Source organism: Phascolarctos cinereus, unplaced genomic scaffold (genome assembly GCF_003287225.1).
Source record: "Phascolarctos cinereus isolate Bilbo 61053 unplaced genomic scaffold, phaCin_HiC Scaffold_5;HRSCAF=322, whole genome shotgun sequence".
Taxonomy (NCBI): Eukaryota; Metazoa; Chordata; class Mammalia; order Diprotodontia; family Phascolarctidae; genus Phascolarctos; species Phascolarctos cinereus.
This window is the reverse complement of record NW_027555958.1, coordinates 130,276,447-130,420,625: the sequence shown is the minus strand read 5'-3', so window position 1 is coordinate 130,420,625 and position 144,179 is coordinate 130,276,447. Positions and strand designations below refer to the sequence as shown.

General features: G+C 37.2%; 1 protein-coding gene across 1 annotated transcript; it reads left to right on the top strand.

Annotated features, from left to right (window-relative positions):
* Nucleotides 1–31,178: 31,178 nt before the first annotated feature.
* Nucleotides 31,179–135,533, top strand: RSPO3 (R-spondin 3). The gene is made up of 5 exons (XM_020986991.2): nt 31,179–32,299; nt 73,657–73,848; nt 77,510–77,656; nt 85,981–86,178; nt 134,185–135,533. Exons 1-5 carry the CDS (start codon nt 32,203–32,205, stop codon nt 134,376–134,378), a joined length of 828 nt encoding a protein of 275 aa, XP_020842650.1. The 5' UTR covers nt 31,179–32,202; the 3' UTR covers nt 134,379–135,533.
* The last annotated feature ends 8,646 nt before the right edge of the window (nt 135,534–144,179 follow it).

Genomic DNA, 144,179 nt, shown 5'->3' with positions numbered 1-144,179 from the left:
ATTCAGCTACACCCAACCAATACCTCCTCCCCCAACAAAGAAATCTGTTATGAGGATCACTGAAATAATGGCAGGTAAAATAAGGGTCAGATATTTTCCTGCTGAACATTTCTGCTTCTAAAGTAAAATCCTATCACCACTCCTGGGTGTTTCCTTGGTCCCAGGCCACATTTGTAGCCCTCAGGATTACGCAAAGCTACAAATTGCTATGGAAAATGTCCATACTTCTGTGACACACATACGTGTGAACCAGACCCTACATCTTGTGTTAAACAGCTTTAAAAATATGTCCCATGTGAGTATTAGTATATATGCCTTACCACCATATTGACAACTCTGATCATTTAAATGAAGTAGAGGCCCATCATAGAAATTTCATGCTTGGGCAGAACATTAAATAAGATAATCTTTAAGGCCTCTACCAACTTGGAGATTTTATAATTCTATGATACTAAATTTAAAAAGAATTCTCATAACTAGCAGGAAAGTCTAGTTAATTAGTTTAAAAGTCTGGTCTTCTTGAAGAGGAATTCACCTCTTATCCTTTTTACTTAGCTAATGGCAAGTCATGACAATGTCAATACATGGAATGAGTTTCCCAAAACTTCGATAGCTATCTCTATGACTAAATAATGAGCTATCTACAAGATCATCTATTGATTAAATCACAAATCTTTTAAATACCAAAATATCTTAGCATCTCAATTTTTCTTTGTTTGAATGTCTTAGCCATACCCCAAATTAAACATGATCAAAACTGAAGGTAACGTCTCTTCTTGTTACTCATCTTCTTGACTTCCTTATTTCTGTTAGTCACATCACTGTTTTCCTTGTCATAGGATCACGTATTTAGAGCTGGAAGGGAACTTAAATGTTATGTAGCCCAATATCCTCAGTTTACAGATAAGGAAACTGAGGCTCAGAAGTGAAATGACTTGCCCAATGTCATACACGTAGTAAGTGGTATAGCTGGAATTTAAACCCATGCCCACTGATTCCAAGTCTAGTACTTATTCTACTGCACCACAGACTTTGCTATTCAGACAAATTCTAAACCTAAAATCATCATTGACTACTCCTATCTATCATTGCTGTTATCTAATCTGCTGCTCAAAGGAAGAATTATAAACTATTAGTGCTATATGAAAGACTGCCCAAATCACCAGTAATAAAAGAAATGCAAATCAAAATAACTCTGAGACATCTAGCATATTTTCAAAGATTATGAAGAAGCAAAGTCAACAATGGAGGAGATATGGAACGACAAACACACTAATGCACTGTTGATGGGGTTGTGAATTGTTTCAACTGTTTTGGAAAGCAATCTGGATTTACACTAACAAAGTGACTAAAAAGTCCACGGCCTTTAACTCAGATATCCCACTACTAAGCATATGACACAATGAGGTCAAGGATAGAAAGAAAAGTCCAATATATACAAATATACATATATGTATATATATATTTACATATATGTTTTTGTGTTTATATGTATAGATATATGTGTACATATCTATATGCACACACATGTATATAGTTGCACTTTTCTGTAGTAGCAAAGAACTAGAAACAAAATAGGTATTTATAGACTGGAAGATAACTTAACAATATGTGGTACATAAAAATAATGAAATATTACTGCACCATAAGAAATTATGAAAACAGAATACAGGTGCTATGAGAAGACTTTTTTGAACTGATACAAAATGAAGTATGCCCAACCAAGAAAAGAATACACTAAATAACTACAACAATGTTAATGGAAAAACTCAGTAATAAACACTGAAACTGAATGGTATGGAATTATAAAGTCTGGCCCACAAGAAAAGCTATGAGAATATGCCTTCCTTTTTTTTTGCAGACGTGGAAGAACATGGGGGTAGAACATAGCACATAGTGTCAGATACTTCTCTAAAATGAACATGATGAACTGGATGATTTCTTTTCTTTTTGGTGAGGCAACTGGGGTTAAGTGACTTGCCCAAGGTCACACAGTTAGCAAGTGTTAAGTGTCTGAGGCTGGATTTGAACTCAGGTCTTCCTGACTCCAAGGCCAGGGCTCTACTCACTGTGCCACCTAGCTGCCCCAAACTGGATGATTTCTTAGCTTCCTTTTTGCTACTAACATTCTATGAATCCATACAGTAAGGATAGTAGGTGTCTTGGTGCTTTAAAATCTGCTTTGCAAACATAGCTCCTATAAAAGCTGTTGACTTACGAATGCTTCCTTCTCTGTTCCTCCACCTCTCTGCCCCTGTTAAATAAATCCTTCCCTGGCTTTTATGCTCCAAGAATTAGTTGCCTCCCTCAATATCAAATTAGTTGATGTTCATTGAAATTTTGTTTCTGACTTCTGGCTACCTGGAGGAGAAAGATATTTTACCATCACATCTCAAAAGATTTATAACTAGAGGTGCATGCTCTCTGGTCATCATCTTCTTCATCTACCTGGAAATATTTTCCTCTCGCACCTACCCACTCTGTGTTGGTGAACTCACTAAAAATAATATTCACTATTCAGATGTACTGCCTAACACTACCCTTCGAGGAGAATTTTGCCTTACCTCTACATTTCCCTAAATTGGTATCTGGGCCCCCTGTTCTGCAGTAGCCACATGGACCAAGACACCAAGATTAGACCTCCAATATCCCTTTCCTTGAATTCTCATATGGCTCCAGATTAACTTTTCTCTTCAAACCAGCTCCCCACCAATCCCTAGACTTTCCCTCAGTTCCTAATTTGGAGGCAGAGCTGAGATAAGACATATTCTGGGCCCAGTGAATAATTGACAATTTTCTCTAGCTTAACTGCTTGCTCTGTTCATCTCCCTTGTGTTCAATTTGAGGAATCATAGGATCACAATATTTAGAGTTTAAAGGGAACTTAGAGTTTATTTAGTCAAACCCTTCTTTCCACAAATGAGGAAGGTAAGACTCAGAAAAATTAGATGACTTGACCAATATCATAACTAATAAGTAGCGAAGTCATGATTTTAACCCAATTCTATTGTACAAGCTCGTTCAGCATTCTAGTTGAAAGAATCCTGTATTTGGACTCAGAGAACCCAAGTCCCTGAACTCCAAATCCAGGATTCTTTCCACTACACCCTTTTAAGTCAAGATTCAGGTGGGTTCCCTCCCCAGGGAAGAAACTAACTGGAATCCAGTTCACAAAATTGAGGAACACCTTAAACAAAACAAATAACAGGATATCCCCTCTTTCAATAAGGGTAGAGTAATGGCAATGCACCTTTCATTCCAATTCACACTGATCTTCGATGTTAATACTTGACTGTTAGACCTGTTGGTCTATCACTTTTACTTTGTGCTGTTTATATTGGTGACTTATTTTTTAGTGCCGTTGGTCATTAGATTACATAACCTTTGTATCATAGACTTTGATAACATGAAGGGCCAAGGTAGTAGTAGGAAATTCCCACTACCAGTTTAGAGAGATTTGAAAATGCACTTCCCTCCCTTCTTTGCAAAATTGAGCATATCTTATAGACATGGAAAATTACATATGCTGTCAAGTTTTGCTGAGCCACTTTTCTCCGCTTTATTCACTGTCACAAGTAACGGGAGAACTTTCAGAAATTAGGGTGAGGTTAATACAAAAGATAAGCAATGTGTCACGGTTTTATGGTTGCATAAGGGTGAAAGTATAGGGCAGCAATCAGAAAGAACCAGGCCATAGTGAGCAGAGGCAATAGTGAAGTAGCAGCAGATAAGGTGACAACACAGTGGGGGCCTTGAAACAGATGAGGTCATTTTGCCCCAGGCACACACATTCCCTACCATACTCTGGGTGACAATGATGAGTCAGGCTATCTTTTAAACAATCCATTTGATGCAAAACCACCACCTCACTCCCATCAGTTAATCTTTGCAAACTCTTTGCTCAGTTTGAATTTTAAACACATCACCCAGATGTTTATGTTCCGCACAGAAATTTGAGATTTTTCATCAGGATATACAAAAAGTAAGCCTGGAAGTTTGTGGTCTAACAAGTCCTCCCACTCAAAGCCAGAGGATGGCTGCTGAACCGGCTGTGTGAAAAGAAATAAATAAGGGAGGAAGGAAAATCCCAAGACGCTTTCAGAGACAATGAAAATAGCGCCACCCTATAAAATTGAGCTATGTTATGACTCAAATCTTTTTCTGGCCACACCAAACTGGCCTGGGACCAGGTCTGTGCACTCAACTCTACTCAGTGTCACACAAAAGTAAAATTGTTTATCACAAAAAACTACACACTGCAAACACCATGATGTTGCTGTTTTAAGGACTGTAAGATGAAGCCCTAGGCTGAACAACTTCTCATTAATGTCAAAGCAAGTTTTCTCCTAGAACTTAAGAAATCCAGAACAACTCATTGACTCACTGTTTTTCTTTATTTTTTCCCCTCAGTTTAACATTCCACCCTCCACCCCACTCACCAAGCTCTATACTGACATTCATTCATTCATTCCACAAATATTTATACCCTGTACTTGACACAGTGGGGTATAAAAAATGCTGTTCCAACCAACAAACGTCTATTAAGTACCTGTGTGCAAATCATTCAGAATACAAGACAAAGAGAAATAGCCCCTGCTCTCAAGGGCCTTACATTCTAATGTAAGATTTGGATACATATAATATATACCCAATTAATTAAGTACAAAGCATATACAACATAAATCAAAGTAATTTCAAGAGGGAAACATGACTTAAAAAGGGAGGAGGGGTTTCAGGAAGGACAACAAGCAGGATGAGGTGGTATTGGAGCAGTGCTTCGAAGGAAGGTAGGAAGCCCACAGGTGGCAGTGAGGAAGTAGTACATTCCAAGTATGGAAGATGGCCTATGCAAAAAAATAAGTAAGATTCAGTACCTTCAGGGAGCTTACTAAGGATATCACTAGGATGTTCTGCTTCTAAGCAGATACTTGAAGCTGAAACAAAAAGGGAATCTTTAAGACCCTACTCTCCTAGCACATTTACATATACTTCAATCTCTCAGGATGAAAGACACCTCGTAGAACAAAGATGGTGGCCAGTAATTAGTATCTTCTTGTAACTATTAGGAAGCTAAATGTAAAGTGCCTTTAAAAGAATTGCTTTGCTCATTCTCATTTTTTTTTCAATTTCTATTTATTACTATGACAAGCTAATAAGTTACTGAAATTGGTGTGTCCTCTCAAATCCATTTCCTGGGTCTTACATCTCTATTTTCCTCTTCTTTTCCCCATATCAGTATTCTTACTAGTTTCCTAAGAAGATCTATAAAAGTCACTAATACTATAACATGAGGTAGTTTAATGTATATTTCTCATGGTAATGGTGAAATTTTCAATCACTCTGACAAAGGAAGAGGTAGATGGTAGGAGGGAGGGTATTCCCAGGTCATCATTTCACACCAAACTGGTAATGACCTATTCCGCTCATGGTTAAGGTTGGCACTGATGATAATTTCTTCTGCTGCTAAGTGACAAAATCAGGTAAAGGATTAATTTTGAGTAGTCCAAGGCTATGTGAAATAAAGTGGAGAGACCAGAGCTTAAGCTCTATCATCATTTAATTTTTCTTGGCTTTATCTAACAAAATCATTTTTTGTATTTTTAGTAGAAGAGAGCAAGGCCTCATGATGAGAGACAGTCTTTGTGGAAAGGGGAAGGTACTGGTTGGAAGCAAAAGGAATGAGATAATTTTTCTAAAGCATTTAACATTAGGCCTGGTACATAATAGGTACTATGTAAACAGCTATTTTTTATTATTATTATCATTATTATTATCATTATTATTATTATTATTATTATTTAGCCAGACATTAAATTACTTGACCATAACCCAAAAAAACTGAATATCCTGTTAAATTTGTTATGATGACTCTGTCCTGTGTTGCTAAGTACTTAAGGGGAAAAAAAGGGAATAAGGTTGGGGAAAGTGGGCATACAGGGGGAGAAGATAAACAAAAATTGATAACAAAAATTGATAAAAGCATTGATTCTTGACATTCTTAAAATACATGTTAAATACCAAATGGATTTTATATTCAAGTCACTCTTAATGCATTGTTTTCTTCACACAGAGATTATCTACATCAAGGAAAACACACAACCCTGCTCTTAAAATCATAGAATTGGAAGTAACCTCAAAGTTTACCTATTTCAACCTGTGTCAGAATTAAGAATCTAATCTGTGTCACCCAAACATAACACATGCATACACACAAGAGGTCATACACTGTCAAGATAAAGATTTGCAATGATGGGAAATTCACTACCCCCAAGACAGCTTATTCCATTTTTGGGCAGCTCTAATTGTAAGGAAGTCTCTCCTTATGCTAAGAAGAAATCAGCCTCTTTGTCATTTCCACCCATTGATCTTAGCTTTGCTTTTTGGGGCCAAGCAGTATGATCCTGGAACCCCACCTAAGCATCCCATGGTCTAGAGGTATCCTGTTAGGTTCAAACTCATTCAAACTTACCTTTATCTCACATATAATATTTCTGTTACATTGTTTAATAGAGGGCAAAGAACCCAACCCAATCCCCATTGCTAGCCCCTGCCCTGATGACACAACTCAATATCTCTTGGGCTGTTTCCATACTCAAATCATGTAATCATGAAATATCCCTAAGCATTTTTGAGATCGCCAGTACGTACAACTACGCCATTGTTTGAATCTGACTCAAAGTACTTCTGATTAGCAAAAGATAAGGGGCCAAATGTTCACCACAAAATCTTATTCTATAACCTGTGCCTAAACTCTTACCCAAAATGAATATCATGGAAGTTTGGCTCTAAGGGTATCATTAAATGAAATGTATTTTAATGGAATCCAAATAAATTATGGAAATGATCATTTGAGCTTTTCTACTTATCCTTTGTCATTTCAATGTTTGCTGCAGAATCATAAATATCTACAATGATTTTGAAGAGATTTAAGGGAAAGGAAAGAGTAGGTAGGAAAGAATCTAGCATGCTTATGGAGAATCACAAGATTAAAGATTTGGAGATGGGACAGACTTCATAGGACACTTAGTCTAATGCTCTCATTTTACAAATAAGGAAACTGAGACCCAAAGAGGTTAAGTGATTGCCCCAGGGTCATACAGGTAACAATGTCAGAGGTCAGATTTTACACCAGATCTTTTATTCCAAATTTAGCTCTTTTCTCTGCATCATGAGACTCCCCGACACTGAAAATTATTTGAATACCAACAGAGGCCATATGGTCTATCCTCACTACATATTCTAGTTACAATGGAAAGCTATCATTTCTTGATTTCTCTCTTCTTTCCTTCTGGTTTATTCCTTTTATTGAACAAAGTTATTAAAAATAGTGTATGTCAAAAAAAAGTTTTCTCATCTGTAAAATGAAAAAGTTGGATTGCAGTCCCTGTCAGCTCAAAAATCTCTGTCTTTCTATGATTCTATCAAAGCCAACAAAAGCATATGAGCCTGGAGATAAAAGGAACAATGAGGATCCTCAGAAATCTCTCCCAAGCTGTTATAATAATTAGTAAATCATTCTATCTCTGAAGATCTCCAAAAAATGCAATTGACATTGTTTTTGAACATCATTACATGTAAATCCTAAATAGCTAGTATATTCAGCTCTAGTTTCTGACACTGAGCACTTCTTTATTCCAAGAGAAGCAAACCACTGGGAATATCTGTTATTCTTTTTAGAAGTGCCAACAAAGCTTGGCCATTCAGACTATAAACTATAATAAACCATTTTGGATGAAGGACAGAGGTTTGATAGGTCTTCATCTTTGGTTCAAATAATGAACTCTGCTCTTTAATATTGGTGAGATCTTGGGCAATTCAATTTCCCCATCTGAATTTCAGGTTTCCTTATCTGCAAAATGAGAGGTTTGGACTACATATCCTTTGAAGTCTCCTGGTTTTGGTGATGTGGGCATTAGATCTTGAGAGAAACTCTTCACTATTTCTATTCTATAAATAATATTGAACACTGATGAAGGAAGAGCACTGGTTATAGAGTCAGTGGACCTGGGTTCAAATCCTCCCTCTGCTCCTTATAATCTATGTGACCTTGGGAAAGTCATTTAACTTCCATGGACCTTATCTGTGTTATTGTTAACTGTAAAATGAGGTGTTGGACTAGATGACCTCTAGTCCTTATATCATCTCTCATCCCTAAAATAATCTATCATTTTTGTGATCACCACTGCAACCATTTTCAAAATGCCTAATAAGGACAGAAGATATAAAAATAGATGAATGAATAAATGAACGAAGTACTGAAGAAATGAAAAAACTTTTATCAAGTGCTTACTATGTGCAAAGCATTGTGTTAAGCCCTGGAGATACAAATAGAGAAATAAGGCAGTTTCCAGTTTAGTGGCAAAACAGATGGTAATGAATCTTCTCTAGTGTTATTTTCCAATTAAAAAAGCCATAACCATTTCCATTAATCTACTTGACAGGGGTTTTGGTAGTGACAACTATCTTTCTGAAGTTTCAGTAGTTGTGGCTCCTGAGAAGGTGGGGTTGCAGCATCTGTGGAAGTAGTTGCCAAGTCTCACCTCCAAAAGGTTTGCTCCCCTGGATAGATGACTGGTGGGTTGGATTGGAAACTGGGGTGGTAGTCTGGGGAGAGATGCAACTCCCAGTGCTCCTAGGTTTAGTTGCCAATTGTTAGTGTCAATTGGTCAGCATTGGAGATTGTAATGGAAGAATGGTGGGCCCCTTCTCTAATGGGTTACACCCTTCCATGAAGGCTGCTGGAGTTTACAATCCAGTTAAAACAAATGCACAAATTACAATTAGACAAATTAGCATATAAATGCAAAGGAGATAATTTAGCTGACTAGCTTGAGAAATTCTAGAAAAAGCTTGTTTATAGTTTTAAAGGTCATCAAAGAGGATTTAAGGAAAAGTAACATCTGAGCTAGACCTTGAAAGAAGTAAGAGCTTTCAACCAACGAAAATGGGAAGAGAAAAACATTTTGTCAGATGTGACCAGTGTGTCAGTCAGTCAATCAACAAGCATTTAGGTGCTAGGGATACAAAAAAAAAGCAAAAAAAAAATCCGTACTTTCTAGAAACTCCCATTCTAAAAGGTGAGATAATGTGTAAATAACTCTGCACAAAAAAAAGATATATGTAGGATTAAATGGGGATAGTCTCAAAGAAAAGGCAGTGGGAAAGACTTTTTTGCAGAAGGTAGGAATTTATCTATGATTATGATCTGGAGAAAGATAGGGAAGCCAGGAGGCAGTTTTGAATTTTTTTTTGCTTTACTATACTTATGAGAGGAGGAAGGAAGGAGTTGTGTGAGGACATTGATAGCAATGCTGAAAAAAAGAAAGAAAAAAGTATCAATGAAATTTTTTTTTAAATACATAGGGAAAACAGAAGTTCTGAAAGGGTTACAAAAGGAAGTTTTGTTACAATTTCATTAAATTTAATGTACATTAAAAAACGGTAGCAGAAACTCACAATTTCATATATACAATCCTCTTTTTCTATTCTTGGAATAATGAAATGTTTGCTGATGTCAGGTTCATAAAAAAAATTACAGTATTGAGAGAAAAAGAATAATAATAATAGCTAACATTTACACAGTGCTTACTATGTACCAGGCACTGTACCAAGCACTTTACAATTCATATCTTATTTGATTTTCACAATAACCCTGGGAGGTAGATATTATTATCTCTATTTTACAGATGAGGAAATTAAGGCAGAGGTTATATGATTTGCCCAGGATTACACAGCTGTTAAGTGTCAAAGACCAGATTCGAACTCAGACCTTCCCAATTCCAGCCTGGCACTCTATCCATTGTGCTACCTAGCTGCCAGGTGGAATTGGAGTCAAATCCAGCAGCACATTTGTCTTGTGTTAAAAATTTTTTTACATCTTTAAAACACTTGCTTAAAATCTAGTGACATTTATATAGCCAAAATACCAAAGATTGTAATTATTCAACATTTTAAGCATGCAGATAAATGTAATATAAATACTTTGTATTTACATGTAAATATGTAAAGACTTGGCAAAAAAAAAAGACTTTGTAGTCTTTAAAATGCCATAAATGTTGGATATATATGTATATATATATAAAGGCAGAATAATGTTGTCCAAAGCATGACAGACTTAGAGTGAAGAAGGGCCTGGGTTCAAATCCTGTCTCAGACACTTACTAGCTATATGACCATAAGCAAGTCATTTAACTTCCCTAAACTTGCGTTTCCTCATCTATAAATGGGAATAATAATACCTGAAGTACCTACCGCACAGAATTATTGTGAGGATCAAATGAAGCAATGTATTTAAAGTGCTTTGTAACCATTAAATATAAATGTCAGCTGTTATTATAAACCAGCGAAAGAGAACAAACAGAATCTGCTTTCCTCCCACCCACCCAAAAGAACATTCCTAAAAAGAAAATCCTTTAAAAAAAATTCCTCACAGACACATGGAAAATCTCAGAGACAGGCTTTTTAAGCTTACAGCCTGAAGCACCCAAGGAAGTAAGGGATCTAACTCTGAAACAGACACCACCCCACTTATTTTATTTTGTAAATGAACTTAAATGTTACTTTCCTCTTTCATCAATGAGCTTAGCAGTTTTCAAAAGATATTTTTGTCAAGAAGATAGTATTTTATTGTGAGCTACTGGGACAGCCAATCAGAATAGAGTTTGTGCAAACTCTGTACTCTCTTTTTTTATAGTGATCATAGAATCTTGGACCTGGTTGGGGCTTTGGATAAGGTGACCTAATCCAATTCTTAATTTTATAGGTGAGGGAACTGTGGCCCAAAGACATTAAGTGATTTCATTAAGATCACACAACCAAATAGTGATAGTCCTCTAACTAGAATTCATGTCTCCTGGCAAGTGTTCTTTTCTACACACCTATCTTAGAAGCAATTGTTGTTTATCCTAACCTATACCTGAACAAGGATCATCAAAACATCATTCCCAAATAGTAGCTGTCTAGCATTTACTTGGAGACCTCTAGGAAACAGAAACTTACTACCTTCCAAAGCAACTCATACCAGTCTTGGATAGTTCTAATCATTAGCAAGTTTTTTGCTTGCATCTAGACTAAATTTTACCTCTTTGCAACTAGTTTCAGGGCTCTAAGGCAAAGCAAAAAACAATTCTATTCCCTCTTCCATGTGACAGCCCTTCACTGCATGCAGATTCCATCCCTATCCCTTTATGCACAAGCCTTCTCTTTTCAAACCTAAATGTTCCCATTCATGAGTGCTTTACCAAATTGGCACGCTAAGATGTTTGAATTTGCACTTATGCTTCCTATCATGAAAAGTGACTTGACTCGACTTTCTCTTAATTTACTCCTAAGACTCATAAGATTTGTTCTATCCTTATGAAATTCCTGTGCTATGTCCTTTCTATATTCAATGTAACTTCCCTCCATGTAGGAAAAGAAAGAAAACAGCTTTTTTTTTTAACCATAGAATTTTTTTTCTAGCTGAAGGGTTGTCAACTGACTCACAGACACTCTAGCATTTCATGGATAGTTTTCAAGGGATCCACAAACTTGGATGGGATGAAAATTACTGTTTCAATATAACCGGTCTCCTTTGCAACCCTGCGTATTTTATTTTACACATTTAAACATATTATTCTGAAAAGGTATCCATTCACCAGTCTGCCAAAGGAGTCCACAATACCAAAAGGTTAAGCACAAAAGTCTCTCTAGGTCCTCCTATTCTTTCCTCTCATCCTCAACCATAAAGCATAGAATCAAAGTTTCATCTAAGTCTTAGGCAGAGTGTTACAATGGCTTGCCATTTTTAATGTACAGATGCCCATCAGCAGTAGGATATGTGCTCTAAGTTGTGACAAGTTGTGCTGTGCTGAGTCATTCTTAACCTGTCCTTATGCCCCTTATGATGAAGAGCATAGCTGTGAGAAGGGGGTGGGGCAGGAAGGGAATGAAAGTAAACTGTTTGGATTGGTTTTGTTAATGCTCTTCTTCACACTATGAAGATGATACTACAGACCAGGGTCAATAGGACTTGTGTTTTTTATTTGTTAATTATTTTTCTAGTAGTAATGGTGACATAGCAGTGACTTTATTTCAGTCTTCTTTTAAAATTTGCAGTGATTATTTACCCAGGGCAAGCCATGGCCAAGGAAGAAAAAAACATTTTTTTTCTTCTCTAAAAAGCTAACTGGATCATACAAGAAGACATTCTTAACCTTGCCTCATTAGCCCAAGGCTCTAAGTAACTACTAGCATCAAAATATATCATCAGAATGGAAAAAGAAAGTTTTAAAAGAAGAAACTGTGGCTGAACTGCTTTTAAGATAAACTTTCTTAGATTTGACTCCCTCTAGAGTATATTGGAGGAAAAGACTTAATCCAGAAATGTCTTTGCTATTCCATTAAAAACATTTTAAATTCACTTTTCTATTTTAAAAAATCTAGCTTAAAATGTTTTAAAGTTTTAGTTTCTCATGATGGTTAGGATTAAAATATAACTGCTGAGCATATGCTCTCTGGGTCCCCAACATATTCACCCATGCTAAAGGCCATGATACCTCTAAGACTCAAATTATTTAAGTACTAGAAATGGAAAACTAAATTCTAATTTTTTGTAGTATATATGAAGTACTTTACATATATGCCAGTATGTACTTTTAAAGTATGTTTAATAGAATACACTTTCATGTATAAATTCATAAATACTATGTCAACATATGTTATATATAAATTTATGCTATTATTTTCATTATCAGTTCCCTATTGCAAAGAGAGGAAAATTTATTTTTAAGCAGCACATTTTAAATTCACTTAAAATCCCTACTTGCTTCTTGTTTTATATTATTTAGATTATTGCTTTTGTGCTATTGCTATTTTCGGTTGGTTTGGGTGTTTTTTGGTTAGGCAATTGGGTTAAGTGACTTTCCAGGGTCACACAGCTAGTAGGTGTTACATATCTGAGGTCGGATTTGAGCTCAGGTCCTCCTGACTCCAGATAAAGTGCTCTATTCACTGCACCACCTAGATGCCCCTTGCTATTGCTGTTTTCAAACAAGTTACATACATCCAATAGAATTACAGAAGAAGGGGAATCCTTAAATAACCCACATTTCCAAAGCAGTTTAAGCATATTGCTCACAACAAAGTAAAGCATCAGGTTTTCTTTTCTTTGTTGCACAGGTAAGGGAATGAGGTTCAGAGAAATTCAGTTACTTGCTCACAGTCACATGGCTAGTAACTGAGTTAGGATTTGAACCCATCTCCTGCATCTAAATCCAACGATCTTTCCACCAAAGCAGTGTTAGAGTTAATGGATTTGGGTTTGAATCTCATTACCTATGCAACCTTTAGTAAGTCATTTAACTTCTCAAAGTGTCAGTTATCTCATTTGTAAAATGAAGGGGCCAGCCAAGATGCCCTAATGGAGAGAATGAGGAGCTTGGAAGAGAAATTAGAAATCATAACTAACCTCCCACCAGAACCAGGACTAGGGGAGGAGGGAAATTGCTATTTTCATGGACAAGACATTGCCTACATTTGTGATTTTACTCACTTGGGGTGCCCTTAGTGGTAACTCGATAATGGGCAATGCTGCAATTTATAGTCTTAGAAAGTGGCCTTGGATATTGAAAGGTTAGAAAACTTTCTCGTGGTCACACAGCAAATATGTGGCACAGACAGTAATTGAACTCAAATCCTGCCTCTTCCAAGAGCACCCACTTCTCCCAAAATGAATAGTACATAGGTATTTATTACGTGACAAGTCAAATTTCATACAGCTTCACAGTCCTGGGGATACTTAGATTAAGGGAACATCATTTCCAAATCTCATTTAGGAACCAAAGATGTCTTACTGACCAAGCTCTTCTTTGGAGGCAATGCAGCAATCTCTTCTGCAACTCTGAGGTTACCTGGTCACTTCTAGTTGTTTTCAAAAGTAGCCTATTGCTTGGCGATGGGGAGCTGAGGGCTGGGAGAATACCTCTAATTGTTCAAAATTGCCTACTATGTTAGAGCTTTTCTCTCCTCAGCCAATGCTAGGAGATTTTATTAATGTCTTCTTGGGGTCTTCATTATGTGATTGTTAAGTCTTTTTTTTTTAAAACCATTAGGACCCTGCTATAATATCAACAATCAGCTCAATTATTAAAGGCTATTAATCAATTGCCTTTAGAGAGGGATGGAAGAAAGCCCTCCTGGTGGGGAAACTCTCACCATTTAGATCTGTTTATATAACAGTATGGGCCAAGTATGAAGTGTTTCATCTCCTGTTTGACTTTGCTGTGGGTAAAGCAAAGCAGGTTAATGGTCACTTTCCCCAGGTTTTCTGGGAAAATACAACAAGCTTTTAACAAGTTGCAAAATTCGGTGACTGAGCCTTATACTATTGTATTGGATAGTTGTGTGAAAGTCTGCTAAGGTCAGTGGATCATTTCCCATCCTGCCTGCTGCTGGTGTTTACTTGTCTTTCTGTTTATTTAAATGACACTCTGGTTTGAAATGCTGGGGGCTTCTTCTCCCTTTGAGTCACACATTCTAGTCTGGGATCCTCTGCTAAGTCACTTTTAGCACCTCATTAATTACCAACTGTAGCAAAGTCCGGCTGTTTTGCAACTTCGGTGTCTTTGCTGAGAAATCACAATACTATGCTAGAATGTGTAAGTGGAACAATCCTTATCTGCCAAATGCCTCCATTTGACTGCATCTTTTAAAAGGCTAATTACCTTAGCACTAGTCTTACAGTTCCTGCAAATCTCAAGACAGAAAAAAACAAGTAATTGGGCCTCTGCAGGACCTTTACATTTAACTTTAGGTTAAGGCAATCAAGAACTATTTTCCATCTCATTTCTTCTTTGGAGAAATGGTCCTCCAGAGGATAATAATCACTGTTGTCATATAGGAAATTATTCTAGCAATGTGGTGCTGCAGAAAGAGACCTGCACTCAAAATTAATAGAAACTCCCATTTCAGTCATGGCCCTCACACTTAGGAAAGTGACTCAGTTTCACTTTGCCTCAGTGTTCTCATCTGTAAAATAGAGATAATTAGGTTGTTTCAAAAGTCTTAGTGCACAAAGGCTTTTTCCTCACCCTGCATTTGCACTACCTACAGCACAATTTTGTTGTAATGAAAGGACTTTGCCCATCTTAACGCATTATATCACTGTGAGTTATTTGTAGTCAGTGAGATCTAGAAATTTATCTGACTCCTGGTTCACAGGTCCAATTCATTTTTTTTTTAAGGATGCCTTATGTGTTGTGGTAGGGGTTGAGGAGATGATGAAACTCTAAACATTTGGCCATGTGATTACATAAACATGATACATTCTGAACTCTTGTAGCACTTAATTGTGGGTCAGGCATAGACATGTGCTGCTTCTTGTCACTTATCATTTTTGTGCATATGACTTATCTTCTCCAGTGGAGCACTTGACGTGAGTTCTGTATTTCCAGCACATAATCCCGTGTCCTACCCTTGTAAATCTTGGTGTTTGTTGTTATTTATAGTGAGAAAATGTTGATAATAATGATTACAATTAAGGTGATCATAATGATGATTAACAGGTGATGATAATAATAGTTCATATTAGAACTTCTATTTTAAGGAAGACACCCTGGCCACGCATGTCTTCATTTACTCTCAAGGATATATTCTTAGTGGCAGCTAGGTGGTGCAGTAGAGTACTAGGCTTGGCTTCATAAAGACCTAAGTTCAAATCTGTCCTCAGAGACTTATGTCAGCCCCTGGGCAAATCACCCAGGGTGGGGAACCTGTGGCCTTTGAGGCCACATGTGGCCTTCTAGGTCCCTGGGTATGGCCTATTGACCGAGTCCAAGTTTTACAGAACAAATCCTTTTATTAAGGGGATCTGTTCTAGGAAACAGAAATTCTGTGAATTCTGAATACTGAATTCAAGAAAGCTCTGTGAACTTCACAGAACATATCAGAAATTCTGTGAATTCTGAATGCTGAATTCAAGAAAGTTTTGTGAACTTCACAGAACAGATCCCCTTAATAAAAGGATTGTTCTATAAAACTTGGACTCTGTCAAAAGGCTGCACCAAAGGACCTAGAAGGCTACAGATTCCACACCCTGGATAACCTCTCTCTGCCCAAGTTTCCCCAACTATAAAACAGGGATAATAATAGTCCCCCCACCCCAGGGTTGTTGTGAGGATCAAATGAGATAATATTTAAAAATCACTTAGCACAGTGCCTGGCATATAGTAAGTGCTTAATATATGCTTGTTGACATGACTCGTGTTTATAGAATACTTTAAAGTTTGCAATGTCTTTTATTTAGTAGTAAACTGATTATGATGAAGTTAATTAGGTGAGGAGGAGGAGGAAATGTTCTCTTGGGATAAAAATATATCAGTGAATGTAACTGAAGTAATCATATAACTAAATCACTGAAATATTTCTCTCATCACTTCCCTCCTTTCCATTTTTACCATTTCTAGGCTGGTCCTCCTATCCAGCCTTCCTACACACCACAGCTCAAATCAAGTCACTCCATCACACAAAAATCTTCAATGGTTTCCCAATGTTTCCAAGATAAAATCCACACTCCTTAGTTTATTTTTCAGGGTCATCTATAACTAGACCCCAATCTAGCTTTCTAGCCTTATCTACTACTACTACATATGACCCCTATACTCCAGCTAAACTGAACTACACATATTTCAGTTTACAATATGTTTTATACTATGTATGTAGAATGTTGTACAGTATATATGTATGGTATGAATTATATAGTATAGAATATATTAAATTTATAACCCATATGTTTGTTAATATTAGAGAGTCAATAATGGATAAAAGGATGACCTTGGAATCGGGGAAGACCTAGGTCCAAATCCCATCTCAAACATACTATCTGTGTGACCAAGGGTGAAGTAACTAAATCTCTCAGTACTCAAGTCTACCTGCTAAAACTCTAAGTTGCAGCAGGGCTATAGATACTATTGCAGGGGTACTATTGTATACAGGCAAACTATTGTATACACTGTCAGATGAAAATATTGTGTTGATTTTTTTCTTAACCATTTTTCTTCATTACAAAGGAGGATTCAAGGGGCAGCTAGGTGGCAAAGTGGATAGAGCACCAGCCCTGAAGTCAGGAGGACCTGAATTCAAATCTGGCCTCAGACCAAACACTTGACATTTACTAGCTGTGTGACCCTGGGCAAGTCACTTAACCCCAATTGCCTAAAAAAAAAAAAACAAAGGAGGATTCATTTGCAGGAGTGGTGGGAGGGGGACAAATACCCACAAATAACATTGATGTTAAAACTTGGGGGAGGGTGGGTAATGTGTTTTCGGATGGATAATAGTCAGAAATCAAGGAGGAGAAAGTACATAATGCCTCACACTCTTGCTCTAGAGATTAAGAAAAAAAATTTTTTAATTTGGTACCTATTAAGTTAGATGAAATCTAATTTGCATCCCAGCAAATGAAAAAATTATCTAAAGGCACTGCATATCCATTAGATACCATTTTTGAGACCTCATGGTGCCTAAAGATTAGAAAAGAAATAATGCAGACTCTAAACTTAAAAAAAAAAAGAAATGAGATGACCTTTAGAGACCCATAAACCTAGTGCCTGAGAAATCATTAAAAATATCAAAAAATCAGTTTGCAAATACCTTTAAGAGAATAAGGTACTAAGTAACCATCAACATTGTTTCATGAAGAAGGAGTCTTGTGAAACTAATCTAATCCCCTTCTAGGTCAGCAAGGCAGACCTGATAAATTAAGAGGAAACAATAGATATAATCTATCTTAATTTTAGAAAGGGTCTTGATTCTGCCCAACACAATACCCTCCCTAATGAGATGAATAGATATGGCTGAAATGAGCATTTCTCAATCTGAGGCTTCCAGAAAGGTAGAGATGATCACATGGAGAAATCATTGACTCCTAAATGTTGCCACATCATTCCTTCCCCTCTTGCCCCATAAGAGTTGTATTCAGCTTAATGATTCTAGTTTGGTCTCTTTCTTTCCCAGAAAGGCTGTGGCTGACCCTACTAGGTTGTCTCTCTAAATTGGCCATCATCCTAACCATAATGGTGTGTGTGGTACCCAAGCCTCACTGCCCTAGGACTAGCACAAATGGATACCGTAGGCTTCCTCAGCCAACGTAATGGGGTTGCAACTCAGGACAGAACTCCCTGGATCTGTGGACCTCAGGAAGTATATATACCCTTTTCCTCCTCTTATGCCAGTGCCATGGGCCTGATGCCTGTGTTATTTCTTTTCTTTTCTTTTTTTCTGGTAAGTTTTGGGAGAGTAAGAACAGCATTAGTTCTCCCAGGATTCCAGATGAAAGGGAAAGTTAGGTTAATAGTACATAGTACATTTCCATAGCACTTTTAAGCTTGTTTACAAAGACTTTTCTTCCCAACAATACAGTGAGGTAGGTACTTAGGGTATTATCATTCCCATTTTACAGATGATGAAACTGAAGTTCTAAGGTGAAGTGATTTACCTGTGGTAATATATCTAATGTCAGAGCCCGAGCTCAAAACCAGGTCTAGTGACTCTAAATCTAGATATCTTTTCTATTATACAGCATAAAATTCTCATATTCAGAGAGTACTTATGGATTCATCCTAAAGGATTGAAGAGAAAATTCCTGTTTCTAGTCCCTTTACCTCCACCAGAAATACCATTTTCCTCCTAGAATATTTATCCCTGTTATCTCTTCCAACCCTCAGGTACCTGACTGCCTACAAAATCTTTCTTAAAATTATACCTACAAGATTTCTTTAATTTCAAACACTTTTAGCAATTTACACTCATCTGAGGAAACACCTCTGGATTAGACTCAAAAGACCTGGTTTCTAATTCAGGCTTTGACCCTTTCTATGTGTGACCCTGAAAAAGGCACTTATACTTTCTGGGTGCCAATTTCCTCATTTGTAACGTGAAGATAATCATATCTGTATGATCAACTTACAGGCTTTCCTGAGGAAAGTTTAGAATACCATCAAGTGCAATACAAGGGTGGGTTATTATTTTACTTTATTTATGTTATTATCTCTCAATATGATAAACAGTACCCCTTCTCTGCCAATTTACTCATTTTGTACTGAATTAACTTCAATTGTTGAAATTTTGCTCTGCACAAGTGTTCATTCAATAAAATTTTATTGAATACTTAGCAAGGACAAGGTGCTTGTGCTAGTCCATGAGAGTAAATATAAAAATGAGTAAGAGAGAATCCATGCCCTTCAGGAGTAGAGGAAATGACAAGGATGCAAATGTCTATAATATGAAACAGAATGGGGCATCGCAAGGGTATTAATAAATAAAATCACTTCACATTTCGAAGAAGAGAGAGATCACTTTAGCTTGGCATAACCAGAGAAGACTGCATGGAGGTTGACTAGAAGATTGGAATTGTGATTATAAGAAAGGTATTTCAGGTGTAGAAAGAGGCTTGAACAAAGGTTTGAATGTAAGTAAGGACAGGACAAGTACTCAGGTGATCATTTAGAAACTTAGAGCTGCAGTCAAAAAAGAATCATGGAAGGAATGAGGAGAAATATCTCATGTAGAATTAACTAGAAATCTTATTACACAGAGAGTATGCCAAAAATCGCAGTGCAGTTTTAAGTTATTAAAGCTTAAAATTCCACTAAGACTCTTGGGACACCCTGCATACTACTCATCATCGGTCCAACACTTCCTGGGACTATATTCATTATGGGCTTCTGATTCTAAAGACTCATACTACACTCATGCAAGCGCTCTACTTTCTTGGCATACTAGACTATTTACCTTTCCCCCAATCCCTCCCTGGTACCCTTGAACTCATCCCCTTCTGTCTCCTTCAGAAGACAGTCGTAGCAATTATCCTCCTCTCTCTAATCTTCAGTCTTTCCCTATCTACTGGGCCTTCTGCTGCCTAAAAACATACCAGGTATCCCATATCCAAAAAAAAAAAACCATAACCTTTAGTTGACCCTACTATCCTTCCAAGTAAATATTTTATATTTCTCCCCCCTTTCATAATAAAATGCCGAGGATACAGCTGTCTACATTCACTTCCTCCATTTCCTTTTCTCTCACTCACTTCTCATCTTCTTGCAATAGGGCTTCTTACCTAATCACAACTAAAACTGCTATAAAATTGCCAATAAGCATGCAGTTGCCAACTCTGATGAGGATTTTCTCAATATTTATCCTTCTTGATCTACTTAAATCACTTGACACTGTTGACTTCTGTCTTCTCCTAAATGCTCACTCCTCTCAGGGTTTCCATGAAAACTGATCTCTTATGGTTCTCCTCCTACCTGTCTAACCATTTCTCTTCAGTCTCCTTTGTTGGATCATCATCTCTGTCTTATCCCCTAACTATGAGTGTGTCCAAAAGCTTTGTTTTGATCCCTCTTCTCTCTCTACACACTCTCTACATTTAACAACCATCTTGTACATACCAACTGACTTCCAGGTGCTCAACTATCATCTTTTTGCAAATATTTCCCAGATCTTTATATGCATCCTTGCTCTCTTCTCTGAGCTCTAGTACTACATCACCAACTCTCTATTACACATTTCAAAATGGATATCCCAAAGTCATCTCAAAACATTTCCAAAAGAAAATTCATTCTTTTTTTCCTCCAAAAAAATCTACTCATCTCCTGACTTTTCCTATGTACATCAAGGGCACCATCATTCTTCTAGTCACCCAGATTTACAGCCACAGACTCATCCTTTACTCATTCCTACACATCCAATCAGTTATCAAATCAAGTTCATCCTACCTCCACAACATGTGTCACATTTGTCTCTTTCTTGTTATTTACACAGTTGCCCTAGTTCAGTCTCTCAGCAGCTCTCATCCCTGGCCTGGATTATCAATCAATCAACCAATAAACCTTTGTTAAATATCTACTAAGTTCCAGGTGTTATGCTAAATTCCGGGGATACAAAAAGAGACAAAATATTGTCCTTGCCCTCAAGGAGCTTTCAATTTAATAGAGGAGACAACATGCAAACAAATATATACAAAGTAAACTATATACAAAATAAATAGAAATACCTTACAGAGGAAAATGAGTTAGAATTAAGCCAGTTTGGGGAAGGCTTCTTGCAGAACGTGTGATTTTAGTTGGGACTTAAAGAAAGCCAGGGAGGTCAATAGTTGGAGCAGAGGAGGGAAGGAGATCTAGCATGGGGAACAGCCAGAGAGAATGCTGAGGGGGCAGCCAAGAGATTGAGTGTATTTTGTTTGTGGAGCCAAGAGACCAACATCACTGGACTGAAGAGGATTGTCAGGGAACAAGATATAAGAAGACTAAAAATGTACGAGAGGGCTAGATTGTGAAAAGCTTTGAATGCCAAACAGACCATTTTGTATTTGATCCTGGAGGTCACTGGGAGCCACTGAAATTTTTTGAGTAGGTATGTGGTGTGTGTGTGTGTGTGTGTGTGTGTGTGTGTGTGTGTGTGTGTGTGTGTGACATAACTGGACCTGAACTTTAGGAAAACTACTTTAGTGGCTGAATGGAGGAAGGATTGGAGTGGAGAGAAATGTGAGGCAGGCAGCCCCACTGGGAGATTATTTCAATAATCTAGGTGTAAGGTGGTAAAGGCCTGAGCTAGAGTGGTGGCAGTGTCAGAGGAGAGAAGAGGATGTATTGAATAGATGTAGCAAAGATGAAATGGACAGGACTTGGAAATGGATTGGATATAGAAGGGGAGAGAGAATGAAGAATCAGGATGACTCCTAGGTTGTGAGCCTGAGGGATTGGGAGGATGATGTAGCCCTCTACAGTAATCAGGAAGGTAGAAGGAGGGAGAAAAGATTGAGGGGAAAAGTTAATGAGTTTAGTTTTGAACATATGGAGTTTAAGAGGTCTACTGAACATCCAATTCAAGATGTCTAAAAGGTACTTGGAAATGTGAGTTTGAAGGACAACAGAGTTTAGGACAGGATAGGTAGATTTGTGAATCATCAGCATAAAGATGATAATTAAATCTATAGGAGCTAATGGGATCACCAAGTGAAGTACTGCAATAGCTTTCTAATTCATCCTCCAGCCTCAAATCTATTCTTCTCCAATAGTTTCCTAAAGTACAGCTCTGATTTCCCTTTCTTAGTAAGGTCCCTATTGCCTCTAGGATCAAATACAAATTTCTCTGTTTGGCATTTAAAGCCCTTCACAATGTAGCTCTAACTTATCTTTTCTAGTCTTATTATACTTTATTCTCCTTCACCATACTGAGTGGTTCAAATATGCACAGTCTTAAGCCCATTCCCGAAGTTCACACTACTACTCTCCCATCCCCTAAAATCCCTGTTTCCTTCAAATATCAATTTAAAGGGTTTTTTTAATTCTCCCACCCGCACCTAACTGCTAGAGCTTTCCCTCAGAAATTACCTTAAATTTAATACTTGTACAAACTTTGCACACACACATATATATATATAGGTTGTTTCCCCCAAAGAAGGTAAACTTCTTAAAGTCAGAGAGAGTTTCATTTTTTTGTCTTCCCCTCCCAACTCCCACCTAACAATGCTTAGCACTTAATAACTGCTTGATAAATTATTGAAACTCATATAACTCTTTTTAGCCTCCATACTCATCCTTGTAACAAAAATACACTTCTACCTTTCTCCTAGTCATGCCTCAGCAAGGTGTATCTAAAAAATAATCTAATTAAATGAATTCACGTGAAGATGTGATTGACCAATGCCTCTTAATCCTCCTAGAGTGGCTTTCTTTTCTTTTCTTTTGCATTTTAAAGGAGGAGCTTGTTATTCCAAATGAATCCCTTAATTGGTAAAAATCCCTACAGTGTAACAGATGATGAATTTCAACTGGTAGGGTAAAAGCTGGGAACCTTCCCCAAACCCATACATCATACTCTTTCTTATGTATAATCCTAGTGCTAAATTTCCATTCATTGCACACAAAAAAATCCCACTGCTAAATTCCTACAATACAAAACTTTTTGTACTATTTATAGCACAATATTAACAACAATATTGTTGATGCTTCATAATCCACACAAAATAATCAATGCCAAATCAGTATCACCCTATTGGTTCTCAATGGAATTATCATTGAAACTAAATATCTTCACATCCACAAACTTTTCACCAGCATTTAAGCCTTCTTTAATTAAATTAAGTCTACTTTTCAGGTTAAAAAAATTTTACCCTCATCATTAAAATCATGAACTATAAAATCATGGAACTGGGAAAGATGGTGGTCATACTATGTCAAAAAAACTAAAGTAATTGCTAGCTTCTAAAAGAAAAAGTACCTGGAAGCTAAGAAGAACCAGAGTCATTTGCCTGGTGTATCCTCTCTATGAGGAGTTCCCTTTTTTGTGTACAACATTTGAATCCCCTCTGTAAATCTAGTCTCTCCTGTAACAAGTACAAGAACTAATCTGGTATAATGGAAACTGGAATCAAAGACTCCTCCAACTTCATTTCAGCTACTTTTGGCAGACTTTGAAATTTGTATAGGAGAATTAAACCAGTCAATAATGCTCAAAGTGGTGGTCCATTTTATCAGAGCTCTATTTTATCTTAAATGAGGGAAGGTGTTTAACTTTGGGAGAGGGTCAAGATTTAAGAGAAGGTGAAAGAACTGGAATGAGAAATTCACTTGTCACTTTTACAGAGGCCACATCGACATAAAAGAGCACCAAACTTGGAGTCAGGAGATATCTGCCACTTACAAATATGAGACCTTAGGTGAAACATGTCATATCTCTGGGCTTCATTTCCTCATATGCAAAATAAAGGTAACGGTTCTTGGACTACCTACAAGTTGTTGCAAGGAAAGTGCTTTGTGAACTTTTAAAGTGTCATGTAAAGATGAGCTATTCTAGGCCAATTCTCAACACTGAGGTCAGCCTTATTCAATTGCCTAAATAGGGATATGTGGAAAGCACTGCAAACTCCAATGGCCTCTAAATCTCTCATCAGTCTAGCAGAATAGGATGTAGCATTTATGTGCACTAGGCAAAGTTTAAAAATTGTGTTTCACACACAAACACACAATATACTCCCTCTGCCATCTATATATTTCTCTCTTATTATCTAATCAAGGCTTTATGACTTCATTGTAATACATCATTTTACATATATATGTATATATATATATACATATATATATATATATATACAATACATACATATATGTGTGCTATTGATAATAGTTTTCTGATACTGAAACTGTGTGTTTATGTAAGGCAATGATTTTAAGCAACCCTGCCCTCCTCCTCACTGCTACCTACCTTGCATATCTTTGATCATACCTCTGCTCACCAAATAAATATGGTGTTGCTTCTCTTCTTAAAAGACTGAAAACTCGTATCTCTGGATGGGACCCCCTTTGGGTAAGACCACATATACCACTATGAAAATAAACATGTTAACTAAAGGGAGTGGTTTGCAATGGTGAAACTAGACCTTTCACATTGATATACTAGCAAGATTTAGCATATCAGATTACCTAGTTAATATCTCTGAAAGCAGAGAGTCAGGTTGTGAAAGAAAGAGACAGAAGGCAGCCATTTCTCCTGTGAGGTTGAGATCGTGGTGTGCAGTCTAGGAAAAGATATCTAGTAGGGTACCATGACTGAGGCCTCAGATCATAAGATCATAGATATAGAGCTGGAACAGTCCTTAGAGATTATGTACTCTAGACTCTTATTTTGACAGATGAGGAAACTGAGACCCCAAGAGGCTAAGTGCCTTATCCAAAATCACAGTGATAGTCAAGATTTGAACTCTGGTCACTAGACTCCAAATCCAGCCCATACCTATGATTACTCTTGCTTCTCATAAACTACTCTACCTTAACTTTTCACCACTCTAAATATATCTGGTTCTAACCCTACCCTGTCACTCATAGGAAGCATGATAAAACAGCATAGTTCCCACATAAAAGAAAGCTCCCCTCAGTGTTAGAATAGTAAACTTGTTGAATCATTAACCTACACATACAAGTATTGCCCATTAGCAACAGCCCCATACAGTCAAAACTTCACCAAGAAGAATTGGGAGGATAGGAGGGTTGGGAGGATGGGCACTGCTAGCCAACTGCAGCATCACTCCCTAAGAAACAAGCAGCCATCCATGACCATCGCTCTCTATGGGGTAATAGGTGCATCTCCTTACCTCTGCATTAGTACACAGAAAGCAAGGGAAGGAATCCCTTCTTCCCTTTGAGGAGCTAACAGTCAAAAACTGTAAGTTTCTATAGATTATTAAATGCTTTGCTTTCCCTTAGAAAGGGGTATGGGAAACTGAGGCAGGGGGTGAGGGGAACCTACTAAAGGTAGGTGCTAGAATTCATTCATATCATTGATAAAGTAACCCTTTGTATGTAGTGTATCTCTAGGCATTTAGTCAATCAATCTATGGTCATGGATGGCTGCTGACCTCTTAGGGAGTGAAAATGCTACTAGCAAACAAAACAAAACAAAATTCTCCTACTCTCACATATAGGTTAGGGATAGGGATTCAATTTGTGATTTTGTTAGCATAAGGCAGGGGTCAGTAAACTACAGCCTGAGAACCAAATCTAACTCACTAGCTGTAGTTTGCCCGTACTGATATAGGGAACACTAGGTGAAGAGATGCCCTCTACCAAGGCAGGCCAGCACCTTCTCTGCAGGACATGATCTTAAAAAATTAAATGAATTGCCCAGGCTCACACAACCACTGGGTTTCAGAGGCAGGACTCCGTGGAGAGAAAACCAATGGAAAGAGATTTGAGGCATGAAGACCAATTTTTTTGTTCAGTCATTTCGGTCTTGTCTGATTCTTCTTGATTCCATTTGGGGTTTCCTTGGCAAAGATACTGGTGGAGTTTGCTACTTCCTTCTCCAGCTCATTTTACAGATGAGGAAACTGAGACAAACAGGGTTAAGTGATTTTCCCAGGGTCACATAGCTAGTGAGTGTCTAAGGCCAGATTTTAACCCACAAAGATGAGTGTTCCTGATTCCAGGCCCAGCACTCTATCCACTGTCTCACCTAGATGCCCAGCCTAGAGACCAAATAGGAGATTGTTATACTAATCTATTTGAGAGGTAATGAGGGCCTGAACTAATGTGATAGCTGTATGAGTAAAGAAAAGGAGTAATATGTGAGAGGAAACAGCATGATTCGGCCATGATCTTCTATGTGGGGGAAGGAAGAGGACCAATTGAATGAGAGCTCATAAGACTGAAGAGATACAAACATGGAGAGGTAGCATTTGAGTGAAGAAGCAGCTCCTGGAAGCTGACAGTAGGGAGTTAAACTGTAGAGAAGAACAAACACAGAGAGGCCAGATGAGTGACTTGTACACTAGAGAGAAGCTGTATGTGTAAGGACTCATGAGGACTCTGTCTCAGGAGAAAGTGTTAGGGCGGGGTGGGGAGGGGGCCTGGAAGTACCAAGCACATGAGTTTCTTGTCCACATTTGTGCCTCACTACCAGCATCCTTTAAGTTAGTGTCCACTCTTCTCACAGACATCATGTATATTTATGGAAAAATATTTCTCCAGTTTATAGAGGAATTGTTTTATAGTTATTGAGCTAATTGTCTCTACTGGCTATCAAAGAGGGAAGGAAAATGAGATAACAAGCTATGTGTATGATGGTCCCTACCTCTTCATCTATCTACCATCTACTATCTACCAAGGCTATGCTAGGGGAATGCAAACTCTAACAGGTTCTACAAAGCTCATACAGATCTGGTAACAAGCTCTAAAGTCTATGATATAAGGATCAACCTAGGTAAATTTAGACAGCATCAGAAAGTTGGCCACCAAGTGGTTAATTTTTTTTTCAGCCATTGTGACTTATGAAACCATCTAATAAAATCAAAGGCTTAGAGTCAAAAGATACAGAGGACATTAAGTCCAGCCCTTTCATTTTGCAGAGGAGAAAACTAAGGTCAAGAGAAATTAAATGATATGCCTAAGTTCACACAGGTGGCGAGTGGCAAAACTAAGATCTGAACTCTGGTTTCCTGACTCCAGTAGGGTCTAGTATTCTTTCTTCTATACTTCATTTAGAGGAAGATATGTTCAGTGGGGACAAGGGAGACAGGGAATAAATAGAGGCTGGACAGGATGATATACTGAAAAGAAGACTGTGTAGCTTAAAGAAAAAGATTTTCCCCATAACTAAAACACTTCCAACTTGGCTGAACTCCCCAGAGTTTATACTTCCCTGACATATGCTTTAAGAAGTCAGAATTATACTGATGCTATAATGAGAGAATCAAAGTAGGAAGCTAATGGCTAGAGAAATTAAATGATTTGACCAATGTCACACAGCTCCTAAGTGAGGAACTTAGAGTAATACAAGACTTTCCCTTATTATCTAGTCCAATGCTCTTTCCACCATGCTTCCTCTTTTTGGACATTCCTGAAAAGTTATATCTAAAGCAAATATTGAGAAAATGTTCAATGTACTAGATAATATGCAAAGTCTCTTTTAGATGAAACTTGCTGAGAATTGCTTTGTAAAGGGAACTTTTTATAAGTTCCCTTTACAAACTTTCCAATACCAGTATCATCGATTTAAATCTGAAAAGACTTCAGAGACCATCTTTTCATGGCTTAGAAACTAAGGGTTAAGTATTGGATTGTCTTAAAGTGAAGCATACTGAGCTATGCCTGCTATAATTGTATGTGGCTTATCATTTGTTCATGAGAAAACAGAAATCTTTCTTAATGAAGATTAATATCCCACATAATCTATTTTTCCAAAGCTGTGTGCTTTTTTTTTTAAATAGCAATCAATGATAATTTCCCCTCCAAAAACATTGTTTGTACTTGATGCACTGGTTTCAGTGTCACTTTTCAGTGACAAAATATTGTTGTCTGCTCTTTTATATGTATAAATTCTAGCTGCATCTGTTTCATAGGACCCCTACACTAGTACTCTATTCAACTGATTCAGCCAGATGCCTCCAAATCTTCTAACTCCTACTATGCCCCTGCAAGCATTGGGAAACAAGAAAAAGAGTTCAACTTTTTCAGGCAATGCATGTTAGCTTTGTGGTATAATAACTGATGTCAGCCTGAACCTTGCCAACAATCTCACATCACAACTAGTTACATCCCCTTCCAAACTATTGGGCTCAAGCTCTTTCGAGAGCAAACCCACCCAACCCCTCCCCCCTCCACATATTTGCAGTATAGATTCAACAATATGACAGTCATTTTCTTTTTTTACAATGTCACTGTTGCAAAGGACAAAAATAGTTTGTTACTGCCTGGGATTGAGGGTGGGGGGTGAAGAGAGAAGAGGAAAAGAGGGAAGGAGAATGAGATAACAAGCTATGAGTATGATGGTCCCTACCTCTCCATCTATCTACCATCTGCCACTTCTCTCCTATAAAACAGCTCCAGGGAACGTAGTGATTTCTAATGAAAAAATGAACACAAATTGCACTTTTGAAGGCAGGGCTCTTATACTAAACATATTTGGATTTGTATTATGGAGTTAATTGAAGCTTCTAATGCTTATGTGAGCATTGTATCCTACAGAAATAATATGCATTATGCTGCACAAAGTACACCAAGTAATGTTTTCACATGCTGCATAGACAGATGAGGAAGTGTAAGGCTCAGTCACGCAAATAAACATTAGTAGTAGTGTGGCACCACTGATCATGAAAAAACTACTCTAAAGCACATCGTCAGGAAAGTAAGAATATACCCACAGTTTATTTAATACTTTCCTGATGTTTCCTCTAAATAGCATTTATTTCATACCCTAGTCTTAGAATTCCTTCCCCTAAACTGCTTCAGTAGCTACAGTTCCTCCCCACCCCTTTTCCCCCTTTATTCACTTTGCCATTCTGGTCACATTGAAATCTACAAGTGTCTGCACAACAAATATGGAGAAGTAAATATCTTTGCAGTCATTTAGATCTCTAAAGTTGTTCACTGAATTGCTTTTTTATGTCCCTCTTGCAATCTCATCCCATCTGGCTCAAGTATCCTGGATTAGAAAGGCTCTCCCTAGAGTCCTTTTCAAAGGGAGCCTCCCACAGTCCTTTAAATCCCCCAAGTTTTATGGTACAGATATTCAAGATCAGATCTGTTAAATAAGAAGAGGAGACTGAGAAAATCAGACACAGAAAGGTAGATTGGCTTCTTAATTGGATAGCTCAACTGAAATCATCTGTTGTTTATTACTATTCCTGTTCCAAAACTCATATACTCATGGATGTACAAATGGCCAATTTTCAAAGATTTTTTCAAAGTGGTGCATTGCTATCATTTCTTTGTGAAGAAAGGGGAAAATATTCCAACTGTGAGAAGATAAATTTTGCCAAACAGGAATGGGAGTTCTTGGAAATCCCTCCCCCCTCAAAAAAAACCAAACTTATTATGACACCTTTGGTAAAGGCTCTTCAAATAACTAACTGAAAGCAAATATGATGCCTACTTTAGTTCATAAGACGGTGCCAGGTGTATGCAATCACAAATAATATTGTATTAAGTAAATAGCCGAGACCTACTCTTCTCTCAAGTTCTATCTTTTGTCAGCCTGACAAGAATTCATATTCCGTGTGTGCTCCCTGTTACACCCTAGCCATTTTGGAGTGTCTTCACTTCGGACTCCATTAAATGGACTCCTGAGACTTGTGGTAATTTCTAGTATTGCAAGTTTGCAAAATGGAGTAGATGGGGAGGTGTCCTTTCTTCTCCTCTGCTTTATCACTAGCCTTTTTGAAGCAAACCTAATAAAACCTAAGAATAGGAAAGATTATACACAAAGGGAGGAGAGAAAAAATATGACCCTCACATTGTTTTCCTGGGAAACTCTGGCTCTGGCATGTCTTCTAAACCCAAATAATTTGGACAATCTCCAAAAAAGCATGGTCCCTTTGAAATCAATTGGAATCTTCCTGAATGGTAAAGAAATCGTCCAACAGATATCCCCCTACTTTAATTACAAAACACAGATAAAATTATATGATTCTGTGAATTATTCTAAAGAGGCTATAGGGTTCTTGACCTGCACCTCCAGACCTCATCAATTAACATTGGAAAGCTAACAGATCTGTGCTTCTGAGAAAAGAGGTGGGAAGATCACCCACGACTAACTACATAGGCAGATCTTAGAATATTAGATGTGCAAGTCCTCCATTCCCCTCACCCCAGCCAAGGGTGAGGAAACCTTATTCTCAGTCGCTGCAGGACTCCTCAACCCTCCTTTCCTTCCCCACCCCCATCTCCTCCCGTAGACTTTCCTGAGTGACAAGAAGAAAGGATCTGAGGTCTCCACATACTGGGAGCAGCTTTCCAAACTTTCATCCCTGCTCACGCGCTGGCAAAAATCCCCCCTAAAGAATCTCTGAATAGTAGTTGAGGGCAGGGAAAGACAGGCAGACAAACTAGCAAGCAGACTAGTAAATAGAGAGAGGAAAAACAGAAAGAGTGAGCCAGAGACAAAGAGATGGCGATAGAGATAGAGACAGAGAAAGGGACAGAGACCAAGATTCGAAGGTTGTGGAGGGAATTACTTGGGGTGGGAGTGAGAGGGTAGGAGAAATCTGCCAGAATGGAAAAGGGCAAAGTTTGGGTGTCTCCTTTTGGGGGGGGGCATGTGGCATGATAGTAATTCCAAAAGAAATGTGTTAAGCACACACACACACACATCTGTGTCCAGCTTCCCCCCCCCCCGCCTCCTTTCTAATAATTCTCGGTAGAGAAGGCAAGTCACCTCAGGAGGACCTGCCTTAAGTCCCTTTGCAGCCTTCTACTTCAGTGAGAGAGGAGAGGAGACGAATGGAGAGGAGAGGAGAGGAGACGAATGAGAGGAGAGGAGAGGAGAGGAGAGGAGAGGAGAGGAGAGGAGAGGAGAGGAGAGGAGAGGAGAGGAGAGGAGAGGAGAGGAGAGGAGAGGACAGGACAGGACAGGGCAGGACAGGACAGGACAGGACAGGACAGGACAGGAGAGGAGAGGAGAGGAGACGGGGGCGGGGGGGAGCAGGAAGAGAGAGGAGAGACCGCAAGCAGAAGGAACCCTGGCCTCAGCGTTGACTTCCCGGAGAGAAGTTATTAAGGGCTGAGCTCCCCTCACAGTTCCGTGGCTGCCCTGGGCATTAGGCGGGGGCGGAGTGGGATGGGCGTGGGTTAAGTGTGGAAAGGAGCCCAACTCCAGGCTGATGCGATGAGAGGATGAGATGAGATGCGTTATCTCACTCTAGCGTAGAAGCCTCAGTCAGCTGCGGCCAGTAACCTAGGCGGTCTTGGCCCCCAGATTCGCCCACCTCTCACCCCACTGGCTGAGGCTGCCCTCCAGCTGGGGTGGGACTTTGCTTCGCATCCACTCCCACCCTCTCCTTTGAATTTTAACTGTTATTTAATTTGCAGCGCGCCTTAGTCAATCCAGGGATGCTCCGCCGGAGCCCGGAGCCCCAGAGCCCCAAAGGCGCCTCTTCCCTTCCTTCTGCCAAGTAATATCGCCTGTACTTTTCCAGATCCCTCTTTCCCTCTGAAATTGAAAGTTCTTGAGGTCGCTCAGGGTTGTTGCTCCAGCAGTTTCCTTCCCCGCCCCCCTAGCTCCCCCCTCCCCCCTCCACTCCCCCCTCCCCTATGGGGTACTCCCGGGAGCCCTGCAGAAGACTGGTGCGGCTCCTGCATGCAAGCAGCAGTAGGAGCTCCAGATTCGCACGCCAAGAGCGCCCTATGGCAACCAGGGCTGTGACCGAGGTGCTGAAGGCAAGCGCTCCCTGCAGCAGCAGCAGCAACAGCCACCGCGGCAGGCAAAGCAGTCTCAGCAGCCGTGGCTACAGAGTCTGAAGCTCCGCCGCAGCCGCCGAAGCCGCCGCCTCGTCCTGCCCCCAGCCCTCAGCCCCCAGACCTTAGCCCTCGGGATCGCCGCCTCCTCGCAACATGCTACCTGAAGCAGCCTCGGCGTGGCGGCTCGCCTCTTCTAGATCCCTCTCCCACCCTGATGACAGCTCTCCTCTAAGATCCGCTGGACTGAATTGCTCGGACAATTTGAAAGTGCAATAATTGATTTCTGTCCTTCCCACCCACTTCGCTTCATTTTCTTCATCTCCCTTCTCCTCCTCATAGCTACTGTCGGATCTGAGCCGAGAAGTTGCTCAGTTGTTTTGGTTATATGCGTAATTATCTATACATCTATATCCATATTTAATAACCACCAACAAAATTAACAACCAAAAAGACAAGGGGGGAAAGGAAGAGACACCATTACCGGGTTACTATGCACTTGCGAGTGATTTCTTGGTTTTTTATCATTTTGAACTTTATGGAATACATCGGCAGTCAAAACGCCTCCAGGGGAAGGCGACAGCGAAGAAGTAAGTGTGGCTTTATTGTATATGTGTACTTGTGCTAAGCCTGGCTGTTCACCTGTCGGGCTGCTCTGAAGTGTCTCTTTCCACCCACCCACCCACCCCCAACCGCCCCCGCTCCCGCCCACTCCACCCCGGCTTGAAGAGGTAACAGCGTTTTATTGAGTAACTGTGACCCGCTTTCCCCCTCCTCTCCCCTTCCCGTCCTTTCCCTTTTGTGGGATTCACTCATACCCCAGAGCTGGGGGAGAGACAGGTTCCTACTGTGGGTTTTTTTCCCCCACCTCCATCTTAACATTCACTTCCCCGACAAGTTTCACCTCCTCATAAAACTCGCCATTCTTTAAAGCTGGGGATCCTATACATTTGTTCGCCCCCTCTTGGACAGAGGGTCTTTGGCCTTTCTCTGAGAGAATCATTTTTATTGGATCCTTCAACAGCAGGCAACTTGGTCCATCTTGCCACTCTCCTAGACGGGTGAGTAAAATATCTTAGAGCCCTCTGAAATGCCTCTCTCTCCAATATCCCGATTGCCCTTGAACTTCATCTTGTACTGATCATTTACAACTGATACCGCCTACTGCTGCCTTGGGAGGATGCTAGAACGAAGCAGGGCCAGGAATAAAAAGGCTCTGTGCAATGAAGTTCTTTGCCTTCGATTAATCGTGAGGATGGAAGCACTTCCCGGGGCTCTCTGAATGGTAGCTGGGAGTGAGAAAAATCCGAAGAGAAAGGTCATTGAAAATATTGGTAACAGTTTCCACTAAATCCAAGCGTCCTTCTGGGTGAATAGAAATACCTTAAGAACAGGCTTGGGACAGTCCAGAGAGGTTTGGAGTAAACACATAGGCACCTTCTTACTCAGAACTATTCCTTCAAACTGTTCTCTTTTATTATTTCTGATCCAGAAGCGAATGAAGTCTTCCTTAGTTGTCTCCAGCCCAGCCAGGAACAGGACAACTGACAGACGATTTTTAACCCAAAAGCAATCCCAATACCTTATCTCCACCTCTCGTTCTTATCCTACTCCTTTTGTCTTTAAAGACTCCCTAGGCTGACCACTTTGCTGAGCAGTCCTAGACCTGGATTGTTTTAAATCCCCATCTCCTCGGAGGCTCCAACACTGAGAGCCAAGCTCACTGTGACCAGAACCATTCCATGAGTCAGTCTGTCCCGAGTCTGAAAGGTGACGCCTGCCCAGAGTCAGAAAGAAGATGAGAGAGAACGGCTCTGTCTTCCTTTGATTCTTCCTTCCCCCACCCCCTACCAAGGTTAATAGCATTTCTGCAAATGGTCCATGGTCTCGGACCCTCTGTACTTCTTTCCCCCGGACTAGGAGTTAGGAGGAACGAAGAGAGGAGAAAGAAGAGATAAGGGAGAAAAAAGAAATCTACTAAGTATTTTCAGCCGTAGTTTAGAGAGATGGGAACTTTTGTCCAAGAACCCAAAATCTAGCCTTTTCCCCCAACTTCCCCATGCTCATTGAATCTGTTTTCCCGGGAGGGTAGAGCCAATAAGAATTAGTTACCAACTTCCCCTCCTCCTTCTTCTCACCCCCCTCCTCCTCCTTTCCTGAATTCCTGTCTCCCTTCAGGAACAGTTCTCCTCCAGTCCTCTTGCTCAGAGAAGCTCTAAGAGAAGGCTGGGGGATGTCAACGTGGAAGAGAAAATACTGACTTTTTTAGTTCGGATTTGGAAATCGCTTCATGGACCGATGTTTGTCTCTGCACCTTTCCCAGTGCCTAACGGTCCCCCTGAAAGCTCCCTTTGTATCGTTTGCCTCGGGTACACAAGGTTTGATTCACCTCGAAATTGCCTTTTAAGAAACATAGCTCAGCAAGAACGCCAGAGGCTCGGGCCCTGCCTTCTAGGCTCTCGGCTCACTTAGCAGGGGGCAGGAGGGACTAAGTTAAACATGTCAGGGCATCCGATTTATTATCGTTGGCCACTGAATGGTTTGTATTCTTCATAGCTTCCCACCCACTCCTTTTAACCCCTGGCCCGGCGGCAGACGAACAGGAGAGGCGGCGGCTCAGGGCTCCAGCAGTGCCCTCTCACCGCTGTCAATCACCACCCTCCCTTCCCCCAAAGAAAGCAAGCAAAGTCGAGTTTAGTCTGAGCTTGATGAGGAAAGGAAAGCGGGGACAGGGCTACTTGTGCTGCCATCAAACACCCACCACCACCCAAACAACGCAACCCAACCCACTGAAAGTAGGTACGAGTTAACTTTGAGCAGGAGTCTAGAGTCCTAACTTTCATCCTAAACTATGAGCTCCAATCTCGAAAGAGGATTCTTGGAGGGGACCAGCCAGTAGAATTAGGAATTAGCCTTAGATAGGAAACTGGGGGGAATCCTTGGGGACAACACGACGTCCACACCTGCTTCAGAAATTGGGTGGAGGCGACCACTTCCTCACTTCTCCATGCATTACAAACCACGATTGCTTTTCCACAAAATAGTTTCACCTGTCTAGCATCTTCCGCTTAAGGTAGGGTTCATGGTCTGTTGACCAGGCCATGCCAGAGTAGAAAAGACGAATTTTTGATGTGTAATGTGGTCTTTGGAAAGTGGGAAGTGCGAATGGGAAAAACAGAGAGAAAAACTCGCTTAGAAAACTTCCATACTCTGCTGCTTCCCATTCTCTCTCCGCACCTTATTCTGCTTTTGCGGTGACTTGTTTGCTGAGCTCCAATACTGTGGAAGGTGCGACCCCTTGTGTTCTCTGCGGAGACAGACAAGATGCTGTATGCAGGTGCAGTACAGAACTCTGGAGGATGAGCAAAGAAGGGGTGAGAGAAGAAAATGAAGGAAGATTTGGGAAGAAAGAAACTCAAGGCCAACCCCTTTAGACAAATTTAAGTGGTGACATCTTAACGACAGGCGGGTTATTTGGAAACAAATTGGTGTCTGTCTTTCCCCTAGTTAGGGTCTTGGAAAAGATTTGCTATTTTAAACAATGGGCTCTGAGGAAGTGGACAAAGAAGAGACACAGGTTGACCAGACAGTCCTCCTAAAGACAGCCAGCATATAACATTCAGGTCTGTTTTCTCCAGCTTGGAGATAAACAGTTACTCTTTCGATAAGATTGTTAGCATTCAGCCTAAGTCACTATCAGATAAGAAGTTGTGAATAGAAAAATGGAGTAAAGATAATTGCTCTTTTTATCTAATTTATCATTTTATCTATCTTCTAATTGTCTAGTGCTTTTTCAGTCTACACATTCCTAAAATGTCTTCTTATAAATATTAAATATTTCCAAGTAACTTTAACAAGGGTCATTATAAAAAATATGAGATTCAGTCAATGTGAGCTCTCTTGGAAAACACCTATCTTACTCCCTACTCCCACCTAATACGAAAGAGTAACCTGATTTCCTCCTATGAAAATGCTAACATTTTAACAAGCAGTTTTGTAAAAGAGCAAGGAGCTATAGTGAACAAATATGTGGTTTCTGCCTTTCATCTGTTTGGATTGACACACCAGGAAGAAATGACAACACCTGGATTTAACTAAGTCCCAGCAAAGCAATTATTATTGATTCATGAAATGATTTTAGGCACTTGATGCAAAATCCAAAACCTTGGTTTACATTATTAAGACCAACACAATAATCCCACTATTTCGGTTTGGGCAAATCCCTTAGCTTCTCTGTATTTCAGTCTTTCTGTTGGTACCATAAGATGTAAGTTGTGAGGATCATTAAGAAAGAAATTTGATGGTCTCTCTGGAAGGAGAAAGATAAAAGTTACAAACTCTCATTTATCCTGAATGGTCAGGGAGTAAGATTGTTCTGCATTACTAACTAGTCAGTTAAATAGAATAATTAATAGATAAATTATCAACTTTTAAAGAACTGGATCAAATGTTAAGACATTAACATTTTTAAAAAGTAATAAACATAGTGGTCTTATCAGCATGATTCAGATAGCATTTTAGGAGCTTGCTGTGTTTCAAGGTAGTATGGGGGGAAAACTGATTACTTGAGGGTCAGTTACCTAGATTCCAGATAAACAGAAATTAACCATAGACCATAAAAACCCAATTACTCTATATAGAGATTAAATGGAACATAATCATTTTAATGTTTCTCTCTTTTCCAAAACAATTCTTAGAAGGAAAGCATATTTAAAAAAGAAAATCTGTGTAGAAAGCCAATTAAATTTAATACTGGGAAAATAATTTTAACTAATTGTTAAACCCACACAAGCTTATAAGAAAATGCTCTGCCATTGTTTTTTAGGTATTGAACTGCTTCTATATGCTTAACATATTTCTTGGTGACTAGGTTGCTAAAAGGTTGTTTTAACAATCCATATGAATCATAAACGAACCCACCATGCATTTTTATTCATTGTTGCTTTTCTTTTTCTGAAATTGGAGTTTGAATGTTGCTTGATAATGCAATTCTGTTACTCAATGTTTCTGCCCTCAGTCATTCATTGGGGAGGGAATTGGATTTACTGACAGAGACAAGTGTAAAATGTTCTGGGAAAAGTACGTTCTGGTATACATAATAATAATTGCACAATAATATTGTAAATCAAGCTCACAAAACCAAACTTATATGTAGTAATAGATATAAAAACAATAGACAAAAGAAATTTAATTGTTTGAATCCTATCTTAATCACCATTCCAATATTAGGATCACTTGTGAGTTATCCCTTTATTTCATCTTTTTCATCTTTTGTTTATTACTTCCATATAAACATCCTACTTAAAATATCAGAAATGGTGATGTGTTGCCATTTTAGTGCTAAGTTACTGTAAGTAAACCAATGGGGAATATAGGAAAGAATGTGAAACAGATTTGCTATTAACATTTCAACATTTCTTTAAGGATGAAATATGAACAGTATTTCCATTAGCATGTGGTAAAACTTTGTTACAACATTCTTCCATCGAAAGTTTGCCCCATACATAACATTCGACAAATTTGGCCCCCAGAAAACATGGCAAAGAAATCTCACTATATAGTAAAATTTAACTTTAAGATTATTATAGGGAAATTCTAGCTACATTGCTTCCATAAAAATGAATTTATTGGGCAGCTAATCGCTTTAGACGATTTGAGCCCAGAGAGAAAGAGAGAGCTCTAGCTTGTTTCGACATTCCTAAAATCTAATCTGGTATATTTAGACAAATGTTTAATCTTACAAAAAGTACCAGAGTTATTTTTGACCCTATGTAGAAGCAACAGGAGTCTTTGAAAGAGTAAAAGACTCCACCATCTCCAAACTTGTGATTAATTACAGTGTAAGGATAATCTGTTTGTCAAAATCAAACTACTTTGGATACAGTGCATTACTAAGAAGCTCTTTCCACCTTTGCAAGTTTCTTCCATCCAAATGTTGTATATTGGACAATGAACTGAATTCTCCCTCCCCCACTTCACCACTCATTCTATTTCCCCACCTCCCTTCCCACTCACCTCCCCACACACACACACCAAAAAAATCCATCAAATATCCTTTCCCAAATAGTGAATTCTTGAAATACCATCAGTGTGGGTATTGAGTTTCATGAAATGCAAGAGTCAACTTTAGTTACCATTAGGAAAACATCATTCAATTTTGAGAGCATGGTAAGGATCATGCAGGACAGTGTGTTGAAATTACATATTCCTCTTGGTTAGGATGGTTTCCTTGATTAACATCGAATTCTACACTGACATTCTTTGTGTAACACCACTTCAGTTTTCTAAAATTTGCCAAAGATTAACTTTTAGGGGAACATTGTAAATTGCATAAAAGAAATTGCTTTTACTAGTTATACTTGAGAAAGAATGTGATCTTTTCCAATGGCTAGTTTGCAAAATTTCAAATAATTACATTATTTTAAAATGTACTGTATGTTTGGTGATAGATGTTTTGAAATGCCTTATTTTATGGTCTTGCAAATATACCTTGAGGAAATGGAGAATATGTAAAATATACATCTAAAAGGAAAGGTGCTACTTCTTTCCCTATTTAATGTATTCAGCCTATGGGATCTTTCCATTCAGGAATATTTCAGGCATTCTTACTCTCTAACCATCATCCAGTCATACTGAGAAGAATGGAATGTTCCATTTTGGGACATAGCGGGGGTGTTCAGAATGTTAACCTCTGATTGCCATTGAGTGCTAGGAAATCCTATTTTCTGCTTCAAAGGTTTCAACTACTTGAGACTTTCAAGCAAAATACCTGAATTCTTTTAACATAAGGAGAGCTTGAATAATTTCAAAAATTCCATTTTTAAAGTATGGTTGCAGGTGCCTCTTATCTGATAAGAGCATTTCTGTCTTATTTGTAATCTTGGCATTGAACCTAGTCACCATCTGCTGTTACTACAAGGAATCCTGCTGAAAATTATTCCAGAAAATTTCAATGGTTCTGAACAGCACACATGCCCAATTAAAATAATGCTTTGAAATTAATACATAGGTTTAATATGAGAGGTAACTAGCTCTTATAAAATGTCATCTTGTTCATGTGCAGTTTCATCTGGCCTATAGATCAAGTGTCTGTCTCTGCTTTACTATAGACACCAGGCTGTAGAGAAGTTAATTTAGAGTAGGAAGCCTCGTGTGATGGAAATAACTCAGAACTGTGAGTCAGGAGAACAGGGTTCTGGTTTCAGCTCTGCTACTAGCTGTAAAAACTTGAGCAAATTAAATTATTTCCTTAAGCAAAGTTTCCTCATCAATAAAATAAGAGTTAGTCTGTCTATATTATTTCCATGGTTGGTTGATTCAAGCTCCAACTGCTAATGATTCTAATTTCTTAGTAAGCCATAAGCAATAAAAAGAAGAATTAGATGATCCCAAATCCAATTTCCTTATCCAACATACCTAGACCCATTTGAAATTTTATTACAATGTAACTGAAGATCACCTTGCAACACTTCATTATTATGAAACCTGTACAAGTACAAAGCATATTCATTATTCACTAGCTGACCCCCTATGGTGAGCTAGTACAACTGGTCCAGTTACTAATGCTGCAACCCAAGCAATAGAGTGGTGGCATTTTGCCTCAGCCCCAATCTGGGATTTAGTTCTACGAAGGCAGAATTAAAAGTGTTCCAGAGCTAGTGAAAGATGAGAGAGAGAGAGAGAGAGAGAGAGAGAGAGAGAGAGAGAGAGAGAGAGAGAGAGAGAGAGAGAGAGAGAGAAGGACTTGCCCTCAGCCTTGAGTCCTTTTTTTTTTTTAGGCAATTGGGGTCAAGTGACTTGCCCAGCATCACACAGCTAGTAAATGTCAAGTGTTTGATCTGAGGCTGGATCCGAACTCAGGTCCTCCTGACTTCAGGCTGGTGCTCTATTCACTGCACCACCTAGCTTCCCCAGCTTTGGGTCTTCTAAATGGCAAGTAGTGCACTCTGTCTCTAGACAACCAGGAAGGGAAGTGGAGGCACTTGGACTTTTCCCCTTGAGAAATACAACTCCCAAGAAATAAAATTCTACTCAAGAAGTATTAAAATGTCCAGCATGAGTCAGACTCCATCCTAACCACTTTGTTCATTGAGTTTTTATGTCAAACCCTTGAGGAAATAGAATTAGATGTAGAATCACCAAATCCTGGAATGTCAGAATTGGAAGGGACCTTGAAGGTCTAATCCAATGGCCTTGTTTTATAGATGAGGAAACCAGAGAAGTTATGACACTTGTCCAAGCTCACACACTAGAGACAGAAACAATAGGTATTAATCTTTCTCCTATAACCACTGCCCCATAGATCTAACCACTGACTGAAGGAAGAAAGGAAGGAAATGGCATTTATTAGGCACCTAACATACACCAAGCATTGTGCTAAATGGTCCTTGCAACAACCCTTGGAGGTAGCTGCTTTTATTATACTCGTTACACAATTGCGAAAACAGAAGCAGACAGAGGGTAGTGATTTGTCCAGGGTCATACTATTAGTAAACATATGCATCTGGATTTGAACTCAGGTCTTTTGGACTCCAGGCCTAGTTCTGTATCTGTATGTGCAGCTAGAGATATAAGACATAAATTGCTTTTTTTGTAATTTCACTGCAACTGTTTTCTGATTGACTGGTCTTACTCTTGCCTCCTACTGGTTCATATAGTTAATTATGTTGTAGAACTGCACAACTCAACCAGCTAATTATAATAACCTGAGTCAATCCAGACAGCTCCAAGGCCAAAATTTTCGGACTTTAAGAACAGGCAGAGATTTGGGGGCTCATCTAGTCCACTCTCTTCACATGGCAGATGAAGAAACTGAGGCACAGTGGTGATATAAGTTACTTGATCTCACAGGAAGCTCGTGGACAGAACCAGAGCCCAGGTTTCTGGACTCCTAATGTTCTTTCTGAATGGCATGTGGCAGTTAATTTTAGTCAGGGCATCTAAAAGCAATCCTCAGGTTATTTCTGTCACTTACACTCTGCTATAAATCACTCTATCTATAAACCCTCAGGAAACACCTGATATTCGACACCTGCTATCCATGAGTTTGGTATTGGTGAAGTAGGATGTCCCACACCTCAGCCTGCTGCCTCTTGACTGGGCAGGGTGGAGGATATGGTCATCTTCAGTAAATAAAAAGATGGGGGGAAGAAGAAAGAAGAAGGTAAAATCCAGTTGAATTTAATAAGGTAGGTGGTGCAGTGGATAGAATGCCAGACCTGGAGTCAGAAAGATCCATCTTCCTGAGTTCAAATTCAGCCTCAGATACTTACTAGCTGTGTGACCCTGGACAAGTCACTTAACTCTGTTTCCTTCAGTTTCTTCATCTATAAAATGAGCTGGAAAAGGAAATGGCAAATCACTCCAGTAGCTTTATCAAGAAAACCCCAAAGAGTCAGACAGCACTGAAAAAAGACTGAACAACAACAAAGAACTGCTGAATCATCTGTCATAGGCTATACAAATGATGATGATAGTACTTTAAAACTTGTAAAGCACTTTATATAAACTGTTACATCTGTCTTCATAATAATTTTGTGAGGCGGATATTTTAGGTGTTATTAGCCACATTTTGCAAATAAGGAAACTGAGCCTTAGGGAGGTTAAATTACTTAACCTGTTATCAGTAAGAACCTGTAAAGGGCTTCTAATTCAGGTAGGAATGCATCTGTTTTCTGAACCTTAGGCTGTATTTTTAAGCAATGAGCAAGGCTTTCTAAAATGGTTAGAGAGAACCACTCTTCATATTTGTTAAGCACAATTAACCATAGCATGCAGTACTGTATATCTTGACTATTGTTAACTATTCAATATATTACTTTCAACTTTGGGATTTTTTACTCATCCTACAGTTTCCCTATTATGCACAGTCATACAAAATGTTTGCTAGGGTTTTAAGTTATAATGCTGTTTACCAAGTCCTAAGAAGACAAAGTCACCAGATCACCATTATGTTCACAAATTCATTTATTAAGAGAATGTTTTATGCAAAAAACATTATAGTGGCTTGAGGTGGGGCTAAGGTAGAAAGATGAATAAGGCAGTAAGACCCTATCTTATTTTTTCCTATATGTCATATATTCCCTCCAAAAAGTAATATAATATAATATAATATAATATAATCCAACCCAACATAACATAATACAATATAATACTATATAATACTATACAGTATTTACTTTGCACAAGAGATTTATAAAACAAGGTAGTAAAGCAGAAGCATGCATAAACTCCAGAACCTGATGCAATTTTTCCAAAAATTGCATCACCTGGATATAGGAAAAACCGTCTTTTCCTGCTTTCAAGAGTAGTATTTGCTTAGAGGTGGAAGGGAACCTTAGAAATTATCAAATCCAATCCCCTCATTTTTCAAATAAGAAAAGAAACCTGGGGAAAGAAAGTTATATGCCCAAGTTTACACAGCTAGAAAGGAGTGTAGCTATGACTTAAACCCAGGTCTTTAGACTCTAAATCAGGAGGGCTCTATTTCCAAAAGTAGAGCTGTAGAAAATGAATGTCTGTTTTTACAGCACCTGCACCTCACCTCCTCTTTTCTGATTTTGTCTACCTTTCCCCTTCCAGTCTAACACATCCTACCATTTTACGACTTCTATTTAAAGGAAGCCAGATTTTCAAAACCTGTCTTTTTCTTTGCTTAAGTTCTTCTAAGAGTTTGGATTGGGTTTAGATTCTTACTACAGAACAAATTTAGAATCACCTTAAAACATCTTATTACAAGTGAATATAAATTAAAGTTATGTACTAAATTCTCTCTCACACACAGAAAAGTCTGCAGAAAACTAGCTGGTAAGCATATTTATAATTATACCCCAATACAAAGCACATTCCTCAGAGTAAATGGTAGCACGGAGCCCCGTTTTATAACCACATGATATAAACCACTACCACACAACATAAAATAACAGAATTTGCAAGCTGCTTTTTTTTAGAACATTATTTTCTTAACATATACTCAATAGATTGGTAAGGAAAAGAACAGCAAGTTTCTCACTGTGGCTTGTCCTCTCATCCACCTTTATATATTAGTTGCACAATTATTCAAAAGCATATTGAACCTGGATAATGATTTCTTTTAAGCAAATGGTTTAAATGTATAATAAAAGATGTCCTACATTAGTTTTTAAATTTTGCTTTTCTAATTCAATCCAATTCAGTGAACATTCATAAATTACTTATACTATATATAAACCATTATGTTAGATACTGTCCTTACCCTTTAGGCATTTATATTCTAAAGCAATAATGATTATTTATGTAGTAAGTTTAGTTCATCAAAGCATTGAGATAGATGATTGGTAGATAGAAAGATCAATGAAAGAGAGAAAGAAAAGAGAAAGAGACAGACAGACAGACAGAGACAGAGACAGAGACAGAGAGAGAGACAAAGACAGAGAGCCTGGACCTGTAATTTCATTGATATGTGTGGAATTTCCAGGTAAGGAAAAGATCTTTGACCAATATAAATTAACACCTTCTCTGAAACTTATAGCCTTAGAGAGATCCCCAGAGCACTAAGGGTTAAGTAATTGCCCAGGGTCATACAACTAATATGTTTATGTCTTTCTCTAACAATAAAGGCATCTTCATGATGCCTGAAACCTATAACTTCAGCTATTTTGAACTGAAACACTGATGATGGTAACTGTTGTTCAGAGCTCATTCTTAATGATCACATCAGTGTGTGTGTTCACTTCAACAGTATAGATCAAAATCCATATATATAGGTGTCTGTACCATTTTAAACTTTATAGCTTTAATAGCTTAAAGCTGCACTAAGACTTTTGGGATACCTTACGCATTTTATCATCTTGTGGGGCTCTTGTCCCATCCTCTCACAAATCCTCAACAGAAGATCTATCTAGCATCCTACATGCCTTCCTCTAAATATTTTTGAATTATGTGGATATAAATGTAATGCCTGGGTTATCCATCTATTACCCCTTGCCATTGCTACCCGTTCCGACCATTTCCTCTTCCAGTCAGTCATTGTTTTGGGACATGTAAATAATTATAGGTCCTTGAGAGACTGCAATTAAAAAAAGCTAAGATATACACAAATAGCTTCAGAATAAGGCAGTGTATGAGAAGTGAATAGCACTCATTATTTAAGACATACAGGAATTTAGAGGGGGGAGGGAAGCACTTTTGACTAGAGTCATCACAGAAGGTTTGAAAGAGGAGGCATTTCAGGAAGTAGATTTTTTAAAATAACCATGTTCAGTGCCCACGGCATGTATAGGATTTTAGGATTTACCTTCAGAAGAGATCTTTGATATCATTTAATCCAAAGTCCCTTCCAATTCTTAAGTCCTACAAGTCCACATAATACATATCGAGAGACATAATGGTACCATGAATATAGTGCTAGCCTTGGAACCATAAAGACCTGAGTTTGAATTCTGCCCATTGTGTGTGTTACTTATGAGTATTTAGCTTTATTTTTCTGAATCTCAGATTCCTCATTGTAAAAGTAAATAATAAGTGGAGTCTCTCCTCCATGGATTTGTTTCAACCATCACATAAGACAACTTATGTAAAGCACTTTGAAAACTTTAAAGAACTAGTATTAGATTAATCAAAAGATTACTTCTCAGTAAAACTTATTGGTATCAATGCCATTCTTCATTACATAGGAAATCATCTTTCCTGCCTTCCACCTCCCACTTCTGCTTATTCGTCATAGAATTTTTGAAGGCTAACTAACTTTCTCTGCCCTCAAGAGGCTTATGTTTCACTGTTAAATCAGGACATTGTGGTCCACACACTACTGCTGTTACATTAATTTGTTTCTAATTATATTTATTGTTATGTTCAATGATTTCAAAACTCCATGCATTACAGTTCGGATGAGAACCTGTGCTACCCAAGTGCCCCTGGTAGCACCTGAAACAGATAAGAGGAGCATTCTCTCCCTTCTTATTTTAACTTATACCTTTTCCTCTTTTTCCCTCCTTCTCCTTTCTTCCTCAATCAGCAATATATGTTTTTTCCGTATATGTTTTTTGCACATCCACTACATTCAAAATACTGTAACACATGTTTCTCTTACTGTTTATCACTCCCCTTTTTCTTTCTTCCACTCTTTTTTCACAGAATCATCAAAATTTTAGAGTTGGCAGGCACCTTAGCAGCCCTATTGCCCCACTTATGCCTTTCTCTTATAAGATTTTAGTTCTCATTCCACTTTATTGGTGGCATTTATGAATAATGAAGTTGTTGACACTTACTTTAGAATTGCTTTAGAATGACATCATTTTAAATAAGGCTTTAAGATCACACAAACTTAAAGAGAATATCTCACTTAGGACATGGGGGAAATGCCTGTTGGTTTGTTGGTTTGTTTGTTTAGTTAAACACTAAAATTCCTCTATATAAATTTATTGCCATGGTAGACTACTGGCTTTTGTCTTTATCCAGAGGAGCTATCTTTATGTCTTTACGATGCCAGACCAAGTCAGTAACTTGGGCTATTTCTCACTAAAGCACTAATGATGGTAACTTTCACTCAGAGCTAATTCTTAATGGACCCATAAGATGGTAACTCTAATTTAAGAGTAACTGTTGTACAATGACAATTGTTGACAATCATGCAGATAGTCTGAGGATCAGACAATCAGAGGCTGCTGTTGTAAGAGATGTGATGTGGATAAAGAGCAGTTTAAAATATAAAGCTATAATATAAGAGTCCATTATGCATCAAAAGAGCATTGTTTATCCACATGACATTTCCCTAGCACAAACACTCAAACTGATAGAGATAGTCTCAGCCACAGAGAACAAATAGGAGAGAGAAGGGAAGAAAGAGCAAAATACACATAGTAGGGCAAGAGAGTGGATTTAATGAATGTGTGTTTCATTTAAAAAAATGAGCTTGGGGTAGGGGAGTGGATGACATGGGATAGAAAACGTTTGAAATTTAATGAGACAAAGGGAGAGTGGAAGGAAAGGGGCAGTTGTGGACACGAAATATGAACATATTTCAGCAATTACTATAAAGACTATAAACAATATCTATTATTAAATCTTTATTTAAGGAATAAATCTTTAAATCTTTACTTAAGGAAAACCAGTATTTTCCATTTTATCTTATCCAAGATAATAGTGATATACTACAGATATTCCCTTCAAAGAGATGCCAGGACTTCCCAAAGAAAAGGATATTCATTCCATTTTATATGTTCTATAATTTCTAACTTACTAACTACTGAGAATGAGGAAAATGAGTAGAAATCATCATTTTAACTGTAAAGTTATTTCAGACAATAGTTTGAGGGTAGGTTGTTTCTCATGGCTTCTATCTTCTTTTCCTTCTTTCTTTATTTACTCTTCCTTGGATGCTTATCTTTTTGACCCAGCCTTTTATTTTATTTTATTTAGTCCTTGAATGATTTTCAATGCCTTGTCACCAACAAGGAAAAGCTCCCTATAAAGGTCAAACCTAATGCTCAGCTAGCTGAGAAGGCCCCACTTTAGGATTCGGGGCCCCAGTGAATTACAATAAGACAAAATCCCAGGAGCCCAATTGCCAAAAAGTAATTAGGTTGGGGGAAACACAGACTCAACTCCTGGGAAGAGAGACTGGTCACAGCAGGCTGAAGCCACTGCCCTGCTGTTGCCAGACTTAGTTGTTTCCCCTTCAGGATTGGATAAAATCATCCAAGCTACAGAGCACAGGAAGTCCATCAGAAAACAATGGCTTTTCCACCAATTTTTTTTCCTCAATGGCTTATTCAAGCAGGGCATGTAACACATGCAGATAGGCCACCAATACGTGCTTAGTTCCTTTTATTTCTGTCTTGTAAACCACCTTGTCTGAGTCTATTAGTGGAAACTCACACACACACACATAGAGAGTGACCATGATGTCATTGTTGCCCTTGCTTTTCCTCTCTTCCTAAACAAATGAAAAGCACTTGAGGAATTCAGTCTCACTTCTCTGTAAAAGAAGCATCAGGGGAGGAGAAGGGAGGGGAGGAACCTCATGTAAGCATCCTAGATGAAGCCAATGGTAACTATCTCTAACATTTGGGAATAAGAATCTAGTTATACAATAGACTAGTAATTCTGAAAAGACAATCTGAACTAGGAATGTGCATCTTTTGTTTGAATCAAGAGACACTGTTTAGAAATACAGGACATTATTAGTCTTCCAAAGTGCAAGTGGTGCCTGTTGTCAAAAATCAAATGGAATCTTAATCCAAAAGAAATTTTAAAAAAACCTGATTAGAACCTTCCTATGGCTTACATAGTAATTTAAGCATTACTATACCCAATTCTCATATGTTTGTTATATACCTTTAAAACTGTTTTCTAGTGGTACAAAGGTTTTTTGGTTGAAACTACTGAAAGTTCACAGTGAATATTCAGAAAAGACTTGGTGTGAGCATTCTGTTTTTTGCCTTTAAATGTCAGAGAGCTGTACCAATTTATTGGAGAGTTTAGATCCTGAGTGCTTCCAAGGTGAATTTAGCACATCTTTCTATTCAGGTAAACCCATGTTCAGACCATTGGCTCTGTATAACCATTCAGTGGATAATTTCATGTTTTCAGTCAGATATCTTGTTCTCTGGCCAATCTTTATTGGTTACTGGCAGTCTCCAGATAGCATTCTGAAAAACAAGCCCTGCCATAGTGCACACACACTGGATACTTAATAATCCTACTTACCTACAGTAAAGATGTGGTAGATGCTGCATGACTGATTCCATTGAACAACATATTTATCTTTCTTCTACTATGAATTTAGTCATTTGGTAATGGGATAACCTCTGAATACAGGGAGCTTAAAGTTTTGGAAACACATAATGGACTCCATATTTGTTTCTCCTGTTGCTTTTTGGTAGCACATAGTTCCTGTCACCATAATGATGCCAAAGATCAGGTATGGTAATCAACCAAGTATTTTATTGAACAGCTAACTTCATGCGACCCTCCTATGCCCAGTTGCCTGCCCACCAATTTGCTTAATGCAATATATATATATATATATATATATATATATATATATATATATATATATATTATATATATAATATATATATATATATATATATATGTATATATATATATATGTATATATAATATATGTATATATATGTGTATATATATATACATATATGTATATATATACATATATATATATATACATATATGTATATACATATATGTGCCAGGCACTGTAATAATTGTACAAATACAAATAAAAAGAAAGACACATCCTTGTCCTCAAGTAGCTTACATTCTAATGGGGGAAGACAACATAGTGAACTTAAACCCTTCATTTCAGATAGCAAAAGGAGATTGCTAATCAAATGAACCGCTAACCATTTCCAGAGGCAGCCACCATCTTCAGCTCCCCACATATACACCCCCATTGACATTCCAATGCTTCATAATAAACCTTTTGCCTCTACAGTTAATGTATTCTTCATGCTGTAAATGGAGACTTTACAACCCCAGAAAGCTTAATATAATGGTTTATGGCTTAACTACCTAATTCATATGATCTGGAGGAGTACCTAGGGTTAGTGGTAAAGAATATTCTGTAACTTTAAATTGTCAATATTTTCCAGTGTGATATATTTATTCCCCATCCCTTGTCCTATTCAGCTCTCTGTTCACCCCACTCCACCCCCAAACCCAGAGGCCGCTAATAAGATGAGCTGAACAGCCTCCTTTTAGAGGCTCCCAAAGCAAAAACAAACATGCAGACAGCAGAGTTAATTTATAAAATACTGAAGCGTTTATCTTGGCAGCGGCGCCTCAGGAGCTAAGATTTTGCCTCTCCCTCTCCAGCTCTCACAAGCTAGGTCTCTCAGAGACTCCCAGAAGGAACAAGTCCTTTCCTTATCCTCATTAGCAAAGGGGCCAGTGGCCCGGATCAAATTCTTAGCCTCCTCATGCTTGTGGTGCATTGTGTACCCTGTTTTCACAGAGTCTCAGTAACACAAACAATCCCCATTGCTTTCAAAATCTGAAGCAGTGGAGAATCATTTTTACAAGAGCAATAAAATTGAAGTGGCTCCTCAACTATTTTAAACTGATAGCTCTATAGCACTGAATATCTTTTTCTTCATGCAAACCCCTCATCTTCAAGCCCACAGACTTCCTAAAAGCACATCCCTAAGAATCTCCCTCTCCTCCCCTTTTCATTTATTTCCTTTCCTCCTCCATTCCTTCCATTTCTTCACTTCTTTCTTACTCGCCTTTTCCTCCTTTTTCCTATACCGTTTTCTTCTTTTCCCTCTCCTCTGCTCCTTCTCTTCCTTCTCTGCTTCTTGTCTTCGTCCATCTTTCTTCTTCTCCTTCTTCTCTTTTTCCTGTCTTCCCTTTCCCCCCTCCTCCTCCTCTCCCTCTCTTCTCCTCCTTTGATTCTCCTTTTTTTTCTCTCCTCCCTTTCCTTCTCCTTTTCCTCTTTCCTCTCCCTGTCTTTCTCCACCTCCAGCCCAAGTCAACCCCCTTCCTCCTGGGAGGAGGCCAGTAATTTGCAGGATTCATTCTGACAACTGCTCTGATGTAAATATTTAGAAAAATCCTTTCCATTAGAGATTAAACAAAGTGTAAGTAACTGTTCTTAAATGATAGATCTTATTAATGTTTGCACCAGCAGGCCCTGTGCTATCTGACTCAGAGAATCCTGCCTTGGTTCTGGTGGAAGGAGTAAGGAGGGACAGCATCAAATAGCGCATTCGGGTGTACTGTGATCTGAACTGCAGAATGGTAGCATAAAGAGTCACTACAGACATTTCACATTAGACCCACAGGCTGGAAAATGGTGGACAAATGAATTCATTTCCATTGGAAACAGTCAAAGGTTATCATTGGTGTCCTACTCATTTAGAAAGTGAACCATCCAATGATCTCTCTTACCCCCATGCCAATTCAGAAAACAGTTTTCAGTCCCTCATCTATGTTCTCACCAAATGAGTCACAGCTCTAGGATCATGTTGAATGGAAACTTTTGTTCCTATATTATTATCTATGAAATCATAAAATGAATAAAAGCTGAGTGCTAATGCTTGTATCAAATATCATATATACAAAGAGTATTAGTATCCTAAGCCCATTACTCTAACATAGGTTAGGGGAGCTCACAAGTAATATTCTAATCAGCTCGGTATAGTTTGCAGGGTTCTTGAGTGCTTATTGTGCAGGGAATTGCATGACCATGTAATTAAAGGCATCAATGTTATCATTACCTAGAATTCAAATTGATTTTTTTAAAAGAGGGGAGGGGGATTCACAGGCATAGGAACAACGCAGAGACAAGCACAATTCTAGAGAACACAAGAAAGTTCCCTTTACATTCCTAGAAGTGTAAAGTCAACCACAGCTCAAGACCACAGATAAACATCTGATGGAAATCTAGTTGGTACAATTCATGTGTAAAATGAGGGGTTGTACTAGATGATCCCCAAGGTCCTTTCCAGCTGTTAAATTCGGTGGCACCTACTAGTACCTGAAAATTTTTAAGTATATCCTATAAAATAATTAAATGCAGCACTTTTCCCCTCTCTATAGATCTTTTGGCTACAACTGTGAGTTCATAAGGGCACTAGGGAGTAGAATAAGAAGTTTTGATCTATTCTCTCTTTTGAAAGCCCATAATCACTCTCTTCATCTAGCTCCACATTTTTGCTTTCACAACAGAGATCTCCCAAGACAGAGATTTCTACAATGTTGTTCCATAACAAGCAGTGAAATCCTGACAGAAAGAGACTATACAAGTACTGTTCATAAAAATAGCAGCAATCATATTTTAATGCTACATAATTTTCACTTCACACAGATTTACATAGACCTTAGATGACCTCCTTATGTTGTGGTGGTGGTATTCATTGTTACTCCAACAATGCACCGTGTGTGTGTGTGTGTGTGTGTGTGTGTGTGTGTGTGTGTTTAAATTTAAGAATCAGAAACAAAAACTAGAAGGGCTTTTTGAAGGAGGGAAAAAATAAACTTGAATAGAATTGAATTGAATAGAATCATACCTCTGACTTGTTTTGAACTAACCTTCCTCTTCCTGGAAACTATTAGGCAATGTGGTATAATCAGAAAAAGCCCTACACTAGGAAGTGAGAATTGCATTCCAAACCTCCTTTCTATTTCTTTACTAGTGGTGTTACTTTATCATTGTAATCTCTATGGTTCTCAGTTACTTATCTGTAAAATGGGAATAATACTTCTTTATTTGCCTTTATTTATTGGGAACAGGAGCAAGTGATGTATTAAAGTTCCTTTCAGATCTGTGATCCCTATTTTTACTCCCTTCAGACACGACCCTCAGCACTAGATTCTTGCTTTGAATAACAACATCAAGAATGTTAGAGCTGGTATTTCAGGCCAAATTTTCATGATTCCCCACAGAGCTCTGAACAAGTTCCTTAGACCATTACCCTCTTTAAGCAATAAGTTCTGGAATATGGAAAAACATAAAAAGGAAAAAAAATTGAACTTGGTCCTAGTGGAAAGTACAATGCCCTAGAAATCAGAGGATCACAGCACAAAGGTAATCCCAACTGGGCTTCAACATTTCTGTAACAAATTTTTGTCTATTTTCATTCTGTTCAGTGTGATGAAGTAGGATTGATAAAGATAGTAGTAGATTTGAGTAACTGATCAGAAGACCCAGGATTTATTTATCATTATCATAAAGTATAAATTTTATATTCTGTGCTAGGTATAATGCAAAATAATAATCTTCAGTAGATTTTGCTTCAAGGTTAGCTAAAAGTAATTTTGAATTTTGAACTACTAAAAAATTCTAATTTACTAGGGAAAAATAGTCAAAATTAGTCATGAGTTGAATTTGGGAATATCTGAAAGAATACAATTTCATTATACTAATAAAACCTTGAGTTAGGATAACATTGTTGCCAAGTAGGAGTCTTTCAAAAGAATAGCAATAATTAATAATAATAGCTACCATTTAGATTTACAAAATTCATTATAAATATTAACTCATTTGATCCTCATAATAAACATGGGAGATAGTTGTATTATCATCCCCATTTTACATTTGAGGAAAATGAGGCAGACAGTGGTTAAGTCACTTGCCCAGAATCACACATTTAGTAAGTGCCTGAGGTTGTATTTGAACTCAGGTCTTCCTAACTATGAGTCCAGAGCTCTATATACTGTGTTACCTAGCTGTCTAGAGATTTATTATCATTATTATTGATGTTAATGATAGTAACCTTCATTTTTAGTGCTTTAAAGTTTGCAAAATACTTATATATGTTAATTTCATCTTTACTACAACCCTGTGAGGTAAGTGCTATTATTATCTACACACACACACACACACACACACACACACACACACACACACCAATTTTATGTATTTAAAAAAAAATGAGTCCCAGAGAAATTAAGTTCACCCAGGTGTACCCAGAGTCACACAGCCTCTTTTGCATCCAGCTCTTTCTGATTCCCTGCTCAGTATTCTGTCCGCTATATCATGCTGCCTCTAAAACAATTGGTTTTCCTGACAATTTCATTTGTAATATGCTCACTTAGGAAACTATTGTTTATTACAACAAATGCAAAATTCAAGTTGGACCCTGGATATATAGCAAAACTTTGAATTAGGTATATAGTAGATAGAGCACTGAGCCTAGAATCAGGAAGACCTGAGTTCAAATCTGGACTCAAATACTTACTAGCTTTGTGACCCCAAGCAAGTTCCTTGACCTCTGTTTACCTCAATTTCTCCATGTGTAAAATGGAGATCATAATAGCACCTACCTCTCAGGGTTTTTGTGATAATCAAGTGCATAATACAGTGCCTAGAAAATAGAAAGTGCTATATAAATGTTAGTTATTATTATTATTTTTATAAACTATGAAGCCTTAACAATGTAAATATATTTTTAGCAACATATTTTACAGTGATTAAGAAATTAATTATGGTAATTTGGAAGAGAGTTTAAAGTTGTAAATTTACCAACAGATTACATTTTGGAGAGAGCTTAAAATATTATAAATTTATCAATAAAATACAACTCAGAATTTTCTCACCTGAATTGTATGAAAACAAAGCCTATGTTAATGGTAATGGAAGTTAAGGAATAGGTGACAACTGAACCTAAATGCATACCCAATTTTCTCCTTGGAAAACTGAAAAAGCCTAAGGGGACAAAACAGGAATGTGAACTTCAGATAACAGAAAAGGCTGGCATTTATTAAGTCTCCTGGTATCTTCCTGTCTTAAAATTTATGATGAATGAATTGCAATCATCATTGAGCACAAGGTTTGTGACAATCATAGGAAGTAAGCTATACATACCATCAACGTAGTTAGCATTGTTAAGTTAAGCTTGTAACGGAGCAATATTTTTTCTTATTATTCATTTCTATCTTCAGCATGCTGACTGCAATTTCTTCAGTAGAATATTAACATTAGTTTGTTAGTTAATATTCATTTTGGAAATTCCCTAAAACTGTATTTTTTTCCAAATAGTACATAATGTGCCATTGCTCCAAAGCATTTCTCAAACCTTGGATCGTAACAGCCTTGACTGCTCCATCAGAAGCACTGTCACACAATTGAAAGAATGTTGGGGGGAAAAAAGGAAGAAAAATAATTTTGGACTTGGAGTCAAAGGACCTGGGTTTCATTCCTACCGCTGGTACTTACTACCTATGTGACCTAAGACTAGTCACTTTCTTCTCTAGGCCTCAGTTTCTTCTTATGTAAAATAAAAGTTCCCTTGACTCTAAATCAATGATTTATGAAAAGCCCAATATGATCTTCTCAAACATGCCAAAAAGTCATTTCAAAGTGGGTTTGTTATACAAATAACCTAAAAGATAATTAGATAATATTAGATAACAATAATTAGATAAAAAGATAATGATTTCCTCAGCAATAGTTAAGTCCTTTAAAGGATGTAGTCCCCCTCAAATTCAGAGACTTGAAAAGCATTTTGGCTTAATCCTTTCCTATAGAAATAGCCTGTGAGATCATTAATCAAAGACTCAGTCAGTATGTCTAAAACTCTATGCTGTCCTACTTCATGATATCTCTATGTACCGATAGGGATTTAACTTGTGATTTCATTATATAGTGACCTTGTAAATGAGGCAACTCCCTCTACCAATGAAGATAGGCACCCTCTTGCCAGAGCATAGAGAGGTTAAGTGATTTGCCTAGTGTCACACAGCCAGTATTGTGAGAGGTAGGACCTAAATCCATGTCTTCCTGGCCTTGAGGCTAGCTCTGTATCCTGCTGTTAGGCACCATGATGTCTCTCTACATTCTAACTTACAGGGCTATGTTGTTTTTCAGCCATTCAATCATGTCCAACTCTTTGTGATTTTGTGGACCATAGCACATCAATACTGTCCATAGGGTTTTCTTGGCAAAGATATAGAAATGATTTGCCATTTACTTCTCCAGTGGATTAAGGCAAACAGAAGTTAAGTGATTTGCCCAGTGTCAAACAGCTAGTTAGTCTCTGAGATCACATTTGAACTCAGGTCCTCTTTACTCAAGGTCTAGTACTCTATCCACTGAGCCACTTAGCTATCTCTTATGGTTGGTGGTGGTTGTCCTTCCTTCTCGAAGAAGATTAAAATTACATCAATATGCTGGAGTCAAGTTACAGTGTGTCCCACTGTGGCTTGGAATGTTCTACCACAGGTCGGACACAAATAGTTCATGTGAACATTTGGGGTACATTATCTAAATTGGCACATCTTGAGTTTCTTTTGAGCTACCTCAATTCTGCTTTGCTCACAGAGCACAGCACTTTCTCTGATGTGGGCATACCATGCTGAGCAGTCCTGTGCCAGTGTCTCCCATGTCACAAATCAATTCCAAAGCTGCCCCTTATAGGACTATGGAAACATATTAAGCGTTAAACAACAATAACAACAAAAATTTCCTAGATTACAAAAGATAAAGTTCCACCAACACCCCTCCCCAAATGACTCTATAATTTAAAAGAGTCTACCAGAATGTGGACAAGTATTTCTTCCATGCCCAACAAACTTTTCCATTTTGCTTTTTTTTCTAATTTATATTTGAAATTTTGACATGTGAAAGAAAGGAGATACTAAATTTAAGATCCCTCTGCTTGATGTGGGTGGCTGGGTGGCTCAGTGGATAGAGTACTAGGCTTGTAACCAGGAAGACTCATCTTCATGAGTTCAAATCTGGCCTCAGATACTTATTAGCTGTGTGATCCCAGGCAAGTCACTTAGCCCTGTTTGCCTCGGTTTCTCATCTTTAAAATGAGCTGAAGAAGGAAATGGCAAACCACTACAGTATCTTTGCCAAGAAAACCCCAAATAGGGTCATGAAGAGTCAGACACGACTGAAATGACTGAACAATCTCCTTGATGGAAAGGGAACTATTAGATGCTAGTTTTAAAAGGGGAGATGAAATCCAAAAAGGGAAAGGATGACAACTTCATTACTTTATTTGAGGGAGGAAAATATTGAACATATGGACCAAGACAGAGACTTGTGGAAACAGACAAACTTTCTTTATGGGATCACAGTAGAATGAGGAAGTGGGAAGTAGGAGGCAGCAAATGGAAGTAGCCCATTCTTCAGAGCCTCCACATCTTTCCTACCCCCTAATAATAACTACCCTGAATTGAACAATTCTCCACTAATAATGAAGGCTATCTCTGAACCGAGAATAGGGCATGGAAGTTGTAATTGAATAGAGTAGCTGCTAGAAATTGAACATACGTTCCAAATCCAAGCAATCTGACAGCATTTCACCAAGAGTTACCACTAAAGTTGGATAAATCTGAAAATCTTGGGATATGCATACCCCCAGGTAAGAGAGACACATCTCTCACTGACAGAATCTCCTTCTACAGTGTCCATGATCATTCTAGCTTTTGCTTTAAGGCCTTCAGTAAGAGTTGGCCATTGCCTAAGGAGGCAGCTTATTACATTTTTAGACCCTTCAGATTGTTAGGCTGATTGCTAATTGTGTTAATTGATTGTGATTCTGATTGTTAAATCTGCCTCTCTGAGACTTCCAACCATTGTTCCTCATTTTGCTCCCTAAAACTAAGCAGAACAAATTTAATCTCTCCTTTGCTGGACAGATCTTTAAATACTTAGAGACTGATAACATGTCCTCCCTCAAATCTTCTCCTCACCAGGCTAAATATCTTGAGGTCTTTCACCATTCAGTCTATCCTTCTCTAAATAGTTTAACTCATTGAGCCTTAATTAAGTGCCTAACATGTGACAGGCATCATGCTAGGCCCTGGTGATATAAATATATATTTTTAAAAATAGTTCCTATTATCCAAGAAGTTAAAGTCTACTGGGGTGGGAAGGAGAGCTGTATACAACATGTGTAAAAATAAGAAAATACAAAATATATACAATATAAATACCAAGATATTTGAGGGGTCACTAACTAGGAGAATCAGACATGGGGGATAATAGCCTATACAATAACAAGAGATACAGTGTCAGGTAAAGAGAACAGTAAGTAGGCCAGTTTATCTGGAACGTTGAATATGTGAGGAAGAGCGTAAAGTGTAATCAGCCTACAAAGGTATTCTTGAGCTACAGTGGGAAGGGCTTTAAATTCAAATTAAAACAGTTTCTATTTTATCTTAGAGGCATTAGGGAACCACTGAAGCTCCTTGAGAAGAAGTGTAACTTTGTCAGACTAGTTCTATAGGAATATCAGTTTTGCAGCTTGCAAGAAGACGGATTGAATTTCAGGGAAACCAATTAAAAGGCTACTGGGATAATCCAGGAAAGAGATGAAAAAGGCCTGAGTTACAGTGGTTGTGGTGTGAGTAGAAAGAGGGGGGACTGATAGAAGAGATTCTGTGAAGGTATAATCAGTGAGAAAATTGGTCGATGTCCTTGTTCAAATGTGGTACATAGAACTGACCACAATATTCAGATGTGATATGGCCATTGAAGAATGCAGAAGGATTTCTTACTTCCCTAATCTAGGGTGTGAATCAGCCTCTATTAAAGTAGCCTTTCTTCAATATTGACTTTAGGGGGCTATTTGCTCTTAAAGCAAGAGAGCGCATCTCTACCCCAAAGGTCAGATTCAGCCTCCAGGGCTGTAACAGTGATCTTCAAGGCTGCTACAGCCCAGATAAGTTCACAGAATCAAAGAATTTCAGAAATACAAAAAATATCAGAAACCACATAATTCCATATTTACAAGCCCCTTTATATTTACTCAAATGGTGTTTTGTTTTGTCTTTTTTTTAAACTAGGGAATAGATATAAGTGCAATCTGTTTGCACTGAGGTTTCTGCTGTCAGACATGTCACATTAAAATCTCATGTAACATAAGGATGGGTGCTTGCTTGTAATGCCACAATGGAGAGTTTAAGAAAAACAGTGCAATCAATGAAAGAAAATGTCTGTGACATTAGTACTTTTGAATCATAAATATTTTTATGATGGCAAAAAACTAGCTCATTTTCTGTTTGTGGTGATTTGTAATAATCCCTGCCTTTAAAAGGGACTTTCTCAGTCATGTGAATGCTCATAATTAATCCAGCTGTTATATGAGCACCATTAGAGCTGTCTCATGCAAAATGCTATTAATGCCACCCACTAAGTCCTCAACAAGTCCAGACTCTCTTTACAAAATCTAGGTATGCTTTTTTTCCCTTTCCCAACCAATCTGTCCTCCTTTCATCTCTCCTTGGGAGAATGCCTGCTTGACAAAGGGGAAATTTTGCCTTACCAACAGTCTAACATATGCAATTCTAGCCTACCTCATATAGGTCACCCATCACAAACAGGCCCAAATTGCTGCCCCCCGACTCCTGGCTTTTTTGTTGTTAAAAGTACATGTTGTTAAAGTGTCAATAGTACAAGCAATGAGATGATATCAGCATTGGCACATCACAGAAAAATCCTTATTTATGAATCTTGATTCTATTGAAAAAAGGCAGGTTTTAATTAGTTCATTTTGAGCAACAAAACGCTGAATCTAGACATAGAGAAAAGATTACAAGAAAATAGAAAAGCATAGTTGCTATTCAAAGTAATAGCAATAAAAAATAGATTTAATGAAAACCAAATCTCATCTAACTGGTGTCTCATCAAAACACCATAGCCTCACAGATTCTTCGATATCATTGATATAGTCACTTCTAGGTGAACAATTTGTGTATATGTCATGATCATGAGGATGGGGATTGCATCACTTGCGTCACTAAAACAGACCAGAAAAAAATAAGAAGCACTTTCTGAAAGACTTGAGTGTTTTATTCATTCCAATTAAGTAAACAAATAAAGCAATAAATTATTATTTGAACCTTGACTATTTTATATTTAAATATTCAGTAAGATATAAAGAAAGCACATATACAAGACATATAACTTTTCCCCTTTCTTCTTCCCATTCATGGCTCTTGCAAATCCTCACATCCTAAGCAGCCTCCTTGACAAAATGTCGAATGAAAACTTTTAAAAATAGTTGCTCCCTTTGCCAGCTCAGACAGCCTTAAACCATTGGTAGCAGCTGGAAAGAGGGGGTGAAATCCAAAAGAGATGATCTCCATTTAACAGAATATATTTTGCAATTTTTTTTGTTTTCTTGCAAGAATAGAGCCTCAAGTGGGTTTGCTCTTTGAAATGTTTGAATATGATAATCAAGAAAAGAATATATGCATAAAGCATAAGATGCTTGATCTGTTCTAAGACCCACACGTTTACATTTGGACAAGTGAATGAAGGTATCTATGCCATTCTTTTCTTCTCAGGGTCATTGATGTAGAATAAAATGCATGATCTCCACAGGGCATCTAAGTATCAAGAAGCTTATCCCTTATTTGGCTGCTCATTTCTAGGCCTGGTTCTGCCCCAGAGCCAGACAAAGCACAGCCCCTCACCCCAGCAATCAAACAACAGATTAGCAGTCAAATGTTTGTCATATCTGAGATTTTGAGAATACTATAGCTACTATGATCTGCTGAGTTTAATTTTAGTGGACTACCCATCTAATTGCTGGTTAATGTTAACTCTCTTTTACTGCTGTGGTTTCGTTTTAAGGTATTGATAGAATAAAAATATTAGACTCCCTTCAGCAGATTATTATTGAGTAAGAAAAAAATGTTCCAAGCTCTCAAAAAATTTTCTCATTTAAAACAACATGTTCTACCACAGAATAATGGTAGACTACCAAACCAGCCACGGAATAAAATACTCCTTAGGTCTGCCAGAGAGTGAATTCTTAAATCTTTTCTGGTCTGTTTCAGTGAGGCAACAGACACAAACCCCACCCCAGAATCATGACAAACACACAAATCTCTCACCTAAATGAATATAATGATATCGAAGACTCTGCGAAGCTAGGGTGTTTTGGTGAGATGCCAATTAGGTGCGATTGGTTTTTATTAAATCATATGTCAATTTTTATATATGCCAAAACCCAAAGAATGGACATCCTTAAAAGCATTAATTCTATGAGGAACTAGCCCACAGACCACCTGGAGAACCCTCACTGACCACTAGTAGTCCCTGAAACACACTTTGAGAACCACAGGACTAGGATAGCATTGAGAAAATTATACTTCTTGGGTATGAACTGGTGCCTTGGAGGTTTGAAAGAGTTGATGCAATGCGATGAACAAGTCTGACAATTGATAGAAAATTCTGACATGAGTTTGGTTACCTACACTGTTCCAAACTCTCTATGACATTCTTTCTGTCTAATTGCACAGCCCTGACCAGTCAGCTCTGCCTCTGAAACCTGGACATGTTGCCTAACTTTTAGAAAAGTTCAGAACAAACAGAAGCACAAAAAGAGGACCTCCATACTCCAACACTATTTTGAATATGTGACACAGAGCCTGAAGGGGACTGAAAAGTAGCTTAAACCTTTAGTGTCAGATTTGAGTTTTAAAGTGAGCAATGCCAGACATTCTAGAAGAGCCATGAAAATATTTTTGAACTTTAAGCTACTGTAACACCACTCTAATTTATTAAAAACAACAACAACAACAACAACAACTTTGAAACAATGGAGTCCTCTGTTATGATAGAACTGGGCTATGATAAGATGACTAAGATCAAAACTAGTTACTTTACTTAATCTGTAACTAATTAGAGAACAAAATGTAAACTGCACATGAACATTTTTGGAGCTTCATTTTGAAGACTCGATGGCTACAATTAAATATCCCTATATTATGTGTCATTTAGGTGTAATTCCCTCATCAGATATTTACAAACTGATATGTAATTGTCACATACATACCTGCTTTCAATGAAATATTTATAAACCTTCACATTTCGGTTCACTGCTTCATAGGTAACCTAAGAAATATTTTCTATTTCACATGCTTAACTTAAAGTAATCAATGTATAAAAGATGAGCTAATAATACGGAATAACTATTATGAATAGAGCGCTGGGCCTGGGATCCAGAAGATCTGAGTTCAAATCCAGCCCCAAGTATTTGCTAGCTATGTGATCCTGTGCAAGTTACTTAACTCCAGTTGCCTCAATTCCCTTAACTGTAACATGAATATAATAATCATACATACCAAACAGGGTTGTTGTGAGGATCAAATGAGATGAGATTTGTAAACCACTTAGTGCAATGCCTGGCATATAGTAAGTGCTTGATAAATGCTTATTCCCTCCCCCTTCTCTGGTAGGTAGAAAAGGCAGATACAAATGGGAAGAAAATACAGATACAAAAGAAGGGCTGATTTTGTGAAGCTAATATATTGCCTCGATGCTCTCTAAATTGTCCTCTAAGACCAGTAACATACTAGTAGCAGGACAGGAATGTGGCAGGAATAGAAATGGCATTGTATGGATCAAAGCACATTTTGTAGATTGAAAGTAATTTCTGTGGAACTCATGAGTCCACTTTTAAAATTAGCTAAATGAAACCTATGCTTTGTTTTTTTCATATGTAAAGGAAAACTCCCCAAACATTTAGAGCTCTTTCAAAGTAGAATAAGTTGCCTCAAGAGGTAGTGGATTCCTCTCACTGAATATCAAAAGCAATGTCTGTATCACCAATTATCTAGATATATTCTTGAGGGTATTTTTGTTCAGGTCCAGATTGGACTAGATGACCAATGAAATCCTTTCTACCTCACCTCCTGTGACCCCTGACACTTTTGTTGAAGTACAATGGCTAGTTTTCTAAATCTACAACTCACAGATAATATTTTGAAAGTGTGATGCAACTGGTCCCTAGCCTCAAACAAATGTCTGAGAGGTACTGGCACCTTGATGTGATGACAATTCAAAAAAGAAACATGCGATTCACACAGCACTTCTGTCTTTGAGCTTTAGGAAGGAATAAATTAAAGCAGATCATTGAAATTTACTTAATCACAAAATATAACATTTCTGATATAGTCTATTTTGTGTGTTCATAAGCATTTAAGATTTGAGTTAAGTAATCTATTTTTTGATTGAGTTAAATAATCTAAGTAATATTTCTTTGTCTACCAAGCACTTTATAATCATTTATTTAAATGTCTTTGGGCTCTGGATAATTCATCAGAGGAAGAGAGGTACAGTACCCCTTTCTGTTTGGGAATTTTTGCATTACTAACATGTCACATGTGGAAAGACACCAATTTATAAAAGGGGTAAGAGAATTAAATTTCAACAATAATAGACGTGGAAACCAATTTACTCTGTGAAGACTGACCAAATGACAGTTCAAACATTTGCAAAATTGGATATGAGTTATGTATTAATATGTACTTTTTTCACATACTTAACCTTAATTTTAAAAAATTATATTCTCTTTTAAAATACTTTTTAAAAATTCTAAATATATTAAAAAGGATATAACATATGCAAATACATGTACAGTTAACTCTTCCACATTGCAGGGGTTAGGAACATGATGCTCCCACAAGCTGGAAAATCTGCATAAAATTTTTTAGCCCTCCCTTCATACCAGAAAAGAAGTATGATTTTTTTTCTTTTTTTTTATTTGGTGTTTATGGTACCTTACTATAAAATTTGAGTTAAGTATTTAGTCATGGGCTCTGTGTCATTTGCTGTTCTTCACATGTCATCTGCAGCTTCTGCAAAACTCCCAAAAAATTCACATTTAATTTCTTAATGTCGACCCACAACATATTGAAATCTTGATGAGGAAACTTGCCATGTGAAAGGGATAACTGTATTTTCACATGCCCCTGTATTTAATAGATTCCTATTCTCCTTTTCAGGAGTCAAAATGATTTGGGTGATCACATTCAATCAACCTTTTTTTTTTAGTTGAGGAAAATGAGGTGCAGAGGAGTTGTGATTTGCTCAAGTTGGCCCAATTAATAAGTAGCAAAGCCAAGTCTAGAATGCAACTCTAAGACTGGTGCAGTGTTCCTTCTCTTTTCCCTCATCCTTTCTTTCTCTACTGTTGGGCCATGGTTTACTTATGTAAAAAGAGACCTGGGTTCTAATCCTTGTTTAAGAAGTACTTTTTTAAGGAGTAGGTTGATTACATAACTTCTTTGTGTCTGTGCTCCCTCCATCTATAAAATGAGTATAATATCATTTGTCCTTGTCTACCCTCAGAGTTACTGTGAAGAGAAAATGAAATACTGTCACAGAGATGAGTGCTTTGAAAGAAAAAAAATTCTATTTTCCTGATGATAAGTCATTACTCACAACCAAGTTCTTTCTACCTTAGAATATACTTCTGTATTCTTCAGAACTTCCTCAAGGAAAAGAAAACTCTTCATCACAGGGTAAACTTCACATTTCTTGGAATTCTCTCCACAAGTATAATGCATTCTCCATCATGTGATCATACAATTGTTGGTGTATTACCTTCTCTAGTTTTCCCTTAGATAGACAGAATCTGAGAGTAGGAACAGAAGTCATTGAGTCCAACATATATGTGAAGAAGATATACAACATGCTTATCAAGTAGTCATACAGCCTCCAGTGAAAAGGGGCCCATCACCTATGAAGGCAGCTCATTCAACTTTTAGATAGCTCTCCAACTGATGGAAAATTTCTCTTCATATGAAGCCTAAATTTGTCTGTTTGCATCTTCTATCCAGTCTCATAGTTTTTCTGCTTCTATATGACAGAATTTTAAATACTTGAAGAGAACTATCATGTTCTCCTCCCCCCTGCACCTACTCACTCCCCAGCCACCTTGGTCTTCTCTTCTCTACATTAAGCATCCCTAATTTCTTCAAGCTATCATGACATCATCAAGAATATGTCTTGCTAAATTAACCTAGTTTGTTTTTTGATGGGATTACTATAGCAGTAGATTGAGGCAGAGCTATAGATGCAACTTGACTAGATTTGTTTGTAAAGCATTTGACAAAACCTCTTAAACTATTTTTGTGGAATAGTTGGAGAGATGTGGAATAGATAACAACCATACAGATTTGGAAATGGTAAAATGACTGGGCCCTAAGAGTAGTCATACTTAGCAGTTTATTTCAACTTGTAAAAGAAGTCTCTAGCAGAAAATCTTACGTACCTGTGCTTGGCCCTGTGCTATTTAACATTTTTATCAGTGACTGGATAAAAGTATAGATAGCATTCTTACCAAACTTATAAATGACACAAAACTAATCTCTAATACATTCAATAACAGGATCCCTAAAGATCTCAACAGGCTATAGAACTTTGGGCCATATTTTATAAAAGTCAGTAGAGGTAAGTGTAAAGTTTTATGCTTGGGTTCAACAAATCATTTTCATAATTACAAGATATAAAAGGAAACAAACATTTATTAAGAACCTACCAGGTGCTGGGCACTTAATAAGTATTCCCTCATTTGAACCTCACAATAACCAGGGTAATAGGTGCTATTATCATTATTATTATTAATTATTCTTCTTCTTCTTCCCATTTTACTATTGATGAAATTGAGGCAGACAAAAGTTAATTGACTTGCGCAGTATTGCATATTCTGAGTCCTAATTTGAACTCATATCTTCCTGATGCCAGGCCCAGAACTATATCCACTGCAGAATCTCACTACCTTGGTAGCTAGGGAAGGGGATGGTGGGATGGAGGGACATTGCTAAATGAAAGATCCCAGAGTATTAGTGGTTTGCAGGCTCAAGATAAGTTTGCTATGTGATAATGACAGCTGAAAAGTACAATTTTAGTCCTTTGAAAAATGCATAGTGTCCATGAGCAGGGAGGTAAGAGCTTTGCTTCCCTCTTTTTAGACCACATATGGAGGATGGTGTTTAGATCTAGGTACCACAATGCAGGAAGCACACAGATAAGTTTAAGAACCTCCAGAGAAGGGTAACTAGGATGGTGAGGGGATTGGAGAGCTTGCCATGGAAGGAACTAGCCTAGAGCTGAGAAAACTTAGCATAGCTCTGATACCTACAGTCATAATTATGTAGGCTGTCATGTGAGAGAGAGATTAACTCTATACTGTTTTATCTTAATGGCAGAAATAGGAGCACTGTGTGGAAGTTGACAAGAGACAGAGTTATGCCTGATGCAAGGAAATACTTTCTAATAATTAGAGCTGTCCCAAAGTGGAGTAGGCTGCCTGGAGAGGCAGTGGGTTTGTCCTCACTGGAGATCTTTGAGAAAAATCTGGAAGATCACTTGGGCATATTATAGAGGTGTTTCTTCTTCAAGTATGGCTAGGACTTGAATGGATTCTGAGGACCCTTTGTAGCTGTTGGTGTTCAGTCATGTCCAATTCTATGGGATGTCATAGACGTTTCTCCATGAGGCTTTCTTGGCAAAGCCATTGGAGTGGTTTGCCATTTCCTTTTGCAGTGTGCCCCGATTTTACAAATGAGAAACTGAGACAAATAGGGTTTAAGTGACTTGCCCAGGGTCACACAGCTAGTATCTGGGACCAGATTTGAACTAAGATCTTTCTGACTCCAAGCCCAGTACTGGATCCACTGTACCAATTAGCTCCCCTCTAAGGACACTTAAAGCTCTCAGATGCTATGATTCTGTGAAGGAATATATTCTTAAAAGTTAAAGCACTATACAAATACAAAGTGCAATATTAGTGCTGTTAAGAGAGAAATCCTGTAGAATTATTTTCTCCTCTAGAACAAATAACGTCACTAAATTCCTTTTTTGTTTTTGTTTTGTTTTGTTGTTCTTGTTGTTGTTTTTTGTCAAGGCAATTGGGTTTAAGTGACTTGCCCAGGATCACACAGCTAGTAAGAGTCAAGTGTCTGAGGCTGGATTTGAATTCACGTCCTCCTGACTCCAGGGCCTGTGCTCTACTAAATTCCTCCTCTGGTAGCTCATGCCATAACAGTGGTTCTTGAAGACTATGCCAGCAGAATATAAACTATAGCAGATCCTATCAAGACATGAAACTTTATGTATAGGCCAATAGATGGGATATCTGCCATTCAATGACCAACCTACCTTAATTTAGTAAGAGCCATCATCAAGCAGGTCATACGGTGATTATTTAGCTTCAATGGCTCTCAGGCAGAGCCCACAAAGTTGTATGGGGGGGCACTCTGTGTTGGGGGTGGGAAAGGGGGGTTGGATATGCTCGTGCAGACAAAATCATAGGGCTGGGAAGTATTGAAGTAAGAGCCATAGCATTTTAGAGCAAAGGGCCTTCAGAAATCATCTGGGCCAGCTGTTTCCTGTGGTTTCTGATTTAAAAAAAAATAAAATAAAATAAAATAAAGCAGAAAGTCTGGCCTCAAAGGAAAGTGTGGGAAATTTAGAACGTCTAGTTGTGTAATACTAAGCCTAATCTCAGTGATCCTTGCATAGCCGGCAAGTGAGCAAGTATGATACACAACTATCTCTAAGATCTCAAAACCAAGGACTCATAGAACCTTGAGGTAGAAAAGGACCTTAAAAGGTCATTCAGTCTATTCTTCTGCTTCTGGGTCAGGACTGCATATAAACAATTCCAGATGGGTAAGAATTCCATCATTTTACCAGCAATAATAATTCTCTCAATAATCCACTGCAATGCCCTATTTAAAAAAATCCTAGAATACAGTTTTGTTGAGATTTAGTAAGTTAATATCCCACATACATTTCCACAGTCTATAATCATTAGCATTTTTAAAAAAATTCCCACGAATAGGAACAAACTTGAGAGAAACAAGATCGGATGATTATGTGGAACTATATATGACTATATATGAGAAAATATGTATACAGGCAAAGGGTCTGGGACGAGATCTGTGATTTAACTGGTATAAGGAATTTCCTGGTGAAACACCATCACTGTAGGTAAGCACTTTCTCTGCAAATTATAGCCTTAAAAAGTAGCCTAGAAGGCTGAGATCTAAGTGACTTCACCAGGGACCCATAGGCAATATGTGTCCAAGTCAGAACTTGAACTCATGTCTTACTGGCTCCAAGGCCAATATTCTATGTATTATGTGTATTGTGCCACTTACTCTCTGAAGCTTCCTTTCCTTTTAATTCGAATCAAAATTCTGTTTTTTTTTTCTTTTGGCGAGGCAATTGAGGTTAAGTGACTTGACCAGAGTCACACAGCTAGTAAGTGTCAAGTGTTTGAGGCCACATTTGAACTCAGGTCTTCCTGACTCCAGCAGTGGTGATCTATCCATTGTGCCACCTAGCTGCTGCAAAATTCTGATTTAGAGAAGTCATTGTGAGGGGTAGGATTTGAACCCAGGTCATCCTGGCTTGTAGATCATCTTATATACACTATACTACGTTTTGTCTCAATGATATACTTATCTGTGCTTAAAAATATATGTGTTCTTGTGAGAGAAAAGCCTCCAACACTTTGAATAGATCTTTTGCAGAAAATTTATTGAAGGGGGCAGCTAGGTGGTGCAGTGGATAGAGCACTGGCCTTGGATTCAGGAGGACCTGAGTTCAAATCCAGCCTCAGACACATAACACTTACTAGCTGTGTGACCCTGGGCAAGTCATTTAACCCTATTGCCTATCCTAAAAAAAAACAAAAATAAAATTTATGGAAGAAGATGAATAAATTACACAGGATAGGAAGTCATGGATCAGTTGCAATGTTCACCAGTGTAGGGGATACCCACATCATTGAGACCATGGAATCATTGAAATATACACTTTTGTATGTGTATATATGTGTATTGTTCATTCGTTTCAGTCGTATGCAACTCTTCATGACCCCATTTGGGGTTTTCTTGGTAGAGATATTAGAGTGGTTTGCCATTTCCTTCTCTAGTTCATTTTACAGATGAGGAAACTGAGGCAAACAGGGTTAAGTGACTTAACCAGGGTCACACAGCTACTGTCTAAGGACAGATTTGAACTCAAGAAGAGGAATCTTCCTGCCTCCAGACCTGGTGCTCTATCCACTGTGACACCCAGCTACCCTAGGTGTAACATTTGTATGTTCATATAGAAGTGTATGTACATATGCATATGTACACACACTACATATACATATGTGTGTATATATGTATATATAAACACATATACACATACATATTTCTATCTAGATACAAAATGGCATGGTGAATCTATTCTAGAAGATATGGATGTTGGAGTCAAGAAGATCTGCATTTAAGTTTCACTTCTGAAATATAATAATCATATGTTTCTGGGCAATTCATTTAACCTTTCAGTGACCCAGGCAATTCCTTTGGGACTTTAAGTTGCAGAACAGTTGCTGATGTGCATAGGTAGAAGAAGTTTCCTTGCTGGAAATTCTCTACATTGATGAAACTATAGGTCCAGACAAATACATAATTTATACACACCTCTATTTCTATCAGCTGAACATCTTTAGGCAAAATGGGATTAGAAGATATATAACGAGCTGATGTCTCCAATGAGAATTATATGTCGATATTATGAACAAATTTCTCCCTGGTTGAATTTTCTAACTTTTAATTTTAAAAAAATTTGAGAAATGTCATGGAAAATGTCATGTTTGAGCTCTGTACATGTGAATCCATGATTAGTTATAAGGTTGATAATGCTAGAGTTCAATTATTATAACTGGAAAATCTCATTAGATACTTAACTTTATAGGGTTATAATGTGGCCAGGGAACATCAGTAGTTTGTTCACTTCTAGGCATCTCATTTTAGGAAGGACTCTAATAAGCCAAAGAGCATATAGAAAGGGGCAATCAGGATGGGCCTGGAGTTCACGCCAAATAAGGATTAGTTAAAGCAACCAGAGATGTTTAGCCAAGAGAGATTTGAGTGATGAGGGATATGATTGCTGTATTCAAGTATGTCATGCAGTCATGTGGGTGAAGGGGCAGACTTGTTCTTCTTGGCCCCAGAGAACAAAACCTAGAAGCAATACATGGGAACTGAAAAAAAGGCAAAGCAAGTCGTGGTGTTGGGATAAACTTTCTAACAATTGGAAGGATCACAAAGCAGAATAGGCTCCCTTAGCATGTAATGGGTTCCCTTTCCCTGGGGGTGGAGGTCATCAAGTTAAGTCTGGATAATTACTTGTCAGGTTTGTTATAGGGGAGTTGTTGTTCAGGTATGAGTTGGACTTGGCCTATGAGATCCCTTCCAAATATGAGATTCCATGAAATCATTGACCTCCCTTACTTTAGGTAACGAGACTCAGAGAGGATAAACATCTTGCCCACCTTAACACAGCTGGCTGGCAGCAGACCTGGGACCAGAACTCAGGGGTTCTAATTCCCAGTTCAGTGATCTTCCTAACACACCATATGCACTTCGTGGGCTGCCTCTTCACTCTCTCTGAAGTCTTTTAAGTCTGGTTCTGTCATGAAAAATAAAGCTATTACTCAACAAGCTACTACTCGGAGCCTTATACATCTAAACATCCTATACTCTTAAGATTGCCATCCCATCTTATTTCATCCTCCCCAACAATGCAGCATCTACTTTGGGTCCCAGTTTCTTCCGCTATACAAATGAGGATAATGGAAGAAGGGAAAGAGAATGAGCATTTATATTGCACCTACTATATGCAAAGCACCATGCTAAGTACTTTACAAATATCACCTTATTTGATCCTCACAACAACTCACGTATTATTAAACCCATTTTACAGTTCAGGAAACCAAGCAAATGGCTTAAATGACTTGTCCAGGGTCACATAGCTAGAAAGTATCTAGCATCAGATTTGAACCTAGGTTTCCCTGACTCCAGGTCTAGTGCTTTATCTACGGCACCACCTAGCTGCTTGCTATATTATGCTAGATAAATGCGGAGGCCTTTTCAGTTCCAAAATTCTATGAATTTATGTACAGGAAAAAGACTTTCTTTCTTCCCCTTTATCCTGCCTGATTCAAAAAAAAAAAAGAAAGAGAAAAAGATTTCCTCAGTTTATTTACAAAACTTCTTGGAATGAGAATGAGCTGCTTGTGGTTCCTGTGGCTTTTTCAGGGTTTTTTTTTTTCTCCAAGCAGAAGATGCTGATCAACTGAATGACCTCTCTACATCTTAACCATGCTCCCTTGTGATCACACTGTTCAGTCTCATTGGTTCTATTCCTCAGTAAGTCTAGCAGGATTTGCGTCCATGATAAAAGTCTCTCTAAGTCACCAGAATTATTTGAAAAGAGACAGTTCTATTAAGGGAGAAGTGTTCAGCCATGAGTAACAGTCTGGCATTGAAACCATTGTCATTGACACCCATATAAGATAGTACTAATGAGGAGCCTCTTTGTATTAGAAACTCTATTACTATGGAAGATAATGCTATCCTCCCAGTCCCTCAGATTCACAACTGAGATGTAATCCTCAACTTCTCCTTATCACTCACGCCCCATGTCCAAGCTGTTGCCAAGGCCTATAGACTTTACCTTTGCAACATCTCTGGAATATGTCCCCTTCTCTCCTCTCACACTACCAGCACTCTAGTACAGGTCCTCATGCCTGGATTATTGCAATAATAACCCATTGATGGTGGGTCTGCTTGCCTCAGGTATCTCCCCACTCTAATCCATCTTCCATTAAGCCAGCAAAATGATTTTCCTAAGGCGCAGGTGCAACCACCTCTCTCTCTCTCTCTCTCTCTCTCTCTCTCTCACTCACACACACACACACACACACACACACACACACACACACACACACCCCTTACTAAATAAACCTTGGCACCTCCAGGATCAAACATAAAATGCTCTGTTTGGCTTTCAAAGCCCTTCATGATCTAACTCCCTCCTACTTTTCCAGTCTTCAAACGAATGAATAAGTAAATGAATGAATAAAAAAAAAACACTATGTGTCAGGTACTATGATGAGTACTGGGAATAGAAATAGCGAGACTGTTGCTACCCTCAAGGACCCTATAGTCTAATAAGGGAAATAACATATATAGGGGAATGGAAGCCAAAGAAGGCAGTTTTTATCTGAGAAGTCACAGGAATGGTGAATTAATGCATAGCGTCAATGGTATGCCCTTTCTGGAAGGAATAATAGTATTGATTTGATTACTGTGCTTAGAGCAAGAATTTGGGGGAGGGGACTGTATTGCCTGTGGCAGAGCAGGGGTGATTGACTGGATGAGAGATGAAGCAGGGTACAGTCTGGGGCTGGTTACATTTATAATATGCCTGGTGTGTTTGTACTCACCAAACCAGAGAGCTCAGTTCTTGGGTAGGAGTTCCAGAACTGATTGGATTATACACAAAACCTGTGCTTTACAAAGATGAAGAATTTTTCCTTTGGAAGTCCAGACAAGAGTATGACAAGAATTGACATTATATTTTAATGGATACATCATTGGGAAAAAGAAACCACTTAAGATAACAGAAGATAACGGAGACAGGAAATAACTTTTTAATTCAACCAATTCAACCTTCCATTTACCCCCACACACAGAGACACACACACACCCCATGTACATACAACTATATAGGACAATAGTCAATGTCAAGCTAATAGCTGTAGGGAAATCTGAAAATGTTGAAGATGTCAAATGGACATTAACAGTCTAAATTAATGTACCTAAAAGTGTGTTTGTTTGGGCCAGCTGACCAGCATCTTTCAGCTTGGAAGCTGGATGGCATCAGCCTTTTAGTCTCCTGGGTAGCCTGGGATAAACTTTGCCTTTTTCCTTTTGGGGAACTGGCTGAGCCCTGTTAGATGCATAACCTTCACTTGAGGGGATGAGAAGACATAGTATGAAAGGGAAGAGCAGCAAAGTACGCTGTCCTGTAGGACACAAACTCATACAATTCAAGGTAGATTATTATAAACTCTTACATATGCTTTATGTTGGAAAAATGGGGAGGTAAATGCCACATTTTATTCTCAACATAAGGTTGTAATTGGGAGAGATTAAACACATGCCCTGGTGAATGTTCCAAGAAAAGCATCAGGGTAGGCAAGAAAAAGCCATCTCTTTAGGACAATTTTGCATTGGATTCAAATAATCAGCTGCCCTGGCACAATAGAACCTAATTGAAAGGAAATGGGGTCAGAACTTATTGTCTATACTAAACCTAAAATCTTGTGCACTTCGTTGACTAATCCTAGGAAATTAAAGTCAGATTCTTCAATCAATTTATTAACAAATGCAGTTACTAGTTACCAGGCACTGTGATAAACACTGAGGATACAAAAGCAAAAATTCTTATCCCCAAGTAGATAACATAATAAGTATGACGGTAGGGGAGAGAGGAAGGAGAAAGAGAGGGACGCCATACATATTTATAAGTATATGCAGATCACATACAGAGCAGATTTAAGATAATGGGAGGAGTAGGGAACAGTAATAGCTAAAGGGATTAGGAAAGGCCTCCACCAAAGTGTAGCACTTGAGATACCTTGAAAGAAAAATAGGGATTCCAGGTGGTTCAGGTGAGGAGGGAGAGTATTCCAGGCACAGAGGACTGCCAGTGCAAAGACAGAGATGGGAGATGGGTCACTATGTGGGAGAACACCCAGAGTCATTATGGCTTGATCTTAGAGTGGGTACTTGGAGAGTAGGGGTGGGTAAAAAGGTTGGCAAGTTAGGATGGGGATAGGTTGTGAAGAGTTTAAATGTCAAGCAGGAGTTTATATTTGATTCTAGAGGTAATGGGGGCCTACTACAGTTATTACATAGAGGAAGGGAAGGGGGAGACATGCACTTTAAGAAAAACACTTTGAACCCATATACACAAGGATATTTATAGCAGCTCTTTTTATGGGAGCAAAGAATGGGAAGTTAAAGGGATGCCCATCAATTGAGGAAATGAGTAAACAAATTGTCACATATAATTGTGATGGAATACAATTGTGCCATAAGAAATGACAAGGTGGAGGGTAGATTCAGAAAAACCTGGGAAGACCTATATGAACTGAAAAACCAGTGAAGACCTATATGACCCAAAGTGAAGACAGCAGAACAAGAAGATCATTATATACAATAACAGCACTATTGTAATGATGATCAACTGTGAAAGACTTAGTTATTCCAAACAATATAATGATCCAAGACAATTCCAAAGAACTCATGATGAAAAACTCTACCCACCTCCAGAGAGAGAACTGATGAATTGAGTGCAAATTGAAGTATTATTTTTTTTACTTTCTTAATTGTTCTTGCTTTTTTCATTTTGCAACATAGCTAATATGGAAATATGTTTTGCACGATTTCACATGTATTATTGATATGTTGCTCACCTTCTCAATAGGTTGGGAATGGATTGGAGAAAGGGAAAGAATTTGGAACTCCAAAAAAATTTGATGATGTTAAAAAAATAAAATATAAATTAAAAAAAAAAAGAAAACCACTTTGGCAGCGGTATAGAGTAGGAGTGTCAAACTCTAATAGAAACAGGGATCACTCAGCTACACATAAGGATCCCTGTGGACGCATATTGACTTAGAAAATGAAAAATTAATATTATCTATGCTTTGCTGTATTTTTATTTTTTGTTAAATATTTCCCAATTGCATTTTAATCTGGTTCAGCAACCGTCTACAGTGTTGCAGGCTGTGTGGGCCCTTGGGGAGTGTTTTACACTGCTGTTATAGAGGATAGATTGGAGTAGAAAGAGGCTTTTGAGATTAGATATATTAGACCAATGAGAAGATAATAGTCCAGGTAAGAGGTGATAAGGGTCTGAACTACACTGGGGGCTGTTTAAGTGGAGAGGAGGAGACATACATAAGAAATGTTGTAGAGGTAGAAATAAAAAGTGGATACGTGGTAGAAGTGAAAAGTGGGTTAGTGAGAATGTAGTATTAAGGATCCTGGACATTGATTTTGTGAATCCTGAGCGACTGAAAGTATGGTGGTGTTAATCACCTGCCAGCTAAATTATAAAGAAAAATAATGCCCATGATTTAAACACACACACACATACACACACACACATACACACACACGCCTGTGAAAATGCACACAAAACTACAGAAATAAGTCATGTGTTACAATTTTTTCTAGGACACCAGCCACCACAAGGTCAATCTCAAAACTACCAGTGTCTTGCAATTTAACATTTCTACAATTTAGAAACAGGTCAAAGATGGCTTTGAACCTGTTTGAAAGCAATTTTATACATTAAAGACACAGTCATAAAAAAGCTAAATAATTCAGCAAACACTCCAAGTAGCTACTATGTACAGTGCAGCGTGTTGGGTACTGGGTATACAAAGATCAAAAACCAGCGGCTGCCCAAAAGAAGCTTACTGCTCACTCGAGATGAGACAACATGTACACAGAAAAGTAATCACAAAATATAGATGTAACAGGGGCAACTCCATGCAATATTCATGTACACACATATATACACACACATATCCACATACACAAACATATACATATACACACAACATAATTTAAAATATTTTCTGTAGTGCAATAGAACTAGCCATTATGGTGATAAGCAAAAGTATCATGTGGGAGAAGCATTTGAGCTGATCCTTGAAGCAGATTAGAGATTTTAAGAAACGGCAAATCAAGAAAGCAGTCCCCCAAAAGTCCTCTCTTAATTTCAGAACATGTAAAATACAATTTAGGTACTTAGGTATACTCTCCACAAGGTATCAGTTCTCTGCCTACCCCTGGCTCAAGGGTTGTTTTTGTTTTTCTAAATCTATTTCCTCAGTGCATCCTAACATCAGTCAAGGCTGCCAAGGAGGCTGTGCAACATGTTCGGATTACAATGGATGTTTGTCATGTAAGCCCCGGCTATTTTTTGTCCTGGAGAGGAATGGCATGAAGCAGATTGGAGTGTGCCTCTCTTCATGTCCAAGTGGATACTATGGAACACGATCTCCAGATATAAATAAGTGTACAAGTAAGTGCCTCCGGTTCATTTCACCTCAGGGACTCTGTCAAATTGGCAGATTCTCTAACACACTTTTGGCATTAGCATGAAATAAATAACAGTGTTTCTCTGAGAATTAGACCAAGCTCCATTTGCACGTTCCCTTTAGGCTGGGAATCCAACCCAATTCAATGAACATTCGTTTATAGGAATTTTTTCATTGCTTGCTTACATAAACATGTCATTTTTTATAATACTTACAATAATAAAGCAAAATTGATCTGAGTCTATGGTTATTTTTCTTTTAATTCGGTGAACAGTGCCTTGAGCCTCAATTCATCTGTTCTAGTTTTCCTTTACTGCTACAACTCACCACATTTTAAAAGAATTAAAGAATCATGTTCGTTTTCTTGTCTGTTTGTTTTTGCTCCAGGAGGGATTTATGATAAAGTAGTTGGAAATTGTGTTTCTAGACAACAAAATATCATTCTGGTCATTCTGTTCTGTTCTTTCCCCTACAAGTCCCAACCCTCAAGCAGACAAATTTTTCTTTACATTAACAGTATGTGGACCAACAAGTAAATGACTGTTAAGTGTCAAGTTGCTTCTGATTAAATTCTCTACTTACCATCTAGCTCAGATTCTCTTTTTCTCTTGGAGAATGGAACATGCTTCACTTCTTACCCAACCATGCTATAACAAGATCTCTAACCCACAGAATTCATCATTGTTATTTACAACAATAGTGGAAAGGCACCCATAAGAAAGAACTGTTCCATAAACTAGTTATTTGGATTAGTAGAATATAACTAGTTTGAACATAATGAGAGCTATTAAATATAACCTTTAGCCAATACCAACCCTACAGTCTTTGCCAACAACAACAATCCTTTTCACTTTCAGAATTTCATTACATTTCTCCATGTTGTTATTCCCCATTCCCCGGCATGATCTAGAAATCCACCAATATGAGAGAATATATATCTATAATGATCCTGATCTGCTTGTAAGAATGATTTTTAGAGTGCCCATTCTTGGGAGATTTTCAGACCAAAAATGTTTCAAAAAAGTATTATCTCTACGTACTAATCATGAAATATTTTCGGAGAGAAGGGATAGAGAAGTCTAGATGGGTAAGCTGAGCAGTGTAAGCAACTCTTAAGCGAGGAAAATCCTTCTACTAATGTAGAATGGCTAGTGATCAGCAATTCTGAGTCTTAGGTTCCTGGGGAACTAAGAAGTTAAGTGACTTTTCCATGGTCAGACAATATGTGTCAGAAGAGCCTAAATCATCCCAATTCCAAAACACTTATTTTCCACTATTTAACTTTGCTTCTTATTCATATCTAGAATCCATCTTTTTCTTCTAAATGTAAAACTATCATCACCTATAATAATAAAATATATAACGAAATCAATTATAAAGGAATGCTATAGATCTCTTGAAATACTGAGGTAACTGGGCATGGCTTTCTAACATGAAATGTTTTGTTCCCTTTAAAAGCAAAAACAAAAAAATACAAAGGAATGTTAAAAACGAATTAACATTCCACAAATATGAAATAAATTACATTCCTTCTTTATTTTCAGCTTCAGAACAAAATTAATTTATTTCATGTTTGGTTTAGTTTAATTCCTATAGTGACAAATTGTGATACTTAGGGAGAGAGGTAGTGTTTATAAGTGTGTATTTTCAACTCTCCATTTGATAAGTATATGAAATACATAGATAACTCAGCAACTTTCCTTTTTTATTCAGCCATAAATTTCTCAAGAAAGGTGCATGCTGAACTTGAGCTCTTTTGAGTTTAGAGATAAAAATAATTACATGCATGCATTTATGTCTACTGGCATCTTCACTAAAATGTGGCTGAGTTTTTTGTTAACATAAGCACAATGAAACAAGCACTGAGATTTATGTATGCTGAAATGTATTAATTTGTGAAGTTGGGAATATGACTCATTCTGTACTTGTTCTTATTCTTATGAAAGATAAAAATCCCAATATGCTCATTTTATCCAGATAAATAGAATTATAGGTTAATGGATTAAAAATACGAAATATTGAGATCTCACTGTAATACTGCTAAAACAAATGGGAATTCAGAAAGGCAGGATGCTAGAGCAGAAAGTATTGAATCTGGAGTAAAGACTCAATGAATTTCTGTTACTGTTGTTACTAGATTGTGCCCTTTGGCTTATTATTTAGCTTCTCTAAGACTCAGTTTGCTTTTAAGTAAAATATCAATGGGTAGATAGAGTGGTTTCATGGATAGAGAGTTGTCCAGAAGTCAGTTCCAAGTCCTCCTTCTGACACATACAAGCTGAGGGACCACAAGCAACTCACTTAATGATTTAGCATCCTGGGCAACTCTCTAAGACTTAGACTTACAAAGAATTGCTGATTTGTATCCATGGAGGTAGTTTCGCCACTCAGAGCTCCCTACAATAATGAAATCATCAGTCTAGACCAAAGTAAACAAGCACCAAAAAAGAATAAAAGTGGCACTCCCTAGATCATAAGATTGTTGTGTGAATTGTGCTGAAAAGAAAGCCATTTTTATTGTTTGGTTCTGGAACCCATAACTCTTATTTTACACACAGAACTGCTAAAGGGACCTCACTGTGTCATTCTTACATAGGAGTCATTCCTACGCTACAGACCTCAAGAACACTATCATATCAAGGTTCCCATTTATTCCTTTAAAAATTATTGATAACTTTTATTTTATATCACCTTCATTTATGAATATATTCATTCCCCATTTCTTTCCCAGCAAACTATCTTTTTTTTTTTTGGCTAGGCAATGGGGTTAAGTGACTTGCCCAGGGTCACACAGCTAGTGAGTATCATGTGTCTGAGGCCAGCTTTGAACTCAGGTCCTCCTGAATCCAGGGCCGGTGCTCTATTCACTGCGCCACCTAGCTGCCCCCCAGCAAACTATCTCTTGAAGCAAAGAGTAGAAAAGAAAGAAAAAAGAAAAGCAGTTCCCTAAAACTAACCAACATGTCAACCTAGTCTAACAACTCCCAAAGTCCCACCATCTTAGCAAAGAAGGGAGGGAGGTGCATTATCTCATTTCTTCTTCATCTCTCACCTATTTCTACTTAATTCTATGTGGTTGTAGCGTGACACTGCAAAAGTGTGTTGGATTTGAAGACAGAGGACCTGGGTTTGAGTTTCATCTCTGTCATTGGCTGCTGTTTACCTTCAGACAAGTCATTTAACTCTCTGGTTCTGGATTTGTGTAACAATAATATTAAGAGTTTGTACTAAATGACCTTTAAGGTCACTTCCAATTCTAAATCTATGAGCCTCTGTTAAAACGTTTTAACCAACTTCTTAAAATAAATCACAGACAGCCATGTCTCCTGATTTCCCTGCCAATTAAACAACTATGTCTAAAAATCTTCTCTTCCTCATTCACATTCAAAGAAAAAAGATATTTAAGCAAACCAGTAAGTCTGATGTTTGGGGCTACCCTAAAGACAGATACATATGAACTGTGTGACCAGTCTTTTTGATCATATAGAAATCAGTCATTAATTCTGGTCAACATCATTTAGATCTGAAAATATCTGGTTTAGCGTTTACATATAGCTTCAGTTCCTACAATGCAAATTGGACCCATAACAATCCAGTGAGGATAATAAAAACCTAATACAGTTTTTTTTCCCTCTTCTATTTCAGAATGCAAAGCTGACTGTGACACCTGCTTCAACAAAAATTTCTGCACAAAGTGTAAAAATGGATTTTACTTACACCTTGGAAAGTGCCTTGACACCTGCCCTGAAGGGTTGGAAGCCAACAATCACACTATGGAGTGCGCCAGTATTGGTAAGGAGAATCTTAGTAATCAATAAGAAACTCATTAGACCAAAGGCTCTGTCCTCAAGAAGGACTTCAAGTCTTGGTAATAAACAAAGTGAATGGGTAGATAGATAGATAGATGGATAGATGAACATTAAATTTCCTTTTCCACATTCCAATCCCAGAGTATTCCAACCCCAGAGTATGTTGGAATGTGATGTTACATTGAGAGGATCTGTAATGTACATGAAGAGGTCAGTCTATATGTGTTTGTATCCTTTTAAATCATGGTAACATCATGTTGCATTCCTTTTCGTGATGCTCACTCCTTGGATACATTTTATTTAGATTACCCAGGATATTCTTCTGTTCCTTTTACATATTTCAAACAAATCTGCCATGGTATAGTGTCAACAGACAAAAAAATAAAAGCCAGATCTAATCCCATCCCAGTACCAATACAGCTGTTGGTTATTTCTTGGAGCTAAGAGAGGTATGAATTCTGTATTGGGCCAAGCAGTGGTCAGGACCAACCAAAGAGAATAATCAAGATTATTTAGGACAAATGCCCTGGGGAGATGAGTCAGAGGCCATGAATCTAGAACTGACATAGTTCATAATGTTATGATCCTGCCCTCAAACTGCTTTGCTGAAACCTCCAAGTCCCATAAGTTGGTGACTAAAAGAAGGGAGGCTTTAGGATTTACTCACTTTGACAGAATGAGACAGTTCCAGTGTCTGATTAATTACAGGCTGAGCTTCCCAGAGGGAGGGTCCCCAGACAAGCTGTTTGTCTAAATAAGGGATTGCTGTCAGGCCCTATTTTTTTTCTCTCTTTTAAACGATGTGCAGCTACTACTGCCACAAGTTTGGTGAACACTTGGGGAGCAGATGGTGACCCAAATGGGAGAAGGGCATATTAAATCTCAAGATCCCCTGGGCAAGACCTCTAAGAACCTTTGATGCTGAGATGTTACTGACATGCGCACATAAGCATCATCCCAATGCGGTCCATGATAGTCTCCAGGACTCTGCACTGGGGTCCCCCATACTGCTGATTCATTCCATTTTAAAATGCTAGAGGTAATAGAAATAATGCACCTTTTTTTTTAACCATTTCAAGTTTGCTAAGGACCTTTCATTTCAAAATATCTGGAATAGGATAAAATAGATGAAATGTTTGAGATAAGTTAGCTAGCGATCTGCTGGCAAACAAGAATTTCAAAGCCACATATGTTTTATTATAGTTAAAAACCAGCTTTCATCTCTTTCTCTCTAGAAAAAAAGATACACAAAGAGCTAGAAATAGAGGAAAGATACACAGGAAAATAAGTGCTTTTCTTTGTAGGTTCCAGAGGATAATAAATAGAAACAACAATTTTCAAAAGGTGGTAAAGCTAACAAAGATTACCTCAAAATGCCCAGAGCTTGTTAACTTTTTTCTTTTTTTGACTTTCCGTACCTGGAAAAGGGAGACCATTTGGAGAGTTCCTCAGGTGGAGAAGGTCCATCCCTTGAAAGAATGATCTGTTCTCTCAATTGTCTGTTAACATGGTGCCATCTGCCCCAAACGAATCTTTCTCTTCCTTCTTTGACTTTTTGGTCTAAATATTAAATAGTAACAACAAAATAGTAAAATACTTTCATTCCAAGAGGGACTATTTTATTTCTATTTTGCACGGTAGGATTGGCCCTTAGATAAATGATTTGGTGCTGTTCAGCCGGTATTAATTAAAGATACTGTGATCTTTTAAAAATGAGGCAGTGAACTAAAGTCTACTGCCAAATCTGACCCATTTAATGGAAGCTAATTTTGCATGGTCATGTCTGACCTATGACCATAGCAGGGGCAGCAGCATTGAAACTAGGATGCATACCTTGGTCACCTCCTTGGCCTCATTTCACAATATTTACCTCTGATCTGGATCTGATGCCCATTTGATTGACTCAGAAGAGGGGGGCCCAGTTGATTGAGTCTCAACTATAACTTACAACTAGACCTTATCTACAATCCACTACCCAGAAACAGATTACAAGTAAAATATGTCCTGCACTGGAGTTTGGATGTTGTCACATGTCTGTCATGTCCACTCAAGACCTTTCTTTAGGAAGTAAAGTCAGGTAAGATAATTTAGGTAGGTAGCTCTAGTTAGAGATGAAACACTATGCCAAAATCACTTATTCCTCTAATTGCGTGCACAATATGTATTGGCCCTGGAAAAGCACAAACAACACACAGACACCAATACCCATTAATATCTTTGCTCATAAACAATAAAAGGAAGAAGTGTTGAAAGTTTGATGAAAAATGCCTCAGATGCATCATTTCTCCAGCTCTACTTCCTTTCTTTACTCTGCTCACCACCACATCCATTCTAATAAGGCAACTAGGTGGCACTGAGTAAAACATTGGAACTGGACTCAAGAAGACATGAATTCAATTCCTGCCTCAGACACTAGTTGTATGACCATGGGCAAATCATTTAGTAAGCCTCCATTTCCTCATCTATAAAATGGAGAAAATAATAGTACCTATTTGACAACATTGCTGTGAGGATCAAATGAGTTAACTTGGTACAGTGGTCAGTATGATCTGAGCAACATGGTGCAGTGGTCAGTGAGAAGACCCTGCTATTATATTCTGAGAAAAGAGAATGGAAAGAGTATCCCAGGGAGCTCAGACCTTACTATTTCAGGGAGGAAACTCATAACATCTCAATGATTCTAGAACTTTTATTTGTTTTGTCTCTAGAAACCTTTCCATTGCAAAGCACTTTGTAAACTTTAAAGTGCTATATAAATGTTAGCTATTAGCTAGCTACTAATCATATACCAGTTTCCTTTCTACTCCTTGTCTCTCCCTTGGTTTCCACTCTAGCAAAGATGCTCAGGTTACCAGTTTCCACTCAATTTATCTCTGTCCATCAGCCCCAGCACCATGGGATCATCCTAAGAAAATTTTCCAGGCATTATACAAGGTGCTGTCTTGTATCCTCTTTCTACTATACTGATGGACATGGCTTTTGCTGCATTATTCATATTGCCCAGGTCTCATCAGGCATATCAATTCAACCATGAACTTCATTTGAATCATTGAGCTGGACTGTGTGTATTCTTCCTTTCCCTTGTCCAGTTATCCCAATCTCAACTAGCACCCTCTGGGATTTAAGAGAAATCTTAAACAAACTAGAGTTGCTTGGTTTTTTTTAAACTATGCCATTCTTATAATTCAATAAAGAAATCCTTTGTACAACAGCTCTCTTTTGCAATACACAGCCTCTGCTTGAACTCAGTGACAAGAAACTTATTACTTTATGAGGTAGTCAGTCAATCAGTCGATAAACATTTATTAAGTACCTAATATGAGCCAGGTACTGTGCTAAATGCTAGGGATACAAAGAAAGACAAAAGATAGTCTCTACTCTCAAGGACCTCACAGCCTAACGGAGGAGATACCCTGTGCACAGCTATATACAAACAAGCCATATAAAGGATAAAGTGGAAATAATCAACATAGGGAAGGCAGTAGAGTTAAGGAGGTAGTTCATTTTATTGGGGGATATCCCTAATTGTTAGAAAAGTCCATTTATATTGTGCTATCTACCCATAGCTTCTATCCATTAATTCCTCCAGAGTGACGTAAAGCAAATCTACTCTCACTTACACATGATAGTCATTTGATTATCTTAATAGCAGTGATCACATCCTCATTCTAAGTCTTCTCTTTTCCAAACTCTTCTGTTGTTCCCTTCTGGCCACTGTCTAGTTTGTCAATGTATTTCTCAAATTGTCACTCCCAGAATGAGATATGTTATTCTATATGTGCTCTGACCAGTACAGAGTAAAATGGGACTTTTATTGGACTCGGGCACCATATAGCTATTAAAATATTACTAAGTCACCTACTTTTTAAAAGCAACTGTATCAGAATAGTGATTCGTATAGAGGAGCTAAGTGGCCCAGTATTGGACTTGAAGTCAGAAAGACCCAAGTTCAAATCTTGCCTCAGATACTAACTGGCTATGGACTCTGGACAAGTCACTTAATCTCTCTCAGTCTCAGTTTCCTCATCTGTAAAATGAGGGTAATACACCACTCAGAATTGTTTCAAGGACAAAAGGAGATGGCATATATAAAGCTCTTTGTAAATTTTGAAGCACTATGTAAATACTAGTTATTATGATAATTATTGAGCTTGTAGTCAACTGTAACACCATGAATTGCTCTCAAGCCAGATTTCCCCTCCATTTCTCACTTCTGTAGTTGATTCTTTTATTTTTAAACCTAAATCTTGGACTTCACGTTTATCCTAGTTTAATTTTAGTCTGTTTGTTTGGAGCCATCTTAGAGTATCCATATCTTTTAAAATCTTGATTCCGTTGTCTGACATGTTAGCTATCCCTTCCAATTTCATGTCATCTAAAAATTTGTTAAGCATGCCATACATGTCACTTAACCTTTGTCTGTCTCAGTTTCCTCATCTGTAAAATGGGAATAATAATAATAATATCTATATCCCAGGGTTGCCAAGGTACAAATTAGATAATATATGTAAAACTCTTCTCATACTTCAAAGCGTTATATAAATATTATTTGTTATTATTTTCAATAAATAATATTCAGTATTACTATCATTATCATTGTCATCAATTATCCGTCTAGGCCACTAATAAAAATGTTGAGTAACATAGGACCAAGTAAAGACCCCTGAATCATATCAGTAAAGATTTTCTTTGAAATTTCTATTCATTCATTAAACAGCACTGTTGGAATCCAGTCCGTATTTATGCAGGTTGTAGCCACGATATCTATGGCACAGTCCTGAGTTGTTACTCTAATTAACCTATTGAGAAAAATGAAGTAGGTTTAGAATCATTTATTCTAGTCTTAGTGTGCTCAAGTTGACTCAGTGATCACTATTTTATCAGTTTTCACCAACTATTTGTTTAATTATAGGTTCTGAAGTTTTGCTGATTATTGATTTGAAATTTAATAGTTTCCCAAAATGCATCTTTTTCTTTTTTTTTTTGAAAAGCTGAATAATGTTTAGTCTTTTTCCTTCTTCTGGCACCCCTCCCATTCTCTATGATTTCTCAGAGGTTGTTGACAATGGTTCCACAATCACTCCTACAAGTTTTTTCAGTACCCTGGGATTTTATTTGTACAGCTCTGGAAACATGAGCTCATTTAAAATGGCCATGTGCGCTTACTATCTTCTCTCCTATTTGGGAATTCAATTCACTCTTGACAATACGAAGATTATTTCTGGCAGAGCAAAAGAAACAGACTAGAAGCTGAGGAGTTCTGCTCTGTCATCTTCCCCGAACAACTGACCTTTCCCTTCCTTGTTTGACTTTTCACTCTAAATATTAAATAATAAGAACTATGACAAACACCCTTTCAATATTTGAGTTCATTCTAGTCTTTGTTTTTCCTGACATTACTATAGTGGATTTGCATCACTGTTTTATGTTCATCATGGCCTCCTTCAGTCTTTTCTACGTGTCTCTTCAAAATGTGAGCTCCTAAGATACGTCTTCCTCTGTAACCAGATGATTCCCCATTCTCTTGACAACTAAGAGCATTCAAGATTGTATAGTCATAATTTCATTTATTGGAGCTTACCATTTCTCTTGAGCTATGTTTCTTTTGGCTTCTCTAAATATAGTGTCATAGTTATTTTAAGTTTATTTTCTTGTGAGAAATCTTTTCATTAAGTGTAGGATATATTCAGACTATGTCCTAAATCTCCTTCTTTTATAAAAATAAACTCTTGGATGATATTTTTCACATCCTTTGGGGGTTCCCATTTCTCCTACATTACTAGCCAATTATTACTTGTTGGTCAGAACTGAGTCCCCTTAATTTGACACAAAATCAGTTTGATTTCATTCCATCTTAAATCAAGAGTAGGTTTTTCTTTCACCTTTGTTGCTGTAGCTATTATGAGAAGATTTTGGAAAGTGGGTTGTAGTAGCTGTTGTTTATCTATTAAAAATTAAATGCATGAGGCAGCATGGGATATGGAATTGAATATGGGGTTGTAACCCACAATTTAAGAAATGCTGAAGGGGTCATGTATGGGAAAAGTTTAAGGAGCCCTGGAATGGAGTACTAAATTGATTGTTAGGAAGTCACAGGTTCAAATCTCACCCTCAGCAAGTCACTTAACTTTTCTGAGCCTGTTTTTTCATCTATAAAATGGGAATAATACCAGATTAATTGGATTATGCATATTTTGCAAGCCTTGGAGTGCTATGTAATATAAACTATTATCATCATCATTTTTATCATTATATTATCTCAATCTTCTCATTTTGTTCAATTGAATTCAGATAGAAATGGAGACAAGTTGTTCTTCTGCCATTAGTGCAATGACTAGCACATAATACATTTTCAATAGATGCTTGTTGATGGAATGATTAATGCTTTTACATTTAATGTTCCTTGGGCCACTCTGCAGGTGGATGAAATTCATGACTTTTGCATTTATTATCATAATTATTATCATCACATTCAATCAACAAACATTAATTAAGCACCTACCATGTGCCAGGAACTGTGCCATGTACTAACAATACAAAAAAAGGCAAAAGACAGCCCTTAACCTCAAAGAACTTGCAACATTATGGAGATGGAAAATGTACACTTAACTAGAAAAAGGAAATCGCGTTATTTTTTCAATAGGTAGGAATCACTGGACTTTAGACCTAGAAGTGACCTTGAAAGTAATCTTGTCCAATCTCCCATTTTATAGATGAAGAAACTGAGGCCTATCAAGGTGAAGTGACATAATTTGATAAATAGAAGGAGGGAAAAGATGAGGAGGAGGAAGTAAAAGTTGAAGATGATTCTAAAACAAGTTGAATGCATCTCTTTAATGGTCTTCAGAGATTATATTTACTTGACTATCCACTTTCATTTACTCTCTTGATGCATTTAGAGGTCTGAAAAGTGGCTGCAAAAAAAAGCACATGAAAAATGTATCATGCATTGAATTTAAATTCCTAGGAACTTTTAAGAGCCATAGTCTTCTTGAGGTTATTATGAGGGATGGCAATCTGCTCAGCAGTAAGGATTTATTACGACAGGAGGCAATGAGAGAGAGGTTACTGGCAAAGCCTCGTGGTGGGAGGAATAGTTGATACAGTCAGAAAGAGTTAATATCCTGGGTTGCCCCAGGTGTTGTAAGTTAAAGTTTTATATGTAGATAGAGAGAAAATGTCTTCTGCCAGATGTTCCTCTTCATCAATAGGACACAAATCTCCTTCTGTAAGAGCTGAAATGGGATACAACTGAGAAGAAGCAACTGATGTTTTGCAAAGGGAGGTGACAGACTCAATAGAACTTTTAGGAGCTCCTCCCAGAGGTGATCCAGATTCATTTCAGTAACAGGGCTCAAGCACCCAGCAGGTTCTTAGTGGCTTGGTCAACTGAAGCTGGCCCCAGGAGAAGAAAACCTGCCAGGCAAGCATGAATATGACAGAGAGACGGATCAACAGGATGGGAGGGAGAGACAGGCAGAGAGGAGTCACAGTGACCTGCGTTCTGACACATACTTGTGACCCTGGGCAAGTTACTTAAAGTCTCCCTGTCTCAGGCAGCTTTTGAAGGCTATAAGCTTCTGAGAAGATACTGGCTGACTTGCCTTCATAGAGGGAGTTTCATCAGCAAGTTTTCTATGCCAATGAAATCACAAGTCTGCTTAGATATATAGATAGAGATATACACATGTATGTGTCCCGTGTTGTGTATATACACATATGTACATCTATATATGTGTTTGTATATGTGCATGTATGTGCATTGTATGTGTGTACATCCATAGTGCATTATATACATATATTTCTAAATACATCTATACATATATGCACATGTATGTATGCAGATGTGTGTGTTTTGTGCATATACATATCACTTAAAGTGCAGACCTATATGCACATGCATGTGTATATTTGGTTATTCATTCCTTCATTGTTTGTTTGTTTATTTAATCAGGGAATGATTTGTAGAGAATGAAACTCCCTCTATCTGTGCCAGTCAGCACTTTCACTGCAGTTTATAGTCTTTAATATACATACATACACACACACACACACACATATATACACATACACATATACATATACACATACTTATACATGTCTTCCACTTCTTGTCTTTCTTCATCCTGCCACCCTCACCTTTATTTTTTCTTATTTACTCCAAGTCATCCTACCTAACTTCAAGTTTGAAGGAGTTTTCCTTTCGAAGTCCTGATGAATAAAGATTAAAAACAACCTGTCCATTTACTTACTACTAATAAAAATGGTTATTAGCCAACTCAGGATGTTTCTATTATTCCGTTACAGTGCACTGTGAAGCTAGCGAGTGGAGTCCATGGAGCCCATGTACGAAAAAAGGAAAAACATGTGGTTTCAAAAGAGGGACCGAAATACGGGTCAGAGAAATCATACAACATCCTTCTGCAAAGGGCAACCTATGTCCATCCACGAGCGAGACAAGAAAGTGTGTGGTGCAAAGAAAGAAGTGTCCAAAGGGAGAACGAGGTACAACAATAGACGTTAAACACATTGTTTGTGTTTTCAGCTCTCATAATTTGACACAGGATGAGCACTGCCAAAATTGTCTCACATATCTGTCACTTTGACAGCAATAACTCTCCATCAACCCCTACCTACAGCATGGTAGACACTCAAGACTTGAAAAGGATTCTTACATTTGTAGATTGTATTTGTTATAAGAAGGAAGGAGGGAGGTGTGCTAGATAGCCTGCCTGGGAACTAGGAAGGCCAGGGTTCAAGTCCTGACACATATGGTTGTGTGGTCCTGGGCAAGTTATTTAATTTCCCAGTGACCTGGGCAGTTCTCTAAGACTATAAGTTACAAATGAGTTTGCCAATCTGCAATTTGTGCAAGGAATTATATCACTCAGAGTTCCTATTTACAAAGGAAACTAGGTGGCACAGTAGGAGTGCTGGGCCTGGAGTCAGGAAGATCTGAATTCAACTCTAGCCTCAGATACTTACTGGATCTGTGACCCTTAATTTTTGTCTGACTTGGCTCCCTCAACTGTGAAATGAGGACAATAATATCACCTGTCTTATTGTGAGGGACAAATGAAATATTATTTATAAAGCGCTTAGCACATAGTAGATACTTAATAGATGTCTGTTTCCTTCCTTCCTTTTCTACACCAATGAAATCACAGATCTGCTCTTCCCAAAAATCTTCACAGAGTTTCACAAGAAGCTTTCTTTTAATATCACTTTTGTATGATGCTGCTACACATACCTAATGTTCTTGGGATGCAAGAATAAGATGTTTTACATGTAGAACTCACATAAGGTAACCATTGACAACATTCCTTTAAAAGAAGAGCTGAAGCTCTGGACCTCTAGCTAATATGGGAATTGCATTCTCACTACTTGGGTTATATTACACGGGCTTTCTTAAAATAATGTTTATTTTCTTCCCCAATTATATTGTTAAAACAATTTTTGGCATTTTTTAAAATTTTAAGTTTCAAATTCCATCCTTTCCTTTCTCCCTCCCTTATCCCCTCCAAAACATTAAGCAAGCCGATATAAGTTATACTTGCGCAATCATGTAAAACATTTCCATATTAGTAATTTTGCACAAGAAGACTTGAACAAAAAAAAAGGAAAGGAAGAAAGAAAGTGAAAAATACTATGTTTGACTCAGTATTCAGACAATGTCAGTTCTTTCTCTGGAAGTGGATAGCACACTGTGTCATGAGTCCTTTGGGATTGTCTTGGACCATTGCATTGCTGAGAATAGCTAAATTAAACCATTTACATGCACTAGCGACTAGAAAGCCATCTATCCAGTGATGACAAAGGTGAACAGACACCCGCAACTCTCTTCTGCTTCCCCATGTTGCCTACAGACAGAAACAGAGAACATTGCAAACTGATTAATTAAAAATTATTTACAAAACACTGTGAAGTTTTTGCAAAGATACTTTGTATTTTTAAAATAATAACTATATGTAAAAGAAGGATCCTCACATGGAGTGAGTACCATATGAATGCAATGAGGAGCAGTCTAATATCGACAAAGCTAAGTATAGGCTGTAGGGTCAATAGGGGGCACTTGAATGTAATCCACAACAACCCCCATTCATCTTCATTTTTAGGCTTGTTTCCTTGCTAAGTTTCTCTCTGGGTTCATAAGTTGTCTAAAGAGAGTGTGAGCATGTTCAATTTTATCCAAAATGCCAAAAATTTCTCTCTAATCAGCTCTCCCTTACCCCAGTCCAATCTAAGAAAAATCTCTTCTCTTTTCTGTTAGCTTCATTTTTCTCAATCTCAAGTCTTATAAGCTAGGATATATGGACTTTAATAGCATTACCAAAAAGCATTTAAAAAAAAAAAAGGTCAGAGCATTCCCTTTCAGGGAATCGGACAGTAACTGTGCTGTGGGCTGGACTTTGTTCTCAACAACTATTGTAGATGCAGTTGTCCATGTTCTTCATCTTGTCAGTCCCTTGCTTCCTCCCCTAGTCTACTCTTTCTAGACAAGGATCTCAATTGAACCTAATCTTGCCTCATTGTTCTCTGCAATTAATGTTAAGAGGGTCAGCATGCCCATGACAAACTCTTCACAGGTTTGGCAAACCACGGAAAGGCTTGAGCACAGTCATATTTCCTACTTGCCTAAGCATCCCAGTGATTTTTCCCCAAAAGTTAAGGTCCTCAGGCTCTTCTCTCTACCTGCATACCATCTGGCAAGTGGTCTTACAATGGTGTCTTAGTGACAACATCTCTGGAGGATAGGATCACATATTCAAAATAACCAGTTACTTCAATATTTCATGAATATGATTAAAAAATAAACATAACCTCAGATCATTTCCTTGTATTAGTATGATAATATTAAACTATTCTATATCAGCATCAGATTCTTATGCCTCACAGCACTGTAGAAGAAACAGGCTATTCCATATGATTTAGTCTGAGAAATCTCTGGTTTGGAAAGGCTGAAGTCTTGATCTTTAACAATATTTTTTAAAATTTCCCCCTAAAGAATGACACATGGAGACTGTGACACCATTGTCATTGATGATTATCCAATGAAATTTCAGAACATTAATTTAAATAACTGTTGCTGATTTCTATGTATGTATCTACATATCTAGGCAGTCTGCAAAGATGGAATTTAAGCTAACAAACTTTATTTTTACAATATATTCCATAGATCTGTCTATTGATTCCATAGGCCCTTTAACTGTGCTTAGAGAGGAGGTGCTGGATTAGTTTGAAGGTACAAAAGGCCTTATGATACAAAATAAAAGGATTCTGGCAGCATTGGAGTTCTTGAAGCTTTCTGTTAGTCATTTTGTAATTAAGTGGTTATTCCTGTAAGGTCTCGAAGCCACTGGATTTTTGAGTGGATTTTAGAGATTTACAAAAATAAAAAAAAAGTTTTAAATAAAATTTAGTTGAAGGAATGAAAGTTGGCTAATGTGATGGGCCTTTCTGGCACTTGTTACCAGTTAATTAAAAACATCTCAGATTTAAGAAGTGGGATTTGGCAATCAAACATTTCATCACTCCAGTTGCTGGCACTTTCCCATTAATGTTATATTTACTTGTGTTGACTAAAATGAATTACAGGTGCTTTTATTCATTTTAATCTTTCCACAAATATACTAGGTTAATCAGCATTTAATATCATTTGCTTTTTATGATATAAGGTCAATAAAGTATCTGTAGGATAGTCAAAATCAATTGCTATTTATGTCTTTTCATTGGGGTGAGAATGTTGGTCTACAAAAATACATCTTGCTAACATTTAGTTGACTTAAATATCCATGTTATACATAAATATATTATGTAAATATATAAGTATATTTATATAATATTATATGTATACTCTTAAAACTAGTGATTAATGAAATAAACAATCCCATAAAATAGTAGTCCATGGCTGTGATGTGAGATTAGATACTGGTTAATAGAGATTGATTAATAGTTTCTTTCCATTCACCCCTGCCCTCTCTCTTTTTCCCTCTCCCTAACTCTTTCCCTTGGTTAAGCATAACATTTGGGGATCTTTAACACTGAAGAGACAGAAATATAAAGCTAAAAATCTGATGATAAAATTTTGTGTGAGGTTGTCATCATCCTATTGCAGTGGTAATTTAGCAACCAGGAAATGTGGTGATTTTTTTCCCAAACAAAATTCCAGTTATTTCAACTCTGTATTTCTTCATTCACCCATTGTATACCTGCTTTTCTGTATCTGAATCCCCTCACCTACCTACTACTTTTCACAGAATCAAGGATAGAAGGGTAGTTCAGAGGTCACTCAAATCTTCCTCCCTTCTCACCTATCCTCTATTCCCCTCCGCAATACATTCCAGAGTTTAAAAATCAGTCTACAATTCTCTTAATAGCAACTTATCAAATATTATTTTTTAAACTTATATATACCTACCAGCAAGGCCATTATAGCTTGGAGGTCCCAGTAACACATACATCAGAGTATAATGTTAACTTTTACACAGAACATATCACTGTGAGCTTGCATTTTTTTTTGATGAAACTGAAAGACTTAGTTACTGCCATCAACTAATTTGTGATCTCAGAAATAAGAGACACATGCAGAAAAAAAAGATGCATTGGCAAATCAAATGAAATATTTCCCTCCTCTGATTCTATCTCATTAAAAATAGAATTTGTCTAGGCAAATTATCTTTTGTTTTAGTAGTGGTATGGACATTAGAAAAAATATAAAGCATCTGCATTAGAAGCACCTTAAATTTGTGATAAAAAAGCTTGCCTCAGAGTCAAGAAGACCTGTGTTCAAGTGTTACCTCTGACACACACACTGGCTATGTGATCCTGGGACCATCCCTTAACTCCTCAGTGGCCTCATGCAACTCTCTGAGACCAAAATTGCAAAGTAGGTGCCAATCTGCATAAGTAGAAGGAGTTCCCATACTGTAAGTTTCCTATACCAACTAAATCCAATGTCCCATCCAAAACCAAACAAACAAATATTAACTGCAAAGAAAAGAATAATATCAGATGGGATAGATATGGTTGTATCTGCCACCAAAGCAGGTCTTTACATACTTGAAGGAGACTCCTTAGGATCCATGAAATTCTAAGAGTTCAGGAAATACTAAAGCCATGTTTATGGCTGAGGAAGAAGATGAGGAGGAAGCTTACAAAATTTATCTGAGGGAAATTAAATTTCAATGTACATCACTGAACGAGGCATAAGAAGTTATTTAATGATACACAGAAAAGGTAGACAATTTATACAAGGAAGACATGAAGATCATAGGCATGACGCTATCAGCTTTGTTCTTCTTACTAATTACCATATGTCAAAAACAAAACAAAGCACTAGAACCTAAAAATGTACCATCAAATGAATATAAGGAATGTAAAGAATAAAAATAATGTGGTAGAGATGGGCCATATTGTTCAAACATGAAGTAGTTTCCTTCTATTTACATAGTACTTTGGAAAAGTAGATTGTAAAAATTCAGTGTATCTCTATCCTATCCCTGTCTAGAATATTTCCATCAAAAGATTCTCAGTGAGATAAATATAATAGTTTGGTCTCCAAGCTAAATCTGATTTCCTGTCTGAGACTTCTGTACTTCCTATTTATTCATTGACCATTTGGGATTATTGCTCTTAGTTTGATATGAGATTTAGTCTTATATCAGAATTTGCTTTCCCCGGGGTTATCTTTAATAAAAAAAAAAGTTTCATTATATTACTTCTCAGCTGCTTGCAGCTGTTTCCATCCAGAGCCTATCCCTATTGAATAATACTTCTGTAATGTCTAAAATGAACCTTGGGAAAGTACCATATAATCTGAAGAATTGTAAAGGCTAAAATCAAAACACAAAATCATCATCAACTTATTTTCATCATGTACTAAATAGGTAGCTGGTATTTTTCTAGGCCTTTCTTTCCTTCCTTCTTCCTTTCTTTTTAAAAGCCTAGGTCTCCTTATTTCACCCAGGGTGAAAGTACAGGGGTTACTCATAGGCCCAGATCCATTCTGATTGCCCTATCACTATGGAGTTTTAATCTGCTCCATTTCAAATGTGGGCTAGTTCACCCCTCTTTAAATAACTTGGTGACCCTCCCCCATTCCAAGGTGCTGACCATATTAATGCCCAATTTAACGTGGACACCTGATCAGTTTAGGCCACTGCAGCTTGGAAATACAAACTCAAGAGATCCATCAGCTTTGACTTCCAGGTAGATAGGATTACAAATAGGCGCCACCATGCTGGGCCATGTTTCTAGGCTCTATGGAGTTTAGAATTTCAAAATACAGAAATGTGATCCAATCCAGAATGAACCAAAATTAAGGAGGTAGGAGGTGGGGGAATAGGCTGATATAGAATCAAATCAGAGAAAGGGAGACAGACAGAGACAGAGATGCAAACAAACAGCTGCATATTGTATAGGAAAAGAAACTTAACAAACACGTTTATTCACATTTCTGATAAGTTCAGAATAGTTTGACGAATGAGATAAATTTTGAATGAATTTCTAATGACTGAATGGTAGGCTATTTGTCAATCTGAGGGAGGGAGCTATTATAATATAAAGGTCAGGAATGGATCTTAGAATAATAGCACATGTGTATATAGTACCTTTTCATTTACAAGGTGCTTTACAATTTACAAAGTGCTTTCTCCACATTAGGACTATGGATAAGGTAGAACAGGTATTATTGTTCACATTTTAAGGAAAAAACTGAGGCTAAAAGAGGCTAAATCAATTGCCCAATAGTCCCATGGCCTGTGAGGAACAGGCAGGACTCAAAGCAAAGTCTCCTGATTCCAAATCCAATTTTTTCCCCCCTACATCATATTGCCCCTCAGAAACTTGAGCCTGACTTATGAGCTGCCAAGAGCAGGGTTCAGACCAAGGACCTTTAGTCAAATGTTCTTCCAAGTAAGTATTGTCAAAGAAAAGGATCAAATCCTAGGAGAGCAGGGATCGTTGTCTTGTTTTCATTTGGTGAGTGAGTAAAGGCTGAAAAGGAGCACAGGGGAAGGACTACTCTTTCTCCTGAAGTGGAATGGAAAAGTAGAGAAGAAAAAAATTTTTAATTATAAAATAATTAAAATATTAAAGGTATCATTCTCATTCTGAGGGCAGAAAAAATAAATGTGGAAAATGTAAAGAACGTACAACTTCTTTATATTTATTTGTGTGTTGTCAGGAACTTTTTTTAATTGATAAAAAATGTTTAACAAATAATGTTATCACTTATAACAGAGGTCTTGTTCCTAATTTCCAAAATAATTTTCTTCATAATCAGCAATTTGGAATCTCCCTCCAAACAATAATAAATGTAAAATTCAGTTGAAAGAGACTCTATTTTTGGCCACCATACCAGGAGAACTTGAATATGATACAGGTCAATTCATTCCCCCCCCCAAAAAAAAACTACATAGAGTAAAACCCCATTCAGCTTTATATACAGCCCAAATCTTATAGGTTATTCCATGAAGTACATATTAGGCTTCTATTCCAAAACCAGAATAATAAGAAGGCAAAGTATGATGAAAGATGGAATGGGGACAAGAGTGCGACTAGAAAACATATTCCACAACAATGAGTGTTTGCTCACCTTCCACCATCCCCACTCCCACATCTAAAGCTAAGTCTATTCCTATATATTCAGAGTGAGTGTTTAGGGCCAAGGCAATCTGAGTGTGCTATTGCTCAGAGCCAGAATATAATCCCTAGGTAAATCTAGATTATACAAAATAGGCTTGTGCTGGGACAATCTTTGGTGAAGAGAAATGTGCAAAAGTGAAGCAAAAGTGACTCTATTTTTTTGTATCTAGACATAGCCTGAGGATGAATGCAAAAAATTGCATTTATTGTAGCATTTTTGTTGTTCAGTTGTTTTTCAGTGTTGTCCACTGCTTCACGACCTCAGTTGGGGATTTCTTGGCAAAGATACTGAAGTGATTTGCCATTTCCTTCTCCAGCTCATTTGATAGATGAAGGAACTGAGGCAAACAGGGCTAAGTAACTTACGCTGGCAACACAGTTAGTAAATATCTTAGGCTGATTTTGAACTTAGGAGGATGAGTCTTTCTGACTCCAGACCTGGTGCTCTATCCACTGATAGAGCTGCCATAGTAGAGTTCCATGGGGTTGCCTTTTGTGTGATACCTTCATTGTATCAATACATACCCTATGGAACCTACCAGGCAGTTGTCAATATAATGAATACCATGATACCCATATTATCTGAAACACCATTTTCATCCTATTCTCAAAGTAATAAGCAGTAGTATGTCCTACTTAGATCCTGGGTGTAGTTGGTAGTTTTTGTTCATTTGTTTGTCAGCAGGAAGAATGTGATGGTTACACTCTGGCCATGTGGGAGGCTACTACTATTTAATTTGACAATTTCATTAGGAACAGAATCAAAACCTTTGATTAAAAAAACAAGTCAAGGTATTTATACGGTGAAAAAGTGGGTCAACCAGCTAATGTCCGCCAACAGTCAGCTTATTAGTAGAATGCCTGTGTTGATGTTTCTGCTTTCATGCTCATGGTATATTCATTTAACTGGCAGCTTGCATCTTCATTAGGGCCAGTTAGCACATAACAATTATATTTGTTTAAGCTGAGAAAATTGTAAATTGTGTTTATCATTCTGAAGGTTAATAAATGTGTTTTATTTTTTGGCCGCCATTTTGATGGTAAGATATGTTTGAGAAATGGGACAGGTATAATAAACTAACTGACCCATTTGAGGATTGACCCACAACCTTGGCTTCATTTGTAGCATGCTCAATCGACAAATTCTCTTTCCATGAAATAATATTTCAAAAAGGCAACCTGGACAGTATCAACATTAATTGGAATTCTCTATCTCCCTCTGTAAAAATTCAGAAAAAGGATTCCTTGGCCTTCACCAATTAAAAAAAAATCTCCAGCAGAGATGGTTTTCTTTATTTCATACTTCCTCTTTCTCGTTCTTCAGAGTAATGAAGGGGCCACTTAAGACTCACTGTCATGTCAGAAAACCCTCCTTTATACTTTAAACATTCTAAAGTCCTTGAGACAAAATAACTACTATATTCTAGGATAAGGTTGTTGAGTTCCTTTCCTCTAACCTCTCACTTGCCAGCTATTGAAGCACCAGATTTCAAAGAAAAATAACCAGTTTTCCCTAGACTTTCCAGTATGTCCTATCTAGACAACTAAAATAATAATCATAACTCTCATTTGTAGTTATTTATAATGTATAGAGTATTTTCTTCACAATAATCCTAGGAAAGTGAGACTTAGCAAGCTTAAGTGGCTTCCCCACATGTTAAGTAAGTAGCTGAACTCAGATTTGAAATTATGTATCCTGGCTACAATTTATTTCTATTAAATGAACGATTTCTTTGTGACATCACAAGAACAGAGAAATTATCTTAACAAATTCTGAAGTGTTTAAGTATCAGAGAGGTAACTTAAAATTTTCATTTGATAAATATGGACTTTACTCTCCAGTGGTTAATACTTGTGGGTTCTGCTCAAACCCATGCATGTAAAACAATAGGATACATATTACAAGTGCCATAGGCAGGCTAAAATGGCTCCCATACTTGTACATGGAAGAACAGAATTCAACATTATCTTCTTCAGAGCCCCTTAATCCATCCTATTCTACCCTACTTACCCATTTTACCTTGAATTCCCATTTTCTTTCATTTTAAAATTTCATTTCATTCTCATTCTATTACCTCAAAACTTTTTTTTCCTTTAAATTCTCCTCTTCTGGTATACTATTTCAAAAATGCCCTTCCTTTACCTTGCTAATTCTCTAATCTAACCATTTAAAGACATAGCAATCAATCGCCAATACACACAACTTTAGATGGCAATGTGTTCATGTATACCTAACATACATATACATCAGAGCTATAACTAGGATAAGGCAACTGAGGCTTTGCCTAAAGGGATCAAAATTTAGAGAGGTGCTGGCAACACTTCCAGTCCTTCAGATTCATAGAAGCAACTGAGTTTCATAGAGGATTAGCAAGAATAACTAGTTAAAAAAAGAAGTTACCAGATGGTCACAATCCAGATAAGCTCCTTTCCAGTCTGACCCCCATCCTATTTCCCCATCCCAGCAATAAAGCCTCCATAGCACCAGCTTGTGCTTGTGGTATCTTAATCTCTGCCACTCCCCACCCCAAATACCACTTGCCCTAGGCATTAAACTTTCTAGCTGTGTCTCTGCTATATATTTAGGATGTACTCAAGTACATCCACCTGTATATGCATATGTGAGTATATATCTGTATATATGTATGTATATGTGTGTATGTATGCATTTACATACACCCATTTTACAAAATTCTGCTGGATTTAATTTCTCACCAATCTTGTTGGAAGCAAAAGTATAACCTGACAACCATCAAAGAAAAGATAAAATTAAAATTATTTTAAACATACTGATCTGTCTATTTTGGTGTGTTATCTATACAATTTAGCCAGGATGCTCATCTTTGGCACAATACATAGGATATTTTTCATTTAAATTAACCTTCCTCATGGTTTTTGAATTCTAGTAAAAATGTCTTCCTTCACTAGAATGTGGCTAGTGGATAAAATGGTTTCAAAAACAATAGAGAATCCTTTACTCTCCCTAATCCTCATAGATATGGTGATGAAAGGAACTGTAAACAAGACTGATACATGTACAAGTCAAGACATGCCCATTCTGGTTCAATAGCAGCTGTGTGAGTGTGTTCCCTCTGAGAGACACCACTGTGGTTAATGACCTCTTACTTGATTACCCACCAGACCACTGAGACTTCAAATTTAACTCAAAGCTAATTACTGCATCCTCATGTTTACATTTTACATACGCTGCTGGGTCATAACTTCAGCTTCTGAGAGCCTGGGCTCCATAATTGAGGAATCTGTCTTGTGAAGGATTGTTCTGTTTATTTGTTGTTCCTTTCTTCCAAAAAAGCCTGCAGGCCCTAAATCTGCAAGAGATCTGATTGGGTGAAAAGCTCCTGAACAGAGTGAATAATTACCATTTTGTACATCACAACACAGTCCAGTGACATGAATGCTTCCTCTGGAGTTAGAGGACCTGGCTTTGAATCCTGGCTCTATCATTTACTGTCTGTGTGACCTTGGACAAATTATTGAATTCTTTAAGCCTCAGTTTCCTCATCTGTCAAAAAGGTGTTAGACTAAATAATATAGTCTCCTTTTTCCAAGTAAAATAATCATTAGTCTTAGCTTTCTCAACATCACATTGCCCTGTCATTTGGTCCACTTACTCTTTACTTTTGATGGATATTTCACACAGATAAAAAACCAAATTACTATAATAAGTAAATTATCCTTATAGTAATCATTCTTGGTGATGGTGGTGGTGGTGGTGGTGGAGGTGATGATGATGATGATGATGATGATGATGATGATGATGAAATATCATATAGATACCCTATCTGCTATGGAGTTGCATTTTATGTTTTCAGTGAGCCTACAGAAGATGAGTTTACATCCTGAGTTAGTGAACAAGCATTTATTAAGTGCTTATTTTACATCCAACACTGTGCTAAGCACTACGAATACAAAGAAAAGCAAAAAACCAGTCCCTACACTCAAGAAATTCCCATTCTAATGGTGGAGACAACATATTAATAATTCGATACACGTAAGATACATTCAAAATACATGGTAAATAATCTCAGAAGGGAAGGCACTTATAACTGAAGGGGAATGGGAAGGAGAGAGAATAGAAATGTCTCCAGCAGAAGATGCCATTTTGGCTCTCTCAATAGAAGACCCTTAGCAAGTCCCTTAATCTCTGAGTACCCCTACACCAATCTTTAATCAATCAATCATTCTGCATTGGTAAAAGAAGTTCATTCACAAGGAGGTCCATACACCAATGAAATCATAAGTCTTGTTGAGATAGACAGATAGATAGATAGATAGATAGATAGATAGATAGATAGATAGATAGATAGATAGATAGATACATGGAAAGTCACATTTTAATATTTTACCTTTCAAGGTTTATTAAATACTTTCTTCATAAAATCATTTAACATAGGTAACGCAAGGATTTTTATCTCCCTCTTACAGATGAGGAAACTGGGGTCTGGAAAGGTTAAAAATATTGCCTATGGTCACACAGTTAGTAAGTGTTGTAACTGGGACTTGAGCCCAGGTCTCCTGACTCCAAATTCAGGATCCTTTCCATAAGACTGCATTCTGTACTTGGGGGGAAAGAACAATTCCTAATTCCCAAAGTAAAACAGATGTTGGAACATATACACATTAGAGATATAATTATGCATCTATATGCAACTTGTAAACAAGAAATAACTCCAATAGAAGACACAATTTATAATTTGAGTTCCTATAGACTCAGTAATAAGCTACATTAGAATCCCATTTGTCAGAAATTATTAATATACAAGTATGTATAATTCTTTAATATCTAAATTGAATATTTAATAAATGCTTTTTATAATTCATTTGTTCACAAAGTATCTACCCATAGTCCTGAAGACCTTCTTCTATCTTTTTAAATTCTATTGGTCCCAGTAAAGCTCATTCTTTCTGCATAATTAGACTACCTTCCTTCCTAGACATTCATATTATTGAAGATGTCTTTTCATGTCACTTTACTGTGAGCAAGTCATCACTAGCAATATGTAGCAGCCTACTTACACTCACCATGTGTCTTCCTGTTCCCCTCTGGGTGACCTAAGAATTTAGATTCTTCTTAGATTGTAGTGTTTCATGATTTACAATTGTACAGAATCAAGTAGAGAATATTGGCATTTTTAAAAATGGGCTTTTAAGTCAGGGAACAACAACCCGGCCTCATGAAAAACACTCTGCAGTTACTCAAAGATCATCCAGCCCATATTCCTCCTCCTCTCCAATTATTGGTCCAACTCACTAGGCAGCTGCATCGCTTGACCAAGATTGATGCATTGATGGACTGATTGCATGGACTGACCATTCAACTGAACATTATAATCAAGGCAATATGCGTTCTTGTAAGATTTACTGCTAAAAAGGGGACTTCTGAGATTGTTTAGTCCCAGATGTTCATTTTGCAAATGAGGAAATTAAGGCCCAGAGACATAAAGTAATTTACCCAAGTTCACACTGATAGTAAATAGCAAAGTAAGGATTCAAACCCACATTCTCTAGCTCCAAATCCAATGCTACACTGCCTGTTTCATCTGGTTGGTTTTTCCTTTGTGGACTGCTAAACTGATCTCTTGAGGGACTATGGGTTTCATTGAGGAAACCATGTAGGGTACTTAAACTTGATGAAATGAAAGTATGTCATCTACCAAGAAAATATCATGAAAAATTGGTCATCTCTCTTCTTTTTGGAACTTGAAAGGATGTCCTTCATGGTTCCATAGAATAGCCTTGACCCTTGATGACCATATCTCACTGTCATATGATTTTCTTAATGCTTATATTCAAAGGATTGTGGAAATAATGTGGTTGCATTTAACAAGGAATGTTGTATGATCTTAACATATGCATGGGTGACCCTTTCTGAAGGAGAGTCATTCAGTGCTCCTTTCTGCTCTAGTCAAATGCTTTTCTATAATTAAAAAATAATAAACCCTATGGGACCTTGTATTACCTATACTTCTCAAGCAAATGCATGTTTGTGAAGGTGTATTCAATGTTAGATAATTGCCTATGAACTTGGGTAAATAACTGACCATATGATAGCTTTTGAATGATGAGAACTACACACTGGAAAAAAGGTTTTATACTTGCTTTCTTTCATGCCCCTTGGCCTGTCATTGAATCATATCCCATTAGTACATTCTATCTGCTGCTACCTCTCTCCTCATAGGGTAGTTCCTCTATCTTCACTCACTTGTTCCCCATTCTTACTCTCCTCCATTGCCATCATCACATAGTGTGGCTTGGTTTTTGATAAAGAATCTTTTCTTAAGAATTCTGATTTGAAAGGGGCAGCTAGGTGGCGCAGTGGATAGAGCACCAGCCCTGAAGTCAGGAGTACGTGAGTTCAAATCCGGCCTCAGACCAAACACTTGACACTAGCTGTATGACCCTGGGCAAGTCACTTAACCCCAACTTCCTAAAAAAAAAAAAGAATTCTGATTTGAATTTTTTTTAATTTTTAGTGTTTACAAATCTTCAAAGTGCTTTACAAGGCTTCTGGTAACCATTCAGTAAAGTAATAATTTAACAATCCAACTAGCATGTGCTGGGGACACAAAGAATAATCCCTGTCCTCATGGAACTTACATTTGCAGGAGTTCTTACCTTTATGTATGTCATAGACCCCTATGAAAATTATTGACCTCTTCTCCAAACAGTGCTTTTAAATGCATAAAATAAAATTTGTAAGATTACAAAGAAAACCAAATTTTGAAATACAGTTGAAGTATGGAGAGTGAATAGCTTTAGGCGGTGGCCAGAAGAGGATACTGAAAAGAGTAGTGAAGGAGGGTATGCCAGAGTGGAATGCCAAAGATGGAAGGAAAAAAAATGTTACGGAGGAGACTTCTCAGGACACCATTTTTCCAAGGTCTGGAACACAGGTTCCATATGTAGAGTCTGCCTAGGTTCTCAACTTATATTCATACTAAGAGCAGAGGTTGCAGTGGATACAAAGTTATTTCAAACACCAAATATGACACTAGGCCTTTCTGAGCAAAGTTCAGCCTCTTTGACGGAACGTACATCAAGTAGAAGTAAAATATGAAAATCTTAGGGGCAGTTAGGTGGCGCAGTGGATAGAGCACCGGTACTGAAGTCAGGAGGACCTGAGTTCAAATCTGGCCTCAGACCAAACACTTGACACTAGCTGTGTGACCCTGGGAGAGTCACTTAACCCCAACTGCCTAAAAAAATAAAATAAAATAAAATATGAAAGTCTTAAAACAATGTGGGTAAGATTATTCCTGATGTTTTTGTGAATTTCATGTATGATTTGTGGTCTTGCCATATCAACGAGATAAACAAAGTTGTAAAGAGTAAACTATGGAGATCAATTTATTAAGGATTGGTTGGTTTCCCTCATAAGCTCATGCATGTAGTTACCCATTTGCTAGAAGTCCGATTCCTCAGTTGTCCTCTGAAACAATGCCATTTTAAAAAGAAAAACAGGCTTCCAGAGATGAAATGCTACAACATTCCAGAAACATGAGTTGCACCATCTTTCATTGACAGTCATGTTTAATGGATGGTGCCATATCATTTTGAACAATGTCTTTACTAGTTCTTAGGCTACCTGACCTCCTTATAATAATGTTTTTCCTCAAAATTGCAATAGTTTCTTTCTCTCTCCACTTTAAATTACTAATATATAATCTAAAATGTTAGACTTTACCCTATACTTATAGTTGACTAAGAGTTTAGAAAAACTACTCTAAACACTTTTTATATAAACCTTAAGGAGGTCAAATTTAGAAAAATCTCAGCTGCTTGACTTGGATCCTTTGAGCTGATGACCATTTGCAATTAATATTAATGAATGACAGATGACAGATGTTTATTGCTTAACTAGAAATGTACATTACTAAATCCAAAAGGGGTTACTTCAAGACCGAAAAGACCTGAATGTATTCATTACAGTAAGAAAAATAATAAAACTACCAGTATATGATTCATATTCTGCTAAATGTGAACATTCAGTATTCCATAGAAAATGCAGGCATTCTTTTCATACATTAGAGAGCTCAATATGCTAAAGTTGTTGATTGGCATTTAAAGCTAATTAATTTAAATGGAAAAATTGATATCAAAACCTTAGGTTTTTTTAGGAAATAAGGTTGATGAATCATTGTGTTCATACAGGCCCTTAACTTTTGATCTGAGACTAAAACTCATTTTCTTTAGGATCCCTAAACTCCATGGGGCCCCAGAAAATGGTATAACAATTGGCATAAAGAACAGGAGAAATGCCATGCATTTCATTCCTGAAAATTTTTCATTGGCTCAACTCATTTCTGAGGACCAGCTTTCCTCTTTCTTCTCAATGGTGGTGTTAGTCTAAGATATGGAGATTATAGGAGGTAAAATACATCTAGGACTATTAAGGGGAAAAAAACAGTGTTTATATATGGGAAACTAGAAGTGAAATCTCACACACACAAATACACAAATAAACAAACAAAAAACCCCTAGAAAACAATGTAGCTTTGTAATCACTACCAATTAAAATGAACTTAATACATAGGCAGCCAAGCTTTTTAAATGAGGGTGTTGGTTTCATGAAACCATTAAAAAAAAATTAGACATTGCCACATTAGCAAGATGAATGTTTGAATTATGTCAGCTCCATCTCTAATTAAGACAAACTTATGAGATTGGTTTAACTCAATTCAACAACTATAACAACTTAAAAGATGGTATACATTTAGCTGAAAGGGATATTTGAGACCATTGAGTTCAACCCCAGCTGAGAAAAGTAAGGTTAAGAAGGGATAACTGGCTTACCCAGGGTCACAAAGCTTAACATAAGTGACTAAGACAAGATTTAAAAGAAGATCTTTATGATTTTAAGCCAAGGCCTCTCTCAACTCTACCAAGGAGCACTTCTAACATATAGCTGCTATGCTAGGTGCTGCGGGTATGGACAAAGAAATAATATCTTCTTCAAGAAACTTACATTCTACTGAAGGGAGTCATATTGTACTCAGTACATCTAAACAGGAAGTGTGCAATATTTACAAAGTTAATATAGCTGGTCAGTCATTAAACATTTGTTAAATAGTTGCTATGTGCCAGGCTCTGATCTAAACCTTGGAGAAACAAAGGTAACAACAACAACAAAATATTTGAGTTCAAGGAGTATATATTCTAATGGGAGGAGAGAATATGTAATTAACTGCATACATATAAAATATATACATGGTAGATAGAAGGTGACATGATGGGACTGGGAAAAGCCTCCTAAAGAAAGTTGAAATTGAGCTGTCTTAAAGGCAGAAAAAGAAACTAGAAGGTAAGGTTGAAGAGGCTATGAGCAACATCCAGAACAAATGAAGGAAAATAGAATGTCACAGTTCAATGTAGCAGGATGGTAGTATATGGGAAGGGGGGTAAAGTTTTTTTTTAAAAAATTAGATTGGTAGGAAGGGTTATAAAGGGCTTCAACTGCCCTTTACATTTGATCCTGGAGGTAATAGAAAGTCAATGGTGCCAAGGGAAGGGTGGATTGGATTGAGAATAGACTTAAAAGAGGAAGATCAATTAGAAAGTTGTTACAATAGTACAGGCAAAAGGTGATGAAGGCCTGAATTAGGGCTGTTACTGTATGAGTGAAGTAGACAAATGCAAAGTATTTGGGGGGGGGAGAGGGAAAAGAATGCTAACTGGGGAGATATGACTAAGTTAGAACTTAAGATTTTTCTATTTTTATCCTATGGGATCACCTGGGATAGTTTGTACCCATTCTGTCATTCAAAAACTCAGTCCAGTGACTAACTGTTCACCATAATTCCCACTGCTGTTTTAAAGACAAATGGTTTTCATAAGTTTCTATCATATTCAAATGCAGTAAATGCTTATGCTTAGCAGTATCCGTCTGTCTAAACAAAGACAGAATCAGTCTATAAAAACAGTGACCCTCAAGCTGGAAATGCCTCCCTAGTTTTTTGCAGGGATATATTTTAATGTGAATCTTATTTTTTTTTTAGAAAAACAAACAACTTTTGGGGAGTAAAAGCCAAAGAAATTGAACACTTTGTCCTACTACTGTAAGATAAGGGTGTCAACTTCATAAAACTATTTGAAGTAATACATTTCCAAGCTTGGGATTTTCAACTCTGCTCACAAGACTTCTATGCTATTCTAAGTGTTAAACAATAAGTAAATATGCCAGATGAGGAGCAAAAGCTCTACCCCAGGAGGTTTACAAGCTGGAGGCATGCTGTAAGTGGGTAGAGTTCCAAGAGAGAACACAGTGTACATGTGCAAGCAAAGAAATGCAGAATGACTTTTAGTCTGTGCAGTGGGAACGCACGAATATATGGTACAAATCACATGCTGATCTCAGATGCTACAGACATCTGCTAAAAGCACACTAGGTTGAGGTTAGGGTGCAGTACAAAATTTCACTAGGAATTTCTTAGCTTTATGGGGGCCAGGAATGGGAGGAAAGGGGGCTATTCATATGTTAATTTAATCTTAACATGGTATCTCCCATCCACCTGGGTGCATGGCATTCCTGAAAATACATGGTGTCAAAAAGAAAGGTAGATAAGGTAGAAATGTTTTCTTCTCCTCCTATTAGATTTAACTTTGTAGCAATTCTTAGATTGAAATCTTAGAGATGAGCCCAAACCATATAGGGCATGTGTTGTGTTACCTTGCTCTTGGGAAAAGTCTAAAGAGCTAGATTGGTTTTTAAATCCTTCTTGGACATACAATTGAGTTTACAAAAGAAACTTAATGGCAAGTTAGTCAGAAACACATGGATATGTTTCCCTTAAATTACACACAGATTTTCAGAATTAAGCATGTTGCAAAAACCTTCTAGCAGCCTATAAAACCCTCTAAAGCACTGAAAAAATAATTAGAGATTTGCACATTCAGGGATGTCCTAATGGAAACAAAGTACAAATTTGTGGTTGCCATTTTGGCCTTGCTTTTGCTCTTGTTTTAACAAATGCAGTATTTCTGGCAACTTTGGTGTAGTGGATTGCCCTTCTATTCACAGAGGCCAAATAGATATGGAGGAAACCCTGGAAAATAAGGCTATCAAAAAGTAAGGGTCAGAGCCAAATTCACTACAGAGTTGCTACTGCCCTGGATCCACATTTCATTTCCCAGTCCTGTAGAAGGATGACAGCTGTAACTTTTCAGATTGCCACAATGTCACCATAGTCTTGACAACTTGACATCATCATTCAGCACCACCCCATTCCATTCTCTGCTAATTTAAAGTCAGTGTTTGGTCCTCAGTAATTGAATGTGGCCATTATGGAGTCAGAGAATTAGAAACTTGGGTACTACTACTTTTTTTTTTATCAAAGTCTATTTTATAGACTGTTTATACTTGTTCTCAACCCCATGTTGGATTTTATTTTGAAGCATTTGGTAGAATTTTACTTGGCTAGGTTTGGGGCATATATGGTACAAGTAACCTGTAGCTCTATGAAAGATTTCTTTTTTTTTTTTTGTACTGAAGTAGCTTATTTTAAATTCACAAACTTGACACAGAATCATTGACCATTAATTGTAAAAGATTTTTAGAGGCCATATCATCCATTTCCTAGACTTCAGACAGGACATTTAAGCAATAATAATCATCCTTCCTATTTTTAAAGTCCACCAAAGAAGTTATTCCAGAATCTTCTGCAATAATTTACTTCAAAATTCCATTGCCACCACAGTAAGAAGTAATTTTTCTCAAACCTATCAGTTAATCAACATACATTTATTAAACATCTACTGCTTATAAATTACTATCCTCTGAGTTAGGGATATAGAGGCCAAAAAAGGAAAAAGTATTGATCTCAAGAAGCTTGCATTCTATTGGGGAAGATAGAATGTGTAGGTAATGTATCTATGTACACACATAAATGCATGTATATGTGTACTTGTATATATACATATATAAAGTAAATTCAATGGGATTTAATCCAAACCCATCCAAAGCATATAATTTCCACTACCCTTTTAGCCCCAATCCCGACACATAAACTTTTCTTTTCAGAATGTCAGTATCTTACTTAATTTATTCACGTATTTAGGCAAAAATCTCTCCCTTTATAGCCTCATCTTCAGCAAAAGCCCATTTCCTTCTTGTTCTGTCCACAAGAAAGATACAGAATACTGAGTCTTTCATTAATTATAGCAGTTCAAAGCTTTCAGGATTTGTTTCCTTATTTATTTAATGATTGCTGAAATATAGCAAAGTCTCATTCATTAAAAATGAATTGGAGAAAATCTAAAAGGCAGTAACAATCTGAAATATTGTTTAAGGAAATTGGATCTTAATATTTTTATATTCAAATAGTAACTTAAATCAAACTAATAAATTGTTATGAAATAGCTTTTATGAGGTGGCTTTAATAAATGAGTAAGTATGACCAAGATTTAAGAAAACTGTGATGCTTATAAGGTTCTTCATTACTATTTGTTCTCTTGCATAGATTAAACAGTTCCCTTATTTCTCATTTCTGCTGTTAATTTTCTTAACAAATCCTTTTCCTTCAGATAGTACAAAAGTCAAATTCAGTCCAGTCCTATGTGAATTATCACATTATCCAATAACATGAAGTCATTATTGTGGAGGTTTTACCATGTCATACTTCTGCTTTCTTGGACCTTTCACAAAAGTGATTTTAGATTTATTCAGTAGTACCTAAAGTGACATAAAGTTGAACAAACTTTACTCCATTCAAGGTGATTCTTTGAACTGCCGCTACCACTGATTCACAACCAACAATCTCATTTCCAGACCAAAAAAAAAAAAAAAACCTTAGAGCCTGTAGGTTTTTGCTTGGGGAGTTTTTTTAGGTCCCTCTGCTCTTCTAAGATTGTTATCATAGGGTCTCTAGCCAGGCTAGAGATAGGGCTAAAACCTTTTCTCAGTGTGGGTGCTCATACCTTTTCACCAGAAAAGCAGACAAGAGTGGAGGTCCTGCTCCTGAGAGTTGGTACTCTTGGTACTTGGAGAAAGGTGTTGGTGGAAATTCACCTCAATTCAGTTCAACTGAACAAACATTTATTAAGAATCTATTATATTGATAGAAAATGTTGCGCACATCCAGAGAAAGAACCATGGAGTTTGAATGCAGATCAAAGCATACTATTTTCCCTTGTTTTTTTGTTTTTCCTTTCTCATGGTTTTTCCCTTTTGTTCTGATTTTTCTTTCACAACACGACTAATGTGGGAATGTATTTAATACGATTGTACATGTATAACCTATATCAGATTGCTCACTGTCTTGGGGAGGGAAATAGGGAGGAAAGGAGGGAAAAAATTTGGAAATCAAAATCTTGTAAAAGTGAATGTTGAAAACTATCTTTACATGTAATTGAAAAAAAAAGCACCAATAAGTGGGGGGGGGGATCTACATGCTGGAGAACTATATAAATCCCTGGGGAATAAAGATGCCTTGTAGGATAGCATTGTTTGAAATCCTTGACTTCTTTGCCCTTGTTGTGTCCCCATCTAGGATAATACTCTAAATCTGAATATAGCGTAAGTCCTTGGGGACTGTTGTTTGGTTGTTATTGTTGTCAGTCCTTTGTTCTTGAAGAGGATGAAAACTTACTATAGAAGGAAGGAAAGCTGTCCTCAAATGAAATTCTTTTGAATTTTTGTTACGGTAAATGAATTATGTCCCATTTAGGGTGTTAAAACCTAACCCACAAGTACCAATATGATTCCTATTCAGTGTTAATCTAGGATATTTCTAATAAGTGGATCCATATACAATACTCTGCCAAACTTTCTAACTGGGTACTTCTTTACTATTCACCAGAACTTGTTGACTCATAGATAAGAGTATTTATCATTCGCATTATCTTCATCATCATTAAAAAGCATTTATTAAACAGTCACTTGCACACAATGTTAACTAGATGCTATATAATGCAGACTAAATCACTCCAGACCTTGACAATGGCAAAGGTGAGATCTAGAATGATTTTTTTAGCTATGGAACTATGCAAAAAATAGGTTTATGACCCTTACATCACCTTAACTTTGTCTTTAGCATTTCATATTTAATTATAGTATGTTACTCATTGATACAATAAATATAGATTTATGAGCTGCTTTAATGTTCGTAAAACAAATTAAAACCACCCAAGAGGAAGTTCACCAAACCTGAGCTTATCCAGATTGTGTTGGCTGAAATTAACTGGAATAGCATTCATCTCCAAGGGTCATGCAATTAATCCCTGAGTGGGAGGCAAAGCAGTGACTAAGCAGAAAAGGAAACTGGACTGCATGCCTGACAAAAGCAGTTGGCACTCAAATTGGGGGACTTATGCTTTTCTTTCCTGTGAATAGGCTTTAAATGCCCACTTCCTTGCCCCCATTCGTTCTGGCCTGGGATTCCACTTGTTTGGCTTAGTTATTTTTCAGGGCTCTATTAATGTAGCCAGATAGATTTAGAAATTAAAATTTCCAAACAATAAGATGTGCTCTCAGGCCTTACTGAGATGAGAATGGGGGAAAGTACTTAGGATGATAAAATGTTAGAGCTGGAAGGAACATTTAGAAATCATATACTCCAACCCCTGCATTTTGCAGATGAGGTAACTCAGGCCCAGAGAAGTAACAAGACTAACCCAAGGTCACTCAATGAGTTAATAGTGGGGTTGGAACTAGAATATAACTCCTTTTTTCCATATCCAGTGGTCTTTCCATTTCATTATTACCTCTCTTTATTTAGGAGTTCACCAAAAAAAAAGTATTTAAGACATTTACTATTATAAAGAATTTGGAGTGTAAAAGAGTTCAAGCTATACATTAAATAAGAAATGTCATCCTCTAGATTTCTTTTTTTTGCTTTTTTGGTAAGGCAATCGGGGTTAAGTGATTTGCCCAGGGTCACACAGCTAGTAAGTGTCAAGTGTCTGAGGCTGCATTTGAACTCAGGTCCTCCCAACTCCAAGGCTGGAGCTCTATCCACTGTGCCACCTACCCGCTCCCAAGCTCTAGATTTTATCTATTAAATTTGGATTTAAATGAGCTTCTTTGAATCAGGAAGGAAGGATGGAGTTGAAACTACCTTCATTGTTCCCAGGAAGCATTATGGGAAAGAAGTTGCTTAGTTATCTTGTTAATCACTAAGGATCCTCAATAACAATAAATTATTGGCTCTTTTACATACTAAATTATCATCTACCATGAGTTTCATAGCTTGCAATTTTTACTAGGAATTCCTTGAAACTGATCTTTCCTTAATAGCCAATAACATTTAACAAATGCTTATTAAATGTCTACTGTATAAAAAGCACTGTGGAGAATTATGAGGTTAAAAAAGACATGATCCTTGCCCTCATGGAGTTTGCAAACTAGTGAGAGAAAAAGACATTGACAACTGTAATATACAGTCTTACATTAAAACTATATTAGAGATTTGTTTAACAAATCTTTATGTAACATTTGAACATCAAAATGAAAAGAAAAAAAGATCAAGGAAGACTTCAAAGTTTTCTGGAGGAGATGATATTTAGGATTTTTGATCAGGAATGCTTTGGAGATCAACCAATTCAACTCCATCATTTTTCAGATGAGGAAACTGAGGCCCAGATAGCTTAAGAGACTTGCCAAGGATCATTGAGGATCAAACCATGATGCTCTCGTTCCAAAGCTAGTTCCCTTTCCACTTCACTATGGACTAAACAGAGTTGAACCTTAAAGGATGAGTAGGAATTCAAAAGGCAAAGAAAGCAAGGGTCATTTCACACGCAGTGAGCAAAGGTATGGAGAACTTTGATGCATTCTTGGGAATAGAAGGTTGAATGGAGCATAAAGAACATGGATGATATTAATATGGAAAGACTAGAAAGGTAGATTGTGAAGGGCCTTAAATGTTAGGCAAGAGACTTAGAAGTCTCCTTGAGAAGCAATAGAGATTCAGTGATATGTCCAAATCTAAGCAGAAGGAAGATTATTCTAGCATCTGTGTGAATGAAAAATTGGAAGGGGAAACAGGAAGATGTATTAGAAAGCTTTTCCAGTCCAAATCCTATTACTTTTGGAAGTTGGTCTGCTTTAGGGAAAACAAGTAGTCTCCTAGTCATGAAAGGGTTGCTTATTTGAGTGCTCAAATCCCATACTCAAGATGGATCCATTACTCATATAATAGCGAAGAAAGTAACCAAAAAAAAATCTAATTTGTTAGCAAACTCTTGGGGAGAAAGAAAAATTTAAGCCTTGTTAAGATTAAAACCTACTTAAACACCATGAATGTGTAGTCCTGATCATTTCAGGTTACCAAGTTCCAATTTATGCATACAGATCTAAAATCCACCTAGTAGCTACAATGAACAGCCATATTCAATTGACAGAGGAAGTTCTAGGTGTTGTTTTATTTGTATTTGATTAACTGATATCATTATTCTTAGTCTGTAATGGTTTATGTTTGCCCCAGTTTACATACTCACAAGTTCGCATCTATGGGCACATGAATGCACACAGTTTATCCTCTGGGACAGCAGGGGGCAGTGATGAATCAATATAACTACAACATATAGTTTTTCTCAATGGGATTTCAGGCGTTTGGTATAAGTAAAAAGTATTGTGCACAAGAACCAAATTCAATTAGGACTGACCGTAAGAGAAGACAGCAAATGGATAAAGGTGCTCATAAAAGATATGGCTGGAGAATTGTTAGAGACAGACTTTAAAAGCATAGAAAAAAAACAAAGTGGCCCAAAAGGAATTAAAAATGAAAATGTAATAAGAAAAATAAAAGAAATAGATACCCTCTCTGTGTGTCTCTTTTGTTATAATAGAAATAGAATGAAACTAAGAAAAAGCAGAAAGCTACGGGGCTCAAAAGAAATCTGACCTTTAAAAAAAAGTATGGTATTCTTTCCTAAAAAGTCACTGTAATCCCTGGCCAGGAAAAGGAATCATAGAGGGGACCCAAATATTGGGTCCTAAAATTCCCCCCCCACCAAAAAAAAAGAGTAATAGAATAACTTTGAAAGCATTGATGATTAATCTCATTATGTGTAGTACACAGTCTGACTTTGACACAATGCTCAAATGAAAATGACAAGTCAAATGATCCTAACATTCCTCAAGCTTCTAATGAGGACGTAGTTTATATTACAAGAGATGTTTTATTCCCAGTACTCAGCTCTAAATATTGAGTAATTAGCTAGTTATATCACAGTGATATAAGTGCCAGAAGTTATCAAATTTAAATGAACAAAGGATTCTGTATTTTATTTGACAAAAAAGAAAAAAAACAGCTATTAAGGCTGGGAAACAATGGAGTCTTGAGATTAAACATACCAGTATCTTGGTTACTAGAATCACAATGGAATAGTATCCCATGGCAGCTTGAATTTGAGCCTTTATTCTTGTATAACATAAGAAATAAGGGTCAGCATCCCAAGATAAACATTGCGGCACGCTGCAGTTAGATTTTAACTACCTTTCAGGAAGTGATTGAAACCATATTGAGCCTTCAAGAAAATAGCAGTGTTCATTGCAAAATACTTAAGTGGAACCTTGAATAGATTACAAGAATATCGTTTTTTCCTGAGTTTTTAAAGAGAAGAACATAGCAGAAAGTACTAAATTAATAGCTGACTTTATAGAATCTTTAGTATATTTGGCTGTAAGTGTTCATTTATCAAGAGATAGATGTTGTAAAGCAGGGTGTCCCAACTGGACATCTGCAGGGGCCAGAAAATTACCTGAATGCAGCAGGGAACCAGATTAAAATGTCATTGGGAAATGTTTAACAAAATAAATAAGAATACAATAAAACATAGATAATGTTAATTTGTGGTTTTCTAAATCAATATGCTGTCACACAGATCCCTTTCTATTTTAGTTTGACACTGCTTTTTATAAATGTGATCACAAATATATACGTAAAGAATTAACTATTTCAAGATGTTTATTCTCTTAATGTTATACTAGAAAGTTTTGTGATAGTGATTAAAAAGGTAACATCTGTGTTTTTTCATATATAACTTTTCTTGATTATTTCTAGAAAGGCAGACTAAACATACAATTCTGACATAATGCAGCATCACATTTTCATTTCTGGTGAACTCAGAAGCCTGAACTAACTGAACAAATTCTCTGAAAAGTGCAAAACTCTGACCTCAAGAAAGACTATAGGGAGGACTAGAATGATGATGGCTAATCATGTAATAAAAAAAGTTAACTCTGCTATTTCACAGTGATATCCTGCCTTGGATATAAAGAGAATCAATTTATTTTTTCTATCACTACAAAGTCATAATTCCATTTTTTAAAATTTCATGTTTTCACATTCTCCTATTTGTCTTAAAGCTGGTGATGCTGATGATGTATTCCAGATGTACTTCTGCTTAATAAGAATTCCAGTTCACAAACTGGCACTGATAATGTACACCCTCCCTCAATCTGCTTCACATATGCAGAAAAGTGGCAAGAAAACCCAGACACCTTTTCAATGTTATATTTCTTAAATCATCTGACAATGTGTCTAAATTAGGCAGATCTTTGATAGACAAAACCTATTTCCAGGTTCTGGTATGGTATTATTTGATAGGGAATGTATGATTATTTATTTTAAATGTAGGCTCTGAATTTCTGGCAATTGGCTGTGAACAATTCATCACTTACAAATCCGGATCATCGAAAGAGCTGATTTCTCCGCCTTTGCTACAGGGATGTTCCCAGAGAAGGGGTTCAGGCGTTGATGTTTCTAATGGTGTGGAGGGATGAGTTCGCTGCTGTAAATGACCAGGATGATCTCATTCAGATTACATTGGAGCATTAGGATAGAGATCTTTAAGACTGTTTTTGGCATCTGTTTATGAACTGAAATATGAGAGCATTACAAAGTCAGAACCATTCCAGAAAATGGGTCACGCTTCTTGGAAATTAGTCGGCTCCTCACAATTTACATAACAATCTATTAATGGATTGTAGGTGACTCAAAGTTTGCCCAAGGATGAGCATTACTTGTCATTTCTGAGTTTTAGCAGTTGACCCCCTGCAATCCTCTATGAAGTATCACTGATAAATTCTGCTGTCTGCCTAGTACTATTTGATATCCCCCCCCTTTTTCTCTTCCCCATTACTGTTTTTCCCCTGATCAAATCAGGAAAGTTCATCCTTCTTAAAAGTACAGTAGAGGAAAACACAGACTAAATCCATCATCCCTACCTTTTGGACACTGGGTAGTGTACATTAATCAGGGAAGAAAGTAAATGCCATAAATAAGAAACTTAATGCAACAGCAACATGGGTAAAACTCATCTCCTCACTGCTCAGCAGCTGTGGTGATATCATAGCCCAATACCTCATGTGGAATGATTTTATTTACTGAATCATATCACCAACAGAAACAAAGATTATTTTAACAAGAACAATGAAAGGAGACTGACAAAGTAATTTAACAGTGACTAATGAAAATCAAGCCAAAGAACATAGAAGTTGTTGATGAGTTATTTACTACTGTCCTGAAAATATATAAATAGAATTAAATTATAATAGTATTTGGCCCCTTTGAAATCTTATTTTATATATACACCTTTGTTTGAGAATATGACCATGACCCAAACAACTTAATGGGAAAATTTTTTTTCAAAAACTTGAAGGGATGAGCAATTATGAGATTGTCTGCTTTGACCAAATAGATGCCCTATTTATTTAGCTAGTAGCACTTCTCTCTAAATATGACCCTTCTTTTTTTTTCTTACATTTGTATAGCAACTTGTAGATTTTAAAGTGCTTTCACCTATAACATTAGATCCAAACAACAATCTTGTGTGATAGGAAGAAAGGTGTTATTAATTATTATTCTTTCCATTTTACAGATGTCAAAGGGTTTGGCAGGATAATCTGTAGCCTGAATGAGTGTCTAAGAGCAGACTAGGGCTATTCATTAGGACAATCAGAAAGGGGTCCTGAAGAGAGTACAGAGTTAGAAAGAGGTACAACGAAGAGAAGAATCTCTGAAACTCAGAATTGCCTATCTTGCTTAAAAATCCTTTCCCTCTCTTCAATGGTTACAGATTCACATTCCATTTACCTAAGAATTCCCACACAAGGAAAGCACTTTATTAAATGAAGAAGGCAAGGGCCACAGGTACAATCCATTCCATATAGTCTTCAGCTACATCTGAAAAGGTTGCACACCTAATTTTGAGAATTAAAACACAGAATTCCCAAGTTTTTCAAACTTTTGAGGGGGAGGGGAGAAGTAGAGTTGAGGTCTGAGCATCTCATTTGCGATGAGAAATTCCAGCATGGAGACTCCTGCCCACTGACACAAATCTACACCTATTCTGTAATTTAAAGTCTTAGTGCATTACCCAGTAATATTGAAAGGTTAAGTGACTTTCTCAGGGCCACACATCTACTAATAATTGCCAGAGACAAAACTTGAGCCCAGGTCTTTCTGACTTCAAGACAAGACTTCTAGTCAGTATACCAAGATTCCTCTCTCCCAATCTATTTTTGGTTATTATGTGAATTATCCCATTAAAGCACTCTTTCAGGTCATTCAAAATATCTTTCCTGTTCCTAGCATAATTTCATTGGATCCTTAGTTAAAGACATCAATTAAATAACCAATATTTATTTGTTTTCCTAGCGATTGAACCTAGTGATCCATTTTTGTCTCTCTTCCATGAAACTTGTTTGCTTGACTCCACTGGAATATTTTCTGTACTCCTCTTTCTCCTCTATAATTACATTACACATGACTTCTTCTACCCTGCCTGGCCCTTTAAAATGGGGAGTTGCACAATCTAACCCCTGGGGTGCTTTGTCTCTGTTCCATTGTCCTGTTACACTGGAAACAAAATTCAATTCCTTGTACCCAAAGCCACATTCAATCACAAGAAAGTCCACCTTATGTGGCTGGATGGGGATCCAGCTATAAATAGATGGATATCTATAGATATAGGTAGATAGATAGATAGATAGATAGATATCACTTTAGACGGGAATGGAGGGGAAAAAGTACCTGCTGTGCAGGCCAGTGCTGCTGAAAGCTGTGGCTGGTTTGTGATGCCTTCCAAAGAATATCAAGATATAATAGAGTCATGATATTCCAAAGGAGCAATAGTGGTTTAAGCTTCTCTTGAGTGAAGTGATAGAATATAGGTAACAAGACAAATTTTAGGGAATGAAAGGCATCACCCCAATAATAATGTTAGTTGGCATTTATATTGAGACTTAAATATTGTCCAAATGTTTTACATACATTATCTTATTTGACACCAATGTGTTGAAAGTTTTCCTTTCACTTGTTCCCCTTCCTCTCCCTCTAGTCTCTATCTACTCTTCTGTTTCTCCATCCCTCCCTCCCCCACACCATTTCAGGGCTATCCCTCTATTGTCTATCATTTTTACTGTATGAACTACCTGCTTTTCTGATTGTGCCTAGCTTTAATAGTTCTTCTCATGTATAAATCATTACTGATAACATTAAAATTCAAACCTGATGCTTCATATCATAGAGGTAATCCCTGGGTTCTCAAAGTGGATCAGAATTCCTGGCATAAAGTAGCAATATGAAAGGGCTTGTGTTTCAGCCTGGTGACAGAGCGTCCTTCTGCCCTTCAAAGACCATCTGAGTTAAGAATGTAAAAATGTTCATCACCAGAAGGTTGGCCACTTGGTGATAGAATTTTTTGGTGTTGTTGACCACAAAAACCCATGAAATGGGCAGAAATACAAAATGGCCTTCAGTGCCCTGTGGCCGTTTTCTACTTTTACAGTGACCAGGTTGGAATGGTAGAAAAGAGGAAAGAGGATGCTATTAGAAAATCTATAGACAAGAATTTATTGTTACTAGAATTACTCAATCTCTGTCCAATGACTAATTAGCTGAAACACTAAGGGAAGAATTCATCTATGTGCAGTGACATTGTCACTGTGAATTAAACCAGAATGTTCACATAGGTTTTACACACAAAAACAAAGTTTTTTTTTCTCAAAGTGCCATAAGAAAGTTAGTTGTTTTTTTTAAAGCACATTGCATTACTATAAATGCGTCCTTTGACCCAGAACCCAAATCTCTGAGCATCTTTACAGTCTCTAGTTATTTAATATTGTCCTAGATTCTAAACTCCCAAAAAAGGGTGTTCATTTGGTCCAGACCCTCACAAACTTTCTTGCCTAGTATAAACTCGACCTTTCAGAGGTCCTTTCAATCAGCTACTTCCCCTTAGCAAAACCCCCAACTCCTGCTTCAAGTCAAGCCAATTGTGATCCATTTTGGCATTGTGAGTTGAAATTGGTTTTCCATGATATTGATTTAACTCCACAGAATAGGGAAGCAACTTGGTGTTTAAAAAAAAAAAAGAAAGAAAAGAGTACCTCCCCCACCTACTCACTGATGCCTGAAATTCGATTACTGTTCATTATTTTAGCAATAACATGAATGGATTTCAGTTCTTTCTCTGAGTTTAGATTTTGAGAGGACAACACTGGATACTGATGTGGGGATGGATAAGGATGGAGGTAGCACCACTAAATGGAGGCGGGAAGTTCCCAGAAATGGGATTGAGAAGAAGATAAAATTTTATCTACTCAGTTATGCCTGAGACCAGCTCTGAGTATAGATAGGCAGGCAGCTTGGTCTCTGCTCAGCTACTCTCCATTTGAAGAATAACAGAAAGGACAATGTTGGCTGGGACTCATTTTGGCAGGAAGCTGTGGGCAGGACTTAAACTCTCTTCTATATTATTCAACACTGAATGAGAAAGAAGGTTCTATTTCTGAACTGATATTTTAAAATCAAGCAGAAGAGTTTTTCCATCTGTAGTAGGGGACAATGCTATAAATAACCACATGCATATATATTTATATGTGCATACATATGTACACACACATTTGTTGCACATGTCCCACCATCCCTTACCCCTCCACCACCCCAAACCGCCAATCCCTATACATACAAACACATATGGTGAAAGGAAAAGCCCAGTAAAATCATGCTGATCTGGTACACTCCTGAGGAAAAGTGTTTTGGATTCATGCACAATCTGAATTAAATTTTAATGAAGTGGTTGTCCCATTATACTCTGCCCTGGTCAAACCACACCTGGAGTATTCTGTTCAGTTCTGGACCATGTATTTTAGGAAGGTCATTGAAATGTGGAGAGCATCCACAAGAAGGTGACCAGAATGGTGAAGGGTGTTGAGATCTTGCTCTTTGAGAGCTGACTGAAGAAAATGGAAATATTTAGGAAGGAGAAAATAGACTTAAGAGAATAGACATTCAAGCATTATAGGGCTCTCATGTGGAAAAGTAATTACACTTGTGATATTATCCCCCCCCTTCAAAGGCCATTGTGGGGGTCATGTGGAAGGAGAACAGATACTAGAAGCAGGAGGAAGGAGAAGAACTAAGATCAACACGAGGACACTGCAGAGGCAAATCTCGATTTGAATTAAGAAAATCTTCCGTAATAATTAATGCCATATAAAGGTAAAATCTGCTGCTTTGGAAAGCAGTAAGTTCCTTTCACTATAACCCTTCAATCAAAGTCTGGATCTATAGAAGAGATCACTTGCCAGAGACATTGTCAAGGAGATCGTTGTTGAGGGATGGGTTGAACAAATGGTTTTGAAGCCCCTCCCTACACTGAGATTCTTTGAATAGAAGTGTTAACTAGTAGATGTTCTACTAGGACTGTGCAAATGAAAAAGGAAGACTCAGACATAAATGAACAATAACTATTTGAATGGGAAGAAATTAAGGAGGTGATCCACATGATCTCATGGGTCTCTTCCAGCTCTGTTATTCTGATTCTATGAGATGCTACATTGAAGTTCTTTAAAAACCATGTTATCTTCCATAGATTAAACATGAGCCACCTGCAGCCTTGTGTACAGTCACCTAGTAAATCCTTTCTTCAGTAGCTTTCTTATAAATTCCAAATTAATGAGGATTTATGGTTTACTATGTTTGGGTTTTCTAAGATCTTATTTTTTTAAAAATCTAATCAATGATATAATAAAACTTGGAGTAGGGCCCAGCCGAGAGAAAACAATTCAAGAGAATCCTGCAAAAGCAAAATGAAAACATGTTTTGGAACAGTTCCTGGAGGTGCAATCAGAAAAAAAAAAAGCAGCCAACTTTAGGCAGAAAACATAACCTATAACTAAAAATAAATGTCAGGAAACATCTTTATTTAAGAGGCATCTCTCAGAATAGATGCAATGGTGTTAGCCAAACAGCAAAGTAATGCAATGGCATGAGTGTTAGAACCTGAATCAGAGGAACAGGGTTCAGATCCAGATCCTCTCACACACTTCTGTAACCTTTGGCAAATCAAATCTGAATCTTAGTTTCCTCATATGTAAAATAAAGGCATTCGACTAGATCAACTCTAAGGTCCTTCCAGCTCAAAAAACTAGACTGCTATGATCATCTAGTCAAACACTCTGAATTTGGGATTTAGTAGTCTCCTCTTTGCTTCCTTATCATGATGTAATTTAGGATTAAATTTAATTCTTTAGCATAGAACAGATACTGACTTCAAAGAAAAGAAACAGTGGGCTGCAGAGGAATGAGAAAAGAAAGCCAAGTTGAATGATGCATTTTTTAAAAAGCAAAAGAGCATAGAAAAATATCAGCATTCCTTACAGAAGCATTCACTGCAAATGTGGCAGTCATGACAACTAGAGGAAGTGGTAAGTTAAGGTAACAGTAATACAAAGGAAAAGAGGGCTAACAGTGTTCCCTTTCCCAAGTCCAAAGAGCAGAGTCCTAAAAGACTAGGACTTAGAGTAAATAGAAATGTATCGATTTGGCAACCAAAATTTTCAAGGGCCCAAAGAATTGTCTTGCTTTGGCCTTTTTTTTTTTTAGCTCAATTTAGCCAGATGGAAAGAATTTTCAAGTAGCATCCTGTTCAACCTTTTGGAATGAAGGATTTCCCTTTTAATTGGAAGGCCTCATTTCATCAAAGATGAAAACAATGTTTGGGGCTTGGAAACTCTCTGCAGAGCAGACATTTGAGGGATGTTGAGCATAAACAAAGAGGCGCCAGATAATGTATTTCAGCCATCAGAGACTGGAAGCATGCATACCTATGGAGAAGGAAAAATGAAAACTACCTCCGGATCCACCAAGCTGGATGCTTTCTAATGAAAGTTGTCAGGTATAATATTGCTGGACTCTCTTTCCCTGACAAGAGTAGTGTGTAAGGAAGAACAAACCAAGAAAGATTTGGTTTAGAATCAATGATGGATAGCATTTAAAATTTTGAGTTGTAAAAGAGGCCTACAAACCTGATATAAGCAAATGAATTTTAGGATATTTCTTGGAATCTTTGTATTTTGGGAAATGTATCCCAAGGCATGATAACTAGGAAAGAAAAATGAATGGAAAGCATTCTTAGAATCACAGATTTAGAGTCCATAAGAATTCTCAAAGGTTATCTAGTCCAATGCCTCTCATTTTTACAAATGAGGAAATTTGCTCAAAGTCAAATATGGAATAAATGGCAAAGCCATGATTCTAATACATTTTCCTACAACTCCAAATCTAGCACTCACTCCTCTGTGTCAATATGTCTCTCGCTAATGCTGTCACTTGTTAGATGGGACACTGAGTGATTGATGGTAACAATGTCAGTGTTAAATAAACCTAAATGGAAATTACAGGACAGGCAGAGTGTGCGGCACATTATAAATCCCAAGTCTTATGAAAAATGTTTACATAAAAACAAACAAAATGTTTCAGATTTTTCAAATAAGGTCAACTAATTGTCATTAAACATTTTTGCATCATACTATGATATAATTTATAATTTTTAATTTTATCATACTAATAGCTCATATTTATATAGCCCTTTCCTCATAGTGCAAGGTAGGCAGTGTAATTATTATTACCCCCATTTTATACATAAAGAGATTGATTCAGATAAAGCTGATTCGCCCACGTTCAAATGGGAAGGGAAAGGAAGGGAAGAAGCATTTTTTAAGAAATTACTATGTGGGGCAGCTAGGTGGCGCAGTGGATAGTGCACTGGCCCTGGATTCAGGAGGATCTGAGTTCAAATCCGGCCTCAGACACATAACACTTACTAGCTGTGTGACCTTGGGCAAGTCACTTAACCCCATTGCCTAACCAAAAAAAGGAAAAAGAAATTGCTATGTGCCTGGTATTGTCCTAAGCATTTTGTGAATATTAGTTAGTTCTCACAATAACCCTTTGAGGTAGATGTCACTAAGATCCCCATTTTACAGCTGAGGAAACTGAGGTTGACAGAAGTTAAGTAACCTTACCAGGGCCACACATCTAGTAATTGTCTAAGGCCAGATTTGAACTTAGGTCTTCCCGACTCCAAGCCCGACTCCACTGTGCTATCTAGATACTCCCATCCCAAAGCTGGCAAATTTTCCACTATTCTACCCTGCCTTTTTTTATAATAGGGGTTAAGAAAAATGCTATTCAACTTTTGTATGTTTAAATTGCCACACTAGATTTTTCTAAGAAGCAGAAGATAAACATTTGACATAAAAATTCTGGAGACTCTCTCACCAGCAATATAAGATGCTAATTAATTAGTGGTAACTTCAAGAAAAGTGATTAGGTATTTTAAAAGAAAATTCCACCTAATTAATTATGATGATAGTTAACATTTTGAGTAGATTGTCATCCTACTGAGAATCTTAAGTGCCATTTCAAAGCCAGGTCCCTCTAACATGTATTTAGAACTATCTTTACTTCTCATTTATATATTTTTAAATGTTTAGATCAGCTCCATTACTTTGAAAATACATGAAGATAATAATCACAGATTGCTTTTGGACCTTAAAAATTATAAACAGGTATGCAGGTAGGTAGATAGATTAGATAGATAGATAGATAGATAGATAGATAGATAGATAGATAGATAGACAGACAAAGCAGGTGATAGAGAGGTAAGAGATAGATAGTAGGAAGATAGAGCAAGCATTTATTAAGCACTTACAATGTGCCAGGCACTGTGCTAAGCATTGAGGATACAAATACAAGCAAGAAAGATATTTTTTGCCCTCAAGGGGCTGACATTTTAGTGGAGAAAGAGAAAACGCATACAGGGGAATTGGAGAATGGAGAGATGGAGAGTAAGCATGACATGAAAATGGCCTGGAAGTGCTGTGGAACCCTTGAACTAGTCAAGATAAGGCCAAAGCTGGACTCTCAGAGCGTGGGATAGAAAATAATATATTCAGAATCTAAAAAGCTCAATTTCTTCACAGAGTACAAGCTTTCATTGCAAGGCTACTCAAGAACTTAGAACCAAGTTTAATTCTTATGATAAAAACCTTATTACCATAAATGTGAACATGATTTGGGTGACCAACTCCTGACATCAAATGAAAATTCAGAATAAATTTATATAATTTTACAATGGAGACAGTTGCTCAAAATTTCAGATTGACTCAGAACGTATTCATGTCTTGCTAAAGAAATTAAGTATCAAAACAAAAGACATCCTCAACACAAAATCTAAGATTATTGATTTAACTTAGGAAAAACAAATTTAATAAAATTTAGTTGAAAATTAGAGGGTCATAAATATGCTGAGGGCCTTTGCACACTAGAGTGCACAAGCACAATCTTGTTGTTATTGTCACTCACTGATGAGAACTATGTTCTGGCATTCAAATTGCTTCCCCATATGAGGTGTAAATATCACCATTAACATTTGAGGATGATGGATTGGGTCATAGCCAGTCATTTTTCAATGGATCCTTCACACAGCTATGGAATAGGCAGCGTAATGCAGTGGGAAAGAATAATGGAATTGGAGTCAGAGGAACTAACTATATTTGAATCCTGGCTTTGCCACTTACCACCTATATGATGCTAGACAAGTAATTTTATTTCTCTGGACCTCAGTTTTCTTATCTGTAAAATGAGAAGGCCGGATTTGATGACTCCTAAGGGCCTTTCCGATTCTATATCTATGATCTTATGAACTGGAATACAATTCTTCTCCATTTCTACCTCCTAAAATCCCTAGGTTTCTTTAAAGAACAATCTCAGATATCATCTATTACACAAGGCCATTCCTGATTTTCCCATTATTAATTTTCTCTCTCCTCCCTTTATTAAAAAAAAAAAAGAATATGTGTGCATTTTTCCAAAGTTCATGCATTCTATGTATGCTCATAAGGACTGGGGTCATAGGTCAGTCTGTTGTTACATAAATAAATTATATTTACCTGTGTGTATTTTGTTTCTCTCCAGTACAGTGTGATGTCCTTTAGGGCAAAAACTATTTCCTTTTTGTCTCTGAATCCCTAACTTTTACTCTATGGTGCTTTGCATTTAGTAGGATTTAAGACAATGAATTTGAGTCATAACACCTGAGCCTCACTCTTGGACTTGACCTTTAAAAGAGAGAAGACCCAGACAAAGACTAGAAGAAAACCATAACTTTGAATTACAGCTAGGAGAGGGGTTACACACAGACTCAGACAAGGATCCCTGGGGGGCTAGCCTGTACATCTGGATCCTCAAGCAGCTGCATTTCTCAGCTCCAGTTCTTCTTCCTTCTCTGTACGAGTGTGCTCTCCCTTATAAAGACCAAGTCCAAAGATGTGGCTCAAGTATATAATTAGTCATGAATCAATCAATCATCCTGGAATATGATGTGAATGGATATGGTTGCACCTTGTATAAGGAGACATTTTCAGTGGTTGAACAAACTCAGGACAGTGCCCAGGCACATAGCCCAGCCAGTCAAAAAAAAAAAAAAGAAAACAAAATGAAAACATTCTAATTCTAAATGAATAAGTATATTACAGGGAAAGAAAGCTGTAACTGGAGTCAGAAGACCTAGTTTCAAGTCTTAACTCTGCTACTTACTACGCTGTGATCTTGGCAAATCAGACATAGGATCATACATTTAGAGCTGGAAATTCATCTAGCCCACACTCTATTTTACAGAAGAAGAAAGTAAGACAAAATGAAGCGTCTCTCCCAAGGTCTCCTAAATGGTAAGAAGCAGAGTGGAGATTCAAACCCAGGTCCCTGAACTCGGAATCCAACACTTTCCACTACAATATACTGAAGACCTCTCTGGAGCTCAGTTTTATCATTTATAGAATAAAATGGTAGGCTTTGATATCTGTAAAAGATATTGCTTCCAAGGAAGTTATGTTAAAGAATTATAAATTAAAGAATTTTAAAATTAAATACTAAGCAAAAAAATGTTTTTAGTGTATGTTAGCATTGTACAGTAATCTATAAAGTGGGGCAGCTAGGTAGGTGGTACAGTGAATAGAGTGCTAGGCACTTCCTGACAATTCATCTTCCTCAGTTCAAATCTGGCTTCAGATGCTTAGTAGCCATGTGACTCTGGGCAAGTCACTTAACCCTGTCTGCCTCAATTCCTCATCTTTCAAATGATCTAGAGAAGGAAATGGCAAACTATTCCACTATTTTTGCCAAGAAAACCCCAAATGGGGTCACAAAGAGTCGGACGTGACTGAATCAACTGTACAAATCTATAAAATGTTAGCTACCCTCCCAATCCATGGAGGATAGGTTCTACAGATTCCCTGGAAAAGGAAAAAAAAGTTTATTATGTATTTTCCCAAATGCAAAAGGCTTTCCTTAACTGTCCCTTTTCTCTTTCAAACTGTCTCTTTTTCAAAACGATTTTGTTTGCAGAAAGAAACAAACCTCTATTAGATGCCAAAATGTCCTTAATACCTGTTGATGTCCCTTTTAAGAATGATATAGCTAGTGAAGCATAGAGATTCAGAACTACAAGGGATATTAGAGCTCATTCTAGTCCAAACCTTTCATTTTTACCAAAGAAATGGATACTTAGAGACCCAAAGCACTTAGAAATCCAAAAGTCACAACAGACAGTAAGAAGCAGAGGTAGAATTCCCCTGAAAGTCTTATGACTCTAAAACTACCCCCTCTTCCTCATCACATCACTACACCATACTCACTGTTCCCTAGAGTGACACAGGTTTCTATAATTCTCAATCCTACTTTGTCTCCAATTATTCCCTGATGTGGAGCTTCATCTTAATATAGCTTGTTTCCTTACTGTGTCTGCACACCCAACTCTATCTGTGTTTTTGCATATGGGATGCTGTCCAATATTCTTTTCGCCACTTCAAATCCTCCACTTCTTTCCAGACTCAGCTTCAGTTTGACTTCCTCTTTGTGGTGACTACCATCACCACAAATGACACTTAATTTCTCTGAATTCCTCCAGAATTAATAATCGATACCACAGGTGTCAAACTCGTATTCCATAGGTCATGTTCCCACAACACTGCCAAGTGCAGCCTGAAAAAGATCAAAATGTAATTGGGAAATTTTTTTTAACAAAATAAATAAAAATACAACATAAATAGTTTTAATTTGTGATTTTCTAAGTCATTATACAGAAGCAGGGATCCATTTCTATTTGAATTTGACACCATTATTCTATACTGTATAGTCTAGTGCTGGATTTCCTTGCTTCATCTACTTTCCCCCTATTAGATTATCATTCCTTAAAGACAAGGACCATGTATTCGCTACTTACACACACACACACACACACACACATACACACACACACAGCCTAGCACAATTAAAAATTTGTTGGCCTCCCTGGAGAACATGTTTCTGCTTTTACATTTCAAATGTAAACTCATGGAGCTAAAATCAGGGAATACTTGCTTTTAAAATTCCCACAAGGATCATGCAAAACGTATTACTTTTGAGTCCAACACTTTAGCAAAATGATGGAGATTCTTATGCTGACTTAATGCTAAATCTCACTTTTCATTTTTATGGTTATCTTTTCTCATAGTAGGGAAGGGAGACTGAACCTGCCATTCCTTGGGTCTATGGAACTCTTAGTGAGGAACTTCTACTTATGAAGATGACTTTCTCTGCAATTAACAATTAGAGACTTATCTAGGACACAGAGATTTAAGTGACTTGTTCAGGGTCAAACAACCAGTATGAGTGACAGTGGACAGTTCAACCTTCCTAAAGAGGCTAGCTCCGTAAGTCAAGGTTGTGCTCAATTCTCTCTCTCTCTTTGTCTGTCTCTCTCTCTCCCTCTTTCTCTCTCTCTCTCTCTCATTAGTGACCAATTATTTGTTGTTTAACAGAACTCATAATTCTATGAATGAAATGACTTTACTGTGTATAAATAACTAGCTCTGAAGTTAAATAATTAACAAGCACGAGAATGTAAGCTCTTTGAGGTCAGAGATTGTTTTGTTTTTGCCTTTGCAAAACCAGTGCCTTACACATAGTAGATGTTTGTTGAATGCTAACTATATTGAGTACAAATTGCAAAAGTAGCTAGTAATTCCTGGCATCTTATATACAGGATCAGAGAATAAACTGCCCCATTCAAAGCAACCATTCCAATTCATTGTGTTAACATTTTAGATGTGGGGAAGCCCTTAGGTAAAATAATTGGGAAAGCAGTTATTTGCTTTGCTTTCTCTTAAATTCAATTCAAAAAGGGTTTTTTAAACATCTACTATATGAGGGACACTACACTATCCACTGGGGATATAAAAACAAACAAAAAAAGTGGGTTAAGTCATTGCATTTAAGGCACTAAATTCTACTTGGAAAGAACATCATGTACTGGTATATACAGATAAGTAAATACAAACCATAGACAAAGTAATGGTGGGGGGAGTGCTAATGCCTGGGGGAATCAGAAAAAGCCTCTTATAAGAGGTAACTCTCGCTGAAAATTGAAGAGAATTAGAGGAGTTTAAAGAGTCAGAAGTGAAGAAGAAAAGCATTCCAGGCATGGGGCACAGTATGTCCAAAGCATAGAGACAAGAAATGAACTGGGGGAGGGAGGGCAAAGGATTTAGTGGGCCATTTTGACTAAAATGCATAGTAGTATCTGAGAGTCATGTAAATCAACCTTGAAATACATATGCTCCTTTTTATCTTATCCCAACGGCAATAGTGAGCTATGGAAATCAAGTTGGTTAGGTGCAAATGCCAAATCTTTCAAGAAGTCCTCCCTGAGCCTCCTCCTTTCAGTCTATTTCCCTTACCCCAAGAATGCATATAGATGCATTATGTACTTCTGTGGTAGATTTATGGGTTTGTTTGGGTTTTTTGGCAATAAACTTTTAAATTATGTATCTTAGCTTCCTACTCAACTATATGCTTCAAGAGAACAGGGTCGTGTCTAAGCTACACTTTGAATCTTTCCTAGTGCCTAATGTGGTGCTATACACCCAGTAGGCCCTTAATAAAGCTTTGTTGAATTGAATTCCACAGCATAATAATATAGCTGAAAAGAGAATTTGGCATTGTTGACTCTCAGCTGTGTGATCAAACTACTAGGTCAGGCTGCCCTATGTTTTTTTAGTCCACAGCCTTTAAATATGTATCTGCACAATAGATCGTAACCGCTAAAGAGACACAACCACAGTTATAACCCTTGGTTATAAATTTTCCCCACAGGGGCCTTACTGAAAGGGAGAAGGAAAGAGAGAGAAAGAGAAAAAGAGAGAGAGGGGGAAGGAGAAGAGAGAAGGAAGGAAGGAAGGAAGGAAGGAAGGAAGCAAGGAAGGAAGGAAGCAAGGAAGGAAGGAAGCAAGGAAGGAGGGAAGGATGGGAATTTTTCTACATTTACACACCAAGCTCATGGCTACAGCAAAAGAAAGTAAAAGACAAGCAGGTCCAAATTTACAATTGAAGGCCGTATGCTAAGCCCTTCTCCTACTTTGTCTGTGCTGTGTGGGCATTTCAGGAAGGGACCATAGGCCTGGGATATGATATTACTGGTAACAGTGAAGAAAGAAGACTTAGCAGCACATTCTGGCTTTTTAACGAAGCCAGCTTTAATTGGTTTGAGTCACAGATTTGATACTGTTTACTCACTGGGATTTCTGGCATGTGGAATATATTTTGAGTTTGGGGAATTTTTTTTCTTTTGGAGCAAAATAGATGTTTCCCAATTTACTTCAGAGTGGCCAAAGCTCCAAGGCTCCCCCTAGTGGTATCCAGCAAAAGTTTGATCAGAGAAGTACTCTATATATCACAGTTTTAACACAAATATTTCTAAACATAAAGAAAAAAAGATTAATTTATACTCATAATTCTAAGTTATTCTCAATAAATGAACTAAATGACTTTGAAGAGAGCACATCTCCTTTTTTTCTACGATAATAAGCTACTTTCTAACTCAACTGGACTGGGATTCAGATCATGAAAAGTTTACATTTTATAAATACTTGCTATTAAACACCAGAAAACTAACCAAGTGCCACTTTCCCCCCTGTTGCTTCCTTTCTCTCATTTAGGTTTTTGGTACCATATGTAGATCTCAGAGTGGTGGAGTGGGAAAAGAAGGACATTTTATAGAGTGAACTTCTCATTATGCTTTATTTCGTCCATTCATTGAAAACTATATTATCTGTTTCAGGGGCTGGGGGAGATAACAAAGATTAGCTAAGAGCAGGTCCTTAATATATCTAGTTTAATATCTAGTAGGGGGATAAGGCACAAACACAGATAATTCTAAGCAGAGCATCTCATATTGTCAGCCATTTCGAAAGGTACAAAGTCATAACTTAGCTCCCATACCAAATGTATCGATTCAAAACCCTCATAGTTTTTAAACTGATATTTTGAAAGTTAAGTCTCCAATGCTGGTAAACCTGCAAACATGCTTTACTTTCTTTGGCAAAGAATGTTTGTTTCTCATAGCATTAAAATTATTGGAATTAATTATGCAACCCTGTGACATGAAATAATTCTATACACTTTGTTATTCTTTCCTATTGTGAAAATATAGTGTGGAGTGTGTATGGGTGTTTCTGTAGTTAGGTGATAGGATCATATTCTTAAAGATTTCATTTATTTTCAAGGAGAGTCTTTTTTCCCCCTTGGGCTGCTATGTCCTATTATGCTGGTTTACAACTCCCATCTAAGCCAGTAGAATATAAACCCCTTGAGATCAAGAATTGTTTTGGATTTTTTGACCTTTGCATCTCTAGAGCCTCACACAGGGCCTGTCACATGGTGAGAGCATAATAAATAACTTTAGAATCTAATTCAATCTTAGACTATGGAGAAAGGTTGATCCTCCAAATAATGTTTTAAAAACTAAGGCTGAAAAAGAAATCCCTTTCACTGAACACATGATCAGATCTTATCTCAGTGCTAAGGGGAGTTCCCCTTTTATGGGATTTTTGCTCAAACTCCACCCTGTTGCTGGAAAACCAAGGCAAAAATGAACATCATCTCAACTGTCAAAGGACCCCATGACCCTAGCTCTAGCACAACAACAACAACAACAATTCCCAGTTACTAGAATAACACATACATAAAAATAATGCCTTAACAAAGAGTGGAGTGCCTGGTTTAATATCACTTAACTGTTTACCACATCGATGAAGCCTCACCATATCAATAAACAGTAGAGATGTCCCCCTTTTAATGTATATCATTATGGGCTAAATTAACCAATTACATGTGATGTTTAACGTACTGCATCTATATTTCTAATCTTAGGTACTTTTATTTGATTTTACATTCTTGAATGTGAGTATCAATGAAGAAGGGCATTTAGTATTTCCCACAACTAATGCATGTACCATTAGAAAAAAATGTCCAATTTCTATATTGTGCAATAGCAGTCTGCTGAATAGTAACTCTATCCAATGAGCTAGTTTCCTGTTACTTTAATTCAGACCCTTCTTTTCCCCACCTCCCAGACTAAATAGTTATTCCTTGGATAATAGAGCAATAATACTGAGTTTCAGGCAACTTCCAAAAATGTATCTGCCTGTCTTAAAGAATAATCATATCAGTTTGCTAATAAGCAGAAATCTATTACATGTCAAGCATGTTGTCACAAGTGGCTAAGAAAAATATAAATCAATCTGTGAGCAAAGAAGGAAAAAAGTATATTTCTAATGTGTCCAAAACATGATGGTTGGACTCACAGCTGTAAGATGTTGGACTATCATCAAGAGAACAATGTCAAACACTAAACTTCTGGATGATTTCCATCAAAATAACATTTCGTTTGGGGTCAATAGTTTTTACAGAACTTTGGAATAAGATTTTCACTGATATTTTTTTCTTTCTTTAGAGCTGAATTTGAACACCTCTAAAAAGTTCCTTAGAATGGAAATGTAGGGAACTTAGCCTTTTCAGCCTTCTAAAAAAGTTTCCATGATAAGCACTGCCATCTTTTGATTAGACCACAGTTGGGTACAGATTAGACTGCAGTAGGGTCCAAAATAATGCTGAAATTCTAGGAAAGCAAAAGTTGTTCATTTCACCACATCTGGTCCCCAAGTTCAATTCAGTTGAAAAAAACATTTATTAAATACCTACTATATGCCAGACCCTTAGCTAGGAGCTGGTGATACAAAGGCAGAAACAAAACATTTATTGCCCTCAAGGAATTTATATTCTATTGTTAATATTTAGAAAGTCCTTCCAAATATGAAGTTCTTATAAGATTTAGAGCTTGAAATAAATTAATTAATTGGCATCAAGTCTAACTTTCTTATTGTATAGAGAACTGCCAGAAAGCTTGTATGACTTGTCCAGGATCACATAGGCAACAAATTACAGAACTAGGATTCAAACCTAGGTCTTTTCACTCCAAATTAACTTTTCTTTCCACTATACCTAAAACACTAAAACATAGTATTTATCCAGAAGAGTCTTTAGTATTTCCAACTACTAACACTGACCATATTTTTAGAAAAATCCTATATCTATGTAACCTGTTCATATTAACTGAATTTAATCATGAGGGCTTCTCAGTAATCTCTCTTTGGCCCATGTCCCCACCCAGGATTATCCCCTGGAAACATCAGAATTTGGATGATGTCTAGGTTTCACAAAAAAAAAAAAAGAAAGAAAAGAAAAAAAGAAAAAAATTCCCTCAGATCCCATGTAAGCACTCAAGTTAACAAAATCACAAATATGATTACAGTTATAATAGCTGGCATTATATAGCACTTTAAGATTTGCAGAGCACCTTATGTGCTTATTTTAAAAGAAAGACCTTGTGTCACCCATGGGAAAATTCAAAGAACTAATTCCCAAACCTACAAACAATCAAGCCAACTTCTCTTCCCTTTTCAGTGGTCTTCAGCCTTCCCTAGAGACTTATACGGTCTTCCAGATATATTGTGCTACCTCCAGTGGGTCCTTTTGCAAGGGGAAAGAACTCCACGTCACTAAAGAATTGAACCTGTGCTCTAGACTGGCATAGCTCATGTGACTCACTCAAATGCTCTCCACAATTTGAATATACCTTCCAATATGCAGGTCACTACTCATCCATGCCTGCCCATCTTTTATGGCTCTTGCCCATATCCTCCCAACCTACTAGTGCCTTTCTTGATTCCTCCAGATATGACGAGGGTACCAGTAGAACATTTGAATTATCTACCTGTCCTCTCTTACCCTGGACATATGACTAGCCCATCTTCTTTTCCACATACATTTCCCTGATAGTGTAATTTACTCCTATTTTTCTTTGAAGTCTCCCATTGGTTATATGTTGTAGCCTGCTTTCACCCATGTATATCTTTATTGCCTTCTGTAGGAAATTCACAATTCTTCAGAAAATGTGGTCTTCCAATGTCAGTTAGCCATATATAAAAACTATTCACAAAAGCAATCAAAAATCCGTCTGTTTTGTGCCTCATCATCATGTCCTCATGTGCCCTTCTCCCAATGATTCTGACTTGCATAGCTCCCTGATTCGGCCTCTGCTTGATCCAGGACACCTCCATTTCTCTACTGTTGTTCCACCACGGCTGATAGTTTGCATTATTATAGCTCCCGGCTTGACCCAGCAGTGATGAGTTATCCACTGCAATCCCTGAGGCCATGTCATTCCCTAGAAGGACTACATAATTAGCTCTTCTTTCATCTTTCCGGGGAAACAAATCCTATTCCTTCTCTCTTCTCTTTGCCACTTCCTTTGTCTGCAGCTCTCCTGAGTTCCTGTACCCCACTACCACTTTAAAGTGTAAGCTTAAACTCAAGTGTGAACTAGTGTAGTGATAAATGTGAGTCAATATTAAAACAAAGGCCATATCAGACATTTTCTTGTACCTAAGGGCCTCTCACTTCATGAAAGAGATACTTCCTGGGGCCTTATTAAATATTATAGGACATTTTACAACCTATTGAGCAACGACAGTGGATAATTTACTAGTTTCCTACTAGTTGTTCACCTGAAATATACATTATTTTACATATTTTATATTACTAGACACAATATTCTTTGTACCTTTGAAAAGAATGATAGAGTTGATATTCAGTAAGTTCTAATGGAGTAAGACAGTGGAATCAATGGGACTTAGTTTTCTTTATGGTCAAGGCCTATGCTCCCAATCTCACTAACTAGTTTGTTAGAGTCTGAAACTCACTGATAAATATGACACACTAACTGGAGTAGGTTTTAATAAAGAAAAGAAAATCCTTCTGAAATAGAATATTTTCCTGAAAACACTATGGAAAAGTGAATCATCATTGTGAGTCATAAATTCAGGGAGAGAAGTCTGGTTTAAAGTTGTATCAATATAGAAAAAATTGTACATCTGTAAAGATGGCAGCATACACAATATTAACGTTGCTGACTTGGACTCATCAACTAACTCAGGCCACAAAGGCAGGACCATTTGACATTTTCCAGCACACACAAATATGTAATTTTAATAAAAATGTTTCTGTTGCTGTTATGCAGCAATACTTGTCCAAATATTTGAAACAATGGCTTCAAGTAGACAGAACTAAATTAATATTTTAAAAGATCTATGTACTATAATTTTTAAATGTTTTATTTTCATCTTTAGTTTTTCACCTTTATTTTCAAATATATCATTTCTCTATCTCCTCCCCTACCCAGAGATCCATCCTTTGCAACAAAGAATTAAAAAAGGAGAAAAAATTAGTTTGGCAAAACTAACCAAAGCATCAACTAAGTCTGACAGTATATACAATATTCCACACCAGTAGTCCCCTAACTCTTTTCTATTATTTTTATCTCTGAAGAATTCAGAAAATATAGTTATTTAGTCTAGGCTAAATATTTAATGTCTCATAAGTTCTCATAAATATTCAAAACTCATAAGTTCTATCATTGGTACCTTTTTATTTTGATGTCCTCAAAAATTTTCTATGTAACAATAAATTTAATTAAGTGGGAAAAGTCTATCGTGTTGAGTGTTTTATTACCCACAAAATTATTTGGTGATGTTCTAATCTCATTAAAAAGAACTAAATAGACTCCATTAGCCACATGTTCTGGGCCAGCCTGACTTTGGTTAGTTCAGGGGTTCAAGTTAAGAGTTTAAAACAAAATGAAACATTCTTAGACCACATAATATTTGATAAAAGGAAGTTAACTTAACAATAACATGGAAAGAATATTCATCAAAGATATAGCACTGATTGAAGTAGACACAGCTCCTGGCTTCCATATTTGCTTCACTGGTGCCTGGTCAGCACAGTTGAGAAGTCCCCCACTCCTGAAGTGCTAGAAGCTACATGAAGGATATGAGCCTTAGTCCCCTGGACTAATGAAACTTAGAAGATGGTTTCATCAAAACTTAGGTAAACTACTCTAACCTACATGGACTAATGAAGCACAGAGGATGCGTTCATAAGGTTTAGGGTAAAACTACTCTAGCCTATATAAATTAATGAAATATGGAGGATGGTTTCATCAAGATTTAGGGGGCAACTAGTCTAGTCTATATGGCAGGGACTTTGGTAGATGTTATTTTCTATTTCCTTTCTATATATTTTATATTTATTTCTCTGTGTACATGTTGTATCTCCCTCCTCAGTAGAATATAAGATCCTTGAGGGCAAAGATTATTTCTTCTTTTTTTTTCTGTCTTTGCACATAATGACACAATGACAATAATAATTCTCAATTACATAGCACTTTTGGTTTTAAAAACACTTTCTTCACAACAACCTTATGAGGTAGTTAATAACAATCACTATTGCCCGCATTTTATAGATGAGGAAATGGGATCAGAGAGATTGCAACTTTGCCTAAATTATTATGGCTAGTAAATTGCAATCAAAACTGAAACTTTGTTCCTGTTAACATAATTCAGGACATCACACTGCATAAAATCCAAAATCCTAGGTATAGAAATCAAGGTCTCAGCCTAGCACTCCAACATCTTGTTCTACAACTCACCTACATGAATTCACTAGTCAAAATACATCTTCCCAGTGCATATGCATCTCTACTTATAAAGTTTGCTCATAAAGTTCCCTCTGGCAAGGATTCCTTTCCTTTCTACTTGTCTGACTCTTACCCATTCTTCAGAGACCAGTTTAAGTAAAAAATTCTCCATGAAGCCATCTATCCCTATACACTCCAGTCTATAGTAACCTTTCTCTCTTCTGAATCCCTATAGCATAAACGTTCCATATCATTGCTTTGTGACATCACCAAGCTACCTAGTACTGTTGGCTATTTTTATATGCATGCATGTTGTTCCTTCTGCACAACTAAATCATAAGTTCTTTTAGGGCCAGGATCATATCTTATACCTCTTTATTCTCTACCCCAACACCCTATCCCTCATTGCTTTGCATATAGTATGAACTCAATCAAGTTTTGTTGATTGATAACAGAAAGATGGGTCTGATTGAATACATTTTTGACTGGTCTTGCAGAAGGAATATTAAGGACTGTCGAAAATACCATAAATAGAGAAATGTTAACTCTAATAAAAATTATACATTAGGTAATATCAACGTTAAATCTCTAGGTTGTATAATAAAACATACGTATACCTGTATTCACCAATATTTCAACCTTCAGCATTTGTCATACAAATGAATTCTTATCTAGAATCAATGAATAAGTTGGAAAATATGATTTGCAAATAGTATTACAGACATGCTTTTAAGAAATAGAATAATAGTTTTCACTCAGAATTGGCAAACAAATATCTCTATTTGGCAAGAAGTGCTTTTTTAAAAGAACAACAATGTTAACATATGATATTTTTCATAAACTAGACACAATTGAAATAAGTCCTATTGTATCCAGTTCATAAGATCAGGAGAAATAACCAAATATTCAACATCATCTTTACCTTTTAGCTTCCCTGGCTTCCTTCACATCTCAGCTCACATCTTACTTTCTGCAAGAGACCTCTCTCAGGCCCCCTCAATGCTAGTGCTTACCCTCTGAGATGATTTCCAATTTACTCTGTTGTTAATGGCAAACCATTAATGTGAATGGGCCATTTCATGCCCACTAGGTGAACAGGAAACCACATCAATACAACCAGACACTACAAGAAAGCAGAGTCAGACAACACAAAAGCTAATCAGGTCCTGAGGACAATTTTGTCAATTTTTAGGGAAGTGGTTGCAGGAAGAAGAACCCTGATAAATATTAATCCTTTCATATACATACATATATATGTATATGTGTGTATATATGTGTGTATATATATATATATATACATACGTACATACATACACACAAACAAACAGAAATAGAGGTAGAGAGATAGAGATATAGGAGATACATTGTACATACATAGCAATTTCCATGTTATCCTTGAGGGCATGCCTTTAATTTTCAAGAGCTTAGCATAGTGTCTGGTAAGCATATAATAAGTGCTCAGTAAATGCTTCTTGACTTGTCTTGGCTTAATCATCTATTTTTTTTTCCTTTTTGGTGAAATAGTGACTATCTTATAACTACAGCAACATTTTAGATTGAAGATTCATTGCACATAACATGCTGAGAGATGTTTAACTGGGTTTTGAAAAGCTGAGCCTAAATGAACATTAAGCAAACCTAATGTGCATGTTTTTTTTCTTTTTCTCTTTTTTTTTTAATTCACATGTTTACCTTTTATTTCAGGAAAGAAAGGAAGGGAGAGAAAAAGAAAAAAACTAAGTAAAGAAGAAAGTAAGGAAACAAAACCAGAGAACAAAGGCCAGGAGCCCAGTACAGAATCCCGGGATCAATGGGAAAATAAAGACAAACAGCAGCAGAAGAAACGAAAAGTCCAAGATAAACAACAGAAATCGGTATTAGTCAGCACTGTACACTAAAAGGTCTCATGTGATTGTTTTAGAATTATGATGCTGCTATCTCCACCAGATTCCCAGGGCAGGTGCTCTAGCCATTAGAACCACAAGTGGAAAATGCTACCAGTTACTGCTCCATCTAAACAACATTCCAGATAGTTCCTATACTCTCCATACAAACATAGTTAATAACCAAGACATTCAAGAGCCATGAATACAAAGAAGTCTAAAGAAGGGATACTTTTCAAGGGGTTATCTTATATGCTTCTGTGCATTTGTAAAAGACACCTAAGAATTTTTTGTATATAATTATTAACAGGACATAAGAGATATCGTTATAATGATGGCATCTGGAGAAGCAACATTTTTATCTTTGTAAAATAATTTTCAGGCTATTGTTTTAAGTAAGAAGCAAAAGAGATGTCTGCTAAGTCAAAAACACAGTATCCTTCAAAAAAAAAAGGCATACCACAAAAAAATAAAATGGGAGATGGGTGGAGGGGAAGGGAGAGAAAAAAAACTATCAAAGGACAGTGGAAATCCAAGGAAATCCAACAGCTCTGTGTTGATGCTTCAGTAGGTACCAAGAGTGTTCAGTTAGGCCCTGACATTTCCTGTCCTATGGTTTATCAAGACTGAACTGTTTTAAAATTGGCTCCCTTCTACTTATCCTGTACTCCTGCCTTCAAGAAACCCTAGAGTGGATAGTAACAATTATGTGAGAATGGGGAGAGGAAAAAAAGTGGAAGAAACTGCTGGGATGGAGAGTTTTTTTGTGCTTCACAAAACTGTGAAGGACCAGTGGTTCTGCTCCAGTGGAGCAGCACTCTAATCTCTAAGGAAATATGACGGGTTTCTCCTTCATCAGTGCTCCTGTCTGGGCTGTCCTCGGAGTCATATAAACTGCGAAATGTATCTACACTACAAACCTTACTTACAACAAACAAACCCATACTTGTAGGAGAAAAGGCTGAATTAATAAAGAACAGAAAATAGAGCACAGAAAATATAACATGTTTTTGCAATTGTGTCTTTTTTCCCTCTCACGTTGGGAAAAAAAAATGCTTCCTTATTTACTTTATGATCCATGAGGAATCCAAGGGATATTACTTCTTTAACAAGGTATATTTAGTGGGAAAAAAGCCACCATAATAAATATATTTGTTGATAGTTTTTAAAGTTCTGCTTTTTTTGGTTTCATTTTAAAATGTGATATTAATCATTGGTTCCATGGGGGGGGGGGATGTTATTCTTCCATTCATGAATCCCTGCTAAATTAACTAATCTATTTTCTTTCTAACGTAGAATGCGTTACTGCCTCCTTATTTTTAAATCTATTTTATTTAAAGATCTGAAGCTTTATAGTGTGTTAAGAAGTATTTATTAAGGTTTTTCTTAATTTCATTGCATTAAGTTATACCAGCATATGTATAAATCCTAATTACTAAATTATTCTAAGTAATGACTACTAAATACACTATATATTTCCTCTCTTTTCTTAGACAACTTAGAGCTAGCTACTTCATAACTTAGATCTTTCCTCATATGCCAACTCTTTCTGTTGCTTCATCATTTGGCCTTTTCTTCTGCATATTTTCTCAGTCTATGGATCTCTTTGGGGGATTGACATCACCATAACTGAAGGAATCAACCAGTATTATACAGAGGAGACATCTAGCTCCAGGATGGAACATCTCTGAGTATAGAGCATAGAATTACATTGATCCATGTTGACCTTCTTGTTGTAGTACATGGGATAAAATACCTGTTCTATCATTCTTCTTAGCCCTGTCAAAGTTGCTGCTTTCTGAAGACTTTAAAATAAACTTGGTTTGTGGTAGTCTGTCCCTAGGCACTTCTCTACCATCTGCACTGTCTAAACACTATTGTTTCACATATGTATGTGTGTAAGCATATATATACAATGTGTGCATAATAAATTTGTGATATATACATATATCATGTGTATATGTGTGTGTGTGTACAGGCATATTATATACATATATGCACATATAAATAGAATGTATATAATATACATGTTTCTATAAACATACATCTGAAGTATATATTGTATATGTGTGTACATACATGTGCATGTGTATATGCACATGTATATACACACATTGTTTACATATGCGTGTGTGTACATATGCATGCATATATACATATGTGTATTTTTTCCCCAGCCAAGGCATAAAATGTTAAAATGCTTTACTTGTTTCTTATTTTAGTATTTTCATCCATTGTCTTACAGGTGTCACTATTACAATCTATATTCAATTTGTAATACCACCTGTTTTATCTCCAAAGAAAACTTCTATGCTAGCACTGTGGGAGAACAGAAAATCATCCTAAAGAATTATGCAGAAAGAGACAATGGCCCCACTTTAGCTCATTCTCAAATGACACCCTCATACAGGTGCTATATTACTTTAGTATCATTTATCAAGTTATTGGTGTTCCTTCCTTTATGCCTACAGATTTGTTTAGACATTCAATAAGGCTGCATTACATATCTGCTGATTTCTTAACACTGTTCAGGTACACTATAGTACTGGTGAAGGGTTGATTGTAAGCAGGGACTATGTCTTTGCATCCCCTAGTCTATGGTGTAGTGCCTTACACATAGAATAAATACTTGATGGATTGGATTGGGTTGATGAAATAAAACTGAACACAATCATGGCAAATATTCATACTTTCTCTCCCAGACATATAGCTTGACTCAATATTTATTTTCTATGTCTTTCAAAGCAAGGATGGATTATCTAAGCCCATTTTGCTTTTTCAATTGAGATTTCTTTGGAACCCATCAATCAACAAATATCTATTAAGTACACCTAGAATATGCCAGGCACGAGGCATACAAAGATATAAATGAAAGAATCCCTGCCTCCAAGATACTTATATTCAAAGGTAGTTTAATAATATTACTCTCAGTAAAGTTGAAGAAAGAAAAAAAAATTTAACATTATTTCATATATATTAAGTAAAATAAGGACTGCCAAATAAGACTGATTTGTGAATACAGAATCTTTTTCTTCCTCTTCTTATTTCTTCTTTCTCTATCCTCTCCATATATAACCTCAATCAATAACTAGCTACAAGTCATTGATAAATGTGTTCTAATATACTGGTCATTGTCTACCATGCCCTTAAACTATGTTCCTGCCCTTGATTTTTCCTGTATGGACCAGATGCTAACAAAAGTCATATGCTGCCCTCCATACCCACCCTTTCTGCCAGCCTCAGTTATGGTCCATAGTCCACACTGGTCTTCTGCTCAGCTCCTAAAATCTAGTGATTGGCTAATGTCTTCCTGCTCTGGAGGCACAGAGAATAATTGTTGTTGTTTACCTTATACTGTCATTCTAATATGTTCCTGCTTTATTATTGCAAAAGCATAAAGCTGGCAATTCTTCAGAAGAGCTCAGAATTTAGAGTTGGAAAGGATCTTAGAGATTATCTACCTCCATGTCCTAAGGGATGAAGCAGCCTATCCAAATTCACAAAGTTAGTGGAAAACAGAGATAGAATTCAAATCCAAGGGTTATCTGACTCCAAAACCAGGACTCTTATCAAGACACTACAGCTACCTCCATTCTCCAATTGGTTTCTACACAAAAAGACCCCAGGCTTTCAGCTGGACTATTACTGGAAGCTAGATTAATGTTATTTAAATACCAGCTGTTATTCTTCTTGGGAATTCTTAGCACATCAAAAGGGTGTTTAAAAAACACAATCAGCATTGGGAACAAAAGGGTAAATAAAAACATCATTTATCTCTTTGCTAGACTCAACAAACACCATTGTTTGTTGACATTCATTTTCAGTTAAATAAACAAACTATTAGTTTGAGAATAAAAATGTTCGCACATGTAGACTTCATTCATTTGTTATTGTCAATTATGGACTTAAGTTCCAGCATATAGTAAGTTAAAGCAAAACTGACTAATACAAGGATCAGCTAAACAGGAAACTGCTGATTTCTGAACAATGGTTGGACTTGAACCAAGAAACACAGCTGATGATAAAGGAGACTGATCTCCACAAGCTTGCAGTTCGAACTTTACTATGTAGGTAGGCACATGTAAGAAGTAATGATAAAGCAATCAGACTGATTCCATAAGTCATACACAACAACCAGTCTCATTGCTATATGTGAAACATGATATGATCCTGTATAAGTAATTATTCATAGGAATAAATATCTGACAGATTCATCGAAACCAATCTAAGAATGATCCTTCAATGTATTCAGATATAGCACTTAGTAGGTACACACTGAACGTTTGTTGATTCATTGACTCAAGAAATGAGTAAGAGTTCTCTCACTATAGTCAATACAGTATCATTTTATTGTATGCCAATATTTCCTGCTTCTCATCATATTGATTAATAGTGTCACCAGAGCCTGTCAGATCATCACTACCCTAGATATATGGATGTTTGAGCCAGTCAACCACAGTGCACAGCTATAGTAGTCATCATAACTGATGTCCATTTCTGGGTAAAGCTCTAATTCTGGATCTGCCCCAAACCCCAGCATTCTCCTCTTCTATTTTCTGTTCCCCATCTTCCAAGCAATAGCATTGCCATAACTGAAAAAAGGAGGAAAGGAAGAAGGGGAGATGGAAAGGGAACTATGTTTATGCAAGTCTTTTATTTTGCTAGCAAAAGGGAAACAATAGCAAGTATGGCTGGGGCCACTACAACCACCACCACCACCATCTTCATCACCAACTAATCTTCTCATACCGATCTTGGCAGAGCATCAGTTTTTACTGCTACCAAGAGGCAAAAGACATCAACGAGACAGATGGGTGATAGAGTAATTAACATACTGGACTTGGAGTCAAGGAGACAAATTCAAAACCCTTTTCAGCACTTATGATCTATGTGACCCTGGGTAAGTCTCAGATCTTCTCTCACACGTAAAATAATGATAATAATAACAAACACCTAACTAAGAGGATTGTAGTGAGATCAAATGATATAAGTGCTCTGTAAATCCTAAAGTGCTGAATAAATTTTATCTATCACTATTATAATTATTTAAAGGTTATGGGCCCATCTGGGGAATAAGTCAAGTTCTTTTAGAACCCATCTCCCAGGATGACATTCATGTTTATCCATTTAACTCACACTTAATGACAGACAACACAAAGTCAAATCTTCAGATTTCAGTTGTCCTAAAATATGTACTTTGATACTTTCTCATTAATGTCAGGTGACCAATAGTGCAAATCACAAATCATCCAAACCTTTTTCATCCTACTTGATTTTTTGTCCGTGCCCTCCCATAAATCCTCCATAAAAAGTCTGTCCAACATTTGAGGAGACTTTCTTTAGATCCCATGTCAGTAGATAGTCAGGAAGCACACAACTGTAAACAAATATAAACCCTACCTTCCTGCCCACATGCATGTGCCCTTGTGGCCAAGTCCACATCTAGTCAGACACCTTATACTTTGGGTATGTTTACAAATGTACTTAGGGATAAGGACTAGATCTCTGATTTCATTGGGATAGAGAACTTCCATATGAAGAAATTCCTTCTACCAATGCAGGTCAGCACCTACTCTGCAACTTATTGCCTTAGACTTGTCTTGGGCTCTAAATGGTTAAGAAACTTGGCCAGACTCACACAATCAGTATGTGTCAAAGGTGGTACTTAAACCAGTATCTTCTTGACACTGAGCCTAGCTTTCTATCTCTAGGCCATGATGTTTCTCATATAAATGTATATACAATCTTCCCTACCCCCCCAAAAAAAGAATATGCCAAGCATGTAGAAAAATGAATATTAGTTTTACCAATATAGCATTAAAATCTACATAAATTTGCCTAGAATAAAACTTTTAGAGTTGAAAAGAATCTTAGTAATCACTTAGTCTTACCCCCTCATTTTACAAATATGGAAACAAGCCTAGAGAGAATAAATGCTAATGTCACATGGCAAACTGACACTCAAAGTAAGGGCTTTGGATTCCAGATCCAATGCTCTTTGAAGATCTCAATTCATCAGAACTCACTAATCTGAATCATCAATTAATTGATTTTTTTCCCTGTATTCTATTAGGAGAGAAAGGAAAAATACTGTAGAGAAAGCTAATGGTTTGAATATCTTTTTTTTTTCATCCAAACCTCACAAGATAGCTTCTGACATCAGTACGAATTCATTCTTTTCTCTGACATGTTCTACAATCAAGCAGCTATGGTACTATATGATGAAAACCATCATTTAGAATTCTCATCTTTAGGCACCAAAAGATTCAGAATCAAGGAAAGATTAAATTCCATTCAGTATATTGTACTTTCATGCAGAGAGTGGATTAATGCATATTAGAAAGATTTTTAATCAACATTGAAACAAAAAATGTTTCCTGGCTACCCAGAAAACAACTTACCCAAAAGAAAATTTAATGAAGGCTTCCCATTCTCTGAGTAGTCTGGTCAATGAATGTTCTATTATACAATTAGTCTTCTATTAGAATTAGTTACTATTTTAATTAGGCCTATCTGACTAGATTTCAATGTAAAATGGACTATGAAATCTGGATTGGTCAACAGTTTTTTTTTAAACTAAAAATGATTTTTACTCTTTACTCAGGAGATCAACCATTCCAACTATCAGAAACACTGAATAAAAATTCCTGATTTAAAAAAAAAACTTGAAAGGAGAAAACATATTTGAAAACATTTTGAAACCTGTAAGGTGCTATACAAATGATGAGATTGACAACATTCATAACAGCAGCCCTGACTCAGAATAGCTATATTTGGGTACCGACAAGACAGAACACTGTCTTTTTGTTCTGAGGTCCAGGACCTGTAACACAAAAACAGTGAGAGACAGAAAGGAATGATCCTTTTTTAGCTCAGATTTCTTTCTTGTGTTCCCCACGCCTGACTTTTTCTGTGTCCATTAGTGTATGAACATTCTTAGCAGAATGAAATAATGAAGATATCTGTAATACAAAAGCAACAGAGGCAGGAGGAAACCATCCTGTTCTAAGCTCAGGTATCTGAAAAATACCACACTTAGCATTATAATATCATAGTATTCTAGATGTAGAGCTGACAGATACCTTAGTACTCATCTTGTCCAATTCTACACTTCAGAGGAGGAAAGGGGGTGGGGTGGGGTAGATTCAAGGTGCTATTATTTAGAGAATTTGTGATTTGACCAAAGTAACAAGTGTGAGAGAGGAGGGATTTCTTCTGACTCCAAATTCAGTGCTCATTCCATTGCACCACGCTTCTCATGCAGGATGGCTTCTTTGTACTCTTTGTTGAAACCCATCAATCAACAAACATTTCATAAGTGCCTACTATTTGTACCATGCTAGGCATTTAGCATACAAAGACAAAAAGGAAGCTCTCCCAGTCTTCAGGAAGCTTACATTCCTTAACAAGAGGAGACAATGTGTACAGCAAAATGCAATTTATATTATAAACAAGTTTTTATTTTTATTTTTAAACTAGGTAAGTAATCATCCCTTTACAACTATGACATTCCCTTCCAGTCCCATCCCTCATTCCAAAATAAAACTTGGAATGTATCATGAATTGACCATGAAAATCAATTAGCACTTCATTAGGCACCAAGTCTTCATCAGCTCTCATTCATTCTCCTGGGTCTGACTCTTCATGGGAAAGAGGGTGGCTTTCTGTAGAGGCACAGTAGTGATGACCAGATAAAATCAGCCCTACCTTCACAGGAAAACTCTTCTTCACTATTTCTTTGCCATTGGATATTCCTAACTCCGTCCTCTTTCTAGGTACTTTGACTCTGGAATTAACTGCTATTATGCAGAGTGGCAATCAATTATGTAGAAAATGAAACAAATTTTCAGTACTATATTATAATTTGGAGAAAACCATTTGTAATTTTCATTTATCTTCCCTTCATTTCAGGACATAATTCCTTCAGTTTAATCTTTGCTTTCCATCCTATTTAGTTATGGTGTTCCCCTCTCTTAAGGGATCATAGGATCATAAATTTAAAACTAGAAGGAAACTTAGAGACCCTCTACTTCAACCCCTCATTTTGGGGAGACCCAATGAGGTAAACTTACTTTCCCAAGGCCACACAGGTAGTCAATAACAGAAGAAAGATTTGAACCCAGTACTCTGACTGCAAAACAATAATTATTTTAATATATACTACCTATTATTCCTATCAGGTTTCAGAAATACTGTATAAAGCAAGGGTTCCGTGGATTTCAGGGGATCTATGAATTTGGATGGGGAAAATTACATATTTCTTTTCACTAACTTCTAACTGATATCTAGCATTTCCTTCTAATTAAAAACATTATCCCAAGAAGAGATCTATAGGCTTCACTAGGCTGCCAAAGGGATCCATGACACAAAAAAAGGTTAAGAATCCCTAGTATGAAAGAAATATAAGCAGTCTGTGCTCTGATAAGATAAATTCATGTATGAATGTTAGTTATCCAGTGTCATTTTGCTATAGGAGCAGTAGAATTGCAGAACTGTTTTAATATGTTCAATATCTACCCAACATCTGTAAATGCCTTACTTATCTCTGGGAAAGAGTGAGGAGAAAGGTTCCTGTTTAGAAAAGAGCTGAGATTGAATTGTCATATGCCTTAGGCCACAGAAGTAACAGTTGCATGAGGGTAGGCATAGAAATGAGCCACCCCTGGCAGCCCTTGAGGATCTCTTATTGTTTCTTATTATGGGCCTTCTATTGCTGGTAGAGGCATTGTCCTCACTGGAGACCTGGGAAAATGAATCTTCCCCCACCAAGAAACATATAGTAGTCACAGTAAGAACTTACATTGGTATACACCTGTAAAGCTTTAAAAGTACTTTAACCGCATCATTTTGTGGTAAACAGCAAGAATGTGATTATTCTTATTCCAAGGATGAGGAAATGGAGGCTTCTAGTGATGTTGTAGCTCACCTATGTAACACAGTTCACCATCAGAGATAGGATTTGCACTCATATCTCTCATCCAGTGCTCTTTTCACTAAACTAGGCTTACAAAGTATAGTCAAAGAACAACCTTGAAAAAAATTGTTCCACCAAAAAGAACATTTAGTTGGACAGAGAAGTCACTCATGGTGGTCATTCTCTTCTGCTTGTTGAAATTTCTGAGATTTTCTTAGATATTTTCACCTTATTTAGCACCTCAAAGACTCTTGATATTATCTAGGTGGATTATTCATCTGCCACCACAGATGTAAAACTTTCTATCCCATATAGGAGATGGCCTTCATAAGTTATTATCAACCACAACAACAAAAATCAACTGTAGGCTAACCTAATGCAGGCCACCCTGAACTTCACTCAGATGTTATTCAAATGATAGATACAGAGTCCATGCTGGAATGATAATTGAACCACTTTCAGCTTGTCAAGGACCAGACCTTTTGAGAACTCAAGGTTCACTCTCCACCATGATGAAGCATCAAGGATAATGCAAGTTCATCTTACAACTCCAAAAAGCTTTTTGTGGCTGCTGTGGACCATCTATAATTTTAGCACAGGAGAACAAGTACTGGTTGGAAAGGGGAAAGAGTTGGGGGGAGGAAGTGAGAGAGGGCAGGCTTCCAAAAGAAATGACAAAGTCACGATTGGACAAAGACATATGTACTTTAGCAAGTTCCTTCCCTTCCTATTTGGAGGAGACATGTCAATTATTTTTCAAGCAATGATTTAATTTTTAAAAAATCTAAAGAATAAAAACATCAGTTATCTAGAATCTAAGGGATTTTCCTTAGGAGGTGGTTATTTGGACATCAGCCCCTTTTTTGGAGCCTTAAATCTATACAAGTCTGAGTTCTCTCTCT

Coding starts and splice junctions, on each gene's coding strand:
- RSPO3 (XM_020986991.2), top strand. CDS start 32,203: ATGCACTTGCGAGTGATTTCTTGGTTTTTTATCATTTTGAACTTTATG. Junction 32,300..73,656: donor GGGAAGGCGACAGCGAAGAA/GTAAGTGTGGCT, acceptor CTATTTCCTCAG/TGCATCCTAACATCAGTCAA. Junction 86,179..134,184: donor GTGTCCAAAGGGAGAACGAG/GTACAACAATAG, acceptor CTTTTATTTCAG/GAAAGAAAGGAAGGGAGAGA.